The sequence below is a fragment of the Tauraco erythrolophus genome, chromosome 8, assembly GCF_009769465.1.
Source record: "Tauraco erythrolophus isolate bTauEry1 chromosome 8, bTauEry1.pri, whole genome shotgun sequence".
Lineage (NCBI taxonomy): Eukaryota > Metazoa > Chordata > Aves > Musophagiformes > Musophagidae > Tauraco > Tauraco erythrolophus.
The window spans coordinates 884,133-1,028,311 of record NC_141472.1 but is presented as its reverse complement, the minus strand read 5'-3'; the positions used below and the strand labels follow the sequence as shown (position 1 = coordinate 1,028,311).

The 144,179-nt window shown below is 42.3% G+C and overlaps 4 protein-coding genes across 8 annotated transcripts; 2 read left to right on the top strand and 2 right to left on the bottom strand.

Annotated features, from left to right (window-relative positions):
• Positions 1-10,304: 10,304 nt before the first annotated feature.
• On the bottom strand, positions 10,305-26,824 carry FRZB (frizzled related protein). The gene is made up of 6 exons (XM_086615848.1): positions 26,371-26,824; positions 16,799-16,846; positions 14,053-14,118; positions 11,850-12,054; positions 11,543-11,606; positions 10,305-10,415 (listed from the first exon to the last, which is right to left on the bottom strand). Exons 1-6 carry the CDS (start codon positions 26,822-26,824, stop codon positions 10,305-10,307), a joined length of 948 nt encoding a protein of 315 aa, XP_086471974.1.
• A 14,229-nt stretch (positions 26,825-41,053) lies between these two features.
• NCKAP1 (NCK associated protein 1) lies at positions 41,054-110,831 on the bottom strand. 5 transcript variants are annotated; one of them, XM_086615228.1, is made up of 32 exons: positions 110,812-110,831; positions 101,522-101,603; positions 89,087-89,197; positions 78,716-78,808; positions 78,460-78,516; positions 77,295-77,437; positions 77,116-77,206; positions 74,818-74,955; positions 74,052-74,100; positions 73,421-73,577; positions 72,755-72,811; positions 72,130-72,226; positions 71,792-71,898; positions 70,533-70,665; positions 68,963-69,044; positions 68,468-68,526; positions 67,529-67,674; positions 66,891-67,023; positions 65,036-65,155; positions 64,565-64,704; positions 63,210-63,341; positions 61,246-61,464; positions 60,774-60,904; positions 60,323-60,420; positions 56,358-56,451; positions 55,651-55,733; positions 55,094-55,174; positions 51,497-51,590; positions 49,798-49,914; positions 45,570-45,679; positions 42,833-42,922; positions 41,054-42,234 (listed from the first exon to the last, which is right to left on the bottom strand). In XM_086615228.1, exons 1-32 carry the CDS (start codon positions 110,829-110,831, stop codon positions 42,118-42,120), a joined length of 3,381 nt encoding a protein of 1,126 aa, XP_086471354.1. In that variant the 3' UTR covers positions 41,054-42,117. The 5 variants fall into 5 exon arrangements, with proteins under 5 accessions (XP_086471354.1, XP_086471353.1, XP_086471355.1 ...); XM_086615227.1 differs by lacking the exon at positions 110,812-110,831 and adding an exon at positions 90,335-90,352 and having other exon boundaries at positions 101,522-101,629; XM_086615229.1 differs by lacking the exon at positions 110,812-110,831 and adding an exon at positions 90,335-90,352 and having other exon boundaries at positions 78,716-78,802; positions 101,522-101,629.
• A 3,848-nt stretch (positions 110,832-114,679) lies between these two features.
• Positions 114,680-121,451, top strand: DUSP19 (dual specificity phosphatase 19). Its single transcript, XM_086615709.1, has 4 exons — positions 114,680-114,902; positions 115,120-115,166; positions 116,160-116,312; positions 120,357-121,451. Exons 1-4 carry the CDS (start codon positions 114,680-114,682, stop codon positions 120,576-120,578), a joined length of 645 nt encoding a protein of 214 aa, XP_086471835.1. The 3' UTR covers positions 120,579-121,451.
• A 589-nt stretch (positions 121,452-122,040) lies between these two features.
• On the top strand, positions 122,041-130,310 carry NUP35 (nucleoporin 35). The gene is made up of 9 exons (XM_086615367.1): positions 122,041-122,092; positions 122,699-122,860; positions 123,832-123,959; positions 125,663-125,723; positions 126,337-126,478; positions 126,871-126,940; positions 127,031-127,159; positions 129,141-129,308; positions 129,674-130,310. The coding sequence occupies exons 1-9, from the start codon at positions 122,059-122,061 to the stop codon at positions 129,749-129,751; spliced, it is 972 nt and encodes a 323-aa protein (XP_086471493.1). The 5' UTR covers positions 122,041-122,058; the 3' UTR covers positions 129,752-130,310.
• Positions 130,311-144,179: the final 13,869 nt, after the last annotated feature.

Genomic DNA, 144,179 nt, shown 5'->3' with positions numbered 1-144,179 from the left:
TCGTATCTAAAGGGCAGAACTTTTAATGAGGTCATTTGGGAATGCAGAGTTAGCGTATTTTTATCTGCGTGCCTAAAAGTAGATTTGTTTTCTTAACAAATGCTCTCTCACCAGCCTGATGTGCTACAGCCACAAAGACCCACATATTCCCAAACCCACTTTGAGTCAGGCTACACGAGTTACATCAAGGCCCTAAAAATCTTTCAAAATATAGTGAAAAGAACCAAGATAAACAGCATACCATAGGCCTTTGGAAAATGGGATGCACTTCTGTTTTATGCACTTATTTCTCCTCTGCAGAGATTACAACACAGAATAAAGAGTTTATATGCATTCTTAACCAATATATTACTCAATTTGTTTAGAAAGTTGCATTTCTACCATGTATCCTGCTGACGAATTTTGAGCAGGTAGCATTCATTCGAAATCCGAGACCTTGTGTTGTCCCCTCACTTTCACTAGATTAATACAAAGCATCAGTAATAAAATTCATGAACAGGCAAAAACCAAATTATTAGTTCTAGGTGCCAAGACTCCCCCATGAAAAAGCTAAGGTGTTCTTAACTTCCTCACGTGACCATTTCCTAGTCTGCTCTGAAGTCTTGAGGAGTTTACAGGGCTTTCTTTTTCTCCTTTACAGTCATAATCAGGAACTAAGAGGAAAGTTTTCTAATTTTACCAGAAATAGTTGTTATCTGAAGTTAATCTTCGCAGGGCTCCTTACCCAAAACCTCACTTTTTCCCAACAAATATATTTTAGCACAGTGCTGTCATTATATTTATCATATCACTATCATGTCATACTCCTTTAAAATTAAATAGAAAACTGTTAAATATTAAGCTCTGATTATAATAAGAGCTATTAGCATTTATTTAGTTCCTTTAGACCCTGGTCTGAAACCCATCTGAGTAATGAGAGCCTTAAAGATCCTTAAGCTGCAGCCTCTGGAGCACGGCATTGGTGCCAGTTGTGATGGTGCAATGCCAACCATGTTAGAGAAGTTGATGCCCATCAGTTCCCATAATAAATCCTCACAGTAATCAACCAATTTCAATACTGTCTGTCCCTGTTGAGCCACTTTTACTGGAGAGAGAGGGAAGTATTTGCTATTGTTTAACAGAAGCCGCAGGTCAAGACCAGATTTTTCTACAATTATTTCACATTGTCTTGAATTTTTGGAAGTTCAAGATTATAACCATCTGAGATGCTGGGAAACACATCAGTTAGGCATAGTCCTCCTCACATTAATTTTCCCGACCAGTTTCTCCACGCAGCCAACCTCAACATTGCTCTCTGTGCTGCACCTTACAAAGCATCTAGTTTTCATCAATTCACAAAAAATTAGCATCCTTCTTTCCATCCTGTTCCTTAAAACTCATCACTCCTCTTACAACTAGACTACACAACCAACAAATTCCTGCATGGAAACCTCCACAAAAATATTCTACTATCAGCAAACTCCTACACGAAAACCTCCAGCATAATTCTTCACCATCAACGCATTCCTATCAGAAAACTTTACATTATCCCTAAGATTCCGACTGAAAAAGCATCTGGAAATAAAGATCCACTGTCCCCACAACAGCTACAACACTCCAACCACCAGTGCAAACCTAAAACCAGGAGCACACTGGGATTTTGTTGGCATGTGTTAATGCAGAGCTGAGTTTGAGAGTTGCTAAGTGTATACCTTACGGTTTCTGCTGCCATTCACTGAAAAATCAGTATTTGCGCTTGGAGAAGCACAAACAGAGAAAGTTAAAGAGCCAGAAAGAAACTGCTTTTCAGTGCTCGAGATCGAGGGTATCTTTTTCTTCCAGGAAATGCCTTCTGCTTCAACTAGAACCAACCTGCAGACCCCTACCCCAGCAGAGATTTGCCTCTAAAAACCTGTAAAGGTACAAGTGCCATTTTCCAAGTGCAAATACAGCATATTCAGAACTTCATAGGCACAGTCACGAAAATAAGCATCATCATGAAATCAGAGCAAAGTCTTCAGCTCACCCTGTTGAGCTTGCAGAGCCCCGGTGCTCATACACAGACCATTCAGCACTGAACACAGCCCTCACCCCAGGAGGTGAGAGCTACAGAAACAAATAAATTAAAAAATAAATAAATCAAACTCCCGCATAGCCAACCCTACTGCCTCTTTATGAGGCTAGAACCGGCATTTATTTCCAGGTAACTTTCAGGAACAACATTTGCAAGCTTGGTAAAATGTTTACAATTCCTCTAGCAGAGGAGTCTCATTCCTACAGACCCTTACCACTGATTAAAGTTGTTGAAGCACAGGCTCCAAACACACCATCAAAAATCAAACAAACGGAAACTAATCAGTATATTCCAGTCCGAGGTAAGGCAATACCTTACATATTATTGCAGTAGGCAAAACCCAGCCACGCCACACCATCTACGTTTTACCAAACTCCTTTAATTACTCCCTTTTCTTTCCCTGACTACTGGGAGGGCCAGTAATGGGCCACAGCTGGTGGCATTTAATGTCCCACTGCTCCCAGCAGCTGCAGCCCTGGTTTCACTTTGGGCACAGCTTTAATTAGCTGTGATACTTTGGGTGTAATTACAGCTTAAAGTTGATTTCTCTCTCTTTTTTTTTTTTTTAATGAAAGAATTATTGACAGGCATATTCTTTGTCTCTCACTGTGAAAAGAGATGCGGATATTAAAGTTGCAATATTAAAAAGAGTAGAAAGGTAACCTAAAGAAAGCCTGTGTTTCAGGAGGATTCCTATTTTTAATATATAGGTTTGTAAGAATTTTTATGACACAGGCATTGGCCCGAAGAGTTTGCAGGTTACCGGTGAGTGAGCTCGATTTTGCTGCTCATCATAGCACGATACTGTGCAGGCAAATATCCCCAGTAAGGCCAGTGGGGCTTGTCCCTTCCTCAGGGAATGGTGCAAACGATGAGACATTGCAGGGCACGAGCCTGGAGATCCGGAATGTAAATCCAGAGTAGGCATTTTCCATATTCCTCTGCGTTCCGGGCTTGCAAAACAGGGAAATGCACAGTACCAGCTGCCTAAATCCACAAAACATCGATTTAAAACAAAAAAAGTGCTCGTAATTGCTAAGACAGCCTGGAAATATTGAAAGATGGCATTTCGATGGCTCTGTTGTTGCAGAGGTATGGGAAGCACTTCCCATGTTGAACAAGCCTTACCCTCCGGAACAGTTTGCTAGTTAACCGAAAATTCCAAGCACGCTCAAGATGCTCCAGCCCAACGTCTCCCTTTGAGGCAGAGCTGATGCTGCCATCTTGTGTGTTTAAGCTAAAGGAGCAAACTTTTTTCTTTGTAAAGCAAACTGTTCATTAATAAATAGCACTCAGGTTCCTAAATTGACACCTGGGAAGCCACTGTCTGAAATACCTATTTCCAGGCTGCCAGGCTGTCTGGGAGAACATCGGTTAAGTTTGCCAACCAGAAAGCTAACCCCCACCCAGAAAAAGTATCCAATGTACTGGCATTCCAAGATAATGCTCTCTCATTATCCAATTATACCTTATTTTGAGACAATCTTCCCTGGCAACAGCTCATCATGGCCTGTGAAAAGTTTACTGCTTGAACACACTTCCATTTGGTCAAAATTTTCACTAGAAATGGTTCTAAATACTGTAAAAACAGATTATTTTTTTTTTAAAAAAAAGGTCGTCTTTTTATAGGGAAATTTGTTAGCATACAGCTTCCTCAAATGCAGACAGTTCCACTGCTAATGAACTGGCATTAATATCTAATAATACTATTAGCTTCAGCTTCTATTTTTTCACTTTGGATGCCCAGTAAAGTGATATTAATGACTTTTAAATCAGCACTGCCTCCTTTTGAGGCTAGTAGCTTTGTTGTGACAGCTATTTCTTGTCATACCACATCATTGCAAAAGGAATCAACTGAAAAAAACTCACATTTTTGATGTACTAAATCTACTGCATGGGACGCAGTCTTCATCAGACTTCATCTACTTTACACTTCTAAATACCATCTTTGAATTGCCTTACATCTCCCTTCTTTATTTAAAGTGGTGTTAAGCTAATATTTATTTTAGCTTAAATAAAAATAATAAATTTATTATTTTCCACTGAAAACAGAAAATCTTCACTTGCAAACACTGCAAGCTTTATATATACATATATATATATAAATCTGCATCCCTATTACTCCAACATCATATTTGCTTTCATTCTGCTCAGCATGCAGAAAATTTGGAGGTCAAAGAAAATCAGCGATACTTGTATCAAGAAAATATTTTTTTTGAGAGAGTTTGAATTTATTGAATTGTTGTACTCGTGGGTAACATACAACCCAAAGCAGGTTTACCAGCCTGTAACACGTCGTGTGGGAATGTAATAACCTTTCCCACTTACCCAGGGAAGCAACACTGCAATGCCATACGTACTGACTTAACCTATACCCTTAACACCGGGCATGGCCAGAGATGAGCCATCAGTTCACGCAGCAGAAGACAAGGAGACAGTTTCTCTCTCTAGAGAGTGATTTTCCATTCCCATACAGGTCTGAATTCCTGTTTGTTGGAGTTGCACTCATCCCTGGAGTAATATATTAGCACATAATTCCTTCCTCTGGTTTCAGACTGGACTACAGCATTTCAAGCCACATCACAATTTTCTCCTGTCTCCAAAAAAAAAGCCTGTATTCCAAAATTAATGGACTCTTCATCTGAAAAACGTGCTTGAGTCTCAAAGCTCTGTAGCCAATGTACTCAGGCAACCAAGCACATTTCTTTTACCAAGCGATTCAGAGTATATTTGTTAACTGACTGCAGAAGATCGGTCTTTCATTGTTTTACATATATTTTTTTTTTAAAAAAAAGCTCAAGTCCGTCCTCAAAAGTACGGAATTTAAAGGGAGATTAACCCAAACCGCGTAATCTACAACAGCCTGAAACAAATCTACATCAGTGGTGTTCATAGGTGGAAGTGTCATGCCATACACCCGTCTTCCACATACCACCAAAGCGTATCGAATAACTCCTGATACGAAACAGTTTCAGAGTCAGTCACAGTCCAAACAAACTTAGAATATGACCAGATTAAGTTGTTTAAAATACAGGGCATGTGGAAGTCATCAAACACTGACAACAGATGGAAATCAGGCTTCTCTTCCGAAAGAGCTGAACACAGGGCAGGTCTTAGTGTAGGACCAGTAACTTTCCCAGACTGTTTCCTGCTCTCAAATGGTTTAGCAAAATGCTTTTAAAAAGTGGAATAGACCTCCAGAAGGGTTTTATAAAGTGCTGACAAATCATGTCTATCATTTTGACAGATACTGGGGTGGCAACTTTAAAAAGCAGACTGCAAGTAGGAAAAAACACGCCGTCCAACAGGAATCAGCCGTAGAACATGCATCAGACTCCACAGAGTGTATCAAGCATGGAAAGCCTTCTGCAAGCACGCCAGCAGACCCAAGAGGACCTCTAGCATTTTGCTGAACACAATACCTGGTCAAAGCATGTCCTTGACAATGATGCATGTTCGTTTTCCTACAATTAGATGCGTTTTCCATGAGTGACAATGTGATATCTGGAGATATCTGTGGATAATGATGCTAGAAGAAGTGCCCCGTGAAACCTATTCGCAGTTGGGTTCAGCTGCACAGCTGCACGGCCTGAAATATGAAATACCAGCTGTTTGGGGGCTGGGGTGGTTTTGTCTTGCTCCGGTTTCAGACACGGTCATTTCCAGGGGCAAAGCTAGGGAAGAAGGCTTCATCCACCCATGCAGGCGAGGAGAACACAGACCTCTCTCTCAGCGGCTCCAGCACTTCCATTTCTTGGGGTGGGGGGAAATATTTGACATTAAATCATGAGGGGTTTCCACAGGGTCAAGAACATACCAAGAGCTCTTGGGTGTTTCAGTTCGATTCCTCGGAAGGGTCAGGCTGCTAAACACCTTGAACCAGGACAGGAGCCGATGGCAGAGAGCGAAGGTCCTCGGTAGCCATCAGCCGATGGCGGGAGGATCGGCTCCAGCTGCAGGAATGGGGGACAATGAGCGGAAGAAGAGGAGATAAGCAGCCAGGAAACAGGCAGGGGAGAGCGGGGCAGGAAGCCGCAGGAAAGCAGAAAGGGAGAGCTGCAAGAGGAAAAGCCAGGCCGGCGTCCAGCGGCAGACAGGAGGGGAGCCCCTGTCAGAAAGGAAGCCCTTGGGAAATGTCAGATGGGATGTTGGAGTGAGGGCGCCGGGGTAAAGGCTCCACAAGGCCCAGGAGAGCAGGAAAACAACACTGACGGGGCAGCGGAGGGACTAGGAGCCGCTCTGTGAAGCCCCTGGGGCAAAGGCAACCGGACCTTGGGATGGAGGAGTCTGGTTATAGAATCATAGACTGGTTTGGGTTGGAAGGGACCTCAAAGATCATCCACTTCCAACCCCCCTGCCATGGGCAGGGACACCCTCCACTACACCAGGTTGCCCAAAGCCTCATCCAACCTGGCCTTGAACACTTCCAGGGATGGGGCAGCCACAGCTTCTCTGGGCAGCCTGTGCCAGTGCACTATACACCGAAATAACAACACCCAGGCTGAAATGAAGCTCTGATATTTACATCCTATTGCCAACACGTCCAGAGCAGATTTATTAAAGCCATGAGTCAACCCCTGCCAGAAACTCGCTTGTGAATAAGCAACTTTGGTGTTCATTCCTCCTGCCTTCTCATCCGCTGAGCTGCCCCAGGAACGGGTGCCTTCCGATAACCGACATGTCAGGCTAATTATCCACAGAGATTTTAAGCTGCATATTTTCCCTCTGGACTAATATAACCCAGATGTGGGAAAGGCATGGTTTCAATCAATCCTTCTATACATCCCATGACACTCGGTGCACGCGTAGGCATGAGCATCACCCAGTAAAACCACCACATTGTACACAATTGAGCTGGATGTCACACAGTTTGTTTGCCCTCCTCTCGTAGGGTTTTAGTGCTGCCTCCAAACAAACTAGTTCTGAAAAAAAGAAAATCTTTGTATTTGCGAGTGAAACGAGTGAATACGCTCAATGCTTACAGAGCACTCTTTTTGTAGGTACAAAGGTTTTCATGACAGATTGAGCATGACCCTCAAGTAGTTTCACTGCAGGTAAAAAGGGAAGATTAAAAGCTATATACTGTTTTATAAGAGCTTGGGAAATGGGGAAACCAGCTTTCCCTCCAGCACGCGGACAGTCATTTGAAAGGGACGCACCACCCAAGCCCGTATGAGAAGCTTCGGTGCAGTCAGTGCTCGACAGCCATCCGAGGTCTTTTTTTTCCTGAAGCAAGTGCCAGAGCCAGACTCTGGAGAGAAGGGTCACAGTGACCAGTGCAGGATGCAAAATGGAACAGCTGCTTCTCGTCTGCAGCGACACCCGAAGTCAGACACTGCTATCGCCGCAGGGAGCAGAGCAGGTTTGCCTCCAGACCGTGCTCCTCCAGTATGGATATTCTCAATAGCAAACCCGGATCTGGAGAGCTGAAGGAAGCAGTCCGACGCACCATCAGTTCACGCGGATTCCCAGCCCAAGCCACTCCTCACCCACGATCGTTACTGCTCAACCATCTCAGGAGGCTCTTGGGTGATGGCTACCAAGACCTTGCCCTCACAGAGGCCAACCCACCTCAACGAGCCCCCTCCTCACCCCTTCAGCTGCTCCTCCCATAGCTGGGGGAAGAGAGGCAGGTAACTGTTCCTCCTGGCTGGCACGGGGCTGCAGGGAGCGGACCCACCGTGACCACCTCAGCTCTCCTTTGGAGAAAGCTGTCATACCCTCCTCTCCTCACCGCAAAAACACCAACCAGCAGCGGTTAACAACACCAACACCAGCTGCATCACTTTCTTCTGATCACACGAAGAACAGGCAAGAGTTTCAGCCGAGCAAGTACAACATGGAGGACTTGAAGATGATCAGAAACTGGTTCTCATCAATTAACAAAGTAGATTTATTTCTTTTCTTTGTCCTCAGAGAGCACTATTTTTCCTTTGACGCGAGCTAAGGGGATTCAAAGATGAAGGAAGAGTGTCTGGATTGGAAGGAGGACCTTTACAACCAATTTAACTGAGTAAAACACCACTTGTTAGCAGATCCTGCTACTGAGCATGGGACTGGGGCAACAGCGAAGGGCAAGCACAAGGCAAAGCTCAATGCAACTTGGAGAAGATAAAAAAACCTATTTTCACAACGTAGACTCCAATTCTAAATTACACGGGAGGTTAGGTGAGTCTCAAACGGAGACCTAATTAAGCAAGGTGTAAAACTACAAACTTCTCTGCTTTCTTCAGCTCTGAGGGTGGGGATAGGAGGACAGCAGTAAACAAGATTACTCAGAAGTTTGGTTTTCTCGGCTTTTTGTGCAACAGATTTTCCTTCTCAGGTTAACTGCCTGCTATTCATTGATTTCTTAAAAACAAACTAATAAAAGTCCAAAGCCCAATAATTAAGTAGGATTGAAAATGGGCTTCATAGGACTCGCTGCTTCAGTGCTGACGTCCACCTTGCCATGCCTACTGTGACCACCACGGCCAGAGAGCTGCTCGACGGCAGCATAGCTGGAAAACATGGGAATCAGGCAGCAGAGTAGATGAGAAGCACCCAACTACCATGTCCAAAACACACCAGAGCTGTGTTTTCACATAGGAACAGCTTTGGTGGTGCTGGTGGTTAAACCATGACTATTCTTCTAATTCAGCTTCCTCTTTGAAAGGAAGAGTCAAAATAAATGAAAGACCTTCCTTCCTCTTCCTCTACCGCAGCTCTGAGCCAGCGGTGCAGTACCCTGAACAAACGCTGAACTAGCTGGAAGATTAATATTCCACTGCTAGCCTTCAGAGCTAATCCTTCCCTTAAATTACCGCTTTATTTTTCATTAAAAATAATAATAAAAAAAAAAGATTCTGACTGTTGCAGGAAACAGTTCTACATTTCAACGTGCTTAATATCCAGCCCGACGGAAAACCCGCCCCGAGACCTCTGCTTATTAACTGTAACAACATTAACTACAAATATTCCCAAATATTTCTGTGTTTACTGATTATCACCATATTTTCAAACAACCCAACAGCTGCACCGCTGTTTCCTTAACAAGAGGCAGCCCGACTGCTTTTACGACAACGCCGACAGCCGTTTGCGTCTTCACTAGAGTGGGTTTCCCTCTGCGTACCACGGCAAAGAGAACTCTTATTTTATTTATGCCATTTTAACTTCTTTAGAGCCCAAGAGAATAGAAAAACAGCCTGACCATTTCCAATGTCGGCATTATCTGCAAAGAATTCTATGAAAGCCCAAAACCGCAGGTTTTTTGCTTTTTATATTTTGAACAGTGATAGACAAAGTACGACGTTGGTTCAAAAGTCAGATAAGGTCTGTGTTGGCAACTACAATTCTTTTATTGGACGTATTTTACTGAGCATTGAACGCTTGTTTATGTAGGCACAGATTTAAGAATAACACCACAAAATCAGAAGAATAAAGTGCAGACCTGTACCGAGAAGCAGGCCTGGTTGAGTCAGTCTACTCCTACAACTCAGCAGACGAAAGAAAGAAAGAAAACGGGAAAAAAACTGCCGTTATAAGAGAAGAAGCGTATTAGAAATTATGTCCTGCAGCAGCAGAACTACACAACCCTTCCTGCAAGGTCTGGAGCACTGGAAAATCCAGGTCCCCTGTGTGCAAGCGCACGTGTTTGTCGCAGGAAATACCTTAAGTTAGACTTTGGCTTACACAAGTGGTTTATTTACGAGTAAGAAAACTTAGCAAAGGTGCATTGATTAAAACAGTTCCCTTAACATCATGTCTTTACATCAATTTCAGAATTCTATTTCAGAATAAAAGAATTAAGTGTTTAAAAACAGACCAATGACCTCACCCTGACACAATGAGTTTCAGCAAACAGTGACCAAGAAAGAAGAGTGGAAGGAGGAAGCCGGTGTGAGCCATGAATTTAAGGGATGGTCTTTGCCAGATCTCATTCCTGCCTGCACCAGAATTTTCTCCCTAGGAAGTTTCAGGAGATAAAACAGTAAATTCAGCACGTCCTTATCTCTCCCCGTCTCATAAGGGCAGTTTTCTACAGATCTTAGTAACAGAAAAAAAAAAAAAATATTTCCAGAGCTTGCACACATCCGAAAAAAAAAAAAAAAGGCAGAAAACAAGAGGGAGAATAAAAACTAATATAAGCTAAAACATTATTTTGTAGTAAACAATAGAATATAACGTGCAATAGTGCAATTTCTCCTTTGCTGCTTCAACAACGAAGTCTTGGTAGATAGTCCACTGCATGTCACCGCGCAGCGTCCCACGTCTAACTACGTGCTTGGCGGGCACTGCTGGGTTTGCCGGGCTTCGGAGCCGAGTCGCTGTGTCCGGGCTCTCCCTTCCCCTTCCCCAGGTGGCGGAGTTTCTGATCCCAGCGCTGCGTATCGAAAGGCAAAAACAAATTATGAAAGAGATTACAGAAGAAGATGTTAAGTCGTACGTCAACAACTGCACGTGTTTACAAACAGCAGCAAAAAAAAAAAAAAAAATTAAAAGCCGTCGCCGTTTCCACCGCGTTACCCTGCGCTGGGCTCAAGGGGTGGAATGTGGGGTTATCATAAAAGTCACTTGAAGCAGAAAAACCATTTCCTGGCTTTCTTGTAGCCTCTGTGACTGAAGGGGCTGATACAAGGCATAATGGCTTCAGCAGGAAAGCATCTCACCTTCTGAATAATCAAATGTAAATGAAGCTATCTGGGCAACCTCTGGGGGAAAGGAAAAAACAGTTAAGTGTTTGGGTTTTTTTTTTAATTATATATTAATTTTTGCTTTTCCAGGTAATAGCGACCACAGTACAAAAAGACATAATAAATACAGTTGGCACAACTGGTGATGCTTTTGGAAAAGGAGACAACGACAAGAAGCGGGTGGCGACACGGCGCGGTGCTGAGCAGCCCCTGGCACAGGCAGCAGGTCGCGGTCACAAGGTGAGAAAATAAGTGAGTTCCCAAAACCCAAAACCCCGACACCTGACACTGCCAGCCGAGAACTGGAGCGGAGCAGAAGTCAGCCCACAGCAGAAATGTGGTATTTGCTCTGCAGCCCCGGCTTTCATCAGGTTCTGCCAAATCAAACAACCACCTGGAATAAGATCCCCATGTCTTTTCACTCCTGCAATCTCTGTGGATGGGACAAATGTGCACAGAAAAATTTGCATTTGCAATCAGAACAGTATTTTCCTGCCAGTCACCATTAAGGCTGTAGAAGAAAGTGATGTGTGGAAGAAGAGACTGGCTTGCACAGGCACAACCATTGCATCAAACCAATGGTGGAGAAATGGTCTCAAAACAAGAATATTCTGTGCAAGATGACACTCCAAACAACGTCGAAATACGCTGATGTTTTACGGTGCATCGAAACATAAAGACACACCGAGTTAATTTTTGAGACTTGATATTACTTAACTGGGGTCAGCACGTGTATTTTCTTCCCTTATTTTGAAAAGATCAGGCAGATGTTTCATGGTATCTGTAACATTTGACTTCTGGTGAGATATTTTCTTACCTTTACTTTTTTACCGAGACGATCCTTCCATTTCTCAGCTATGGAGCCTTCCACCAAGAGTAACCTACACAACGGAGACAACCAGTTAGTCCTTCAACAGGCATGCACAAGCTATACAACCCAACACATGCAAGACTAAGATCTCTGTGCCTGCAGGGAGCCTTGTTCCCCTTGAATATCAACCACTAAGGAGGCGTACAGAGAGTGACACCAAGTTCTCCTTTCTTGGTGCCTCTGAAGTTCAGCTTTATGGGCAGGGAAACGAATGACAACAAATACGCTCCAACGACAACACAGAAAGAGTTACCTGGAGCGCTCCTCATCTTCATAGCCCATAATGATGTACTCTTCATTGGCACTGAGTGGCGGGCACAGGCAGCCGGAGTTCGTGTGAAGGTTTACAGTGTCCTTTGGGATGTTCACCAGGGAAGATTTTAGGATCTCCTTTACTTCCACTACCGCAGTGACGTCATGACATTTGGTCTTCACCTCCTTCACTTTAGCCCGAATGACTGGAAAAAAAGTCACAAAGAGGGTAGTTCGCAGCAGCAGATAATGCAGGTCACCCCAGGCCATTCTTGGTGACCTCTGGGACTAGTCTTTTGCATGGCCCATTACCAAAAGCTTAGCTGAACTCCAGCAATGTCCCTCCCCCATCTCTTCACTTCATTACTTCAGCCTCCACCAAGAGGCCCCGGGTAGCTCAGTATATCTCATTACAGTATGGTCATGAGCAGGAGTTACGTACCAGTTGGAGTCGCATCCTATTTAAGATGGGTTTAATTTTAAGCATCCCCTCTTCTTCGCCCTTTCCATTTTAAATATACTTAATTCACTCCTTGTGTGGTCCCTCAGGCTGTAACTGCTCCCTCTTTGTCTACTCCCAGTACAGATGACCGAACCTAATGTGTCACTCTCAGCCTTCTGCGAAACGTGGATGTGCATCAAAACTTCTCGTATTGCTACTTCTGCTGGATGACAGGCCCTTGCCTTTTTCATTCTCTCTCCAGTGACCCAGCACCAATCTGCTCTGCTCTTTATGAACTCCAAACGCTCCTGATCTTGACCTGACGACCCATCTAATTGTTTCCTCCCTCGCCCTTTCTTTTTGCCTTAAGTTGCGTAGGAGGAAGAGTCGCCTTTCAAAGGCGATGCTTTTCGTTTCTCTCATGGTGACCAGTGAACTGATACCACATGCAAAGGCAAAGCTAATCCAGAGGTCATGCTCCAGAGGATGCCATGTCTTTCACAGCCTGAAAACAAGAATCCCTCTCCATTAAAAATAGCAGATTCCCCGGATTCCCAATTTCTTCTAACCTATGTGAAAAAGGTAATATGGAAGAAAGAAAACCATGGACTTGCACATCGCCTCTCTTCACATGCCTTCCCCATACAGACCAACAGCCAGCACATATTGCAGCCACATTAAATACAGCTGCCAACAATCAAATTGTGTGTTTAATATACACAATTTACCCCAAGTGATTCACTTTCTTAAAACCTATTAAGATTTCAAAGCAAAATCCTTCTTTAGTTTTGAGTTATTTCAAATGCATTTTGAAACCTCTTCAATTTCAAAAGCTTGAGAAGATGGGCAGTAGTACGCTCAACGACTCTCTATCGTGTGCAGGTACCCACTAGAGAATAATCACTCTGCAACTATTTTCCAAACAAAGACACCAAACCAACATAAAACCAACTAGACACCTAAAAAATAACAATGATGTTTGATTAAATAGAATTATAATTTTTTACCTTTTAATAGGATCTTTTTTTAAAAGCAGCTTACATGACAACAGTTGTATAAATTCATAATCTTAATATTATGCAATCACTACCATTTAAATGAAGTCTTTAAGTTCACTGATTCTAAGGCTCTTCACGAGATTTGTGAGAAAAAGGATGGGTCAACTTGCTCAATTCCTGCGATACGTACTCACTGGCTTCACCAGTCTACTTTGCTTAAAACAAACAGGGTGAAGAAAAGCAGCAGCCTGGACCTGTGATACGCCTGAAGACCAGGACAATCTGGACAAGAGAAGACATAATATGGACACTGTGCACTTTTACGGGTGTTGCTGACAGCGTAACACAGCTGGCTTTGAAACGCGAGAAGGAAAGACCCTAGAGCCTGTTGGATCCCATGGCGAGTCTGTAGGCAGGAAAGTTGGCAAAAACACCCTTTCCTGCCAAAGCAGAGCAGATCAGAGCTGGAAATCCAAGAGGCAGGTCAGACACAGCAGCCCACAATGTCATCTTTGTCACGTCCAAGTGCAGGAGCCTGCGCTGACACCGAAATAACAACATCAACAAAGACACTCTTTCACCGACACATTAAGCTAATCCCCTCCATCCTTCTAATCTGCAAATGCTTCAGGCCACATCTTCCTTCTGTAATAAGTACCACTGGATTAACCATCAGCAATTGGGACCACAGGCTTCTTTAACGAAAATTTTCCCCTTCCTGTAGCCTTGAAAATGTTGGGAGCTGGCCATGCAGCTGTTCTTACCGTAGTTGTAATTGTTGCGTAGGTAGGTCTTCTGGGTGGCTTTTATAGGCTTGCATTTGCAGCGCTCTATAAAAACAGAGAGTTTTGTTTAGAGAGAAAAAAGCGTAAGTTCAGTGACAACTTCCCCAAAACCACAAGCTCACACCTAACAAATTTCACTAAATTAACTTGTTTTTTACAGGCAAGTGAAACACTAAAAACCACGGGGCATTCCTGGTCTCTTCTGTTGGAAGATGTGGAATCATCCAAGAGACCTCAAAGGTTTCTAGGAGAAAGCTTAACATGCTGAAATTAAAAAAAAAGAAACAAACACAAATCACTACAACCAAGCCCACAACAACAAAGACACAAGGATTTTTTGTGGCTAATTCTCAACGTACAGTTCATTTTCGGAGCCACGCCGTAAGATTTCTCGCAGCGACACAGGCCCTCTACACCTGAAGATGTCAAAGAGCTACAGTCAACAGCTGAAGCACGTCGGAGGGTGGTGGGATCAAGTGGTACATGGCTCCCTGCTCCGAATGCTTCTGGCATGGTCCTGACAAAACGAAACCTCAACCATCTTTTGGTTTAAGAGAGGTTTAAGAGAGATTGAGTTTAAGACACTGAAGGGCTTCACTTGACTACGGCAGGTTTGGTGTTACCTTGGATCCTGCTCTGGACTCTTCCTCAATTGTTGTGCAAATTTTACACAATTTTGTTATGACCCAAAACCTCAGGTGTGAAAAACAGAGATATTATTAGCCCTTATGGCGGTCAGGATGGCCTTCAAAAGACCATACCATACAAATGATCACAGTCAGAGCAGTGTTTCCAGTGGTGCAGCTTCCAGACAGCTGGGAACAGTAACGGAGGTAAAAACATTTTCACTGGTGCCCAGGGAGTGCTAATGCTGAAGCTCCAGACCCATGTGCTCATTAACACCACGGATATTTCATGGCTGGTTGTTCTAACGCAAATATTTACTTATTTCAAGCTAGTGTCTAAGTGGAGTTTGGTGGAGTTGCTCCAAACAGCAGGTCCCAGTATTATCCCAGTATTACTGTTGTCCCACGGTCATCTATTTTGACATTTGCCTTAGTGTTTCAGTGGAAGTAGCCTGAATGCAGCCTGTTTCTACACACCACCACTCCGAAATACCAACGCATATAAGCTACTGATTTGATTAAATCCAACGTGAAGAATCTGAAAAAGAAGCTTCATTTGCTATATAAGACTTCTGCATGTTAAAAAAAAAACCTAAAAGAGATGGAACCCTATGGTGAGTGACTTCTCAAATCATTCTTTATTTTCTATTGAAAGAATTTTTGTAGTTGAAAATACAAAAAACACCCACAACAGGAAAGAGGAGAACATTTCAAAAGAAGAGTGTATTGTTTCCTTGAATTTCAAACACATCCTCAGGAATCTATATATAGCATCCTACAGACTTCAGCTTTTGTATGAGACTGTGTTAAAATAATAAAGGCAGAGAAAGGAAGTGATTTTTGGCTTCCCTTCTGCCTGTGGGACCTCCTGCATACTTTAGGCCAAATGATGGCCCATTTTATAAGCTGCCTCCAAGCAGGCCATAAAAGATGTGCTCCGGTGACCCACGCTCACGCAGGCATCTCAGCGCTCAGGTCCAGCAAGTCGTACTCTCTAACTTCCTCCTGCTCTGTGCTACTTTGCTCTGCAGCACGAGTAGAATAAAATCATCTAAGTTACAAGACAAGAAAACAGAGCCTCACATTTCCCTTGATTTTAAGATGATATTGGATTATTTTATTTTATTAATTTGAGGAACATTTTTTATTAGTCTTGTTCTAGAAACAAATCATAGACCTGCCCATGCTCCTAATGAAGGATACCCCGCAGTCGCCCTAGTGCTTTTCAAATTCACGTTTCAAAGAACTTTACAAAACACTGCATTATTCTAACTCCTGTTTAGAGATACAGAAACTAGCACCGAGTCACTTGCCAAGGTCGGTTACAAAGTCAGTCGCAGAGCTAGAACCAACTCTCACCTCCCAATTCTTCTTACAGGGACTTTCAAAGGAAGCCCACTGCTAAGTACTGGAGAAGACGTATCTGATTGATGCATGTTTCTGGCAAAGCTGAGCTTTCCCCAGGGAGTGGGAACACACACAAAAGGTGGCTATAAAAATGTACTGTGCCTCTTGACGCCGAGGGCAAGTCCCATCTTACATGACAGTCTTCTCTGAAGATGCCAGAATTACCAGACCACGGCATTGTATCAGGCAGCAGAGCCTCACACCAGTTGTGACTAAGATCTCACCTAACTTTGCCACTAAATATTTTTTTTTGATACTAGTCAATATAAGACTAACAAAAGCTCAAAATCTGTATCTTTGAAAACCTCTCCCTGTAAATGCCAAAACAAACAGACTACACGGAAAACGAGTTTTCCCCACAGATGGCTACCAAGAAATGTGCCACCTTAAACATCTCTGCAGAAGGAGACACGACGACCAACATCAGGTTTCCAACTGTCATCTTTTTGACTACGGCCTAAGAAGAAAAGTTCTAAAGGAACAGTAATAAAATTCAAGAAAACTGACAGTCATGGGCTTGCTTGAGCAACAAATTCACATTTCTATCATCTATTCACTACCAACACAACCTACAGGACTCCTAGACAAGACAGGGTATTTATACATCACTTAGTACCCCTCTTACTTCATTAAGTACTAAAGGAATTTGAGAGAGTATAGCTTATTGCGCAGCATTATAGAAGTGTACTCACCGATGCTGGCGCCTCTGCAGTTGCCATTATTGGAATCCATAGGGAAATCTGGTACAGGGTTGTGAAACACACAAAGAAATGTTAGTATTTTTAATATTGGATTACTTCAATACACCCACACTACAATGCTTTCTCTTTCTCTAATATTTACTACATTAAAACTTACTAACTTCATTAACTAACAGATTCTAACGTTCTACAGGCCAGCCTGTTACAAGTTGACTCGATTTCTCATCTGAACTTGACCCGAATCCAGCACATCATGTTAAATGCTGAAGCAAATTAAATATCCCATTTCTACTGGTGCACAGGCTGGCAGGTTTAGGACGAGGGTGGAAATTTATGGCATGAACTCACAAGCACCCTCAAAAAGTGCACGTACTGTTTGCGTTTAATTAGATGATGAAGGAGAAATTACTTTGGGTTTGTTTTTTTCGGTTACTGAGGAAATCAAACCAACCAACCATAATCACATCGTTGAAGTGAATGCCAAAGCAAATGTTTCAGACCTTCCTCTTCCCCTCAGTTTAAAAACATACTGATTAGTCTGAAGGACAGATAAGGAACAGAAGGAGAAAAAGGCACTATGCCCAAAGAACTGCTTTTAGACACAATTCTAAGTGCAACGTCTCCCACATCAGTAAAATGCATCATTTCAAACCTATTGCTTATTACATCACACAATTTAATGGATTTATACATACACTTAACCATGAAAACCAAGTATGTTAATACACACAATGTCGTATAAGTTAAGGAAAAAAATGCAAGAGAGACGAGACTTGGGAGAGAGGCAGTATATTTTATTAGAAAGAGACATAAAATGGAAAAACAAACGAGCTTTCAGAGAAAAAGCCCTTCTTTACGTTTGCATGGCCCAAAGTTTACGCAGCTTGTTCAACTCTGGAAGCTGGTATCATGCAAGCATCACCTCTCTTACGCCCTCACATTATCATGGACACACCACCACCACTTTTACAACACAGGACAAACGACACAAGAGCGCGTCACAAAAGCTCCTCTCTTGCAGCTGAAGCTGTAAGGATCTGGCTGTAACACTGCCCAGGACACTGGCGGTACCCGGCGTGGGTGAAGGGTTTACAGGTGTGGACAGGGCTGGGGCCATGATTTAACCACGAATTCTCTAAATATGTATTTAAAATACCCATTTATAAGACATCTACTATGACTTAGCTAATCTTCCAATTTGGTCATCCTCCTTTAAAAAAAAAACAACAACAAACACCTCCACTTTAATGCATATTTATAGTTCTCGTACATGAAACTTGCTTTGCATAAATGGGGTCATGGCTAAAAGAGAGTGAGGGCAAGGTAAACCTGAAAAACAACTAACTCCCTCACTAACATAATAATTAACTTCACAAAACTGAGACTTCAGGAGTAATGATTCCTACCAATGTAAAAAGCAAAAGGTGTAAAAAATAGCACAGAAGGATAGAACAGACACCCTTTTACGTCCACTATTGCTGGTAAAAATCACACCCATTTTCCTTCAAAGAAAGTTTCAAACTACCAAAGTGTCTTAGTTTATAGAACAAATCCAACATTTTCATGCGTTTTTTCTTCAGTCTTGGTCGGTCTTCAGTTATCCTGCACTTCCACGGCAGCTGTAAGGCTCCTCCATGCTGCCTTGTAACAAGTCAGATTACACACACTAATTCTTACTTACGTGTTTTACTTTGATTATTCACTGGAGCTACTCTCCAATTTTAAAACAGCTGTGGTTACCAGGCGCTGATTAGAGATCGTGACCACTACCAATAGTAAATGGTTAAAAAAAAAAGAGGTCTTCATTTTACATCGTTACCAAGTGCTTTCAGATATTCCAGGGCAAGATGAAAGAGGAATTAAAACAGTCTTCCCTTTGCAAATGGTTAAGTAAGAGGACAACCACGTTTCTTCTCATTCTTCCTCTCCTGGGCCAGCTCTTTGCTGTCTTGTTCATTCTGCCAGTGCTTTGCTTTAAACTTGCAACTCCTTCTGACGTGGTAACAGGCAAAGACAGCGTTCAGGTCTACAGTCTGATAATCCTCCCATCCGCTCCCATTGCAGACAGAAGCCTGCAAGACCTCCCAGCCACCAACCAGGGGGAGGTGGTCCTGCCTCTCCACGTGCCTAAGACTGACCCAAGATCCTTCACCACTCTCTGGGCATTCAAGACCTCTGCAGAGAAAACTCCAGATTCACTGCCCCTCTCATTCGGTTGCCTTGGCCAACTTCTTGGGTTGCCTTTCAAGGCCACCTGGCTTTGCACATGGCCAAGGCAACTCTTTCCAGCGCTCCGTGTGGCCCAGTAAGCTGTAATTCCTACGAAAATAGGTACTTCAATCACGAACGAAAGGATGGTTCGTTCACACCTCCAAAGCATGTTCCCTACGCCAACAAAATTGTTACTGGTGGCAGAAAAAATTTTCATCAGCAGAGAAGGGAAGAGAAGTCTCAGGTTAAAAGCTTACCATGTTCTCACCTATGGAGGCAACAGGGAAGGAAAAAGCAGCCCTGAAGCCCACCCTCCTTTCCTAAATCAAGAGCTGATCCAAGAAGTTACTACTTCATGGCGTTTGAGCAAACCAAGTCCAATTCACTCTGCAATCAACTAAACATAAACCAGAGCCCGGTAAGGGGTTCGCAGCCCTCCCTGAGCCTGCTCAGCACTACGACGCTCGCACAGATGGGCTGAGGAACTGCCCTTCAAACCCACTCCGATGCCAGGAGGGCTGGGAAACGCTCAATATGGCCAGTATAAACCCGGCCTTGTAAACAAACATGGAACTAAACTGCTTTCCACCAGATGTTCCCTTCCACTCCTAAGTACACAACTGACTTATTTTTACCAAATTACAACCCACCACAACCTCAGCCCGTTTCCTAATTCCGCGTTCATTCGCCAGGTGGCTCGTCCTACCCCAAACCAGCGGTCGTGGGTGTCTGAGGGAGCATCCGTGGGTATGGCTCTGCAGTAGGACTCATTCGGACGTGGTGTGCAAAGCAGCCGGTAATGGAAACGTCTCCTGCTTCTGTGCTGGCGCCAAGGCTGCGGCGTGCCGCGCGTTGCGCTCTGCCAGCGCGGTCAGGGCACGGTGTCTGCCAACAAGCGAAGGAGAAGCCAACAGGTACCCATACGTCTACCCATACGTCCGCCCATACGTCCACCCATACGTCCATCCATATGTCTACCCATATGTCATGTTGTGAATCAACTCCCTGCTTGCGAGGGCTTGGGCCGGGCAAGCCTTGACCTTGCCACGACGCTTATCCTTCCTGCTGCACTCCTGCTTATTTAGGGATAAGCTGTTTCTGCTGATGGAGAGGAGCACGGGCTTGCGGAGGGGACCGGAGACCTTCACCATGGTACGACACATCTCGGGAAAGGCTTTGCATCTCCCTGATCCTTCCGCCAGTCAAGCTCATACAAAAAAAAAAAAAAGCTATTTTTAAAATTAAACAGCTGACTTCCTATTGTTCCACTTCTCTTCAGAGGCGACCTCTCTGCCAAGTTTTGTCTATGCAAAATGATCTTTTTGAAAGAAATATCTGTCAGCGATGATTAGCAGGACTGCCAAAGAGGAAGTATTATCCAGAGCTCCAATCCAAAAGCTTCCTATTAAATTTTGTTTAAGAGTAGGGGAAAAAAATCGAAACTGATTTTTCCAATAAGCTGTTTTAATTAATCACTTTTCAGAGGGATCCTATATATATTAACATCCCCCCATCCCTAACAAGGAGAGCTGAATAAAAGCCACTGGCATAGTAAGTGTACAAAATAACAACGTCTGGACCACAGATTTGGAGGAGAGGTTTGGGAAAAGAAAACAACTTGGTAAAACTTAGTTTTGAGAAAACACTTTACTCATCTCACAATTTAAATTAAAAAATAAAAAGCAGAAAAAGAGTCAAAAGTAATATGACCTCGATTGTCACCGCAATTAAAGAATATGAGCAATACTGAAGCCACTCCTGGCACCCTGCTCCAACAACAAAACCGCAGCAAGACGTGCTGCTCGGGCACTCTCTTGGCACAGAGACATCCTGAGCCCCGTTGATTAAGAAACCCTTCCCAAAGGCGTGAACTGGGAGCCTGCAATCCACCTCAGCTCTTCGTACAGACAGCACACCTGCCCATCTGATGGCAAAAACCTCCGCAGCGAAGCGAAGCGACAGGAAAATCGATCCTCGTTAAAATTTAACCCAGCCCACTGGGAGTCCAAGTGCCAGAGCGGACGGCAACGCGACAACACGGCCGATCCACACAACCAACCATTCCGTGTAACGAATCCTGCTGGGTTTTGATGATGTTCAACGGCCCAGATCTTGACGCGATGCTCAGGCTGTAAAGGCCGCTCTGGAGGACTCAGTCTACAAAGGCAGGCTGAAGTGCCAGTGCAGCATCCATGGCACCATCATTAATAAGGTTTAAATCCTCTTATTTACTTTTCTGTTTTTCTTTAAGGCTTGGAGCTTGGAACGATTTTGTCCTTTAACTGAGAAACGAGGCTGCATCTGCGTTTTGAGCAAACACCTCAACCAACTCTCGACTTTATCCAGAACAACCTGGGCACGGCTGCTTGTCCTCGGTACCATCTGAAATCCTCCCCTCGCACCGCCGCGCGTTTCCGCTGCTATCAGTAGAGCTACGCAAAGTCTGAGTCAGAGCAAATTTGACCTGGAGTTTGGAAACCACTGTTTTGGAAATGAAGTTAATAACCTATGAAAACCAGGCATGGGAAACGGCTCTGTCGCTTTTCTTTGAAGCGTGCAATGCCCAATTCACATACTGGATTACTGTGAATTCATCCAGGCAGACAGGCAGGTATGGAGGACTTGGCCCCCATGGAGGAATCACGGGTTCGTACAAGATTTCAGAAAATATGTCTCTGTCACTTGAATAATCTTTAAAGTTCTTTAATGTTTGAGAGGTTGTGGACTTTTTTTAAGAGATTCAAAGTTCTCATTAGCCATCTTACGATAATCACCTCAACCAGTTCGGACATTAATTACATATGGTTGATGCCTTGTAATGCTGCTTGCCTTTTCTCATTAACAACCCAAAACGCCTTAAAGCTACTTTTTCTATCTAGATAAGATACAATGAGACAGAAATCGAGTTGACAGATCCGTCCTCTGATACGCACGGTACCCATCACACCGCTCTCCTTTTATTGCCAGTTCCCTCTTCAAAACAGGAATAAAAACGTCACTTGAGACACAAACACCCTGCTAGATAAGGTGCCGAAGTGCTTTTCCGAGTCAGCATCCCAACACCAGCAATGACCGCGGTCAGCTCGGTCACTGATTATGTGTAAAATTAAAGACAGGTCCCGCTATTGAAATTTTAGATTCGAGACATTTTTTGTCTGTCTGCACTTCTTGCTGCTTCGCAGACTAAAGATTTGACAGGACCCTGAACGAAGGAAGCAGATAACCTGAGAGACACAAGGCAGAGTCAGCACGTGGACCCAGCACAAGGAGACCAAAATATACGGTGCATGTGAACTCCCGCATAGGCAGGACAGCTTGGATGGGGACATCTGTGAGCAGAACCGCTTCCATCCCCAAAAAGCAAAGGACGGGAATGCAGGATAAAAGCCATACATAGAATCGTAGAACGGTTTGGGTTGGAAGGACCCTTAAAGATCATCCAGTTCCAACCCCCTGCCATGGGCAGGGACACCTTCCACTACACCATGTTGCTCAAAGCCTCATCCAGCCTGGCCTTGAACACCTCCAAGGCAGGTAAGAGCATGCACTAACCTCAAATCTGGGATGTTAACGTATCACCAAGAGGCTTTTTCGTCTTCCATCCTGGACTGTGATTTGTCGGATCCTCCACAAAGCCAAAACATTCAGCATCATATCTGCCTCTGGAACACCCACCCTGTGCCCTGGCCAACCCTCCACAGCCTGCGTGTAAAGGAACCCAGGTGTTTCCCAAAGAGAATGAAAAATCAAGAAAGATGTTTCCCACAGGATGCTTGTTTGAAGGTGGTCTCTGTAACCTGAGGGACCTGAGACCTCAGAACAAGCCATTGCGGTACAGCAGCTCATGCTCAGGTTTTGGAGACCAGCACAAGCCTAGAGGGTCTGCAGAGCTTTCCCTCTAACGGAGCCCTAAAGAAGGCACTTAGTAGCTACTGCTCTTACCAGCCTTCTCCATCACAGACATGGCAGCAGCTGTCTTATCCCTTCAGTGTTTCAGCAGCCCTGAAAAACACCAGGAGAATGATGCAAACACCTCCCTCGTTCCTGTAAAGAGGAAGCCTCCAGATCTTCCTTACCGCCTGGGCTGCACGTGGAAAGAACACGTGCCTCAATAACTGAAAGTAACTTCTTACTGGGATCTGCCACAGATTTTACCAACCACAGTTCCTCGATGTTTTGTGACAGCCACGGTCTACTAGGCATGGGGAACACAACTGATTGGAATTTCTCATCTTTTACTGCAACATCAATCAAAGAAAAAAAGTCAAGTGAACTTCAAATGATCTTCAACTTGGCATCATTGGCATGAGAATGAAACCCAACGATTTTAAAGGTAATAGGGAATTTTTGTGAGCACCTGTACAAGCTCTTCCTGGCTGCAGAAGAGAAGACCATCACTGATCCAGCACGACATCAACCCGCTGCAATCTCTTGCAGGCAACTCAACCCAAAGAAAGTGTGTCCTGAGGGTCTGCAGAGCCCTTGCACCCAGCTGAGCTGTGTGCTCAGAAGAAAGATGCACAGTCTAACACTGGAAAAAGAATGGGAATCAGGCTTTCTGAACCCTGTCCCTTCTCCGACAAGGACAAACATCTGACCACATCATCCTTCAGGCTGCTGCCTTACGGAAGGGACTAGACAAACGCATTAACCCTCACCAGTAATGATGCAGAGACCTCAAGCAGAAAGGAAACGGTAGAATCTCGTTACTTTGCAGGCAGCAAAAACTGAAAGAAAAACAAAAAATTCACTTCTGAAGAATAAAAAGATCCTCTTCCACAACAAAAGCCCGTGAAAAAATGGATTTCTATTCCTGCCTGCCCTATTAGATGCAGTTTGCAGGCAGCACGAGGGGTGGGAGTGCTCAGGAGATAAAATAAGAGCAGGTATTCTGCATGGTCCCCGTTAGGCAGTTGGTTATTCATCTCTTCTACTTGGCTGCAATCCTTTATTTGGAGAATCGAATTTGGAAGTGTTCACCTTCCCTCTTCCTAGAACAGGAATCCTTCGCTCCGCTTGCTAAAGGAGCAGTTTTATTCCCTCAAGAAGGATTCTTTCAGTCTGGTGCACAATGCATCAGTTCAAAATTTTCAGCCCAGAAATGAGAATGTCATCAGGTTCTCATTCACTGAAAGAGAGTTTTCATGGATCCGGCCCTGGAATCCCTCAAAGAGGTTATTGTACTGCTGAGGTCCTCAGAAATAGGTAACTCGGGGGCGATTTCAGCCAGACTTCCTCCCTCCAGACCTGAAGGCGATCGCTTTGGCATCGCTGCAGCCCTGCCAAGCCTCGCTCGGGTCGCAGCCGTTTGCAAGGCGGTTTTGAAAGCACCTCGACGCTGCGGAGAACGGCGCTCTGGTGCTGGAAACCGCCCTCCCCCAGACCACCCCGGCCGGTCCGCAGCCCCCAGAGAGCAGCAGCAGCAGTGAGGGAGCTGCAGGCAAAAATAGGTGGTTGGGTTCAGGGGCTGGGGACAACTGTGGAGGGGGGGAAGGATGGAAAGGTGAGAGAGGAGCAATTAGAAGGGTTAGAGAGAAACGGTGGTAACGGCGGGAGATGTCAGGGTACGTCACCGAGCTGAGATTTCGAGAGGTGGAGAGCGTAACTCGATGGAGTCAGACAAGGAGCAGGGTTGGTCTGGCCTGAAATTAAATGGGGAGGAGTGGAGAGAGCAGCTTACCTGGGAAGGCTGAGCTGGGAGCACCATCAGGAAACCGAAGCATGAAGATTCCATTAGGAGAGGAAAACAGGAATTACAGCATTTGGCGTCGCTGGCAGTGGGATACGTAAAGCATTTGGTAACGGGACAGAAGCACGGTCAAACACTGTGCTGAGCACAGCATCAAAAAACCCCCTTTCATTCACAGGACACTGCTGGGGGAGGACGGAGAGGTGGGATCCACTGCCCACCAGCAAGACGCCACAACCTGCTGTTGCAGCTGGGGGCACCGAAGGAGCCGGACGGCTGCCCCACAAACCCGTGGGGTGTGTGGGTGCTGCCCTGCCTCAGCCTCCGACCCCTTAGCTGTTCCCCTGCCCCGGCCCTTTGGAGGGAGCGGTCGGGCAGACCCACCAACACTGCAGCTTCTCAGCAAGGAAACGAAGCTTGGTTCCACCACCAGCAAACGCCTTCCTCAAGCGAGACAGGAACTACGGTCATTTTGTAAAGTTCAACACTCCTGATAACCACCCACCGGCTTGCTTTAATTTTCTATTCAATAGCTCCTTCAATTTAGTATTTCTGTGGTGCTCATCACACTACGCTGGAGCTGCGAGCTCCTGCTCTTCCAGCCCAAAGGCAGCCGTGATGGGAGCACATCCCTAACAGCGCAGGGTCCCTGAGCAACAGCAGGTTTGCAGCATCGTGACGGCCAACGCAGTCAGCAGTCATCACCCAGCCACCTCAAGATGCTCTTGCCTGCCCGGTACCCCCAGACGGCAGCTGGACACCCAGTGCCAGCTGTCCTGTGGGACTGCAGCAAGCACAGCTGGTGAAACAGGACACGGTGAGAAAGCCAAGGGGCTCCGATGGCCCCACGGAGGCCACGGGGGTCAGGTACCACCCAAGCTGTGCCGGAGCTGCCTGGGTGCTGGAGGCAGCCTTCGGCTCGCCTGGGGAACGAAAGGCAGCAGAAGGCTGCGCCTCTGCCACGCTCCAGACCTGACCCGAACTTGCGAGCCCAGGGACGCGACGGGGGACCCGTGCGGTATCCGTGCCTTCGACGCCAGCCACGAGATTTTCTCCCCGTCAGCCGCACGTGTGCCAGCGCTGGCACAGGAGGAGGCCGGGGAGCCCACGGCCCCCACCAGCATCTGCCCAGGGCTCCTCTGGGACCAGCTCTTGCCCCCAAACCCTCTGGCTGTGCCCAAGGGAGTGCCGGCCTTGCGTGGGAGGGCAGCAGCCCGCTTTGGGGAGCGCGAGCGGCTGGGGATGGGCGAGCAGAGGCGCTGCGGGAGGCGGCAGCGCGGGGACCAGCGCCAGCATCTCTCCCGGGCGGCTCTGCCTTCGTGCGGCGCGCCCGCCGCCGCCGCGGAGACACCAAAGCGGGGTGTCGAAGCGCTCCCCGTTCCCACGACACGGGGGTCGTCGCTCCCACGCGTTTAAGCGCTCCCCTGCGCGACGGCGGGGCTGTCATTGACGGCGCGCCCCCCTCCTCCCCAACAGCCAAACTTCCCCGGCTCGTAAAGGCGGAGAAAAGAGAAGCAAAAACGAAAAAAAAAAAAGTGGAGAGAAAGAAAAGGGGCTGGCAGAAAAGTCCGAACGAGTGGCGGAAAGGCAGCGCTCCCCTCCCCGCTCCGCCGGCGCCCATTGTCCGGGCAGCGCGGCCCCGGCGCCGGCCCCCGGGACTCACCGGCGCCCTCGGCGGTGACGATGGCCTCGGGGGAGATGCAGACGCCGCGGTCGTAGAGCGGCAGCTCGTCGCAGGCCAGGCTCTCGGGCCAGGCGTGGCGGTAGCGGATGAGGACGGGCTCGCAGCCGGCGCGGGCGCGCTCGCAGACGGACTTGCAGGGCTTGATGGGCTCATGCTGGAAGTCGATGGTGCAGATGGGCGCGTACATGGCGCAGAGGAAGAAGAGGAGGTCGGGGCTGCAGTTGGTGCCCAGCAGCCCCTCGAACTGCTCCATGGCCAGCACGGCGTTGGCCTGCGTGCTGTGGTGCAGGTGGTTCGGCATCTTGGTCATGTTCCAGGGCAGCGGCTTGCACAGCGGGATGCGCACCGGCTCGCAGGCCGCCGCCCGTCCCGCCGGCGCCCGCCCCAGCACCAGCAGCCCGGCCAGGGCCAGCACCGGCAGCCCCCGCCACATGCCGCCGCCCGCCCGCCCGCCCCGACGGCGCGCCCCGCCACGCCGCGCCGAGCCGAGGGGGCCGAGCGGCGAGACCTCGGCGCGGGGGGGCGGCTCCTCCGGGGCTGGCGGCGGCGGTGGCGGCCGCGCTGCCGCCGGGGCCCCGCCCGCAGACCGGCCCCTCCGCGCCTCCCGCCGCCGGGCGGGCCGGGGCGCTCGGCGGGGCCCGCCTCTCCGCTCGGGCCGGGGGCGAGCGGAGCCCCGCTCCGCCCCGAGGTTCGGCCCCGAACAAAGGAGAGCGCCGGCGGGCTGCGGCGCGGGCGGGGAGAAGGAAAAGTTTCTCTTTTTTTACATTAAAAAAAAAAAAAGGCGAAAAAGAAAAGCCCGCGCTCCGCGGGGGAAGGCGAACGTTTGCTGCGGGATGAAATTCAGAGCAGCGCTGGGAGGGGAGGCGGAAGCGCGGTGATTTCGTGCGGACCGCTCTCCCCGCCGCACACGTGCTCGCGGATGTTGGGAAAATGCCCGGGTTTGTGCCCGCGGATGTTGGGAAGATGCCCGGGTTTGTGCCCGCGGATGTTGGGAAAATGCCTGGGTTTGTGCCCGCGGATGTCGGGAAAATGCCCGGGTTTGTGCCCGCGGATGTTGGGAAGATGCCCGGGTTTGTGCCCGCGGATGTTGGGAAGATGCCCGGGTTTGTGCCCGCGGCTCGTCGCGGTGTAACGGCGCGGCGAGAAGGAGCCGGTGGCAGGAGCCGCCTCGGAGCGGCGATGGGCGACCGGTTTTGGAGGAGAGCCTGTAGTAACGGTGAGAGGCTTGAAAAAGAGCCAGGTTAACTCCGAGCGAGTGCAGCTGGGGTGCTGGCCGGCCGGCCTTTTCAGAAGGTTAAAAAAAAAAGAGCTCATATAGTGGTGGTGGAGTAGCTCGCAGAGCAAAGGCACAACAAAGAGCATCCCAACTGACCTGAAAAAAAAAAGTCTTGATGGACGTTAGTTTGTTTATATTAACCAAATAAACTCTTCCTAGTTATAAAGGTATCAAGCAAGTGCTAAATCGTGTGCTTGGTTTAGTTTTACTGTGGTGCAAGTGGGTTTGTTGTTTCAGTTTCTGCCATTAAATCGATCCTACCAGAAGCCAGTGCTCAGAAACCGGACCAAAACCGTGGATGGGTGATAAAAGCAACCATGGATACAGACTCAGAAATCCTGGAAAGGCTTTTTTGCATTTTTCTAACTTTAGGACTGGGGATGAAACTTTGATCCCTTTAACCCTGCTGCAAAAGTCCCATTGGCTCCAGTGAAGAGATGTGCCAAGCAAACAGGGCGATGTAGCAAGGCCAGTGGAGCGGAGGCATCACGTGCGTGTTTCAGCGTCTCCACACAAGTATTTGACCTTTTATTTGCCCACCTCCGCAGGCAGGTGCTGATTTCAAGGACTGGATTGTTCCCTGCACTCCCAGAAGGGCCTCAGAGGCGAGTAGAAACGTCCCTACGCACGTGCACGTGACAACCTCGGGAGCCCTCAGTCAGGCTGCCCGTGCCCCTCACCCTGCATCCAGGCTTCCAAAATAGCCGTGAGGGTGGGCAAAGGGGAGCTCGTTCATCTGCAGGGGGAATTAAAGAGAGATCTGGTTTGACTCACCCTCTCAGCTTCTCGAATTAAGCCATAGCAAAGTCTGAGGCTTGAGTTTCTTCTTGTAGTGTAAAATACCTGTTTAAAAAGCATGTGATGCAATAAAAACCTTACCCAGCTGTTGGGAACTGAATATGCCAGGCTTTCTCAGCGGGACCTTGGCTGGCAGGGACGATGGATGTGGGAGTGGCGCATCCCAGGGTATCCGAGTCGAGCGAAATGGGCCAGAGCGATGCAAAGGAGCCAGTGACATGGATGAACTCCAGTTCGTGTTTTTCCCCTTCAACATGAAATTTTCTAATCTCTGTATTTTATTTCTGGGAATAATTTTTCAGATCACCTCCAATCTGTTTTGGAATTGATCATTACACAGAGCAGCTTTAAAAACATTTCCTATGCTTGGCAGGAAAAAGCATCGATATGTCGAATATTCCTACGCGTGCTATACAGGCTACCAATTTAGTAAGTTTAATTTTTTAACCCTGAGTCATGATCTACAGGGGATGACCTTGCACTTCTGTTTTAAACAGTAAAAACACTGCAAATACTCAGCACAGCGAACAGTGCTCACGAGCACTAATGTATGTTTGCCATGAGACCTGGCTTGAAATCTTCCAACGTCAGTAGGAAGGTACCTCCTATGTGTTCAGCTGGCAGAGCATCCATTGCCCACCGTCCAGCTCCGCTGATGAGCCCCTCGTGCTGTGGCACCGGGGGAGGCAGCCACGGCCAGTGCCCAGGTGAGGATTGGCTGCCACTGGGGAGAGGTGCTGGTGTTGATTACTTGTTAGTGTTCCCAGTATAAATCGAGCTTATTCCTGGTGGCAGAAAATCACTGCTGGCTGAAACTTGGCAAAGGCAACCTGGTTACTGACCCCAAACGTTGTTATTTTTGCCAAATATCTGTACCCCGCTGTCTGTTGTGTTATTTTCTGTTGTACAGAAGCGCTACAGCCCATCTCGGCACCTTTTGAAACAGGGGAGGAGGCTGGTAAAGGAGGAAGAGGGAGAGCGAAGAGGAAGGCTGCGGTTGCATGTGCTCACGGTGCTTTGCCCTGCACGCGGAGAGGTTCTGCCAGAGGGAAGATGACACGGCTGGAGGAAAAGAGCGAAGTAACAACCTGCTCTCTGTCTTCACGTGCAGTTGCTGCAAAACACTGAACCCAAAATCTGCGTGGGCACTTCAGACGAGGAGCACGGAGCTCGTATTCAGCTGAGCAAAGCGCGTGCTGCGGTCTCGAGGACATGCCACCAGTCTCCAGACACGGCGTAAGAGAGGTCAAAACCGCCCCCGCTGCCTTGTGCAGAGGGAGAACCACGCTGGGAGAGGGGAACTGAGATTGGCTCACCCCTCCCCACGGTTTTTTGTGCCTGCAGCACGCAGCCTGAGGATGCACGTTTTCCAGATGACTGCACAAACGATGCCTGCAGATTTTCACCCAAAGCTCATATACAGTCAAAAAGGTTCACAGCAGGAAAGTCACTTTTACTTCAGGTGCTACCAGAGCCTCCTTGGGAACTTCATCTCCTCCTCTCCTACCACCTCCTTAAGATTTAGGAAGAAAACAAGATCTCTTTCTACAGTTTGCATCAACAAGGGCAACGTTAAACCTTCGGGGGTGGGTGGTGACAATGAGGGGATTCCTAATCTTGTACGACTCCAGAAGGGGTTTGTCAAATTACTGTATTATCGTTATATCAGCCCGACGTCGTCTATGACTAGCAGGAATTTCTTAATAAAAGCATGCCCAGGTGGCAGTCTGGGATCAGTGCTGCCTGCCAGCGAGCCTCCTGGTGGGCTTTGAGGGGTTGGTATGGACCTGGAAATTTAAAGAATAGTAATAACAGAGCCCACAGTATCACACAAAGTCATTTCCTAGATCAAATACATCCCTGGTGGGGCTGAGGCCCAAGGCAAGGATCTGCCCCTGAAGCAGCAACTACGAAAATTACAGAAGTTTATTACTGTTATTATGCCCCACCAGAATCCCAGTAACCCACAACAATGCAAAAGGCAGCCCGGGGCCAAACTGCCCTCAGTTACTCATCTATAACCCCATTAAAAAAGAATAACTCGGTGGCTTTGCGGTGCCACGAGGATGGATTTCGGCGGGGGGTGGCTGGATAACCCTCACGGCTCTGCAGGCGCCCGAGTGACTTTATTTGGGTACAGAAAGGCAGCAGAGGGAGGGGGGCTGCAGAGAACATGAAAAGGGATTGAGGGCTTTGTTCTTGCACCCTTCCCCAAAAAGAAGCCGAGTAAGGAACTGCTTCCAGACGGCTGGCATTAATTTACTCCTTTGTTGTTTTTTTTTCCTTACATAGTGTCTATTTTCCACCCTCTCCGCTTGTCTCTTCTCTTGTGGGAGTCAGATAAACAGCAACGGGCTTAAAGCACGAGCTGCTTTCTGAGGGGCTCGGGTGTCCAGCTCAGCTCTTAGAACTGCACATTAGCAAAACTTCACCGCTTAAAATATAGGAGTGTATGTATTTTAAGTTGAAGCTGGAAGAAGTACATTACTGAATAGAATCATTACCTTATTAAAAACAAAATTGAAATTCAAAGTCTCCTTTGCAACAGCAAGAAGCGCGTAGGGGTTTGGCCAAGACAAATAGGTCGCAGCCAAGGCACTCCTGAGTGCATTTGTTAGAGTCAGTGGTGTCCTCAAGGGCTGTAGTCTCTCTGTAGGTACATGAAACATCCTCATATATACATCCCAGCAGCTTCCCTCTGAGGCAGGGGGTGTTTATAGGCCAGAGGAGGCACGGGGAGGATGAGAGCTCAGCTCAAACCAGGGAGCATCTACTCTGGCTTGGGGCAGAGTTCAGCAACCAACAAATCCGTATTTACATTGCAAGGGGAACGACGTTGGGTAGATACTGTGGCTGCACACGACTCTACCATAGTCTGTCATGGCCTGTTGAGAAATGAGTATGTGTCTGAAAAGAAGGAGGAAGAGGTGAAATTCAGGAAGGGAAAATTAGGGCAAAGATAAGGAAAAAGGATGCAGAACAAGCGTGTCATTTTTCCCGGTCCAACAACTGCCCTGATGATGAAGGGCCCGTGGTGCGTGGCACGTTCATATTTTAGATACCCTAAACCCTGCTGGCACCGTAGGGAACGGCTCGCGCTAGGCTGTAAGCTCCAGGTGACATTATCACAAATTTTCCCTTTCAGTTTGCGTGTTCTGCCAGACTTCCCATCGTCTTACCGGTTCAGGCTGCCCGCGTGCCCAGTGGGCTGCTGTTTATAAACCAGGCACTACATTTTACGGTCTGCTCCTGCCCGTTCCAGCTGGAAAAAGAAGTGCAAGCGTGACTACACCTATTCAGCCTGTTCCCAAGACGAAAACTAGACGGGATAAAAATACTTCTTCAGAACAGGCTTGCGCATTCCTGAACCTTTCTATAGCAATCTCAGGATTACCTACAGTTTAATTTGCTTATATACACTGCCTTAAAAAAACAAACACACACAAAACCGCAAACCAAAACCAACGAAGAAACTCACCAAAAACAACCCCCTAAAATACTTCTTACACAGCTGTTACTAAAACCATAAAATCATTGACTTACAGAGTCATAAAAATGGGATTTATTGTACATTTCCTGTTGCAGCCAGGGTCTTGTTTCAGCTCCCTCAGGTAGGCAGAACACAGGGGACTATTAACTTATTTTAATAATCTTTCAGGCTTCTCCGCGGATGACTTGGAAGTAGTGAGGAAGAAGAAAAGGTTCTTTTAATGCAGTCTTTCTGACTTGCAATTTTTGGGACAGTTTTTATTAGACAGCTCATTGTTAACTGTCCCGTGCCCTCGGGGTCTGCATGCCTCCTAGAATATTTTTTTTCATATTAATATTTGCTCACATTACCTGTCATCTTGAAGTTCCAGCAAAAGAAGTATTCGCCCGGTGTTTTGCATCCTAGAATACTGGTAAAATTAATGGCATGGCTAGGAAAATATGCTGCTTTATCTTTAGACACCGAGAAGCTCAAGTACCATGCATTTCACGGGCAAAATTGTGCCAATTGCAATTCCGTTGAGTGTCGCCTGTTAGAGGCTTTCAGTCCAGCGACACAGGTGCGCGCTCGTGTACATACATCTGCCACATCCGTCTCGTTTTGCACAGCGCATTTGTTTGCTGCTTGGGATTTTCCCAGATTTTTGTGGCCGTGTCAGGGTTTACAGCTTCTCGCTCCTGAGGTTTGCTACCTGCAATGTTGATTTTCCACCTGGACGTTGGAACTTTTCTCAGTGTTCCTGCAGAGAAGCCCAGCCAGATTTATTGCAAGCGGTATGTGCTTCTCGACGCGCTCGGCCACGCCAGAGGGACTTGCAGCAGAAGACAAAAAGCTGAGCCTCCCGACGTGTCTTTGCAATCCTCCTCTGACGGTCCTTCCAGCTCATTTTAAGGGCAGGAGTGGATGGATTGTGCAAATCTGAGCACAAGAGATCCCAGTGGAAAGAGAAACGCTCCTGTTTCTTGTTTAGCTGGAGCGATCGTGTGCACAACTTCCCCATCCCTCGGTTTAGCACGCATTAAGTGCATGTTTGAGTAAAGCGATGGATGGAACTTCCTTCTTTCCCTTTGGGAGAGCACATCCTAAATTCGGAGGCAACAAACGCTTCCTTATCTATAACTTATAGCTGCTCAAATTCGTGACTGCTGCACAAAATTCAAAATCAGTGCCAGAGAGCTTTATAGTGTTCCAAATCTTTAAAATCACCCAAATACCGTGTCCGCTGCAATTCTCTCTTCTAAGTAAATTGCCTAAAGCCTGCAATCACATTCACACCAGTGGTTTCACATTGCAAAATACAGAAAAGCAGAAATACTTCTTTTGATGTATTACCATACATAGAGCTCTGTTTCCACCGAAGAATTCGTATGAAGAGACTTCGATGTTTTCAGTGACGTGCAAGTTTATCACCCGAAGTACAGGAAAATAATGCAAAAGCATCAACTTACAACTAAGAAACATGAGAAGAGTCTATTTTTCAGAGGCATTGAGAACAGAAACTTTGTCCCCAGGTCCACAAAGGTCTCCCCTTCAGATAACAGTACGGTGAGTGTTGTCAGACTACATGTTTGTCTAACTATTTGCAGAATCAATTTACATTGTGGAAAATATTAAGAAAACAGCAAAAGGCAGCTGAGTTGATCACACCCCCAGAGCACAGCTGGTTGGGCAGTACTCGGGTTCCTGGACTTCAGACTGGGAAAGCAGTCGCCTGCATTTCAAAGCAAAGTAGCTCCATTTTCATTTAATTCCAGTGTTCCTCATCGGTCCGTGTTAACACAGCAACTCTCCAGTGCAAAGACGGAGTACAGCCACCTACAGTCACTTCACTGTACTGACTGAGATGGAGTTACGTGTCCTGAAGGCAGTTCTTGCTCCGGTGGGGGGACCTGCTGCTGCGCTGGAGGGGATGCTGGGGAGGATGCTCGGCTGCTTCGCTTCCCGGCATACAACTTTATTTTTTTTTAAACTACTGTTCAAGTATTTATGAACACGACACAGCCTCCATGGTAGTACTGTGTACAGGCGTTCAGTTTGAATGTGCATTCAGTTCATTATTCTAATGTGGCAAATTGCTGTATGCTGTCACGATGACCATGCAGATAACGAAGAATACATCCTTCCCTCCTGCCGTGGGCCATACGAGACACACAACAGAATCCACTGAACGCTCTCCGAGTTCTAATCGCCTCCAGATGGAGCATTTAAGGCAAAAAACCCTGCACAGCTCTGTAATACCATATACATTACGCAGCATTTCTAGCGTGGCCCCTGCAGAAATAATTCGAGCTGCCTCGCTTACGGCCACAACCACTCAGTGCTTAATTTTGTTAAACCATAAATTTACTATTTGGGGTTTACAGCCTCTCCGGTTGCACGGCCCAAGCCTGCCTCTGCCCCTGCTTGCCCAGATTGATTAGCAGTGCCCAGCAGTACTAAATACCAAATCACCCCCTGCCTAAGAACAAGCCCTGCACAAATGTCACCCAGTGCTGACACCGATCTCGGTGGGAGCTGGTGGGGTGCGACATGCCCGAGGGTTCAGTACTACCTATAAATAGAAGCTGAGACAGTTTGTGTGTATTTTACTCCTGTTTTTAGCAGTTACTGGTGGGCTCTGTGTGGGAACATCAGCAAACAATCAGCATCAGCAACAATCACCTTCGGAGAAGAAGCATCGCCGTTCCCCAGAGCCGGTACTAGCACACCTGTGACCTGCACAAACAGCGGGCGCTCCAGAAAGCCAAAAACTCTGTCATCTAACCCTGTAAAACAACGTCATGTTAACAAGTCGACCCACACTCACTGAGTTTTCAACTCCAGCAGGTTGATTCCCAGTCGCCTTACGGGTGCGCCTGGATGGCGCCCCTGCCCCGTCAGACCCCCGGCAGCGGCGATGCTTTCCGGGTGAGTCGCTCCTCGATGCTTATTTTGAACTTCCCACCTCAGTTAGTTCCTCATCCCGTTGCTGATTGACCGAAAAGCTTTAAAATTGGGCAGAGCTGCTGAGGCTGCAGCTGCTGCTGGGACTTCACGAGGGCGTTTGCGTTTTGCCGCTTTATTTTTACTTCGGTGAGAGACAGTCGTGAAGGCAGGAAACAGCTACAGAAAGATTCACAAAAATTCAAAGAGCTGGTGGCCTATCAGCCCCAATCCCACCATGTTCTTTAAGCGTGAAGCCAAGCCAGTCCACAGCATTCCGTACGTCCAGCGATCTACAGTCACTTCAAAGTATGCACTGGGCCGTGCTACAGCTTTTTCCTGCCCCAAAAAAAAGTGATTTGGGGGATATTTTTGGAACTTTAGGACTTTCAGGTCATAGTTCTTAATCTCACACGCACTTTAGTTGTGGCAGAATAAAAAACACACCTGGGAAATTATTAACGTGTTTGTCTTTCTCCAGCTCCCTGATGATATTAAGAATGTTACTTTTAAGTAAAAAAAAAAAAAACAACTTAAATAATGGGGTGACAGTGTTGGGAACTAAATGTTTTAAAGTTGCTTTACTTCTCTAGCCAACAGCCTTGCACAGCTCAAGTAATACCAAGGGAAAAAGCTAGTGGCATCTCTCCAGAAAATATTTATAGGTTTTAAGCGTGGTCATTTTGCTGTCCCTCCCCTCCTATTTCTTTCACAAGATCCATAAAACCAACCTCCCAACAAGCTTTTCTCAGGCTAGGCTTGCTTGGGTTTGGTTTTTTTTTTTTTGTTTTTCCATGTTTATAGCCTGTTCATACAACAATGCTGCTTTTTTCCCCTCTCCCCGAAGCCACGGGCGTGCTTACTGAAACTGGAAACACCAGTGCTTTTTTAGCAGCGTGGCTCACAAGCATACACACGGCCGTTTCCCCGTTGGGCTGGACAGGAGCAAACCCACCAAGGGTTTGTGACCCAGGAGAGCGTGCCTGTCGTACCTGCTCACCCAGGACTAGGCGAACACCTGATGAGCCCGTCGTGGGCTCGCGGGGCTGTCACCCCATGCGGGAACCATTAGCATACAAGTTTAGAAGAAGACATTTTCCAGTACCACAGGATTTTTTGTTGGCAGCTTTCCCCCCGGGAGAAGGCAGCAGGGGTTTCGCCTGCTTTGCGTCTCGGCTCCAACGCTTCTGCCAACTGCCCACGCTCTCACAGCCCCGTCCTGCTTGGCTCAGACAGGGTATGCAGGGGTTTTAAATGGTCCTCGGGGGTTATCACTGCCTTTGATTCCATTCTCCCCCTTCACACTGGGGACACCGAGTGCTTAATGAGACCTAGAAGCTGATTTGAACTGAAAGAGGGGAGATTTAGATTGGATTTAAGGAAGAAATTCTTCCCTCTGAGGGTGGTGAGGCACTGGCACAGGTTGCCCAGAGAAGTTGTAGATGCCCCATCCCTGGAGGGGTTCAAGGCCAGTCTGGATGGGGCTTTGGGCAACCTGGTGTAGTGGAGGGTGTCCCTGCCCATGGCAGAGGGGTTGGAACTGGATGATCTTTAAGGTCCCTTCCAGCCCAAGTTGAGGTCCAGGTACCCCGATGTTACGCCAAACACTGTGTCCTTACTCACTGTTCTCCATCCCCATCACCTACCTGCAAATTTACAACATCGAAACACAGCCTCTCTTTTTTTTTGCTGCTTGGATCTTCTGCCAATACCTGAGATTTTGAGGTCTGAGGTGATGCTGGTTTGAAATGCTCCAGGATCCTTCTTCGAAAGGCATCTGATACCCACTGCAGCTCTGCGAAGTGTCGGCTCGGCCAACAAAACCCACGGGACGGTGTCCATTCCCACCAGCTGAGAGACATGTTTAAATCCAAATGAACTGATACCACACACCCACTGGCAAATGATTGTCACCACTTTCAGTGTGCCTGTGCCACCACGGATTAGCCAGCAAACAATTGGTATTATATGATAAAATTCAAGCGCAATTACTGTCTTGTCACTATGGTTTCCCTCTGAGCTTCTACTAGATAAAAGTTCACATATTTTCTTGGCATTCAAACAAAAATAGTTCTGAAATAGTGGTGCAATTATTTTTCTAATAAAGTTACCTCTGAAGCAAGTGTCACAGGCTCAGCCCGTTTTCTCAGCTGCTTTTCGGCCCTTTGAAGCGCTTTGTTATCCAAAATAATAAACTGCCGAGAGGAACTCTTTCACTTACCTGATCTCACTAACACCAGATTGTAACACTAAACATCATTCCTGACATTTTCCACTTTAAAGACATAAACGGAACTAAATCCAGACAGCTCAGACCATCTATAGTGTTTCCCTGTAAGGGGCAGGAGAGATGTTCCTCTTCAGATCCGCTGAGTTGGTCTTGGCAAACACACGCTCACACGGAGATGCCTCAAAGTTTTATGCTTTCAAGCATCCTTTATTTACACAGGATCCTAAAGCTGGACGAGTTTGCTTCATATACAGAGTGGAAAACAGACGACACCGCAGTTGAAATTTTTAAATGCAATTCCAAAGTCTGCGAGATACAATCTAGATTTAACCCATGAAGTAACACTTCAGAGTTACAAACTGGAGAGTAACTGAGCAATGTCTTTCCCAGCTTCTCTGAGCACTCTGTGATCACCACTTTCAACTCCCCTTCTACCTCTTTTCACTCCTCTTTCGCATCGTCATGATTAACACGAGATTAATTTACAGTGCATTCTTAGTTTTATTTCCCTCTCCTTTGTGTGGCTGTGCAAGGAATGGTTTCGTCGCTGTTGGTATCGTGTCCTTGCTGTTGTCGAACAGATTATCATTTAATTTGTATTTAGAAACAGCACTGCTCTCGCCAAAGGTCAGCCCTCTGTCCTCTGCACTGGCTGCCCACCGAATTTACCTCAAATTCAGCCAAACTCAGCGGCTAATGACAAGGGTGGGGGGGCAAGAGCAGGCAAGTTTGCAGATAACCTGCGATAACGCTTTCCCCACCTCCCGGTCGCAATCTGGAGCGAGCGCTGACGAGAGATGAAATGCTGCTGGTGGTGGACAATGGACTGGATTTGCCAACATCAGGGTTTGCAACGTTCAGCTGTAACAGCTTTGCAGCTCGCATCTGCATCACACAGGTGTCAGCACAATTTTTTTCCTATTTACCTTCGTTATTTGGGAGGGCACTTTTTAAAATTTACTACTGCCACGAACAAGGCAATAGCCTGAAAGTCGACACAAGGAACTATCGAAATGCCCTTGCTTTACGCTACGCTCAACATAGGCTTTTCACTCTAATACCAACATTTTCTATTGCTGAATTGTGTAAGACACAAACTCTGCATCCAGTGAGCGGGTCGTTTTGACCTAGCAATACTAAAACCAGCATGACTAATAGCAAATTAATACGGTTTTGGACACAAGTCAGGAGGGCATTTTGATGTTACGTGTTGATACAAACATTTACAGACTTTATAACATGACAAATAGCAAAAGCACACAAGGAGCGGCCCACTCAAGTGAAAAACTTTTGTCATCGCAGGGGAAGATTAACCTTTACCATAAAAATGATTCCAAAATTGTACTTAAAGAAAAAAAAACAGGCGGAACTTTGTTCTGTTTGAAAACTGGTCGCCCTCATCCACAAAACCAAATTGAAGTGAATACAACTACAATAAATTACTTCTAGAGTATCCAAAAACATTTACGGAGTTAAAAGATGCTTGAATTTGAATATGAAAACAATTTGAAGCCCATGTCTAAAAAACTCTTTTATTGATTCATGAGAACAATTGCCTCTAAACCCAGCTTTGAGTTTGGTTCAGCTTGACAGAGATCCACCTAAAAACGTTACAGCATTAGCTCAGACACACCTGTACCCCCAGAATTTGAATGGTTACTGGTAAGTAACTGAGAGTTCCTCCTTCAGTACGAGTCACAACGCTGAATCCCCGGATCAGGGAAACTTTTGGCAAAAAAAAACAGTTTAGAGGCAAGGCGTATTTACTTACAGTCGAGAATTCTTGAATCTGGAACGAATAAGCTCTCAAGGCATACAAGCCCACGCTGACCTGCTGAAGAAGGCACAGATCTTTCCTCAAATGACCGGCCTCTTTTCAGCATTTTCTGGGGAGAATGCCATTCTCCAGTGCATCAAAACTAGTAGACTCCAAGTGTCAATTTGGCTACCAATTCCTTGTCCTGTCTAGAAAACAAATCGCTACAGCAAAATAGGCTTAACAGCAGCCTTTATTTTCAACAGTAATCTTCTGTCCCGGTGGACACAATTTTCAAATGGAAAAGAAAAAAAAAAGTTTTCTGGGCAGCAACAGGACATTCTTCTTCCCTGCTTTTTCTCTCTCTCTCTTGCATGAGGCAGAGCCCTCCCCCGCGAATTCGACATTTGATCCACACTGGCTCCATATGGGACCAGCTCAGCCGCCTGTGCTTCATGCTCCAGGAATTACAAACACTTCTAGAAATGCACGAAAGCCACCTGAGATGACTCAATATACAATGTCAACAGTTGAACTTACTAAGTTGTGGACATGGCATTGTTGGCTCCAGAGGGAGAATTTCTTCTCTACCTTCTTGCCCAGCAAACTCTGTTTGACAGGCTTATTATGGTTTGTGCAAGTAGACGGACACAGGTTGCCTTGAGGACTATACTTGATGTGCTCTGCCTTCCACAAGCAGGCTGAACCCTGAATAGCTTTGTGGTAGCTAAGCAGAAACCAGAAATAATAGAAATACAGCAAGCAAGAACAAAAGCAAGGACACTCTCCCACCCACACCCAAAACCACTCCAAAATCCAACCAATACATGGATGAGTCCACCTAATTCTTCCCCAATTTCCCCCATTCCTTGCTTTGGCTGTGAACTTGCTCTGAGTTCTTGCAGGAAGGGCAGTTCCAAGGCACCATGCCAAGCATTTGTGCACCAGGCAGCACGGCACAACCATGTAAGGGCTCCCACAGAAACTACAGAGTCTCAAGCGTTCACAACCCAATCTAATCCGACTGCACGCGTTACGCGTGTGTTGGAGACCACCCATTGTCTAGGCTCAGCTCAGTAACACCTCAGCCACTGGAAAGCTGACAGGGATCCGAGGCAAACGACCAAATACAATGGCATTGTACTTAAACAGATTAAAGACACAAAGTCGGTTATTTCTTAAACTCGAGTTTTTCAAGAGTTGGTCTTGAAAACAGGCATTATTTTGCCACAAAAGGCTACGTTAGAATCAAAATCTTAACTAAAATCAAGACATCTGAACGTATTAGACTATAATTATTACAGAACAGAACTCCCAAGCCTTGCATTCGACCTAGCTTCTTCATGAACAACCTTCTTCTTTATGGTACTAAAGTATCGATTTAAAAAACAGTTCCACGGTCATAACATAAAACGTGTAATTAGGAAAAATATAGATGTACTGTCTTACTTCCTTAGGACAATTTTATTCCAGTACTTTTTTCCTCTGGACAGAGGAAGCTATTGTGACTGAGCACACAACAGCTCTTTCAGAACAGAAAAAGTTACCAGCACGCAGAGAAGCTGCATGGAGAACAGGGGCTCCATGCGACGTCCAGAGCCCGCTGAGGAACACACAGCTTTTGTGTGCTGGGATCAGAGAGCACGACCATCTGGGCAGCTTCCAGCTAACGAGCCAGCGCTGTCCTGCGCGCCAACCTGCACCACTGATAAAAAAAGGCCTATTATACATCTGTCTCAGTAGTGCCTGATGTTACTGCTTTAGCAATGTGCCCTGTTTTATGATTATTTCAGGTTTCGTACTTTAACACCACACTTATTTCTATGGGCACAACTGGCATCGCTACGTACTACATGAAGGGGCAATGGCTTTAAACTGAAAGAGGGAAGATTTAGATTGGATCTAAGGAAGAAATTCTTCCCTCTGAGGGTGATGAGGCACTGGAACTGGTTGCCCAGAGAAGCTGTGGCTGCCCCATCCCTGGAAGTGTTCAAGGCCAGGTTGGATGAGGCTTTGGGCAACCTGGTGTAGTGGAGGGTGTCCCTGCCCATGGCAGGGGAGTTGGAACTGGATGATCTTTGAGGTCCCTTCCAACCCAAACCGTTCTGTGATTCTATGATAAATGCTTTTCTCGCTTTCTTATGTAATGTTAAGATTTAAAGGATAATGGCACTAAAGTGACACTTTTTACATAGTTTTTAATTCCTTCTTCCAACTTTTTACAAGATTCGCTATTGCAGAAGCCAAAAGGTGTAGGATTAAAAGAAGTCTTCACATAAAAGCTCTAAGGATTGATATTTAATGAACTGTGAGATGTAAATCAATGCACAACAGCACAGTTTAAGCTTAAAATACTAGGATAACATTTATATTAAAAATAATTCACCTACAGATAATACAGTCTAGTGTTTATTGTATGTTATGGAAGGTACACTTGAATTTCAAAAATTTAAAACATATAAAAAGTGGTTAAGGGCTAACATTTTATCAACATGTGATAAATGTGTAAGAATGTTTATTATACAGCAGGGTACAATGGTAGTGTTAATGCCAACAGGGCACCACAGAAGTTAGTTTAAAAAAAATTTCCACTATGCTTTATACAAACAACACCACTTGCTGTTGTTGAAGAGTATCGGGAGAAGATCGCTGTCTGAAGGATAAGCAGTCCTATAACATTTTTAATGTTAGATAGTGTCATAGTACGCAGATCGGTGAATGTTTCAAAATAAAACTAGTAATGCTGTAATTACTTCACAGAAATGCACATCCAATATTTGTTTTCAATAAGAACAATAGGTACAAGATTATAACTCTCCCTATAGGAAATAATTTACACACAGATGAAAGCTACACTATCTAAAATAATCACTAAATACATTTTTCCTCTGGGAAATAAACAAGCAATTTTTGTTTTGCATGATCAATATCAAAAAACATATAGCAGAAGTAGTATTTTTTAAACATAACTGATGCTCTAAAGTAAAAAAAAAAAAAAAAGGAAGAAATGAGAAAAAAAGATTTTCCATGAATGTGCAACCTAAAATCAACCAAGCTTATATTGTAGTACAACCATATTAAGAAACCACTGATCAGAAATACAACTTTATGGAAAAAGTTTATAATCCACAAAACTGTTCATCAGGCCATAAAGTAAAAGAGCTCCACAGTTTACAGATAAAACTGAGGCCACACAGACGCGTGCTATGTCTTATCTCCAGTAAGGAGATGTCTTATCTCCAGTAAGTAGCTACTCAGGCGGAGGATGTGACGCTTTGTTTGTAGACTGCATGGTACGCGTTTCTCAGCAGGACGTAAGGGAAACAAGACTCCAAGAGATCCATGGTCAGGAACGGAGACTCCTGCACAATCTGAAAAATACCAGAAACACAAGGTTTTGCAGAACACCTCCTGCTGCCTGCTGCTGCTAATCTATCTCGTGGAGATACTTCTGGTCGGCACCACACCACCGCTCACGTATTTCACAGCAAAAAGAAATAACACCAAGTTTAAACGTTGGGGAGAAACTCTTTGCTATAAACCCACCACTTCTCAAGGCCAGTCATCTTACTTTGCTATATAGTCATACAGCACTCCTGCCATTTCCAAAAGAGACACAAGACTGAAAGGAGAAACCTCTGAGCAGAGAAGACTTTCTCCCCCACACTCTGAACAGTGCTTCTTTAATGTGAAACTTCATTTTGCTATTGTGTGTACTAAAGGAACAACGAAAACGATCTGAACAATGTGATACGATGTTTGAGGCAACAAAGGGCGATGGTGAAAATTGCTGGAGGAATGAAAAACATTAATTCCTGACATTAGAATGCCAGGAGGAATGACGTAAAAAGTGATTTCCACTCGTTCATGAGCTACAACAGCCAAGGTGACACCCAAACCCCCCCTGCTGAACGATGCACTATGGAGCCTGCTCCCTAAGTCAGTAACACAGATCAAACACACACTTACCATGTCGAGTAGCAGGTACACAGATTCTCTGTTCCTTGTAGTAGTTTTGTCCGTCTCCTGGCCAATCTTCAGTAGACTAGACGATGCAAGCTACATAAAATGAGCATTTCAAAGCAATAAATAAAACAATGCCTTGACCAGCTTCTGCTATTTCCTTCCACTCCCCCCCCCTCACCCCCTCCTTCTCAAGGAATCAACTCCCGAGCCGACGGACACTGCGTGTGCTAATAACGACACGGGAAAGGAAGGGATCCTGAGCGACCGAACCATCACCGGGCCTCGGTCTCAGTGAGCCATTTCTGTATATTTCTAGTAGTGTTTAATAAGTGATGTGCTATTTTAATACAAAAAGTGATTAACTTATTGCAAAGAAATTCCTGTTGTAATCACTGGTTGAGCGTTATAAAGTCTACTGAAATTAACAGCACAACTCTCACGGGATCAAGATCTCACTTCCTCTGCCCTTCCCAACAGGCAGATAAACCAAGTGCATTTTTGTAAGACTTAAAGTGAAGTTTTTATTGTTTGAAGTTATATCCATTTTGCAACAGAAGGACAAATTAGGTTTTACATCCTAAGCTATATTTAACTGAAAAAATGTCATCCTAAGTGTAAATTCTATCAGACCATGAGCAACCCTACAATATTAGTTTTAAAAGATATCCTAGAAACTTGTAACACATACTTAGGTATTTACAAGCTCAGGATGACAGAATACAGTAAAATACTTAATTTGCAGGTACATTGATAACCCATGTTTTCATGCCTTATGGAAATTTGGAAAAAAGACCCCTCTTTCTCAACTTTCAGATGTACAAACATCATTTATGCCCTCACACCAAGCAATGGCGATGTGCCTAAATCACATGTTTACTAGAAATGGATTTTAACTTAAAATATTAACTTTGTTCAAGAGGAATATTGATTTAGATTTTCAATTCCGTCATGAATCAATTTGTACTATCAAGTGAATACGCATGCTTCAAAAGAATCTTAGCATATACTCATCAATATTAAATAACCTAGTTAAGTTTTTTTTCCATATTTAATTAACTTCAACAGGAAAGCAGATCATCTCCAGCAGTACATTTTCTTCTTGAGAAAAATGTTTTTCTTTCAGACTAACAGTAAGTGATATATAAAAGGTGTTAGAAAAAAAGAAAGATTAACAAAATATCTGAACCATCAAGTCATGGTCTGTGCAGTAAAAGCAGTGGTCTGAAACCAGTTTGTTAACACTGAAAAAATGCAAACCTCATACCAAAAGTGTTTTTATCACATGAAACTATACTGGTTTGCTTCACTTGTCAAATGTATGCAACTTGACACAACCATTTCTCTTTCATCTTTTACAGCCAGCAGTTGCATTAGACAAGGTCAATGGCCAAAGGTTTTTTTTTTCTGTTTTACAAAATGCAATGAACTTCCAGAAGTAAAAGATCCTTTCAAGGAAAAAAAAAAGAAAGAAAAATTGTTTCTGTGGACTTCTAGTTATGGAAAGTTACCATTATCCCACTCCCATAAGTGTGGAGGGCACCTAAAATAAGGGAAGGAGGGGATATTTTTTCACATTTCAAGGCCAAACAGCAAAAATCAGGTAAAACCACAGTAGTTTTTAGAAATTAAAGTAAAGCTGCCCTTTTAGCCTTTAGTTTCCCTTCAGGTATTGGCTAATTAAGAGCCACTTTAAAAATTCTATTTCTACTCAAGCAGCACGCCAAAATGCATTTAAAATGCATCACCACCACCTAAGGGCTTTTGATTTTTTTCTAAGCATCACTAAGGATTTCAGAAGCTTTGATCTTCAACCTACTCTGAAGCATAAAAATTCCTCTTCCCAAACATCCCTGTAAGATAGATACCACTGTCAGACAGCTACTGTTTCAGAAGGGCAGGCATGTCAAAAGGCACACCTCAAAAGCCACTCTGGAGCTATCTTTTTTGGAAGGGTAAAATAAACTACAGAGTCCAACACATCATGGCAGAAGCCTGCTAGACGTAATCCTGACCTTGCATGCATCGCACATTTCCTTTTCCAGTCATGGACCACACAATGTAAGACGTGGTATGTGCTAAAATACTATGGATTATACCGAAAAAAAATTATGACACCTGTACTGATTTACTACTGTTACTTTCTGCCATCACACCCAGCTGACTGTTGCTACAAGACTACTACTAAATTTCATCTACACACAGACTTGTGTTAACAACGTGCTTTTCTCTTGAGCACCAAAACCAGATTTATATGAAATCGATCGCGTTGCATCCCAAATTAATTACATTTTCTACCTGCATTTAAAAATATTCAAGTCAAGAGATATTTTTCTCATTGAGATATGAATTTTAACCTATTGCTAGACTTCAAAAAGTAACTTACCCACAGCTGGTTTTCTCCTAATCAAAATCAACGCTGTGTTATACAATAACTTTAGTTTCTCTGCAATCTACAACTGCAGGAAAAGTAGTAAAATTACCAGCATTATGAAGCAATATGGCTATTGGAATAAATGTTGGTTAATCAATACTCATCCATACTCATCTAAATCTTTATGTCCTTGTGATTCAGATCACTCATGGCCACTGGAAAGGCAACACTTGCAGTGACAAACACATTGCTAATTTCTTGACAGCACTGCACCAGCTAGACCATGTACCAAACGGATTGCAGGGCATCAGGGGGTGAAAATTCCCCTCTTTTTAGAGAAGCCAGCTCTGGAAATGCAGTTATACATACAGCCAAGAATTCTTTAAGACGGTCTTCAATGCTTCCCTTGTGGATGGTAAATAAAGCTGCAGCAATCTGGTTGATAGCTTTTGCCAAGCAGTGAATGTTGTTGCAATGCCCTAAACAAAAACATACACAAATTACCTCAGCATCACGTTTGAAAATGACAGCATTCTTTGGAAAATATCACTGAAGAGTAAACGGCCTTGTCACAACAAAAGATCAACTTTCAGCCTCAGGAACAAAGCCCTCGGGTATCAGGAAAGCAGCCAGAAGCACGGATCTCCCTGCTCGGTGCTGTGATGGCCACAAGCACCTGACAAAGATCCACGTGGTTTTTAGAAATAAAGAAAAAGAACATATTGGAAGTTTATCTGGTTTCTACAAAACCTGAGGGTATTGCCACTTGACTAGGCTAAAGAGACATGAGCAAGCAGGATTTTTTTCAAGCTAATTGGCTATTTTTCTCCCCTCTGTGTAAACCAACAAGTCATCGTGCCCAGATGGCATTCACTCAAGATTTCTACAGGAACTCAAGAACAAAACTGTTGAATTGCTAATTGCCCTACGTAACATCTTGCCTAAAATTCACCCAGGCTTCCAAGGCCTGGAAGGTGATTAAATGACACCAGTTCTCCCAGACAGCAGAACTGTTCCTCAGTAAGCCTGCTATCTCTTTTAGGTAAATTAAGTCAAATCTATCACTTCAAAACAAAATGAATAGTCACCTGGGCAAGTATCTTGGGAAAGCGTGAACATACGAAACGGAGGTGGTCAGAGCTGACAAGTACTGAAGCACGTAAACATTGCTGATTGTCACCAATTCTTTTTGACCATTGTGGAGCACTGAGATCATTTTTTCATTCAGTCATTTATCGCAACTCCAAGATCATGCTTGAACGGTGAGGTCAGCTAGACCTCACCACTCCACCTCAGAAAATTAATTTTTTTTCCCCCTTGCATATCACATTGTTACTTAAAATGAATTTTATCTGTCCCTTCATTGCTCAAATTGCTCAATGTCATAATATCTATCTGCAGCTCTTCACTCCTCTAATACTCTCAAGTAACTTTGCATTTTCTCACCTCACTCTTCATCCCCCCTTCCAGGTGGTCTATGAATATGCTGCTCTGTAGGTCCCAGCAAAGGTCCCTGTGGATCTCCACCAGCAGGCCCCCCCCCCCCCCCCCCCCAAGTTGATACTCCTAATCCATCTCCTTTTTTTAAATTAAATATTGCTGCATGAATATGCTAGTCCAAAAAAAGAACAGATGACCACTTTCCTTGAACATTAGTCAAGAACATCTGTTCTGCTTAATTCTGCTGATTTAAATTTATATTTGTTTTTGAAGTAGCTTGTTTTTTTTTTAAAGTGACTTCATTTTTATGTCTCGGAGACAGTAGAAAAAGCATTGGCGAGGGAATTCAACTGAGGAACAGTTGTCTTCCAACCTGCAACAGGTTTCAAGTATTTAGAAAAGGCTATGTGTCTTGCAGACTAGTGTTCCAGTCTAGCCTCTAGACAACAAATTAGTTCTCTGGCCTGGTATTTGACTAGCAGCTCAGACTTCTTATTGGGAACAAAAGTAAAGGTCTGTCCGAATCTGAGCCTTTATCTGGAGCTAGTGGAACAAACAGGCTTGATCTTGAAGTAGGCAGAGAGAACGCAGACATTGCTAAAGCTGTCCAAGAAGCGTCTGTGTTTGGGAAGTATGCCTTGCCAGATTAGAAAGCTGAAACTCCTTCAAATCTGTGACTTGTTGATGGATGAATTCAGGTTTTATCCAGGGAATTTACTTCCCAAAAAGCAGCATTTATTAAGTTCTTATTCTGGAAACAGCATCTGTATTAAGTGTCTAAAGCCAGATGTTCTACAATAAGAGCAGAATGCAAGAAAAAATATTATGCAAGGAAGGCAGGACATACAAGGTCTATTCTGTTTGTTCAGTTATTTTTGTAGAGTGAACATATTTTATGTATTCCTTTTGCCAGACTCTCTTCCTCCCAATATAAAAGAGCCCACTCAGTGAAGAATTACATAATACTGAGGCCACATCTCGTAAAATCAGTAGCAACTCCTAATACAGGCTTCTTTGAGTTCTAGATGTAACTTCTCTCCAGTCAGTTCTAACTACGAGATCTTATTGATTGTACTTAAAGAACCCACTTTGAAACAAGCTTTGCCTGACTTCATGCTAAGAGCTACTGCACGTAAAAGAAATCAGAGAAACTGGAATATTTAAGCTACATGATACAGAACAGGCAGAAGATAAGAAGTATCTGTTGTTTCAGCCTGCTAAAACCTGAGGGCTAAGCAGTTCCTTGGAAGAGAGGGGAGTTTGAGGAAGACAAACCTGCACGAGCTCTAACTTGCTGGAGAACCTCTTACTAGCCTGACTCATGTTCTTAGAAATAAATCTGCAGAGGGGAGAATGTGAAAATATAATCACCGTTAAAAAGTTTTAGTACTGCCCCTCTGGCAAGTAGTGTAAGTTTTGAGACTCCGCAGTAGGTAAGGAAAACTGGTAGCAAAAAGTGCTTCCAGACGATTTGTTTTACGAAAACTATAAACAATATTTAGGAGATGTGGTCTTAAACACACATCAGCAAGTTTATTTGGGCTTGAGAACCAACCTGACTCTCCTTTAACAAGCAAGTTTCTACTCGTGCCCCTCACCAATCACATTTGATATTTCTTGCTCTTGTCTATATTCTGAGATTTTCATTCAGTCATTATGGCTTTGAAAAAGCTCACAAAAAGCAGTATAAATACTATGAGAGTGCAGATAATATGAAGCAACACTTCAGGTTACAGATTATTCTCCCTATTCATCAGAAAAAGCTGTTAATTTAAAAATTCATAACTTTTCAAATCAGTGTTCAAGTTCTACTCACCGCATCAGGTATTTATCCAACTGTTTCACAACTGGCAAGAGGCTACACTATCTGTTTAAAATGAAACTAGAGCTAATAAATCCCTAATCCCTCAAAACTGAAGAAAACGTTAATTAACCCCATTTATAACAACTACCTTGGGTCTTTCAAAAAACGTGGTTTGCATACTACACTAAGTGATACAAAAGGCTTTCAGAATTCTTTCAGAATTTTTGGTCTTTTCCTGGTACTTTAAATTTTCAGAAGTCAGTTTAGACATTCTTTCCGAGTTAAATTTTGACCCGATTAAAAATAATGCAACTTGAAAAAAAAAAAAAAAAAAAGAAAGAAAAAACACACTGTGCTCAGTAAATGGATGCAGAATAAACACGGTCTTCTACGAAAGCCATGCTACACATCACAAAGGAAATAGCTTGAACAGCTGAAAGGTGAATTTTGTATGTGTTGGAATAGTTCTGTCGGTCTTCTTTTTTTTCAATGTTTTTGTCTGAAAGAAAACTTTTTTTGGTGGATTACATGCAAAGAATTTCCTTGAGGCAAAGACTACTTTTTTTTTTTAAAAAAAGTTGAACTACTGCATAGGATATAATTCTGTGTGCAGCTTACACCTTCCAGACTCTGCTTTCCAAATGTTATGCCTAGTGATGTGAACAGCATATTACATACAGAAAAGACACCTTGTATGAGTGGCCCAAAGCCAATGTAAAGCTAAAACATCTATACTATTACATAGTAAGTCTCACACTAATTAATGTAGAATGTATGCTCTAGCAATTCCATATATTAGGACAAGATTGCCCCCTACAGTATCTGAACTGTTCTTAAAATCTTGAGACGACTCTTTTTTTCATGGGAAGTGATCTCAAACAAGAGTTAAGTTTGAGTTAAGTTACAAGGGTGTGTAGTGATAGGACAAGGGGCAACGGATTTAAACGGAAAGAGGGGAGATTTAGGTTAGATATAAGAAAGAAATTCTTTACATTGAGGGTGGTGAGGTACTGGCACAGGTTGCCCAGAGAAGTTGTGACTGCCCCATCCCTGGAAGTGTTCAAGGCCAGGTTGGATGAGGCTTTGGGCAACCTGGTGTAGTGGAGAGTGTCCCTGCCCATGGCAGGGGGGTTGGAACTAGATGATCTTTGAGGTCCCTTCCAACCCAAACCATTCTATGATTCTAAATACCTTTTGAAATAACTTTCAGAAGAACTTCCTTGGATTAGGGCTAATTTCAAATTTTGGTCACTGTAAGACTTTAGTAAATATTTAAAGCAAAAGCATTCAAGAAACTACCAGGACTATCACGAAGAAAGCATCCACAGCAAACATCTGCAGACTCTACGTTACCTTCAATGGCAGGACTATACTGAGACATCACATTACTAGCCAAAGTCGGCAAGGAGACAGCCACGAAGACCATGAGCAGGCAAGCAATTTTATATTCTTCTTCTGGACTAATATTTTCTAAAAACAAAAACAAAGTTCTTTAATTAAAGAAGTAATCTTACAGTACTCCCTTTCAACTGTAGGTGGTTTGGAAAATAAAATGTTTGATCGAACTGAGATTTAAACCCATCAACAACAGATGTCTGTATTGTGAAAAGAGGAATATGATGTCAGTCTTGCCAAAAGACACAGGGTGGAGCTTCAAAACGTCCAGTTCGTTACCTACAAGAACAAAGGTAAGCCACTGCCACCCTATCACTTCTAATCATCTAGTTACTAAGGCTTTAATATGCTGTGCAGAGTAGTATTCGTACACGCTGGTGTAAATCTGCTCTGAGGTGAGGAGAGCTTCTCTTGCACTCTCCCTTTGGTAAATGAGCAGAACGTGACGTGCGCTCACCCCAACTCACACCAAAACCTTGTGTTTTCAAAAACAGCAGCATCACTAAATATTAGCATCAGATTGGCCTAAAAAGTCAACAGTTGGTGAAACACAGTACTTATGTCTGTACAAACCGAATTACTAAAAGCAAAATACTTCAAACTGCAAAGGTAAGAGTCAAAATACAAGATCCTGACCAATCATGAAAACATACAGAAATTGCCTGTCATGTTTACCCAGCTTAAACGTTTCAAAGCTGCACCACAATGAAAAGAATCAATTTAAAATGACGTTTCAGATACTAGCTGTCTTCCAAAGATATACATACAATGTATATAAAACAAATACACTTTTTTTTTTTAAGGTACACAAAGAAATTGTGCTTGACACTTGAGTTTGAATACTCAAATGCCCCTTGGAGTTCGCTGTATCTTCCCCTCCCAAAATAACTACTCTTAAAGCAAGAAAAAACAACTTGGGTAGCATTTTAAAATACTCATCATCTGATTATAACATTAACTAGCCACTATTCACAGGGAAAAAAAAGCAATAAAGTGCTCTCTAAGGGAAGACAGGGAAAAAAGCTTAAGACTGTCAAAAAGCACTTAAGAGTCTTAATTCATGCCTTGGAACCTGCCAGAGTAAACAGACCTAACAGCTTAGACAGGGCTGCTTTAAAGCAAGTAAGAGGAAGCACTACACATGTTGGAACATCAACATGTTTATTTTACCCTGTTTCCCCTTGTAAGCTCCATGTTAACACCTGTACACACTCCAGTGACAACGCTGTGAAATTCATGCAGTGCATTCAGCTGGGTGCAGCTTCCAATGCCCACTTACCTGGCACAGATGTGTTACACATCTGTGCAACAGAACCCATCCTGTCTGTGAGTCTTGTTTTCGGTGTCCTTAAATACAGCAGCTTTCACCATCAGCTGCTGAACTCCTTCAACATCTACTTGTTATTCTTTTCTAGGCCAACAAGTTAACTCATATGTGGTTGAAAAGATTCTCAAGGTAACACTTCAGCAGGCACAAATAATTCATGTTCTTAGGCCATTTATGGGGTTCATTGAAGGAATACAAAGCACCCAAGATATAAAAGTCTTCCCCTAGCACTTTAACCACTTCCATGCCTGACAGCAATTATTTTTTTGCTGCCCCTTTTTAAAATTTTTTTTTTAAAACAATTACATTTTTTAAGTTATAACTTTTTACCTGATTTTTGGGAAGACAGTGCTACGACCAAGGCAGGATCAATCTCACAAGGCAATCCAGCAGCTGATGACAGTTCGTATACATTCATTGCCACCTGAGGACCAGAAGACAGACAATTACAAAAAAGACAACACTGAACACTTTTTGTGTAAACATAATGAAGCACAGTTTTGCTGTCAAGTTTAAAATGTTCACATTAGAGTCTGAAGCACTAAGGAATTTCAGACACTTGGCTAAAACAGGATAAAGAGACTCTAGATTTCTGTTTGTTTCTAACCTACACTGAACAGCTGGGTCAGTACTTTGCGTGCTAGGTTATTTCTTTTTGTCAAGCCAAACACAGCTTGTATGCTTTTCTACATTATCTCCAAAGCAAACATCCTGACTTCCAATTAGCTGTTTCTACATCTTTCTTCACTGATCAAAAGAAACCAACAGATTTGCTCTACCAGTTCTAAAGCATCAGCTAACATCTGCAAATACAGCATTTTCAGTCAAAAGCCAAAATCTCAATCTGGTGAAATACTAGGGTAAGGCAGAAATCTTGCAACATCAAATTTGATACAGATTCAGTGTCCAGTGATTCCAAGCGCCAAGAAGCAGACTCCAAATGGCATGAACACTTGGAAGGACTAAGAACATCTTGAAACGTGTTCCATTTTCCAGCCCGTTGCAGGCTGTACCTTTTATTGCCATTAACGAATGTTTGATACCGCTCTTCTCTCTTTCCCCAATTTATATTTTGGATAAAGTATCCCAAGCTGTAGTTCAGATGAATCTCTGCAAAAGCAGGTTTATCCCAAACACAAAGGACTATGGGAAACACCAGCAATAGCACCAGACTATCTTTCTTCGCGTGCTCCAGCCTGGCTACCCGAGGGCAAGCTCTGACACGAAAAGCACACAATGTTGTTGGCACGGTACCACGCTGCCACCAGGACCATCGGTACTAGCTTGAGCACTGTCCTGCGTTAAAAGAATTACGGAACATCTGGATGGGAACTGGTTCACAACCACCTGGTTAAGGAGCAACAGGGGAACAAATGCAAGCCTGCTTCTAAAAGCCTGTATAGACATCCCAACAATTTAATATTAAAAATAACCAAATAAAAGGAGAACAAATCCCCATTTCACCAGTCACCCCAAATCATAGGTTTCACGGATACTAAAACAAAAATAACGTTGCATAATGAGTATTTACTTCATCAACAGCTTTAAAGCTATTTATGCTTTGCTTGGTAAATTCAATACACAGGAAATTACTATGTTGTTATGTCCTAAAATACACCCAATTGGGCAATTGTCCTAATCCATTGCACAAAGCCTTGTAAAGATCTGTCTGTTGACATGCCTTCATTTAAGAAAAAAAAGTCAGCCCTATTGTCCCAACAGAAGCCTTTGTGGCTTACAGTTGCACTGCTGTATGTGACAAGGCCAGGAGAAAACTCAGACAATGAGCTGCTGATCGTCCACAGAGCTTTAATTGTTAGCAGGCTCATAGCACAGTCCTGGCCTGTCCAACAAGCTGTTTTCAAGACAAAGCCCTGGCAGAGTTGCAAGGTAGAACATGTCAGGGCTCCCAGTAGGCACCATGAACAAGATTACACAGGTTTGGCTCCTTCTCCGTGCACAGTCCTCCAACATTATCCAGGCAAGCTATGTACTTTCAACAAGTCTACATGGCGTCACGCCACACCACGAGACGTGACCATCTACGGTTGGTATCACGCGGACACCAGCATGGTGGACTGTACCACAGCACTTGGAACTTATTTCAGACACTGTGAACTAGAAAAACACACACATAAAATAAGAACACTTAAGAATCACAGTGGAACTACAGCACACCCAGAGAAGGTCAACAGCCAAACAACATGAAGCATAGGCAACTAGGTGGTGCTACATAGCATGAGCCAGAGAACAGTCCTTGGCATGCTTTTATTTAGCAGTAGATAGGTTTTTTTGCCATCTAATTTTTCCAGTGACTGCAAATTACTCCAGTGACTTCCACAAGAGAAGCAGCAAGTACTGTGCTTCCTTGCATCTGCTGACACAAATGACTTCAGTGATGTCTTTAGAGACACACCAAGATGTTTAAAACGATCTGTTATCATCAGCTTAAAAATGTCAATGGTAAAACACTCTCTTCAATAATTACTGTTGCAGCCTTTATCCCACCCTACTTTTCAGCACCCCCTTTTACACCAGAAGGTGTTAAGATGCTTTCTGAAAAGATCAAACTAAGTAAGCAGTGAACTCCCCTCCTCATCTCTTCTGCATGCTGATTCCTCAAGTTCAATACTGGAGCACGATGCTTTGGTGATCAACGATTTTCTCTGTAACTATGGGTAAGAATTTTAGAAAGGCTTTTCTTGGGAAGTGCAAAGGCAACTTGCATCACTTTGATGTAATTTTTATCATGAACCAGTATCCTTGAAGTTAATTTTCCATAACATTTCCACAGAAATCCTCTACTGTGGTATGAATTTCAATGTTTTCTGAGACATCAAACGGACATGGCTGGTTTATCGGCATTGCGTATTTCAAAGAGCACGTGACTGTATTTTGGAGTGAAATAGTGTATGTGTGAAATTCCAGCAACTTCTATTCTTCATGCAGCCTCTGACTCATCTTCACACAGACTGCTAAACCATGTCTTCTGACATCACAAGGTGCAGTATAATGGACTCTGAACTGCTCTTGTAAAGTACTTTTAAAAAGGAGAAGGATGTTTTTTATTCAGTCAATCTTCACACACAACAGAACCTAAGTTCTTTCCTCAAGAGTAAACGGCAAAATATAAAACTTCAAGTTCAGGAATAACAACATATTCCAGCCCTCAAAACCCGTCCTTTGCTCCAGAGCAAATTTCTAAAAATTGTTTCTGTAAAAGCGAATCACGAGTTGCGTGCTCTATGTCCCACTACACATTTCCTGCAAATCAAATCGTCACAACACCAGTAAGAAGCTTGCAAACCTTCATGGGCTTCAAGCTGCAACAAGAGATTAAAAAAATCAGCCAGGCTGCAGCTACTACTGTGCATGTGTGCCCAGAAGCCACGTGATTCACCAACAAGGGTTTTTGGACAGACACACACCACCACTCAGAAGCAAGGCATCTTATTTAAGCTGCTAACTTTTTTCCAAGCATTTCAGACAGCAGGTTCAGCAGAATTTTCAATTTAAGGTCAAAATCAGACTTGTATCTATTACATGCTAAGAGCTCCAACCATGTACCCAGAGTCCTTGAAACTTTTAGTTGTACTGGTTATACTGCTCACACTATGAAGCAGCTCAGTATTCTTCCTTTTATGGCTTAGTCATGTCCTAACACTTGATAAATTTTGTTCTTAATTCTTTCCAAGAAAGTTCTCAAATGTGATCACAGGCAAATAGAGACTTGTGCTTATCCTACCAGTTGGAGTTTTTTTCCCAGAACATTAGGAGGCTGCAGATGCACAACTACTTAGTGGTTTGGGAAAAAAAAAGGGTATTCTCTGTTTCTGGATTTTTCACACTAAGCATGTAAGTCTAGTCCCTTACATATTTTCAGTAAGCTCCAAAAATGCCTCCACCACCCTTTGGGCCAAACATTACCTTCATGTCAGTCTCTCTTGGAATGTGATCTTTAAAGTCCTCGATGGAACTTACAAGGAAAGGAATGTGGTACGATAAGACCTAAGAGAGACAAACATACAAAATGAGAAAAAATACTTCCCATTTTAATGATTAATTAGACACTACTATTATTTTACTGGAATTATTTTTTTTAAAACAAATTTTTATTTTATGCATATGAACTTGTTTGTAGATCTAACACATTAAAGCCTAATAAACGTAAAATAAAGCTGTTTGCAAACAAAGTGAAATGAAAGCTTTTAAAATGCACTAAACACAGAAAACATTGAGAGGCATGCTCAAACTAAAACATATATGTTTTAATGTAACATTTCTCTGAACTTTACCCAAAAAGTAGATTCCCCCACCACCAGCTTGCAATTCAAAGTTCAGTTATGACTGTGCATTGACATTTTACCTTCATGCCAACCGTTTAAGCAGCAGCATTCCTAAGTAGTGAAGCTTTAAACACCCTACCATTCCATTAAATTAAACACAAACAAAAGTTATTTGGAACATATTCAGTTATTTCTTACATCTCTAAGTGCTTCCTGTGCCAACGACCGAAAAGACAAGATAACACCAATAATTGTCATTCTCTTCAAAACACTGTCAACAGCTGAGGAGAAAGAAAACATTTAACAAAATACTGAAAAACTGCAAGGTACTGAAACAACAGCATTCCTTAAAAAAGCCAAAATAAACACAGCTTAAGCAGGTTTTTATAGCTGAGTCGACAATGGGATTTTCAGTATAAGACAATCCTGTTAACCACTTCATGGAATGAACCCTGACAATACTGACTGCTAACACTAGTTCTGTGTTTTCTGGAGACCAAAAACGTTTCTTTAAAATAATTATTTTTGTTTAAAATAATTACTTACGTTAATTAGATGTAAAAATTTACACTGTGATGGAATCAAATCAGAAACATGCACCAAAAAAGCCTGTATTCTCAGCTATGCACCCAGTTTCAGATTAGCTATGTGCTATCATCCCTGAAAAGATGCTCAAAGCTCATCACTACTATAGTGCCTATGCAATACTGACACTGAAATCTCATTTTGTCTGTACATGAGAAGACTGGAAAATTTTGAAAAGACCCATCAGTTTGTAGGAGCTCACATATATTTCGCTGCTTCTGGATACTTAATACGGGAAAATTAGTTTCTCTCATTTTCTTTACAAAGACAAAGATAAAAAGCCATTCTATATCTTTAGTAGGACCTTGCTAGTTACCCACATGATAATCTCTTAAAGAGCGCTGCCATCTGGTCCGGCTTGTCGAAGCTGGTCCTCATCTGGGTCAGGACTTCAACGTTCTCCACCACAAGTTTCTAAAAAGAAGGAAGGATTCAGGTCAGCTATAGATTTCGGCATGTTAACAAGCTAAATGCATCACAGGATATTTCAGTCTGGCAGAGAGGCAACTAAACTCATGGAATACAGATGTTCCCACTGTGTTCTTCACGGGACTGCGGTATCAGTGGTATTGCCAGGCCCTACTCTGCCCAAAACCAATAAGCTCTGAATCGAAAAGCAGACGATTAGATACCCCTTGGAACACAATTTTTATATTCAACAATGTGTGCAACTTCTTAAAACAAGGGAATGACACTCAGTAAAACCAAACAATAGCTTCTCATGCTATTCCATTCTTTTATAAGAAAGGCATACCCATACAAATAAAAATGCAGATTCACAAAGGAATCCATTATTTTGGGTTGCTCCTTTCACTAGCTATGCTGTAAGGATCAGAAATTTAACGTTGGTAAAACTGAAAAATGGAATGAGGAGTGTAAGAGTCAGATTGTTAAACCTAGATGCAGTTTACTTGAAATTTTCTTCCATTTTAATATAAAATAAAACCAAAGACTTTGATTCAAGTCCCAACACCTTAGCCGGAAACAGTTAAACTGAAGTTCAGTATTTTTCCTATCAGTTTGACAAAAAGAATAGAAAAATGTGTGTCTGTTTCTGATTTGTAACAGCCCTCACACATGCAACTTGTAGCATTAGGGTAAATGTAGTAACGTTCCCGCAATCATTCTCCAAGTATGTATCAGATGTAAAATTACAGAGATTGCATAATCACATCTATGAAATGTCACATCCAAAAAGGGTTTCTTGCTAGCTGAGGAACTTACGTTGTGCCAAGTAGTATTTTTAAACTCTCTTCAAGCAAGAAATATGTACTTTATTCTTACAAAAAATATTTTTGCAGTTTGAATGCAGAGTACCCTATTTCAGAAATGGAAAGTACGATTATTTCTCTTCAGGTAGAGGACAACCAGCAGCCAAGAAAATTTAGGTATCTTGTGTGCTTCTGAACATTACATGAAGAAAATGTTTTCCCTCTTCTAAAGAAGATTTAATTTAGTGCTTTGTATACTAAACAACATCAAGGTAGAAAAGAACTAGAAAGCGGAGAAAGAAAACAAGATATTCTGGATTGGGGTGGTCTTCCAAAGTGATTAATAGTTTTATTTTTCCAATGGATGCATCCCAATCCACCTTAATTACTAAGCAGCACAAAGAAAAGGATAAACGAGAGGGGAGCAGGAAGAACTATTATTCATCAAACATGTAGGCCATTATAAGCCTGGAATGTAATTTAAGATGTACCATAAAACCTAAGAGGAGACATATCTGCAGGAACCTACTGCTAAGGATCCAAGAGCATTTGACCTTGGACAGTTCTGCTAACTGCTTTAACAGTTTTATTTTACTTCGCTTCAATCCAGGCTGAAAACAGGGCAAAGTATAGCAACTGACAAGCAGGGAAATTTAATTTCCGAGTAAACACTCCTGTGACCACAGAAGGGGAAAAAACCTACACAACTTAAACGATAACGCTGCTATGAAATAAGTGGGGATCTGTGGTTACTCCCACCTCCTAGTCAAGCAGCCTCAAAGCAGATGTGTCCAGCTGCTTAGACCTCTCAGATTCAATTACGTTGTGTCATGGTCATGCTATTTCCATACTCAAGTCTATCCATAATCCACCCAGTCTTCCCACTTCCATTATTCTCACCTTCAGTGAGAGGCAAGGAAAGAAATAAGCTGCACAAGCTGCAGCAAACTCACCAGCTCCAAGAATGCATGCAACACAAACGCGCAAGATTTGCTTTGGCTTGCAGCACAGAAGCATGACTGGTTTGCACCGAAAACAAGATGGGCAATTCTAAACCAACCCATGTACCAGACCTTGGCAGATGTGTGACATTTTCATCTAAATCCCTCAAAGCTCTCCAGAATGCAAGACCGAAGGCAATGGCCCACGCGCATCGTTACTGCGTGGAGCTTTCAGCGTTACAAAGAAGGACCAGCATGTTAGTTTCAGACTGAAAAGGAACAGGCTGGAATACAGTTCCAATAGTAACTGAAACGAGGCAAACGTCCCCTCCTCACCCCAGTCTTAAACTTCAGATACGAAACCAACACCTGGTCCCACTGCGGGCAGCAAAGCAAGCGTGTTGAACCCTACTCTTAATAAATTCCCCATTCTCTCCCTCTTGTTGCTTCCTTCCCCCAAACACAGATGTTTCTCAGCGCTCTCTTGCTAAGCCAACTGCATCTCAGCCAAAGAGATGAACATTTTATTACTTTTTTTCCTCCAAATATGTCATCACATGCATGTGGATCTACATTATGTTCTGCTTATCCTTAGCAATATCAGAAAACAACAGCTCTCAGAGATAATTTAAAGTTTCTTTTTTAAAAAAATACACAGAGCTACAGTATCAATCGTGCTGACTTTGAGGAAGTACGACAATTGCACAGCAAGTGGACAATGACAGCAGTGACCAACAAATTTCTGCCCCATGGCTTTGTGTTTTATTGAAATGTGACAGATGTCACTTTGTGTATAATCAGGAGTCACAGAAGTTAACCTTAAAATCATAGTGTTCTTACTTGGAAAGTCTCATCCTAGAACTCAAAAATTGGAATGGGCAAAAGGAATCAACGACCCTGTCTGGGTGGTCTGCTGCATGCTCTTGGGGCAGATGGGAAGGCAGGAGCAGCCCCGCTCCTTCAGCTTCATGTTGAATACAAGGCTTCAAATCTTTTAGGGCACCATGCATCCTAGCAACTCAGCAGCACCGAAATTCACAATGTTTAAAGGGAGACCAAGATCTTCAAAATTGTAACATGGGATATACTAAAACCACACTTTTAAAGGCCTGGTATGCTAATAATAATAAATTGTTGTTGAAGAAAAAAAAAAAGTAAGTTCCTTAGATCTCAAGTATTTGTGTGCATTTCTAAAAACACAGCATGCATGAATAGTTACCCAAAAAATCCTTATTTAATTAGTGGTTAAATAAACTGAAGATGATGAGATGTAATAACAACTTGGAATTAAATTTGGAAATGACATTAAAAGAGTAAGTCATACGAAAAGCAAATATATGCCAATTAGTGGCATTTTAATAGTGTGACTATCCTGGGAAAGTAGTACACGTTATTAAATTTATTAAAACCTCTTTCCAGAGAAAGACTTAATTACATAGGCACCAAGTGTTTCCCTTGTCATGGTTCGTTGCTTTGAATACACATGTAAATAGCTTCCTTGACATGCCCATATTTCCAATTTTTTTTTTTCATGGCATCAACTTTATTGGTTGTTTGTGTTACTGTAGGTAGCAGGTTTATTTCTCAGAATACAGACATTTATAATACACGGATCCTGTTCCACTAGAGGGAACAGCATATGTCTAAAACTGAGGAAACTAGCAAAGAAGAGAGACCTGAAGGCTCCGACCCATGTAAACTCACCAATGATGCTAACACACATGGTAAGCTCAGAAAGTCCTTACAGATGACTGAGAAACATTTCAGATTTTCACGCTAAGTTTTGAGAGTCAACAGACTTGGGTAAGAGCTTTGCAAGCGGCTGGAGATCTTGAAAAACATTTTTCTTCCCATTGATGATAAAAAGAGACTGGACCCCTAACTTAGAGTATCTAACACAGAAATCAGAGTCTGCATAAAGTCCTGCCCCTTCAGCTGCAGAAAAATGTGGGATGCACACGTACTACATGTGCAAACGTACTACAGAATGAGAGTAAAATTCACAGCTTTATCAGTTTGTTTGAAGCAGTCTTTTCAGAAAGATGGCAGGCAGAAACACAGCTATTAAATGTCCAAAAGTAAACTTAAACAGAAAACTCCCAGCCTTCCCACCCACCAGTTTCCCAAGGTTACCTTAAGCTCAGCAACCTGTGAAGAAATGTGCCACATCAGACTTTCACTTAGGAACTTCATGCCGTATGGTCCCAGAAGTTCGGAAAGGGCTCTCATTTCTGAGAAATAAAACAAACTGTTCTACTTCAAACATTCCTTCTTCAGTTATTTGATGCTCATCACGTATCTATCGCAAAACATTTCACCGCAAAATAGAATTTTAGATCCAAGAACTTGTATCATAACAGAACTGAAGCAGCAGTCACCAACACATCATGCTCCTGTGTCTGTGGCCGAAATGCAATAACCCTGCTCTGACTGAAATTAGGAAACGTGTACTTAAATACTTAAGTACTTAAAATACTACTAAAGTTTCACAAATGCTGTCTGTAACAGAGTTGCTGTTATTCTAATTACTCAAGCATGCGATAACTATCCCATACAAATATTTGGTAGAAACATCCGAGTTTACCTGATATGTCGGAGTATTCCTCAGCGTTAAACGTCAGTTCATTTTCGGTAGGCAAATTCACAAATGCCTTCATGGCTGGAAAATAGGCTATGTGACCGTTGCTGACTTGCCGTAGCAAAGTTTCCAAATACCTTATGAGGAAAGGGGAAAAGTTTTAGATGAAAAAAGACATAAGATACTCTATACAGATGAAGTATACTTGTGTGACGAGGGACAGCAAAGCCTATAGACTAAAGTTGTACTTTCATAGTTCAACTGGTATCTGCATCTTACTCTACATCTCCCCCCTATAAAAAGTGAATTTCAAAACAGGCAAACCTTACAGTGCTTTTAAAAGGTGTTGAGAGAAATAAACTTGTGAAGTCAGAAACTTAAGAAAATTGCAAACAACTCCACTTTTCCAAGTCCAGATTTCTAATTACATAGAAATAATATTTAAAAACTTGTCACAAGCGTTCATACAATTACTTACCAATTTGTGTACAGACTGGTAATGGTTGGCTCACCATGACTATCTAAATGCTGGGTTTGCTGAAGCAGAACATTGTTAAATACTCGTGTAATGTCGATCTGTACATAATTTTCTATTGACTGGAGGACTGTCATATAGGCTCTTACACTGGTTAACAGCTCTGAAGGCTTTGCAATCTCTTGCGTTGCTTGATTATACATAGTCATTCCAACAATAGACCTTTTAGAAACAAAAAAAAAGGGGGAACAAATAAATTGCATTTAGTAGTGAAATTAAACAAAGATGCAGCTATAAAAATGATTTTATATTCAAAGCTTTTATCCGAGTACTTCTCCAATCTGTAAGTACAAAACTTTAATCAATGCACATGCTACACCAGCGCTTTTAAAAATAGTTCTAGGTGCCAAAGACAACTGTATTCATAGTTCCAGCAAAAATTTCATTAGACTGTAAGAATATCACAGAGTATTTTTAAAATAAAGCTTCTCCTGCCCTTCATATATAAGGGCAATCCACAATGGGAAGACTGATATTACAACTACTTTGGTAAATAAATTACTGTTGAAGTCTTTTAAAATGCAAAACTTCTGGGAGACGCAAGAGCAATGATGTATTAGAGTGCTGAAGCATATTAACTAAGGCAAAGAGTCTTTGACCAAAGTTACTGTCATAGTTGTAGTTTGAAATATCTCTAAAAAAATAATAGAGCTATAATTATGAATTCAAAATGTTCAAAGCAAAACTTCTGTCTTGTGTTGCTTTGCCTAAGAATTTAAAGGCACGTCTGATTATCTTGCAACATTAACTATGCCTCCTGTATTTAAATGCATAGATTTCCTAAGACACAGACCACACCATTTCATCTTTCTTCTTTCTGCCTCAGCTCACACAGTATTAAAAAAAATAAACTCTCAAAGTTATCTTGAAAGACAGCAAACAAAAAAACTCGTAACACTGCAACACTAATGTTTTCTTTAAAGGTAAACTGTAAATCTCTGGGAGAAATGTCACTTAAAGATCTGAAAAATAACGATAAACTGAAGATTCATTCTGTTTGGCCAACGAGCCTAATTTCTGTCACGAGGCAAGAAAACGGAAAGCAGCTCTGAAAATCACCTGCCTGTGGCTTCGGTTCCAATCCACATGCCAGCCCCCTGGCAAAATTAAAAAAATAAGCACAAGTGATCAACACTGGTCTAGGTTCATAAACCTGAAGAATTACAGCTGACTTCTTATAAAGTCATGAAGTTATCTTCACTTTCTTGCCACCTTGTCTTACTCGAAAGATGGAGTGTTCTAGTGGCCTAGTATTATGTCTTGATGACTGAAACTTAAGTATTTGTACCCTGCTTGAAATACATAACTAGCAATCCTTGGCATAAAACACAACTGGGACAGCTGGCTGGCTTAATATGAAGTCCTCTCCAGAAGCTGCCGTTTGCCTGTTACTGTGATTAACGACAGGAAGATCAAGGTGAGAACAGACAGGAATATCAAGAGGCAACACTTTTTATTTTAAGAAAAAAAGGTAATTAAAATATCTTCCCGGTTAGCTTTGCCAGGTCTTGAGTTCTGGTTTTAAGATTTCCCTTCAGCACACCAGTAAACTCAAACACTTGAAGCAATCCAGCACTGTGCAAAAGAACGCTGGGAAGACAGTCTTTATAAATGCCTAAGAATAAGCCTCACCAACTCCTGCAAAATACACAGGACTAGGAATGCAGGATCAGGCTGTTGAACAGGTGATATTTATTTCAATATATTCCATTTTAAAACAGGAACTAACAATTGTGTATGTCTGCATATATAACCTCATTGTCATTTTAGTCATAATTTGACTTAAGAGTTTCGGAATCCACCTTTAAAAAATACTTTTATGTACTAAGTATACAATAATTCCAACATCAAATCAACAAGAGCCTTATTTTGTATTTGAGCACTTCTAACTTTGCAATATTTCTTACTTGGTAAAGCGGATTTCCAGGTGAGACGTTAGGTATTCTCTTGGGGTAAACGTGTGTTCCCAAACCACCATGTTCGGTACGTAATTGATGGAGAAGCAGAGCTCGGAAAGTGCAGTGTGCAGTTTGTCCAGGCTTTGGGAACAGGCAACAAGGAATTAAGACAAATATTTAATGAAACATAAGCATGTATTGTCACGGAAAGCACACGCTGGACGAAACACGTCTCAAGAGCAAGTGAAGTTCTAAGTCTTCCTTTCATTATCTTTTTCTGCTTTGAGACACTTTTCTAGCTCACTTAAAAATGAGTATTTTGGGTAAGAACACATCCTACAACTGCATACTGATCTGCATCAGAGTGATGTGAGAGGTATTTTTACATATATACATATAAAAATATGTATATTTTTGCCCTCTCAAAGAACAGCCTGTTACGGTGTTTTTTTTCTAACCGAACTAAGCAATACAAGTAATGTTGGCTACTAGTCAGTACTAAAAACCTAAAAACATTGAGGGAGGGAATCCTAAGCCACAAGTGAGTTCTTCTCCCTCAACTTCTCTAATCTTTACAGTTCCCTGATGTTTGGTTGTTGCAACTGTAGCAAAACCACTTCCCTTTCAGCAGTGTGTGTTTCAGCACTCCCAGCCACAACACTAAACATTTATTGTTTCCTTCTCTTAGCCTCCTTCCTCTTCCTACTTTTATCACTCTACCATCTTGCCTTCTGATCTCTCCCAACAATTACCTTCTACCTTTTCCTCCCCTATCACCTCTTACGCCCCAAACTATATTTATTAATCTTTCCTCTTGTCTCTTTCAAGTGTTGTTTTTTTTTTTTTGTTATTGATTTGCTGTTTTTTTTTCAGTTTTTCTATAGCCACTACAAGGAAACCTTCCCAGTTGGTACAGGCACTGTAGCCTCAGAACTCCACCCCAGCAGCTGAAGGCAGCAAACAGCCTTTCGGCAGCCAGAACTTCCAGCTCAGCCTGTACTTTACCTGGTTAACAGTATTAAAGCACGGCAGAATTAAAGATGCCATCTATTCTTTGGACTCCCAGTTCCACAACAATTAATGTAACTAGACAGGAAACCCAGCTGCAGCACAGGGATCCTTTCTGCTCCGGAAAGGAAACAGCCGAGGGGATAAATTCCAGGGACACACATTCCTTCTGCTCGACGCGACACGATTCAGTCTCCATACAAGCTACAAGCATCACATGCTCGCAGGCTACAGCGCTGTCGTATTTAGAGTCAATTAAATTTACTCAAACAAATTAAGCAAGAAGCATTCAATATGTAAAACACAGATGTTTTAACTTGGGATTCAAGGTGAAAGGCACAGAACAGGCGGCTTACTTTGTCACAACCAATCTGTTTTTCCTCATGCTTTCTACTCCTGGTTTCTCTCTTTCAGGTTCTCCTTTCTTTCCAGTCTGTTTTTTTGACTTTTTGTTGACTGCTTGACTGATGGTTTTGGCACAATGCTTTGGCAGCAACTAGCAAACGAAAAGAAATAGCCCCTCCAAATTAAAATCCAACTTTTTAGAATCCATGAGATACAAAATAAGCTTATGGTCCAGGTGGAAACTTCATCACACAAGCAATTTACTCTTCCTTGGACTACTAACTACACAATTCTAATATTAAAAAGTCTTCCTCAAATCACCTTCCACTTTGATAGTAACAGTAAGCTTCCCCAAAACCAGCAGGGAGGGGGAGGAGGAAGAATGTGAACAGAAAATAGGACCATTAAAAAAAAAAAAATATCAGGAAGTTGAACGGAGAAAAATCTCAAAGGAGAATTTAAACAGACACGATCACACTCACCTGATCACTCAGCGTACACTGTTCTGTGCAAATGTCTGTGATAAGATTTCGAGCTTGCTTAGCCATTTCATCCAAGAACATGTTACACAAGGAAAGACTACGATCTCCAATATGATGCCGCTGTGAAAGAGCAAAAAAATAAGAGGGAAGTCTTATTTTCAGTTTGCTGTTAGTCCTACAATATTCGGACAGCATACACACACTGTACTGCACTCAATGATTCAATAAATCACAGAACTGAGGTACAGGAAACAGTAAGTTCATTAATCCTTAATAGTCTCAGCTCCAGGATTTTTTTTTTTTGAAGCAACTCGAACCATAAAACATTCAAAGTCAAAACGGCAAATCATCATTAAAAATATCCTGCCTACTATATTTTGCAAAACATTTTCTGAAAAAGGAGGCAAACCAAATTTTAAAAAGCAGGTTTTCATGTTTAGTTTTGGAATACATTTCCTTTAAAGCGTGCAATACCCAAGGCTCCTGTGAATCTCCTCTTCATTAATTTGTACCAGTACCAAATCTAAGAGGAAAAGAGGAAGCAACTCGAGCTACAGAGAAAGCACAGTGAAAGTGTGACACTTTCACACCACTGAAAAAGGCAATAGTGAAGCTCTGCTGCATTAATCTCTGAATTCGGTTCCTTCGTCCCTGGATCTGCAGAAGCAGAGCCTTCTGTCCCAGTGAAATCCTCCTTTCACCACTCATCTTCACTAACAGCCACACTAGCACGCATTGTACCCAGTACAGCGAAGGTTATTTTTCCAAAATTCTAACAGTTAACAAGTCATACAATTCGGATCCTGAATCCAAAGTTCTGCTGGCTGTGGCAAAACGTGGCTGCTGCAGCTGAATTCACAGTCACTAGTGTACAGTGGGCTTTGGCTACTGATTCCTTGCTGTTACTGTAATTGTTCTGAAAGGCATCTCTTGTCCTGAAGGGAAGCTTTCCTGGAAACTTTTTAGTGGCTGTCTAGTATATATAGTGTTTGCAGCTGTTTAAAGCAAAGCACACGGGGAAAATAACGATATAGATACATCCTGCGATGAAGTTTAGCAGAAGAGGATTTAAAGTTTAAATAAGAAAACCCCACATTGTGCACATTACAATAGATCTTATTCTAACTGTTTCAGATGAGCACTGTTAAGAATGAAAATACAGCTTCATGAGCACTACACAAAATTGGCCAAGTTAACCTCCAGAGTAAATCCAAAATCAACTGGCATATAGGAAACGTACTGAAAGATCTATTTCATTACAACAAAACCAGAATTTCCACAGAATCCAACTACCTCCTTCAACAAAACGTCCATTTCTTCAAGCAACACTTTGTTTTTTCAGGCCTAATTGTAAGCAGAGAGGACTTGCATTACCCGTTTCTGATGAAAACAAACACTGCATTATACTGTATATCACTTAGGATTTCTTTTTTTAATCTTACCAAAGAAGCAGGATTTATAACAAGCCATACAACCCAACTTCCTATTTCTTTTTTCTAACGATGAGCTTATAAACCATTTGAAATAAACACTGTTGCTTGTATATTTTAATAGCTATATAGGATTTATTAGCTAAGCCTGAATGAGCCCAGAAAAGTCACCTAACCTTCGTGCGTACTTTGATATCTCCTTAAAGCAAAGACAATCATGCTTTCTCACTTCAGAAAATGGTTTTGAGATCTACAGGTGAAGAACCACATATGAAGCCATCTACTTGTTTTATTTCCCTTTTTATCACTCTCCTCCCTCCAATCTCACATTGCTCTAACAAACACCTTCTTGCAGTGCTCAGCTCTAGTCCTCTCCATGTGAAACAAGAAATGAAAACACCAAAGACAATATATTTAAAAATTACCTCTTCAGGGCACAGTTCATGGGTGCAGCTCATAAAATGAGTACAAAGCAGTGGGAATGCAATTGAGTATCTTGACTGAGACGGAAGCTCCAAACACTGCTGAAACATCTTCTCAAAAGCACGACTATAAAAACTGATCAGAAACAGACGTTTAAATGGAATACAAACATAATTTTGCTGCAAATAAAGTCTATTTCACACAAATCAAACAAGCTATTAGTGTCAGATTTGTGGTTGTAACTTACATCTCAAATTGCATCATGCTTCCAAAGAAGTTTGTTTTCTGCATTCACTTCTTACGCATTTTATATATATATATTTAATCTCTCTCAATATCATCACCATATTTTTATTCTAATGTTTTGCCACACAGGCACTGCAAAAACTTGCACCTTTTGCAAAAACGTATTAAGGAAGAATCTGCAAATGACTCCAGATCAACGAAGCGACTTCTTGAAGAACCTCTCCAACAGATCTTCAGAAATACCTTTATCAAACTAATTCAAATGGAAAGCAGAAATTCTAATTGATTCTCCCACTGGCCCACCTTCCTACAAAGTTTGCTATTTAAAAATTACATTTGCAAGGACAAACCAAACAAATAATGAAAAGCTTCTACAGTCAGCTTAGTAACATACCAAAATATAGAAAGATCTGAGGTTTCAACCAACATCTCCACCAAAGAATCTACCATTTTTGTGTGGAAAATGATTGTGTTCATCATTTTTCCTAGTTCTCTATGGTCTGCAAGACTGAGCGAAGCTTTAGAAACACTGGTGTACGCCTGGAAAGACACAACAAAAATTGTATGTTATATCTACAGCTGCTTTTTTGCAAATTCTATTGCCCGATATAAAGGTTGAATATTGATTATGCTAAGCATAGGACATCTGTGTACTTGGATACATGTACACGGATCGACTATTTTACCTTTCCAATATAGCTTAAGGAAAGCAAACTGCCTTGAACTGAAGTCTCCAAATGTCATCTGAATATGACACTGATTCACAGATAAACTGTGGAACAAATGTATTGACAAAACACGCACACTTGTGAGCCCCCACTTCAACAATCAAGTTTTAGAAACTAAGAAAAAGAATGTACATACTGAAAATATAAACCCAACATTTCTGTCTCATCTTGAGACAACTGATTTACGGTCTGAACAGTAAACCCTCCTTTACGAAGTCAATTGAAGATACAATTATTGCAATGCACAGAAGTGATCTCACTGAAATTTTCTCTCTGAACAGTCTCTACCTTCCCTTGGCAGGGGAGGCTGACTCCCAGCCCATACAGTGCACAGCCAAACTGCTCATCCTCAACACATTCTATTTCCCAACTGTTACGAACACCCCAAAGCACGATGTGCACAACGTATGCAACGCAGACAAAGGCACACCAAAACGCAGCAAATTATCCGCTTGAGTATTTGTTGGATTTTAGGAGTAGGTTATTCTTAGAGAGCCAGAGCCGGTTATCCATTTGCAGTGTGAGCACAATCTAGAACAGCAGTACTTTATTAAACATTTTGGGTTTAACTTACTAAAGCATCACGCATGTTTACAAAGCCTTACCTGCAATCTAAACCAATCTAATCTCATTCCTCGGAAGTCAAACACCTCTCCATCTTCAACTGCATGAGGGAAAGAGACAGAACATAAAACCTTTAGGAAAACAGCTAGAAATTCAAATATACTATATATCAGACCTTCTACAAAACCCCCAAAGTACTCAAGAATTACTCAGGTACTGAAACTCATGCTTTTATCTAAGAATTTCAATCCAGCACAGCCAAGCTAATAGGAATTAAAATATCTAGATGAAAACATGCGTAACATGCTTTCTAAATGAAAAGGTAGGACTGCTTCCCAAAAGCATTCTTCAAAAGCTCTACCTGTATAGAGCTGCCTGGGAAAAGGAACACATAAGAAGAAGTAGATACCGTAACGAAAGAGAAATGGGGGAATAAATTCAGTTTATGCAAGTTATCTGCTTCTACTGATTGCACAAAAACAGTGATGAAGCTTTCTAGAGGAATCCACCGTTCTTCCAAGTTCATTTAAACTTACCTTGTTTCACACTTAGTGAAGTCATTGTGTTTACAAAAGAGGACATGATGATTGATTCATCCTCTGGGCACACTGAAAGATTCTAAAATAAATGTTGTTGCTATTATTTCAAACTTGGTTTTTGAAACAACATCAATACCCATGCCCAATTTGTCAGCTGTACTCCGAAACGCACAAACACTTACACAAGGTAACTTAATCAATGGAATATCTCAAATAGTGCTATTTAACAGCTTTCACTTTTTAATTCACTGGTTGACAACAAATAGCTAGAAAAGCTTGCTCCCAAACCAACGTCTGCTCGAAACAGAAAAATCTGTCAGTAAGTGTGCCTACACATTTTCAGGCTGCAGTCACTTACAAAATGGACATCAAACATTTTTCTGACCTTTCCAGACACCTGATTTGTCTGCAGAGAAAATCTGGCCATGGCAGGGTATAATGGGATCCCACATCAGCATCACTTTCCTTCCCACAAAACCCTCTCTCAACAGTTTTTTTTTACTGACTTTGACTGCAATGATTGATACCACCTGAAAGATGGACTATTAAGTTTTCAAATTTTACAAAATGCAAAAGGTCATGAAAAAGAAGTTTCAGCAACTGATAAAATCACATTTCTATTAAATAATGCAATACAGAAATTTCTCATAATTCCAGCTATGACTGACATTTTAACCTAAAGGCTGAAAATCTCCAAATTATCACTCAAACATTCGTCTAGTCTTGTGCTTGATACCTGTTATGAATTAATTACAACTAAAACTCAAGCCAATACTTTTTTCCTCATTTCAGTTTGATCCTAAGGATTATCCTATCTAAACACAGAACACTTGTGTCACTCGTACAGTATTTAGAAGTCATTCGCTAAATCTAGGAAATAATTTCCCAGGAATCAATGACAAATGTCAAAAATATTTAATTCTGTCACACCAAAAAAATCTGTTAACTTGTAAGTGTATAGAGTTATAAACTAAAAAGCCCCAAACACAGTTATTTTGCTACTGAGAGTAAACCAAAGGATTTGGTTGCATTTAATAATTTAAACAGTGATAGAAACTGGTATTCAAGGTGCTTAAATAGTTTGTGTAAATAAACAGTAGAGCACATAAGTTCCACCTTCTGGTAACTGATGTACTTCTTGAAGTGTTAACTTTTGATCACAACAAAAAAATCTGGCAGTGCAAACTTGTCAGATTTGAGTAGCTGACCTAGTCACAAAATTTGAGCTCCATCTACTGGTCACTGGGGAATAAAGCCAAAACAGTTCAGAAAGCCTATTATTTCCTTGCCAGGCTAAAAAATAAAGTTTCTACAATGCTCCTTCAGTGACAGTACCTGTTTCATTGTCTCTAAACATAACATCGCTTAATAATATTCAAGTACTCATATAGCAACCAGAAGTACAACTCCCAAGCCCAGAATTAAACAGTAAGTTAATTTGTCTTATTCCACGACGTTCATTCATCAAAACCCACAAACCAGCATGCGTTTCATAAAGTCATTTTGGACAAAAATGACTCTTTTTCAAGTTTGCATCTGAGAACCCAAACCCCCAGTCTTGCCATACCTGAACAAGCTCATTTAAGACCACTGCATCGAAGCCAGAGAGATACTGCACGTAGTATCTCTGCATCACGGGCCCGTACTTCCGCACGTGTGCTCTGAGCTCCTCCATGTAGAATATTAGCTCGGCTATGTGCCTAGGCAAAATGACGAGGAAAAGCTTACAAATACGAAACACTCAAAATATTAAAACCAATTTGTATCAGTGGAATGCTTCTCAAGAGGATTTCCTACTATACCTTGCTTTTAAAACTATTATTAATAGGTAATTTCTGCCTGAAACTATTTGTTCACTTTGTAAAATGGGATTACATCGGTAATTTTCTCTGCAAGGTAAAATCCACTCAACAGGAGATAAGCTAGCAGGATACCATCACAGTAATCCTTAAAGGTTTGTATAAATACTTTTTTTTTTTTGATAAGAAGCCCCCCTATAATGCTCAATCTCAAAAAAATGTTTTTCTCAGTGATAAAATCTGAAAAAACACAATTGTAGTAATTGCTTTTCTGTAATTTTTTAAAACCTTGAGGAGGGTTAAATACTTGCACAGGTTGTTTCAGAAGGGCTCTGGGACTTCCATCCCTCCCTAGCACCTAAATCCAGTGCAGAAAACCCAAGGTTTTGCTACTCCAACTGTATCAATAGCCTCAAGCCCATCACTTGTTTGAGCTCCTGCAGTCCATACACAGACCTTCCGTTCAATCTTGTGTTCAATAATCTTGAGAAGAACTCAAAGACAACTAGTGGCCTTCTGCCCACCCACATTCCTAAAATCTCATAATCCCATTTCTCATTTTTACCTCCTGTTTATGACACTAATGCTGTATTACATAAATAAAACTCATCTGATATAAGACAGTTTTGCTACAACACAGGAGACATTCTGCAAATCAACAAACCAAGCTCTTTGATAGTTTCCTCCTCCCACCATTGCTTTGTTCAATGCAGCATTAGTAACACTGAAGACATGATAAAGCTTTTTTTTGCTTATTCAAAATAAAAAAGCATAAAACTTTTAGAAAATATTTTTATTTCATAAATAAATTTTCTGCAGAAAATGAATTTTCACTGATGTGCACCAGTGTCTAATACAATACTTCCCGTTTTCTGTTTTGAGGGGAAGTTCAATAGTCCTCGGTCAAGACTTTCTGAACAGTCCCAAATCTTCCACATTCCTCTACTGAGATTCCCTTGCCTTCAAATGCATTTTGGCTGTGAAATTCTCATAAATATTTATAGTGTCACACTAAAAATTAACATACTTATCTATGAAATCATCTGCGCTCTTCTTTGGCATATTATCTGCATGACGAAGGAGCCAAATAATTTCATCACGAGCAAAGGATAATGCCATAAATACAAAAAGTGCCTGAAAAAAAAAATTGATCACAAACATATATATATACACACACCAGCTGGACAGCTTGTGCACACTAAGAGGCAACTAGTGTCTAAAAACAAAGAACTTTAAACCCTAAGTAGGTTTTCTCAGAGTAAAGCGTGGTGTTTTTTCCCCCCTTCAAACAAACTAAATGTCACGGTGTTGCTGAGGAACACGCTGTAGGAGTGCATAAATGCAAAACAAGAGAACAATAATTACCTTGGGACCCAAGAGGCCTGGCTGATCCGACAGGACAGTAGCCAGCTCTTTGAGTGCAGAACGTAGAAACTTGCGTCTCTCTCTGTGCATTGAACCGCTGCATCAAAAGAACAAACCAACACATCATCCACTGTGCCAACCACAGCATATTGGATTTTTCCAAACATTTAAGCCCAAGCATAGGAAGCTCATATCATAACAACTTCAAAAGTTCAGTATTTCAAAGACTGTGGTTCAATTAAAATTGGCATCCCCGTCACCAACACCGACCATATGCATCGTTCCGGAAACATGGTTAGATTTAAAAACCAAGTTCTCTGCCCCTGCTCTGCGATGTGAACTTGACTCCACTACAACATTTCTGTTTAGTTTGCATTCACAGTAAGTAATTAGACAAAAAGAAATTGGAGAACAAACTAAATGCTTCCATTGTGAAAATTTGAAAAATAACCTAAAACTCGAGAAGTTAAATTGATAACGGCATTAAGCAAGTCCAGACTTAAAAGAACAATCAGTACACGATCTCATCTGAAAATGTGCTATTAATTCTGCTGTTTATACATTCTTTATAACTTTAAGAAAACCAACACTAAAATCTGTCAGGAAAACTTTGCAAGACACTTACGCATGTGAAACAGCAGCTTCTTTGCACTCTCTGATGTCATTAATACGCTTGTTGTAGCTGCAAATAAAAAACAATCCCATACGGTAAGAGGCATCAGTAGCAAAATCGAGCAGGAGCTGAGTGGGACTCGAGAGGAGCTGAAATGCCAGAACAAGCAGCATACAGCAAAAACCTCACGCAGGATTTGCTTCCCTGATCAGAGCTAAACACCAAAACCAGACACCCAAACCAAACCCACTCTCTACTGAAGAGAGTATTTGCTTGTAGAGGTCTCAACTTTGTTTCTGTCTGAGGTTTCATATGATATATTGCAGAAACAGCGGCAGATGGATACAATTTTTCCAGCAAACTCTACATTCATGACATCGTTTCTCTTCACTAGATTAAGATTTGTGGGCAAGATCATTAATTTCAACTTTTGCCATTTTAGAGAGTGACTCACCAGACTTTTTCAGAATCGAGATTAAAAAAGGCATGATGGTTATGAAATCAGGCATCTGAAAGTTACGCATTAAAGAAACAACCAAGATACCAAGCAAAAATGTCCGTGCACTGACTATCCTTAAGCAAAACTTACACGAAGTTGAAGTAACATTTTCAAAACTGTTCTTCCAGAAATTATACATTTTTAGAGGTTCTGAAAGGATAAAGAGAAAAAAAACTGACCCTCTTATGTTTACAAACAAGTCTTCTGCAGCTTTGTGAATATGGAATACTTCATCTCGAAACAGAGCCAAGCAAGAGCTGCTTTGAAGTGCAAGTTTCCAAAGGTTCAAAGCTGTAGCATCACTATTCAGGATTCCATGGCACAAAATAAATCCAACTTCAAAAGTTCACATTGATGTATGTCACCAACCAGATGCACAAAGACAGGAAGAGAACAGTGAGATTATTATGCATTTTCTCTTAAATAGTTCATTAATAGACTGTTAAATGGATAACATTGTTTTACATATAAAAAATACCCCACGCTGTTCTAGTGGAGGTATTTTTGCAACACCTTTTTAAAATGAATTACTTAATGCTGACACCACTCAGCTATTTCCATCGGAATTACTGAAGCCCTCACTTCTAGTCAAAGCCTGGAATAAATTGATGACATTCTACTCCAGCAGCATATGCTCAATTCGAACTTCACTGCATATAAAATTATGATACATACAGATGAGATTTAATCAAGTTCTCTAAAATCTAATTTGAATACAACTTTTGTACCATACGGAAAAACAAGTAGTCTTTTAAATGTTAACTATTTTTTTTAATACAAACATGAGCTGTTTCAGAATATTTTACTCACAAATGATCCATTTTTCCATTGCATCCAGAGAGAGGTATTCACATGGCATCTGTTGAAAAAACAGTAATCTATAGCAAACTGATTATATAAAAGACGATACATTTAATGAGAAGTACTTTTTAGAAAAATATGGGCCAAATAAAGCCTTGAATGCTGATGAATCATGCAAGACTGCTGCTGATTACTAACAGGGCATTGTTTCATCCCTGTAGAAACTGAGGGTTTCGACATTAAACGAGCTTCCGTATCCTCCAACATAGGATACAGACATTTATTTAAGGATATGGACAATTTAAACATTAAGAATATTTAAGAACAAAAGGCTCTTGATGTCTGCCAATCATGACTTGAGAGCTGTTAATGCTTGCACTTTTTCAGGAAGATGACCATTCCTATCACAACTGAGGCAGCAAATGCAAACAGTAAAAACTGTAAAGGACGTATCCGTCCTGATTTTCAGTCTGTTGGCCCACAGATATTGGAGAAAGTACATAGAATTCCTTCCTTCTGCACTGCAGAAGTTAACGTTTCCTCCCTTCATCTTTTGATTATCAAATACTGGAAATGAAGGCATGAGCTAACGCAACAGAAGCTTTAATTAATGCGAGAAAACTTTTCCCCGAGCACTCAGCTCTCCCAACCAGCCTATTTACTTCTCGGATTAAAAGCCACATAAAGGCAGTCACGCAGCAAATGGAACACCCCACAGTATTTTACGGAAAAGCTTGCTGAACTTTGTCACATAAGGCAACTTAAGAGGCCGTACTGTGTCAGACTGTGCAGGATTCAGCATTGTACTGGGGGCACTGATGAGGCTCAGTAGTTGTGCGTTTCTCCACTGGTCAGCCGAGAGATTTCTTCGAGGATAGACCATCTGGAGTGAAATCAGAGCATCTGAAAGGGACTAAAAAGGAGACCAATGATCAGTCTGAAGATGTCCTCAAGGCTCAGTCTTGGATAAATATCCAAGTTCTTTACCTCATCTCGAGACACTGCATTGACACTGCCATACTCGAAGCACAAGAGACACTAAGTACTGTTTTATCAGCAGTGCTGTTTCCTCAGCATTATTGCTAATGATAATCAAAACATTTTACAGAACTAGTCATGAAATTAAACTTGAGGGTAAAACCCACTGCATCTAGTTTACTTCACATATAAAAGTCTATTCCAGGCTAAGGGAAGGATGAAGAGAAGCAGGAGGATTTTATCTATCTTTCTTTTAACATTACAGTTTAAAAATTCTGAGTTCAGAATTAGAGGACATGAAAAAAATCAGTAGAGGACAACAAATGTGTCACGTACAGCTGAAAGTTGTTCATTATTTATTCAAGCATCCCAATTATTGTGTTATTCTCTTCCCCGCCACTTCATTTAGCATGTCCTTCCCTCTTTGCTAGCAAATTATAATTATTTTGAGCAGATGCTGTCTACAGGAGCATCTTTATAGCAGATTAAGCTTATCTGAGTATGGTCCTACATTTTTGCCTTGTTTTTTACATCAATAATAGTGCTTGTATGAATCCCAGAGTGCCAAGTCTAAACATTCTGCCAGAAGAGAAGGTCATTCAGGAAAAAAAAAATTGTTGAAGCTAATTTCAAGGACTAAACAACTGTCAGGTTTACTGCAAAGTAGTGAGCTGATGGAAGGACAACTTCAGTGTGCAGTTCCATGAGTGTAACTTAAGTATGTGTTTCTATAGCACGGTGCCTGAAGGGATCCCTGACCCCAATTTATACCTCTAGCACAGAACAAGCAGAAGAGCAAAAATGGAACTGAAAAATGGCTTTCCAAAACATTTCAAGGGAAAGGATTGGTCCACTATTAAATACAAGAGCATGAAAAAAGGTGATACTGAAAAGTGAAGTATCTTTGCTAAAACATGCACAAGGAGAGATTAATTGCAAATGAGATCCTTAGCTAAATAAGCCTCAACAAGACAGGAATCATGCAGAGGAAAGTATAACAAAAATAAGATTACAGATTATTTAGATCACTGGAAAGTATTCAAAACTATTTCATTTCATAGCACTTAGAGAAGTAGCTGGGAAACTCTCTGAACTTCTAGTGACTATCTTAAAAAAATTAAGGAAATTAAGAAAAATCTCAAGAGGACTAGAGAAGTAAAACACAATCACAACCTAGACTTTAAAACAGGAAAAAAAACAAACCCCAAACCTTAAATACTTTAGGCAGTAACTTAGTATTTAAGTTAAACTCCTGCCAAAGATTCCAAACTGAGTTGTCAGGCAATCAATTTGCAAGCACCTAGAAAGTAACACCTTTATAAATCACATTTGGCCAGTACCGATCAAACAAATCTGATTTCCTTTGACAGGGCAGCAGGCCTAGTGGATAAATGGGAAGTGATAAACAGGATCTACATTGACTTTCTTGAGGCTTCTGTCACTTTTCCAAGGTATTCTCATCTCAAAATACAGCAGCCTAGAGAAATCTTCCCAGAACTGCAGCACAACCAGCCGTGTAAGAATGTAAGCTTAAAAACATTTAAAGTACGGAAAGAGCTTAAGGAATTGGGTTCATTTAATGGAGCAAAGTCAACCGAGCGGGGTACACAATGTCAGCTTTTGAAGATGGAAGCTGTTATTATAGAGGCAGTGGTGATTTCCAGCATCCTCAGTTTAAGGACAATCCAAAGCAAAAACCCTCAGGTTGCAAAGTAGAAAACCACATTCATCTAGGATGGTAAACCAGAAAAACCCAGTTTCACAGCAGCATTAGGACGTTAATGTCAAGCTACAAACCAAAACAGAACACAGATGTAGCTATTCTCAGATGATCCACAACTGGTTTTTAAGAAATTTCTAATCCTTAGCCAATAAAACGGAACCTTACCAATAGGTCTTGGCATTCCTGTGTTTCCACAGGTTCTGTTATTTAATAGGATATCAATCCCCAGCCCCAGACATCTATTATACATAAAATCTCCTGTACAATTTATACCTAATGGCCTCTGACAAGACAAGCTCTTGCATATTTACTTTCTTATCCCTGCTTCTCTCAGTTAAGGTTACTGTGTGCCTGTGAAAAGTAGTTACATACTTTACTGTGAGGTACAAATTCCTCCATCATTTTCTTTAAAGGATTTTCATAATCCACAATCATCTGGCCAAGGCGTGGATATTCTCTGTCACTAAAAGCAATAACAAACAATTCACTCAGGTGCAGTTGTTACTATTACCATTACAACAACACACATTTCTTCCACCACAGCTTTTTACCTTGCTCCATGTGTCATTTCATGGGCATAGTTGTACAATCCAATGATAGCCTTCCTTTCTTCAATTCGAGACAGCAGGATCATTAGAGTTGTGTAGGTTATAATCAAATCTAGGTAGTTCTTCGTTAAATCGAAGTTTACAGTCTAGAGATAAAACACAGTAAATTATCGCTCTAAAATTTCCAGAAACAAGCAGAAAACTACTTCCTAAACTTTCCATCAATTTTCAGCATTTTTTAAGTACAATGGACTGTCTTAATCAAAGTTTTTGTTCTGGTCGCATGCAGACTTCAACTTATTCACCCAAACCTCCAGAACTGTTTGTATTCGTGAAAGCAAGTACACAAATAAATCTGTCCAGGCTCAAGCATCACAGCTTAGCTGACAGAAAGGAACTCTTGGTACTAAGCAGCCACCAAGTGCTTTGGCCCATAAATTGTATTTTAATAGGACTCTTGAGTGTAAAAAGCTAGCACGTATCCCACTGGCCTGGTAACATCATTCCATAGGATATGTACCTGCTCCTCTTTCACAGTATGAAACTGAGTCAGCCAAGATTTAGAATAATGACTAAAACTAGCCAAGTGACATTATGAACACTAGAAAAGAAAGCTGAAACCAAAAGGGAAAGGCGTTTGAGGTTTTTTGGTGTTTGGTGGGTTTTGTTGGTGGCGGTGTTGGTTTTTTGTTGTTGTTGTTTGTTGGTTGGTTTGGGGTTTTTTGTTTGTTTTCAATGTAATACTTAGCTGCTTTTGTACTTGCTTTAGCCAACACCAGAAGTGAACTCCTCACGTTTCTCTTGGTTGGACACCAGTAATATTCCTGTTTTGTGAGCGTACGTGGTGTAAGCGTGTAGGTGACACTTCTCAGAATAAACTTACATATACAATAAAGTAAAAATCACAGAAATATTTGCTTGTCTGGTAATGGACAACACTGTTACTACTGTCCATAAGTCGCCTGTTTAAAATGGTCCATCTTCTAATTTCAAGCTATTTATAAATATTAGAGATCTGAAGATTACTGTTTTTTATTTCTCTTGCGTTTATAATTAGAGATGTCAGGTTTCTTGTGCAAACATAAACGAATCCTTCTAATCCTCCACACAGGACTCTGATTAGAATCATTTTTAGGTGGCATTTGAAAGTTTAAACCCAGAAACTTACAATATCAAAGAAGACTTGGCAAACATCAATAGTGTTCAGCAGCTCACAAACATGGTCCTTGAAAAACAAAGGAATAATTTTAGTTTAAAAAGATGTAAGTAAATCACTTTACTCTGCTTAGTGATAGAGACTGATTTTTTTTTTTTTTAAAGAATAGAGCTACAAGTTCAGCTATTTCATGAAACAGTGTAATTTCTTAAGTAAAAAGACAGCACCCTGATGTGACAGAACAACTGACACATTTGCAATACCTTACCTTAAATTCCATAACATCAACAAACGTGAAGTAGTATAATGCCAGGTTCTTCAGGATCTCAGATTTTTCCTTCTGGAGCTGAGCAAGCTGTTGCTAAAAGAGAAAGATAAACATGCACACTGTTCTTAGAAGATGTTGAGCAAACTGCTGACGAATAATGCCTGTGAAGTGCAGAGTAACCACCAGGCCACGCAAAGCAGCCTTCACATGGTTTTCTAAGCCTGCGTGTCTCAAACACACAGAGTTCTGAAACTGATCGTTTTAACAGCTGCCGACTATACTTGGAAGATAAAAGTCAAATTAGTACACATTAGTACCAAGGTCATATTGTTTAGCTCAGCTAGAGATGCAAATGGTAGTTAAGAAAACGGTGTTATCGTATGTCTAATTAGCAAAAGCAGAACAGTAGTGAGCACGAATCAGCATGACAAAAAAAACATGACGTTACTCCAGGTGGGAGAAAAGAAGGTGGCAGGTTACAAACTTTACTACAGAAAAACATTATGCTTTTAAATTCTGAACTTACCAAAAAGAATATCCAGGCAAAGCCACGTTAAGCATGCAAAATAAAATGTAGATACAAACATAAAATACAGTAACGGTTCTTTGACCAGTCCCATATAAACACAATAATACATTCAAACAAAAGCAACAAAATAAAGAAACAAAAAAGAAGCAAAACACTAGCATTAGACACTGGTGGATAAAATGGAAAAGGCAAACGTGAATACAAAGGTATAAAATAGTTCACATGGATTTTTTTTTTTAAACACATAATGAAATATTATTTAATTACTGTGTTTTTCAAAGTTTTCTGGAGGAACCAATCAGACCACTTAATTACAATTAAGAACACACAAAAAAGCAGCGGTTACTTAACAGTCATTCTGTTTATCTATGTATGACAGTCTCACAGCACTGCAGGAATCCAATTACTTAACTGGGAATATCCAGCTCCTAATTAAGTCTCCTTCCTGATCCATGAGTTGAGGTGAGTTAAAGCGGTCATAACACTCAATATGAAAAAGTGCCCTCCAAAAAGCTGCAGGATTTTAAATTGAAGACTGATCAAGTTAAATAGGATTTTCTTCTCAGCAAGAGCAATCAATTATAAGAAAGATTAAATGAATTGTTTCAAATCGATTATCTTATTTTCATGTCAGAGGTGAGAACTGAATACACTTCTTCATCTCCCACTCTTCATGAAGCTGTGCTCCAGGTTCTCAGTTTTATGGGAAGCACTAAAATTCCTCTAAGTACAAAAAATAGGCTGCCTGGACCACTACATCATATCTAAGGTAATTTTTGCTTCTTTCCTCTGAAGTTTTAGGGACGGATTTTTAGAAGAAATTATGATTTTCAGAAGTCTTAAGCCATAAGACCTCAATTATAGCCAAGGAAGACAGGGACACACAGAGTTACGAGCAAACTGGAATAGCTACATGATAAACCACTCCTGCCTACTCTTAAACCAGAGCAAAAGAATTTACTTGAAGGTCCAACTTTGAATGCCTGCACTACGTGACGTTTAAGCTTTCCACACAGCCATCGGCTGGGACTTGAATGCAAAATGGGTGCAAGCACATGCACTTATCCCGTAACTTCTCCTGATCATCTCACGCACCAGGAAACAGGGTATTTCCATTTAGACTGCTGCAGTACAAAATCTGTTTTGAAATGCAAGTCCTGTGAGTTGTGTTTTGACCCTCAGCACGGATGTGCCACGAGCTTTCCCAGTGCACACCTTCAAGCCGAAAGGCGACGCATCCAGCATGACCGCGCGTGGAGCCCGGCGCTCCCGCCGGCCTGCGCAGCTCCGCAACACCTTCGGGCCAACCTGCGCCTACCGTCGGGAGCTCCCCAGAGGAAAGAGGGCTTTCTGCTTTCAGGGGTGCTCTGCCAGCCAACAGTTCTCACACGACGAAGGTTTGTCGCCTCAGATGCTTGGGTTTAACCTTCACTAGCTTAAACCAACGCAAGTGTGAACTGGATCAATCTGAGGAGTTGTTTCGGGATTTTTCAGGAACGCACCACATGCTATTGTTCAGAAATAAGGATAATTCTAGTGCAGAAAGGCAAGGAAACCAAAACTTGCATTACAACTGCACATACGCTTTACTGCAACCCTAACTCAGGCTCAACAAGGTGCAACGCTAAGGGAGACTAGCAAGATTACAGCTTGTTGTAGACACCACCTACGTTTGGTATAACAAATAGCAACCCAGCACCCACTTCCAGAGGACAGAATTTCAAAGCCACAACCCTTCTGGGCCACAACACGTGAAGTGGGGAGATACTGCAAAAAGGGAGACAGTGCTGGGAACTACGCTTGCAAAAGAAATAAATCTTTTTTCAGAAACTCTGCAAAGCTGTACATTAAATAAGAGAATACAAGGAGGTGTTCATCACACTCAACCAAGGAATCACTGCTATTAGCTCGCTACTTGTATTCCAAGAAACATCTCTACTTAAGTGATGCTAAAATTTTGGTACATACTTAAGGTGATCATTCTTTGAACTCTGAGTGTTGAAGGTGTCAGCAAACTTTTATTTAAAACATTAATATCAAAGTAAAACAATGCATGAACTGTAATCACTGTCAAACCATTATGGTGCAAACACCTCAACTCATCCAGCACAGCCTGATCAGTTAAAGTGCAGCTTACAGCAAGTAGGGTCTTGGATGTTTATTTGCATTTTTATCACTCAGGAATGTGGGTGTAGCTCTTTCCACACCCACTGCAACAAAACTTTCCATTACTAATTTCCTAACAGCTGTTTAGAAATAGCTGGTGCTATATCATTTTGTATTTGGTTTGAGGCTTTTTTCCTTAGCCTGCAATTCCATCTATCAGCAAACATTTCTGCTTCCAATATTCAACAAAAGTTTTAAAATAGGATAAGCTGAAGAAATAACTCCTAAAACATTACTAACATCAAAAAAATTATTTTCACTATAACTAACCATGCCTTGTTGACTGGTTAGACATAAGTGTCTTATTTATTCTTAAAGAATTTGAAGTACAAATTATACCAACAAGGACAACAGTATTTTTGTTGAATGAGGTGTATTAAAGATATGTAAGAAGAAATTTTAGCATAATATAGCAAGATCAAAAAAAAATTGAAGTAATTTCTCCGAAAAAATTTATTTTGGCTATTAACAACAGCTATTATTTGGCTATTAACAAAATACCACATCACCGATCATATTTCAGTATTATTTATAAACCAGGATTTTAAACACCAGAGAGTGAAGCTGACACTTTGTCAAGTACGTTATCTAAAAGAGAAGGAACTGATTTTTATCAAGTTGTCTTGTGCCTTTCCTTCTTCATATTAAACCTCACAAAATCTTTACCCAACTGACAATGGATACAGAGAAAGCACATTAAAAGAAGCGAAAAACAAACCAGAAAGTGCAAGACAGCCTCACTTAAAGCTTACATGAACCCAACGGCTCAGACACAAGACAGTAACGACACAGACACTGACATGTTACCAATGTGAATAAACACAAATTTAATGGGAGGGCACAGGAAAAATAGGAGACAACTAGAAAAGGCTGTTCAGAGAGTTTTATGTGTGGAAAACCAGAGGATAACTGTAGTTCTGTAATTACTTTATCATATTTATTTGACTGGTAGCAGCAGTATGTGAATAAACGTCATGATTCAGGAATAGGCAGTGGAATTTTCTCCTCCTTATATCAGTGTGATGCTTTCCTGTGAGTACGATCATTAAACACACATATTTGTTTTCTACAAACTGACACCATAGATATTACCATGTCCTCAGAGAAAACACCATCAACTTTAACTTACTAGCTGGAATATAAGCCCCAAAAAGCAGTATTAGAAATTCTGAAAGTTAAAATCCTGGGGCTAGGGGCAAATAATCACTGTCAGTGCTCATACTGTCATTTATTGTCCTCACTATGCTTGCCACCTGTAGAGTCTTTAGATGAAGTTTTTAAAAACTCAACTTATCTGAACAAAGTTCTATGTCTAAAAAATCCATAGCAGAACAGTGGGGGGAGAAAGAGAAGGATCTAACCAAATGAAGAAAATGAGTTTTAAATTCTGTACGCTAACTGCAGAATGACGGACGTGTCCTTGGTTTTCTTATTTCCAATTAAAAGCAGCCTCTGAAGTGACATGCTGCATATAAAAAGATGTAATAGAATATTTAACGTGTTTACTAAAGAACGTATTTCTACCGCAAGATCTATTTTTATTTTGTTTTAAGTTTCTAGCACTAAGCTCACTCTCTTGAAAAGGAAACACCCTCTACCACTGCAACTGTCCCCAGGGCTGACCACACTAGTGGTGATGGCAAACAACTGCAGCAGTGAGGCTCCTCTTTACAAACAGATCTACCCGTCACTCCTGTGGGGCAGTTTTCCTGGTCTCTCACTTTCTTTTACATAAATTCATACAGTAATTCCTACATTAGGCTTATTACATATTATCACACCATACAAGCTTTGGCCACAGGTCTTGAGACCTCTGAGGCAACAATTTACAGAATAAAGTGTCGTCTGTGCTATTCTATAGATAAAAATGTTTCAGACACACGTCTCCAGCTGCCTGTATACTGACTTTTATGTCATGAAATCATGACAGAACTATTCATTTAAAGTGTAGGAACACTAATTTTGGAATACCATCTCAGTAATGCTGCGCAACTAAAACTAGTTAAGGTACTAATGATGCCTTTTTTGTTTCTTTGTGTTTTATTGGCCAAGCTCTTAAGTTGTCAGTCATGAAATCAAAAGAGGATTTCAGTTTTAAGGGATGAAGCAAACAGGTTAGGTACTACACACACTCACTCCTTTGCAAGTATTACACACACTATTAAGCAAGAAGATGGAGCACATGACTACTTTGGTTTACCTTGGCAAGTGACCCGTATGCACCAGTTTGACTCACAGCAGCATACTATAATGACTTATTATTTGGATGCTACTCCATCCCAAATTCATGCACAATCAAGGGTTATATGAATATAAACATCACTGCTGATTGTGCTTATGATGACGAAAAAAGTTATGTTACATTAGGACAGCTCTGTTTGGTGAAACACTTCAAAGAGGTTTCAAGATTTCACATTACCTTTTGGAATCGCTGTGAAAAAACCACTCAATTTCAGACGGCTGTTGGGCTGAACAATTTGACATACTATTCTCTGACTGTATTATAGCTTAAGTAATTTTAAGCTGTGAAGTCAGTCTTATGCAGGCACCAACTGAAGACACCAGACACGCTACCGTGTACAAACTCAGAACAGTAGGTATGGTTGTATCGGAGCATTAGCAGAGCAATTTCAATTCTGAATGATTTTTAGTAAAAATGGAGATAAAATTTTATTTGTTGCACATATTTTGCAGTTTCTTCTGAAACAAACTGTCACTACTAGATCCTATTCTCACGCATAGGAAACCTCAATTGCTCATACAAAGCTGAGTAGAGACTAGTTACTCATCGCCTGGCTCTACCCATGCAGGGGGAAGCCCCAAAAACTAAAAAAATAGTCCCTTTAGCACTGCAAGTCCCTTGAGCAGGAGCACAGTTGAACTGGCAGCGTGCAAGAATCTTTTTACCTGGAAAGGATTTTAGTCTTTGTGGCCAGGAGGCCAGTTAGTTTTGTGGTGGAATACTGGGAGCTGGGTTTTTATTGCTTAAGCAAGCAGTAAGTTACCTGCAAAAGCAAGTCTCCCATACAAGAGATCCAGTACTCCAGAAAGCTGGAGAAAAATATTGAAGTTTATTGAATTTGGAGATTTAAGCTACTTAAGTTACTCTTAAGAAACCAGCTGCCATAGGTGTTAATTACTATATAATTTCCTGAAAAATAAGTAACTGTTTCTTAGTGAAAAAGGATTATCATAAGACAGCACAGCTGAGACCCCGAAGTTATTGCTCCTCAGAAGATAATTTCTAAATTATCTCCACTAACACTGTGCAAATTGCAATATTAAAAGCTTCATTAGAAACAAGCAAGCAAACAAATGACATTTCCTTTAGGCAGTGTATCCCTTGCAGGTGCTGAAAGGAGTACATTGAAAGGGAAATAATCACTTGTATTTAGCGCAGTGTTTTGAAAACGACTAATTATTGGAAGCACCGATCAAATTAAAAATCAAGATTGGTTATGAAATGTGTATTTCAATAACTTTGTTACAGAAGCAAGCGTTTGATAACCACATGCATTAACGTTTTGTCACAAGCTATGGCCAAAGAGGCCCAGCCACGCTGTGCCCATGCCGCCTCTCCCACACTCAGCTCATCTGCTGTGCAACCAGGTCGTGGAAGTGCAACTGCCCAAGACACAGTAAGCAGCCCAAACATACGTACCGGGGCCTAAAAGGAAAAAGCCAACACACCCGTGAAGAAAGAGTAAATATAACGGAAAGTGAACTAATTCACACCTACACATCCTAACCCAGGCAGGCTGGGAACGCTCACACTGCTTCTACTCTACTCTCGCGTGATCTTAATTCTATTCCCCAACGACACAACACAGCAGAGAATTCTTACGGTTAAATCAGGTCAATAACCCCCAAAATACTTCCTCCTAAGGCACTGAACGTGTAGCCAACACAAAACACAACGGAACTGATACGAACAATATTGAGAAAACAGCTACTAGAAGATGAAGGTGAGCAGCATCTGGAACACACGGGCGTTTCTCCCACTAAGCACACACTTGGGGACTCCTGAGTAATGTTTCACCCCTCTGCTTACTGCTGAGCAGTGACTAAGCCCCAACTTCTCCTGCAGGCATTTAAAAACATGGGAAGTTTTTCTGCCCGGGAAGATGCTGAGGAGCAATCTGAGTAAAAGAAAACATACGTTCAAGAAAGAAGGCAGATATCCTCACGGCTTCCCATATGTGGTGTTCTGGAAAGTAGAAAGGAGGCCAGCTCCATCACACAAACACACACAGCTTCACCTGTGCAGGCAGCACATTTTTCAGACTCTACCCACAATCTACAGAAAACCTATGTATTTTCTCCTTCCATCTCCAGTTCCCCATTGTCAAGTATTTTATTTTGGTCTTACAGTGGCATTAAATGTTCGCACTTGACTGAAGAAAAGAGCAATTTTTAGGTCCTACTACATTTTGTCAGGGCTCAGTACATTCTCTTTTGATTTCCCTGTAGTGACAACGTTGCCTGTTTGCCTTATCAGAGGATGAGGTCTAAAAAAAAAAAAAACCCTCAGAAAAATCAGATTTTTTCTGCATTCCTTACTTTGGAACTTTTCTTCTGAAGCTAGTCAAGTAAATTCAGTGAAAATAAATGTTACTCTGAGTCAATACTAGCACAATCAGATCACCGGTCTGACCAAGAAGGATGGTGCTATACAGTTTTTTGGAAGGCTTCTCCAATTTAGAAGGCTTTTTCAAAACAAAGCTTTAGTCAATTTAAAATAAATATAAACATTAAGGTTTCCCAAACACAGAAGATGGATATTTTTATTGTTACATAGTTTCTTTTTCAAGTAGGACTCTCAAAGGTTTGTTTCTCACTTTGTCAATGCTTCAAATGTTTACACACATTCCCTCCTTTGCAGGTATTTCGGACACTACTACCCAATACCACGTCGCTGGCCATCACCACTAACAGGGGATTTAAGAGCTCCATCTCCAAACTGCACGTTCTCCAGGTTCTGCGGCTCAAGATGGTGACTGGAGAAGAAAGGGCAAGTGTAAGACCACAGGGACTGCCCCCCGACAACGGGAAAGAGGGAGTTGTGAGCTGGTGAGGTGCAGAGCTGTCCACAATCGATCCTTCGGAAGATGAACTACTCCGTTTCATGTTTCAGCCTGGTCAGCGAGGACTCACCTGGCGTTTCGTTTTTGTTTGAACTGCTCAGAAACCTTCGCTCTTGCTACAACACTGAAAATGAGCCGTGGTCAGACATCACTCCAGTCTGACTCAGCACACCGAGCGCTGACGGAGGAACAAACCCAGGAGCTGTGTTTTTCATGAATCGAGATGTAAAAGCTATCAACAGCAAACATAACAGAATGATGTTTTGAAAGACTAAAAATGCAGGGTACCTATCTGTTTACAGCAAAGACTGCTCACACTCTTCGATGAAACGTGCTGTTCACCTCTGAGACACAAACTGCTGTGAACGATGGCACCTGAGAACAGCAAACTGGCAGCTAAGAATAGGTCAAAAACCACAAAAAGCAGGCACCGCTGCTTCCCTCCCTGAATGCAGGCTTGTTCGGCACCACCACCTACTGCCGTGTCAAGAGGTATGACTAACTGCACGGATGCACGATGCCAAGCTATGGCAACCGCTGCAGCTGAACACACGAAATCCCAAACGGCTCCCTGAAAGGCTGTTCTGGAATTTTCACTGCAAGGAGGAAGCACAGGTTTAACTATTTCCCCTGCAATCATCCTTTGTAGTGTTTCACTAATCGACACGTCCTCGTTCCAACACGCCTCTTGCCCTTTTAAAACTCTGACCACCCATTTCCCTACTTGAAGGGACTCACTGGTGTGCCGTCCTAATACACAGCGTGCTGGCTGTTGGCCAGGGGCAGGAGGAAGACAAAGGCAGAGCAAGGAGGGCAACATCTTCCCAACCAGGAGCTAGCTACTTACACCCTTCTGAACTAAGGTTTACAAACAAAAATTTATCTTACATCAAACTAGAACTTTTTCTGCAGGTGACTTGGCTTTTACTCATTAGGCATCTCTTACGGGTAGAGGTTTCTTTTGGGAGATACACCACTCTGTGGGAAATCACTACGACAAGCCAACTGCCCTCAGCTCTGGCCGCAGGGAGGGATGGAAACCCCAGCTGCCTACTGCCAGAACTCAAAATCCCTGCTTTAAACTGTGCTCACACAGAGAGGGCTGGCTTTTGGTAGCTGTGCTTAATACACACAGGCCTGGCTGGCTCGTGGTAAATAAACACAAGGACATGACAAAACATTATGAGCGTGTCCTATTTTAGAAACTGTGATTGTCAAAATACATCAAGTTAGCTTTGATCTTTTTCCATAAACTTCAAAGCACCAAATCCTTAAACATCTGTCATTAGTTAAGCTCCAAATTCAGTCAACCACCGGAAGACATATAGAGCATGGATGTAACTGTACTAAGCAAATTCTACGTACATAATCTTTTACTTTTAATAGTAGATCTGCCACTGAAGTTTAGAGAATATGGAAGCATTTACCAAACATGGTTGAAGGGTTTATTATTTTTACACAAATGTCATAAAAAAATTGCTGTACTTGTTACTAACACAACCAAATTCAACACAAAGATGAGCACTGTTAAACAGTACAAAACATGTACAAGTTTTAAGTGAGAAAGCACATCATTACTGAAACAGCTTCCTCTATAAGGGAAAGCTTTTCTGATTTTTTTTCGCCATTGGTATTACTAGGGACATTACATAGAAATTCTAGACAGCACTGTAAAGGAAACTGATTATTCCTACCGCTATTACCACTACCATCCTGCAGAAATCGGAATGCTTAAAGCAAGCCTAAACCTCTCAAGCACACATGCAAGTAGCTGCATGCAGGGAACATGCAAACCCAACACCTACCTCCACTTTCCACCTTTGGAAAGAAATACACGCAGGTAAACCAAAAATCTTTCCCTTGACTTCCAAATGAAACAGAGAAACAAGTGTACATTGCCTGCAAACAAGCCTGCCTGCAATCTAGTAATCTTAATTATCTCTAAAAGGCTACAAAGTCAAACTCCACAGTACTGGATCATCAGAAGGGTGAAAAACAATTTCCTACTGCAACTGAACTCGCCACATCTGAAGCAGAAACAACTCTATTTCCTTGGGATATGTATTTTTGTACCTCACAAGGTTTGTCAGTGCGTACTGAAGCATTCTTTATTCCCACGGGGACCAACCCCACAGGCGAGGGCACGTGTACGGTACAAACACGTTCTCCCACTTCGCAGTCAGGTGCCTTTTATTGATCTGCTGGTCAGGTCTCACCACGAAGTTACACGACTTCCATCTTCTGCAATCTGTCTGGTCACTGAGAATTTCTGCTATCCAAGCAAGGCATGATTCTTTCAAGGATTATTTCCCATTTACAATTCTTTGAAATGGTACAGGAGAGAGCAGGGAAAAAACACCAGAAAACGTCCTACCCTAACAAAACCAATCCATTAATTACAGTATAATATTCTCTCTTTGGAGATAGTTCTTTCTGAAGTATCCCGTTAGACATTTGAATCAACAACTACATTGCAACTGCAACCGTCACCATCAGATGCTTTGTAAGAGTACAAAAAAACCCTCACAGATTGGAGCAACAAGTGCTGAGGCGTATTGAGAAAAATACTCATATAGCCATTTAGTTACTTACATTGTTGTTGCGTGTTTCTACTGCTGGAAACTTCCTGACTATGAATTTGACAGCAGATTCCAGGTTTTTGTCAATAAGATAGGATGGCTTGGCTTTGGGGTCGCCGCATGCCTATAAAAAAATACAATAAAAATGAAGTAAAAACACAATCGACAAGCTAAGGCTAAGTGATAGTTGCAAATCTGAAGACAAACTAGAAAGATTCTTTGTTTTGTTTGTTTTTAGTGAGCAGGTGATAAAATGAAAGGCAAAGTGCAGGGACTGTCACAGCTGAAATATGCAATGGGAAACAGTACAGAGATGCTCTTCTACTGAAAAAGATGCATGGAAGTATCAAAGCAGTTAGTGCAGAACAGCAGTGAGGGGAAAAACTCAATCCTAAAAGAAGGAGAAAAAAAATGGTTTCCTTTTAATGCTATTCCTGGTTTGAGGTAGTGTTGTATTCATCTGGAGTTAATAAAGTGTTAGAAAATTCAATCATGTCATCATCCGTGGAGGACAGTGCTGGGCACATTAAATGATTCAACTATCCTTTGTGAAACAAAACTAAAAGCCCCACCAGCAATCTGCATTTAATTTTTCTTTAAATATGAACTTCAAGACAATTTTCCATCCCACAATAAAACCACCAGTACTTGCCTAAAGCATCCTATTTCCTTAGATTAAGAACTCGAGTTTTGCTCCTTTTCTTTACTCCTATAGTAGCACAGGCTGTGCTTTAAAAGCAGCAATCAAGACATTGCATTAAATTTTGATTTGAACAGAAGTCACAACTAAGTCTCTTCAAGAACTGACACAGACATACCAGGAGAACAGCTTCTGTGGACAAAGGACTGACAAAGCATCTACTTTTGCCAGCTACAGCGCATGCTGTCAGACACACTACTCCTCCTCAGCTAAGCTCCCACTAGCGAGCCATGCTACTCCATTGAGTTTGGAGAAACGGACTAAAAGCAGCACTACTTACATGACAAAACTTGTGCTCAAATTGTTCTTTTCTCTCAAACATTCATTTCATTTTATGGTCCTCACAGGGATTTGCAAAGGAGCTCTGTGTCTCATGCAAAACTGAGTTACATGCTAGGCGTTTCTACGCAACACAGTGACCTCGAATGACAGCTCGTTTAACAACTTTCCACATTGATTTCTATGACCGAGTTGTGGACTGTAGAGACAGAAGTCATGGAGTATGAGACCGATTCTGAAAGCGGGCAAGCGGGCAAAGGGAAGGTGAAAAGCTTTGCAAACCTTCCAAACTTGTCCTTGCTGGGAAAGCAGTGTAATAAAAAGAGAGAAAAATTACATATAAACAGATTACTCTTCAATTCTAAAATACGGTACATTTAAGTGAACTAACACACTATTACCTACATCCGAGAGAACATTACAACCATCTGTTACTCTAGGCAGCATACTTTCTACTGGATGGTGATTATTCTAATACTCAGAAACAACTTTGCACAACAGTAAAATTCTAATAAGTACATGTAAAGTGCTGCGTATATGCTGAGACACGTAACTTTCTCATAGTATTTCCAAACTAAGTTCAGGTAGGGAGAGAAATAAAGGAGTTAACAAACATCACATGCAACTACAGGGGAAAAAAAGAGAGAAACTCAGTGAAGTTTTACATACCTGAAAAAGAAACGGTAGCCAAGAAAAAAAAACAAAAGAGTCATTATTGTAAGTTTCTAAAACTCCTACCAGCAGTACATGACCATCACGATGTATGCTAATGTACTACTCTGTTACAAGAACTCTCACATTTGCTAATTTTTCCACAAAAATGCTAAATTTTATTAAAATACCATATCTATAATACTACAAGTGGAATTTATAATGGAAATACATTCAGCAACACCCACAGTATCAGTTAGATATTAAATAGTTGCTTCCATATTCTTACAGCAGCAAACAACACGTGCCACAGGTCTGTTCTGTACACACTTTAAAGTCTTTACACCATTTCAAAAGTAAAAGTTATACTGTAAATAGGTGTCAAAAAATTAAAGAGTGCACACTGCAAATTTATGAAGGCTGAGTTAACTAGATGTCATGGATTTGTCAGAATCCGGGTCAGATGATGTCAATTTGCTGTCCTTGCCACACATTATACAACTTTCTTTACTAAAAGAAGGATGACAAACTAAGAAAACAGCCCAAAAGACAACACATTTGTGGCCTGTTAAATTCCAGTGTGGTTGCTGTCATATAGGAGACAAGAAATCTGCCACTGTTGACTTTTCCGTCTGAATTCCAATGCTACTTCCACACACATTCCTTATTTTTCCTAGCAATGGACAATTTTCCTCCTATGCATCAGGCCTCTGAAACGCTCACTAGAAGCTATGTTCTGCCCAAGCCCGCACCCACAGATCACTCACACGGAAGCAGATGTTGGAGAACAGTAACACACACATCCTTGCACAGCTTATCGACGGCCAACATCGTCCTCGGTCTAACTGGCAACCCCCTCCATGCATATGAACACGCAAGAGCCTTGCTCCTTCCCACTGTTTGTTTGCAAGCATCTCACTTAAAGCAACTGTAATTCTTCCCACTAATAAACTACACAAGACTGATCCATAGAGAGGAAAATCGCTGCGAGATACAGAAGGTTAAGGTATCCTTCGTACCTTTCAAAATTCCAGCCTCTAAAAAGCCGTGCAAGCCTACCGACGTGGGCTGAACAGAAAGAGGACAACAGACACCACCGAACGAGTAGGTCAATGCCTTTTCCTTCCCTCTCCGATATTCCACAGCAGCTCAGCTCCTTTCTAAGAGCTGACGCTATTGGATTACTGTTGTTGCATCAATAGTTTTCATCCCCACTGCTACGTGCATCCAGCATCGCATGTAGAACAGCCCACGTGAGCTAAACCTCTCTTAAAATGCTAAACAGACCTACGAAGCTCAAGCTCACTATGGTGTACTCTAGAAAGCATAAAAGAATGAAAATACAAACCCCAATCCTAGCACCTTCTCAGCAGCATGAAAGGGTGCTAAGGCACATAACCACTGCAGAAAGAACAAAGACATCGAGGGCAACGGTCTTGGAGCATAGACAAGAGAGGCAGCTTTGGCTTTCCATGCTTCTACGAAGTCAATACAACATCTCGTCAGTACTGTATGGGCAGGAACATCATGGCACAACAGACAGAGATCCCTTTGCCATATACAGCTCTAGCATTCCAACAGAATTTTGAGAATTACCAAAATGCAGTAGTCCCTTCTCAATCAGCCTCAGACATTACTTTTCCCCCCTAAGCGGGCTGCAATAACCTTTCTTCATTTCTTATCTTTAAAAAAAAATAGAATGGCTATGTTTTTTAAACATTAAAAAGAAAAGTTGAGTTAAAAACGTTCTTACTAGTGCAGAATTCATGGAATACAGTTCTGAAGCTATGGGATTCCAGCTGGTACGGCCCTGAAATATTATGCTGAAAGAATCTCCCAGTAGTCATCTCTAAATTCCTTTGCGCAATACTAAACAGCTGTCAAGCAGTTATACTGAAAAAGAGGATGCAAAGCTACCACTAGAGACTAATCAAAGTAATTAAAATAAAAATAAAATAAAAGGACTCGGGCACTGGATTTCTATCAAGTTACACAGCATTTCTCTCCACAGCACTTTAGAACGGTACCCTGCTACGATGCGCTCTCAGCTCAGTGAACGTATTTTCCTGATCTGATTCTGAAATTTCTGATTTCCTGATCGTATCTGATCAATACGATTTCTATAGCTAAGAGATTCACTGTTCAGAATACTTATTTGCTATCACATGCACAGGTCATCAAAATGCAGAGATCAGACTACACGTACTGTTCAGAGATGCTTCGCCATGCCATACGTTTTGACTTAAAGCAGTGTTTTCCTACCTACCCTCATCATCCAGGTAACTAGATTATTATTATTAAACAAAATTCAGATTCTCTTCTTCACTTGATGCTAATAGGTTCTTCTATACTATTTTCACTTTGAAAATGAAGAATGCTGTATAGCTTCACTTTCTAGGTTGTACTCATTCAGAAGTGGCCAACGAGAAAACATTCAACCACAAAAACCTGCTTAAGGTCTATCTTTAAGACAAGCAGCCTCTGCAGAAGAACACAGACTCCAGTACAACTGCCTTTGGCCCAGAATGCACCAACATTAAGAGACATTACAACAAAGAGACCTTTTGCCCAATACAGTTACAGCTATCGCTGCAAAAAAATCAAAGCCTAACATTTTACTTCCTACTTGAGAGCAAAGGATGTTGGAGGAGAACAGAAAAACATCCATCAGCAAAATTACTACATATATCCAGCTGATGTGAAGTTTATGTTCAGGTAAAACCATGGTCAAAAGCCAGAGCCACAGCGCGGTATACAGGGTGCAGATAGAAAACCTAAACTTCACTCATGCCCTTTATACAAACGTGCCACGGGCCCTTCAGTAAGAACATCAGGAAATATTACCAGAGTTACACGGTGCAGGATGATAAAAAAGGCCTAAATATGTTACTGTATTATGGAAATACCTTTTGTCGCCTTCTTTCTGTTGCTAAGCCCAACCTATTTCAAATGACTAGCAGAGTTGTTTCCCAATAAAAGAGAAACAGGGCCATGTGAATCAATAATATCCTATTTTCACCCCCCAAACCTCCTACATCAGCAGATGATAATAAAACAAGTCATATTTTGCAGCAATTTAACACATTTTTATTACTTTAAGAGTTCTTGATTTACTGTTACTGCAGACTTGCGATAAAACACTGCTGAGCACAGTTCCACTGGCCCGTGACAACATACACTGAAACCATCTTGGTCAACAAATCACCTCACCTTCAGGTTTCATTTACAAAGGAATCTGCACTAAAAAACTCTGTGAATTTAACCAGCAAATTGTTTAAATTTCAACAGCAGCAAAAACCACGTCGTCCCTGAGTCAGTAACTTTCACTAGTAAATGGAAATACGCTAAGATTTTTCTTAAGAAAAAGTGGGAAAAGCTCCTGAACGTACCGTTCCCAGTTCACTACAGCACGTTCTCTCGCCACGCACAGTAAAACTGTTGTTCTTGCCTCGTGATAGCTGCTGGCACTGAACACTTCACCCTAAAATGTATCTCTAAGTTTGAACGCCTGGTTTGCAGCCATGCATCCCATAAGTTGTACTGAATTCTGCATGGCAAAGAAACACTCAGAGACTGGTTCACCACCAGCTCTAGATTTTCGCAGGACAAAACGTATTATTTATTCTTTGTTTCTGTCATGCATTTAACATAATGAGACAAGAACGTCAGTTTACCAACTGACAATTTCTAATTTTGAAAAAGCGAAACTACTGAGAAGGGAAGAGAGGTGAATAATCGAAGGCGGGCTGCTTTGGGCGGTGGATCCGTAAGGGAACAGCTCACACTACCTTTGCCTTAACACCTCTGACCAAGCCCACCACAACTGCTTTGCTGTCCTTCAGGTTTTGTGGAAGGTGAAGCTTAATAAGGAACAGGCTGGTCCCAGACAAGCTTTGTGAATAAAGCCTCGGCCCTCTTAACAGCTGTGCAAGCAGAGGCAAGAATTAGTTGGTCAACCGTGGACAAATTGTTAGCTTATAATTTAATATTCTGATGGCTAAAATTTAACTGTCCTACACCAGTATCACTTGGGTGATCTTGTACCAAGTGAATATCGTTACTGATGTCTGCAGTTACATAAATGACTCTTGTACAAAAGGTAAACCTGTATTCTGATATATTAACTATACTAATAGATTCAACCAAAACTGTATTGTTCCCAAGATATAACCAGGATCCAGCATCAGAAGAAAGTCTCTACTTAACCAATTTTTGGACAGGCTCTGCAGAGTTTGGACATATTGAAAACACAGCTCAAAACTATTATAAATTTAACAGCTATTGCACTTTTCACGCACGAAGGTTCAAAAGTTTGGAAGATATTGCACTTTCATATTAATTCATAATTACAATTAAAGGTGTTAAAAGTCACTCCAATGTTTCCTAGAGCTAAGCAAGAAGTCTTCCCACCATTAGTCATTATTTGGTGTCTTGAACCCCAAAGTATACACTTTATTTTAAATCCTAGTGTATCTCTACTCAAAGATTCAATCTGTTAACATGCAAACTCATGTGCAATCAGAAGAAAAGGCTAGAAAGGACCTCAAGAAACTGCTTACCCCACTTTCCTGTTCCAAAGGAGGATCAACTGTACCTGTGTTGCTCCTGGGAGACGTCTGCCAAATCTTTACTTACAGGTCTCCAATGGGCTGCATTCAAAACCATTCTCACAGTCTCTTCCAATATTTAGCCATCTTTTTCACAGAAAGTTAGTTCTAAGGTCTAAACTGAATTTTTCTCGCTACAGTTTAATCCATCACTTCTTGATCTCTGAGCCCATGCTGAATTGCACAAACTATTCCTCTTTCTCTATAGCCATCCTAAATACTTCAAAATGTGTGTTGTTTATTAACTTCCTTTAAAAAAATCTTCCGATTTTCTTAATGGGTGACATTTTCTGTGTCACTGATCTTTCACATCATCCCTGATTTTCTGCAGCAAAACTTAGCTGGCTCACATTTGCCCTGGCACGTCTCTCACCTTTCATGGTTATTTTCTGCAGACTTGCTATCTCATTATTTTTCATTTTGTATTTTTAAATTTCACTAAGCACAAAACAGCTCACAACCATACTTGCTCAGCCGTCTCCAAGTTTGTTAGACCATGCCTACAATTTGTTAAGCTCAAACTGAATTCCAGTTAGGTTCTTCATTACTTCTGTAGCTTCTCCCAAGTCCCCACTTACAAATTTAATTTACACTGTAGTCACCACCTAGGTTGTTAATACGAAGAGAGACTGGAACCAGAGGTAAGGCACACTCCAAGGAGACCCTGCTGAATCACAGCCTGACATGAGATCTTCCAAACCATTCCCTAAAATGGTTATCCAGCCGCTTTCATCATTACGATTTCATCCAGACCGTACTTCCTTGGATTGTTCGTGAGAACAATCGGATGAGGGAACGTCAGCAGCCTAGCTAGGGTCAACATGTAAAATCTCTTCTAAGTTGTCCATACTGGAGCGACCCGTCACCTTGCCGATCAAATACATACATTGGGTTTGACACTATGTGGACAGTGATAAATTCACATTGTCCTCTTGTGTTTGCAGCACCTGTTTAAGAAAGCACTTGGTTCTATTAATCAAACACGGGGCAGGTGAAACGCAAAGAAAAGAAAAATGGAGAGAAGTTTCACTGCCACAAAACTTTCCCTAAGTGTAATTTATAAAGTAACATCTTAATAAAAGAAATCAAGGCAAGAGGAATGCCCTGTCTACTCCGAATCTAAAATGGGATCTGTTAAGACTTTCTAGCTGTATCTCCTCTGCACACGAACGTAAACACCTCTTGCATCTAAAACTGGATTTGGTTTTGTGTCAGCACATGGCAGGGCAAATGAATAGTGATTGGAGGGGGGCATGTAATGCATAGTTGTAAGCAAAGAAACAATGCAAGATATTCCTGGGCATCTACACTTGATGCAAAAGGATAAATCCGCCTGGCTTTCTCTCTGCGTATTTCAGAAGATATCATGGGATATTTTTATATTGTATCAGAGAGTCTTACTGTTTCTTTACAAAATTAGTTGCTTTTCCAAGTTTAAAAACACATGACATGGTATCATCAGTTTGTGTTTGCTTTCTGAGCAAAGGAATTTTTCTATTTATTTTTTTTTTTTACTGCCAGCACAGTGACTGAGAGTTTGTTTGGAGCTTCCTCCTCTTCTTATCAGCAGGACAGTATTCTGAGCCATTCCTCTGAGATCACAGACACAAACTGAGATATACTGTCATCTTAACCTTTAAAGAACATTTATTAAGCACTGGAAGCAATACCACCCCACCCTAGGTCTTCCTGATGACCTGAAGACATTATCTGTTCTCCCCACTACCAACCTTGCAATTCAAAACTGGATTATTTGCGAGCTTTTCCTCTTCAAAGCTCTGCGCTCCAGCACAGAGCTCAGTGTCAAAAGGGTGATCTAATCCTACACCCTTCCAAACTTCAGAGCTCTGCAGTCTGGAAACTTCTCCACGTCCTGCCAGTCACCTAAAATCTTGCCTACTTTTTCCTGAAGAATTGAGCAAAACTGCACACTTTATCGACTGGTTCTATTAATTAAACAATAAACTGGCATTTACAACTGTCCCCTGCAATGTTTAGACTTGGTGAAGTCCTCTCCAGTCCGGTTTTGGAGCTTTTGGGATCTTTTTCTTCACCCCAATCTCACAAGCAGCATAAAAGGCTGGAGAAATTAAGATTTGACCTTTATCCAGCCTTGGCTGATCTGGTCAATTTGTCATCGTTCTACCACAGGAGGCTTGATGCAGTCCTCTTTCTCTCACAGCACGTGCCTTCTCCTGCTCTTTTGAAAAGAGTATGTACTTTAAATGCTGCAGAAGAGAAAATAAATAGGGAAAACAAAAAGTATGCAGTCTTTAAAATGGCTAACAAGTAACATCCTCAATACAGGGAAAAATCCAATATCCCCACTACTGCATCTCTATGAAGAACTAACTGGCAGTTCATCACCTGCTAAATGATTTTAAATCTGGCTTCACTAGGTTATGCGGTGCTCACAATAGGATTGGGACCACATTTTTAGTTTGGAACAGTAAAGATGAAGTCAGCTAAAGCCTCTGCAAACATTCATTCTGTTCTTTATCTACAACTTCAGTTTGGTTATGCAGTTCACAGTTAAGAATTGGTTTAAGAGCCTCATTTTTCAGATACTATGTAACCACCAGAGTTGTGAAAGTCAAAAGAATTTGTTTCCTTAATGACATTTTATGGAAAAATTTTGCACACAAACATAAAACCTGCACCATGAAGAACATGGCTAGCAAAGCAATTAATGCCAAATAACACTCATCGTGGTTGAATAACGCATACACTAAATAACTGAAAACCTTAACTTTTACCTCTAGCAGTTCTGTTGACAGTAGCACTACTTCAACATTCATCAAAATCACACTCTCTTGATTTGCTCTGGATGAATCTATACTTTAGGTATTTTAAAATGAAATTGCTTCTTGTAAATAATTCCCAGTATCCAAGGGCTTTATAAACAAACAAAAGACAGGTTCACAGAAAACAAGATTATTCCTCTGCCACCACTTTTGAACAATACACTTATTTGGCACTACTGGCAGCATCACACAAAGCTTACCGACAGTGTCTTGGTCTGCCCTGAAAGGTAACCTCAAAATCCAAGCTTCACCTGAGCCAGGATGGCATGAAAAATGCTGCTGGTTTTGATTTGCAGGGGTTTAGTCGTAGGCAAGCAATGACAGAAGAGTTACATGAAAAACAATAACACAGTTTCTAGCCCGGATAATTCAGGATAAATTCTTAAACACTAGAAGGAACACATCGGAGAGAAACCGCAATGGTTAAGATTTCCAAGTTCAGGACTAACACTGGTCCCAGTACAAAGCCAGCTGAAAGCAGCAGGCAAAAGGGTGATGCTTCAAAATAACAACAGCAACCAAAAATCCACCTCTGTACAGATCAAAGGTGAGTTCCGTCTCATCATCCACTATCACCCGAGTAACTCCACTTTTCCTATTTTCCATGCCCCTCTCAGAGGCAAAAACACACACATTCTGATACTCCATCTTAAAACCAACAAACTTTAAACTATTTCAGAAGACAACAGCAGCACAGAAGGTCAGTAAGCAGGAAACGATGAACGATTAACAGCTATAAGCACGATGACAACAAAACTGCAATTTATGTAGGAAGATGGAAGTATCAAGTTTCTAAGTGCTTTTAAAAACTTCTGTAATTCCTTGGCAAGCAAAATTTTCCTGCTTTGTTTCTAACAGTTGAGAAAATTCTTAATCCTTTAAAAATCTCTACTCCCTAGACAGCATCTACAGCAATCTGTACGGCAGCTACAAATACTTCACCTCTCACTTCCTCTTGTTAAAAAAAGTCTCAACCATTTCCTCTAACCGCAAGACCACATATTGTGTGGTTATGTCTAGTAACTCGAGTTTCGATACCATCTTCAACAGAGGAAGCTATGAGAATCTCAAACAGCAGGTTTAGAACCAACTGGTTTTAGAGAGGGGAAAAAGTAAAAACAAAAAGAAATAAAGACAAAGTGTTCCAAGCAGCCAGCAACGCAGCAGCTGGGGTGGAGAGAGATCCACAATCAAATACAGTCATCAACCCCGAGACTTCTGGGGCTTACCACCAGAGCTAGCTGGTTAACTCTGTCAAGCAGTACTGACTGCAGCTTACGAAAACAACTATTTGAGTAACAAATCACTACATGAATACACAGAGCTGTGTCTGGGACATCTCCAGATCGGCAAAACTGTATGGCACACGATAATCAAGCCGCTTGGTTGTGCCTCCTCTCTCTCTGTATGTCAGGCCTATGCAATTTTGGATTCAGTCCACGGCATTTGCAGGAAAAACTGGTGTCACCTCTAGTCCTGATGCTCCCCTACTGAGAACCTATCTGCTCGCATCACTTCACTAACATGAGTAATGGCAGAAGCTACCACCATATGGGCAAATGTGCTCAGGACTCCGTCGTCTAAAAATGCCAGCAGAAACACATCTGTAGGCACTGGACTGCTTACCATGAGTAAACTGGACACTGATAACGAAAACAGAGTCCAAACTCTCAACGACCAATGCACAACTGTGTGGCAAGACGAGGTTTCATTTCTCCCATCTCGCTCCCCGCCTTCTCCTCCCAAAGCAGGGCTACGCTCAGGCGAAACTCCCCCAGCCTGTTTTTCACCTGGTACATGTCTCTCAAGGCGTTAACAAGCACACGCACAAAAAAGTCTTCCCCATTTTGATGCTCTTCCCCATAAATAGGGAATTCCTGTTTTGTGTTAAAAGTGTCACTGTATCGCTACAATTACTAAGTTGCAACGATTTTCCAATGTACAAAATCACAAACTACAAGGAACCTCACTTCTGTTTTGGAAAGAGAAGAATTTTCAATAATTTAGTTAGAACGCTTTATTTAGAACAGTGAAGATGTGCAGAAACACTCAAATGCACATCTACTACCGACATTGCTTTGGATCAACACTGACTTCTGAACACTTGAGTGATTTGGGTTTTCTTTTTCTTGGAAAAAAACACCTTCATTAAAATCAACACTGCACTTGGAATAGCCAAGCAGCCCTCACTACTTCTGGAGCACGAGCCTGCCATTTGAGCAAAACAATTAGACACAACACATCCTTCAGCTCAGCTTTTAGGCAGGATGGCTCCGGACCGAAACCGGGGTTCAGAAACCAGCGCCACCACTTAAGCACCGAAAACTCTCCACCTGCCTCTGCCGCAGCACGGGCCAGCTGAACCCGGCGTGCGAGTGGCACAGAAATTTTAACATGCCAAACCTGCAAACGCGTGCTCGTCGCTCGAACGTAACGGCCGGCGTTTTCTGCGAAGTCAGAAACTGCTCTGAGCCATAACCGTGCTCGAGGCAGAGCCAGGACATCCCAGCGAACACCCGCTACGGCAGGCGGGCTGAGCGGCCGGACGCGCTCCGACGGTGCGTGGCACATCAGGAAAACGACGCTGGCAGGAACACGGGAAGCCCCCGGAGCAGGAGATGGCCACAAGCTCCGTTCTTCCATGCAGGAACGCACAGCGGTGTCCTCCCGAAGAGACGTCAACCGAGCACGGAGGCATCACTCCCCCTCTCCGCCGGGACCGGCAGGTTCCCGCACCCCCGGCCCACCCCAGCGAGGCAAAACCCATTTATTCCGCTCCGGGAAGGCGGGAGCAGCTTCGGCACCCCCGGCAGCTCCAAACCTCTGCTGCACCTCCCGCCGGGAGCTGCTAAGCAACGGCGCGCCTCGAACTTATCGAAATAAAACTCACTAATTTTACCCAAACCCCTCCCTTCGGCAGCGGCAGGTTTCGCAGCTCGGCGTGGGAAAGCCCGCGTGAGCGGCCCACTCCCGGCTCCCGTGACTCACGCACGGCGGGGCGGGAGCGGCGGCGGGCGGCACCGGCAGCCGCGGGGGCTGCGCCGGGCCTAGGCCCCGCGGCGGGGGGCGCCGGCCCGCGGGCGCCGCGCAGCACCGGGCCTCGCCCCCTCCCTCCCTCCGTCCCTCCCGCCAGGTAGCGAGGCAGCGGCCGCCCGGGCAGCCCCGGCCCCACCTCCGCCTCCGGGCCCGCGGGCGGCGCAGCGCCGGGCCGGGCCGGAGCGCCTGACCGCGGCGGCGGCGCCGCTCCCGCCGCCTCCCCGCCCCGCAGCTAGGCCGCGGCGCAGCCAGGGGAGCCGCAAGCCGCGCGGCGGGGCGCCAGGCCGGCCGGGGCCCGGTGGGGCGGCGGCGGCGGCGGGGATCGCGGCGGGGCGGTTCCTCCCCCCGCCTCCCTACCGGGGCCCCCGCACCTTCTTGATGTTGTAGAGCCGGGTGAGCATGCCGACGCCCCGGTCGTTCAGGATGGTGAGCTTCTCCGCCAGCTTCTGCTGGCTCGGCTGCAGCACGGACCGCGACATCCTGCCCCGCTGCGCGCCGCGCCGCCGGCCCGGGCCCCGCCGCTCGCAGCCCCGCCGTGGCGCGGCCGCCGCCGCCGCCGGCCTCGCTCGCCGCTGCCTGCGCGGGGCGTGGCCACGGCGGCGCGGCGCGCGTCACGTGGCGCGGCGCGCGGCCGCCCCCTGCGGGCGCGCGGCGGCGCAGCAGGGCTCGTCGGCTCCCGCCAAAGATGGCGGCCGGCGCCGCTCCCTCCCGTTCTTCAGAGCGGCCCCGCCGGGCCGTGTTCTGGGGAGGATCCCGCGGCGCGCTTCGCAGCCACCAGGAGAGTTCGAGTTTCTTCAGCAAAACCCGATTCGCGTTATTTAATCGTGCGGAACCGAGAGCGGGAGCTCGTGGGAGCGCGGCACGGCGCGTACCGACACAGCCACCGACCCCGGTTCGCTGAGGGCCCCTCTGCCGGCACCGCCGCGCGGCCCCGCGGTGGGAGCCGCGGGCAGGAAGAAGGCACGGACACCCGTGGAGCGGGGCCGTGAGGGAGCCGGTGATCCCCTGCCGCTGCGGAGGCTCTGGCCGCTCCCCGGGGCTGTCGCTCCAGACCGAGAGCAAGGCCAGTTCGATCGGTCCCACCGCCGCCGTTTGTTTTTCTCCGGAAGCCACGGGAATTAAGGGACGTGTCTTTAAGGCGCGGCGAGACTTCCAAGCCATGAACGCCGGGGAGAGGCCTCCCCGAGAGCTGTCCGTCGCTGCAGCCTGCGGGCCAGAGCCCTGCTGCCCAGCAGCCAGCGCACCCAGCCGGGTGCAGGGCTACCCAGCCCGGTTATGGGAGAGAGGTGCAAGAATTCACCTTCTCGTCTCTTTTTTTTATTACGGCACCACCATCTGTGCCTTTTCTGCTTCTTAATACTTCTGTGGAATGTTCTGCTTGCTTTTTCCCATTAGAAACCAGAACCAGGCGATCTCGGCCCTTCAGCGGGTTTAAACGAACAGATTTTAGAATGCACAGAAAAAACACGCAGGTTTAATTACCTGCATGTCATAAAACTGTGGCTGACCTCCTCCTGCACTTGAGCTGCTACAAGATCGTTTGCGATTCAGAAGGGAACTGGGAAGCCAGAACTCAGTTCCAGTCTCCAGCCTGCTACTGAGTCATTCCTTGGCCTTTATCAGACGATCTCCTGCCTCAGCTTTGCGGGGAATACCTCGCAACAACCTTGTAACGATTAATTAGGTTAGACCTGACCTTTCTGTGCCAGAGTCTATGGAAAACAACTGAAACATTCAAATGGGTAATAAAGCACAACACGCTATGTAATTTCAAAAGATTTAATTAATATCTACAGTAATATTTGTACACAAAGCATCTTTATATTTTTTTCAATATCAAATATAATATTTCTAGTGCAACAAAGAGGTTTCCCATGTAGTCACACTGCAAAACAAGAACAATGACAAAGCATGTGTTTTGCCCTCTTGCTTTTGAGCACTTCCTGCTCATCGGAAGGAGAAAACGTGCACATCTAGGAAGATACAGTCAAAAAGTTAGGTGTCACAGGAGCCACGTCAAATAAAAGCTTGGGAAGCTGTGCTGTATGTGAACAGAGAAATCACAGTAACAGAAAGCAGATGTCACCGAGATCAAACTTGGTTAATGTGAATGCATGCACTTCAGCAGTCAACAGTTTTGTCACAGTTTTTAATGGTGGCAGGGTAAAATCCACAATGTCGTACTGCTTTTGCTGCAAAGTTCTACAGAAAATGCAAGAATACATTCAGGTTTCCAGCAGAAAGATTTATTGCATATTAAGCTTTGTAATAACAGCATAACTCACAGGTGTGGCAAAATCAAGCGAAGGGAAGAATATGGCTAAGAATTATTTTTAAAACACAACTACTACTTGCTTGATGGTTTATTAATGATTAACATTCAAACACTTTAAAGTATTTATTCTAAAAGGACAAGTTTAGGGCAAGTTTCAAATAGCACTTGAGATTTGGCTTGAGCTCAGCTCTGCCCCTTTTGAAGCCAACCTTCAGTTCAGTTCAGGGTTTAATTGTGCTGTTCACTACAGAGCTGTCAGCCAGCAATGAAATGCTGTTTGAGAAGCTCCAGAAGAACAATCACCAACTAGCTCCGTATGTGTCACCTGCACCCGGTGTTCAGCAAAGCATGTGGATGGGAAGGATGCTTTTCTGGCACAGCTACTGTGAAACACATCCTGGACCAGTTACTTCCATGGAACAGACTGTGCTGCCACCTAAGTCTTTGCTACCCTTCTAACTCACATTTTGATATAAGTATTTCTGAGTATATATTTCCTTTCCCATCTACATTTTTCTCCTTGCTTTAACTTCTTCTGACGTGGGGACAGTTCCAAACTCCATGACTAGGAGCTCCAGTGAAATGGCAGCCATCAGGAGCTGCCCTCTCCATGAGCAACCTAGCACGGTGCACTGCATGACTTCAGCCAGTTTGGCCAACAGAACCCAGAAGCAATTTTTACAGACTCGTTTTGTTCAATATTTCCTTTTCAAGTAGACACAACTCAAAACACAAAGCCAAACTGTTGTTTGAACAGACCAGAATTTTTAAATGGTCGCTATCATAATCCCAATGTTTTGGGTCATGCCATAGCATGTGTTTGTTGATAACACATAAATATTTATTACATTGTTAAGCTTGCACCTAAAGGCACACAAGCTGAAAGCTTTACCATACAAAGGCTATACTATTGTTTAGATCACCTATAAAAACCATAAATAGCACTGAACAAACATAATTGCCTTTATCAGACAGACTTCTAATCTTATCTGAAGGAGCAACAGGTTCAAAGACTTCCATCCTCACTACACCAAGCTGACAGATTCATTGCATTTTAACCTATAATTTTCTTGATGATCCCAACCTTTTTCATTATTTCATCTGTCACGAAGCCAACATGTCTACAATTTCCCATGTTCTCTTTTTTCCTCTCTTTAAAGGTATTTGGGCATTATTTTCATCTACTCTCTCATTAACATGCAAACTCACACGTGTGCCACCTCCCTGTTCGGTTTTGTCACATCTCCAAGTCCTTCCAGCCAAGGCTGCAGATGGCACACAGCAGCTGCTCAGAGATACGAGGCCTTTGGACTTCAAAGAACAGGAACATCAGATGGGGAGGATGTAAAGGAGGTATGCAAAGCTCATTTGAAACAGACAACGAACACTACAGCAGCTCTTTCACGCGCTGCAGGAACCTGCCAGTTTCAGAATGCTGCTTCTTATACTGGAAGGACAATATGATGAGCCTGCTGCAGAACTTCCAATCCTACGCTATGCCAACGAGCCTCCATCAGTAGAGAAGCAAGTTGTTATCAACACTGCTTTCTTCCCATGTCCCAGGTCCACAACTAACCAGTAACACTTCACCAGCAATCAAATGTCAGCCTGGTGGCTACAGAAGTTTGTGACAGCAGAAGGAAAACTCGTTTTGTGTGAGATATTGGCATGGCTAAGCAGAAGGAGCTTCGGAAGCATTGGTGGGCTGAGATTTGGCTTCTTTCAGCCAGAAGCACTGATTATTTTTAGGACAGGTAGGATCAAGTTTAAGTTTTTCTCCCTGGCTATCAAACAAAGCTTAGGAGGGCTGTCAGAATGAGTCACCCAACTAAAGTAAGGTCTTGAACTGATATGGGTGTAGACCTGAAGTTAGGTTTCTAGGCAGAGGTTACATCACCAGCTTAAACATCCTGGTAAATACTGAAATCGGAAAGGGCTCTGGAGTAGGAGTCCACCTAGATTAGAAAGGGCATTTTATTTGCAGTTTCCTTACAGGCTGGAAAGTCAAGAGGAACCTACAGTGATCTCTGAGATGTCTGAGGCCACTAAATAGAGACAGATGCCTAACAGGCTTGCAAGTCTTTATCATAAAGATAGAATCATAGAACTGTTCAGGTTGGAAGAGGCCTTGAAGATCACGGACCCCAACTGTTAACCTGTCACTGCCCAGTCCATCACTAAACCATGTCCCTCAGCACCACATTTATACATCTTAAATACCTGCAGGGATAGTGGCTCAACCACTTCCCTGGGCAGCCTGTTCCCACGCCCAACAACCCCTTCTGTGAAGAAATTTTTCCTAATATCCAGTCTAAACCTCCCCTGGCACAACTTTTGCCATTTCCTCTTGTCCTATCACTTGTTACTCAGAAGAAGAGACTGACCCCCACCTCGCTACAACCTCCTTTCAGGTAGTTGTAGAGGTGAGCTGGTCCATGCTAACCGCCCACTGACCAGAATAAACCATGAGTGATCCGTTTGCAAAGGATGATCTCCATCCTCTCTGAAACTGGGATGTGGTCAGAAAGTTGTGCACTGATGCTGGAACACAGATGCCAGCTAACCAAACAGGAGCCATCAAAGTGGTCCAAGAAAAATTCTGGGGCTTCTTTTGGCCCCACAGACGTTTTTCAGTGTCTTGATCTGCCTAAGGAGCCTTCTTTGGCAGCACACACAAGCTCATGTGCTCTGACCTACTTCCTTTAGCCTCTGTTCCACTCCTCCTTCTGTCCTAGATAAATGAGGTAGCACCAGGGACTAGTGTATGGCTACAGTTATAAATGTACAAAAATAACCTATTAGAGGTTTCTTGGTCTCCTCCCTTCTTTCTTTCATGAGAACAGCATGTACCTCTTGGAAAAAAAATAGCTTTTCCAGTCCATCCAAAGACTGAGAAAGCAGCTCTCTGCCTTAAACCTACCATGCATTTAGGGGAGGAAACTTGTTTAGGGTTGGACAGAAAACAGCTACTCCATTTTATGAAAAATTACAAAATTTCAAAATTCAGGGGAAGCCAAGAACTCTCAGCACTGCTCACAAGAAGGTATTGACTGGTACTCAAAATACTAAAGAGCCTGTTTGGTAGGACTCTTGTCCTGAATCAAACTTGGGTGGAAATCTTTCACATTCAAAGACAGTGCTGTTCAGTAAGCTTTTGGTGATTTTGAAAGCGTGATTAAAAGATGTGGAGGGCAAGGAGGAAAGGGAAAAGATGGTCATGACTTGTTTTGATAGTCTCAAAGTAAGAAATCTTCCTAATTAAGATGTTAAAGTAGCAAGTTAATTCAAACTTCAACTGAAATGATTCGATTCATATTGACATCCAAATCTGTACTTTTCTACCATTAGTCTATGCCCAAATCAATTACATGTTTTTTCTAAAGTAAACCAGAAAACATTGCTACGTTATCTTGAACTTCATTTACAGTCTACATGACAAAATGAATCCCGTATAAAAATCACCTAATACATCATTATTTTAATGAGCAAACATAACTTTAAAAGTAAGGATTAGATAAGAAAGTTTGGAGCAAATTTTCAGTTAAAGCAAAATGATTCTGCATTTTCTCTTTACTGAAATACTCAAAGAGAAGACAGTTAAAGCCCCTGATCTTTCAGTCTATCTGCTTATTGAAGAATAAAAGAAAAATGTTCAACAGAGAGACCTAAGAGACAGTTCAGGTCAATCTGGGTCACTGACTCTGCACAATAACAAAGATGATTAGTTTTTTTTCAAGTGTGTGTGCACCTATGTGTATATTCCAGGATGCCACCTCTTTTTCTAGAATTCTTTCCTTTAAGTTACCAGGTTTTTTCTCCTTTTTCAAATACTTTCAGCTATCCCCAAAATACAGATAGATGCATCTCCCTCAGTCCTGACAGCAAAAATAAATCCCAGCAGTATCACTCTGCTGACATATACAGTATCACATTATAAACTTACTCACGATAGTAGTTTTTATCCCATCAACACTACTGGCTAGTAAGGCTTGACCCTGTCACCTGTAATTTGTGTTCTCTTACAGTTCACAGACACTGCCTCTGGGGTCAGGGATTTTATGTAATTCAAATATGAAGTAGGCTTATAGAATTTTTAAACTTTATAATACTAAGCCTACTTGTTTTATGATGCATTTGACTAGAAAGAAAATAAAAACCTAAGGACTTGGTAGACCAAAAGCCTATCCAGCTCAGTATCCTCTCTCCATCCTGTGGCCAAAGAGCAGAGCCCTACAGAAGAGCACGAGAACAGACTCAGCCCTGCAAAATATGCTCCCAGACTCCAACAGTTTGGGGCTCGGGGACTTCGTGGGCCACAGACTGTCTTGGTGTTTAGTAGCTGTGGATCTACTTATCTTCTACAAACATGTCCATCATCATCTGTGCCCATGCAAGCTTGCAGGATTCTGTAGCAAAGGCTCACTTAGCTCAGATGTGTCTCGTATACAGGAGGTGGATAAATAACAGCCCCACTCCTGCCTGGACATGTCTGTATTTTGAAAGGGAAAGAGAAATCAGATCTCTCCTCGCTAGTGGGACGGAAATTATTAGGAAGCTCTGCGCTGGCTGGATCAAACTGTAGACATGGAATGAGACAGGGCACAGATAGCTTCATTTGCCTTCCCTGCCTGCAGGGAACTTCTTCCCACGCAGCGGCGCGCAAGCACAACGCAATATCAGCAGTGTGCTGAGGCAGGAAAAGGGCATGCAGAGGAACCAGAATATCTGAGATTGTTTTTGCAGGAAGCGAGACGCTGTGCTTACACGTTTCACTTCACATCAACCCTTACTGACAGAAGGCATCTCTGCACTTCCATGTCTGACTAAGCTAACCTACAAAATAATTCTCCTGCTGCACTCGGTTTGTGGTCTGACTAGAAGATGCAATGGCTTCCTCCTTAAACTCTGCGAAACTAGAAAAACTTGCAATGCCTCTTGGTACAAATAGTAACATTGGTATTTTAGCATGTCTGTGGAAGCTACACACCAGCAAAAGCTACACATAAGATGATACAAGAACTCAGAAGTAAACTTTGATTTTACCTTCTTTACTTTCACCTTTCCGGGCTGTAGGCTCAGTCTTTGTTGCAAGAGAAACTTTTGGGGACTTTTTTTTCTAGAGTAGCTCTCATGTCTTTGAGCAGCCACTGAAACAAATTTGCAGAGAACCAGGAGGGTTGAGAGTTAGATTAATTGCATTTATCCAGAAGTAACCTGCTGAAGTATGGAACGGAAATTGCTCTTTCGAGCGTTCTGATAACAACAAGTTGTAAGTAGTCATAAGAGTCAGCCATTGAAAAAGCAGAATTTTACCTTTTACTTCACCCCTGCCCCTAAAATGGGGAAAGAAAACCATGCTTTGGGTTTCAGAGGACTTGAAAACATTACAGAAGCTCACCTATGTTAACATTTCTCTTGAAAAGCTCAGATTTTCTCTTCTCTTTTTGAAAGTCATGACCCTTAGAGGTTCTTTTCAGGCCTCACCGCACAGTTAATTTATCTTAAGTAATTTTTTCTGAAGTGAAGATATTCTTAAAATGGAATAACACACAAACAGTAGGGAACAGCTGCCTTGGTGACTGATGGTCTGTGCTAACTGGACAGCTAACCATCACTTTGCAGAGCCGCTAGCCTGGACAGAAGGTGTCTTGTATGTGCACATTGTTGTTAAAATGGGTCACGTTTTTGTAGCTTAATAGTCTGCTCCTTTCCCTGATTAACTTTGCCTGTGTTTCTACTACTGAGCTGATGTACTCAGTCTTACACCAAGGTTCACGAACACACAATTTTAAAAATAAACATCTATATCTTCACTCACATATGACCTCACTGAAGTTAAAAGTGCTCCTGAAGAAGAAAAACCTGAGTGCAAATGGGAGCAGAATTCAGATCCAGCTTATGTACCACAGACATGAGTTGTGCCTCATCTTCCTCACACCAACAGGCACCCAGGGATACTCCCTATGGCTCTTAAGCATTTCAGCTTTGCATTCTACCCAGTTCCTCAGTGCTCATTCCTCAGGATAATCTGTGACACACTATAAAAATACACATCTTTACATCAGTGAATCAGCCTGCTTGTTTGCATGGATTGCTCACCAAGCGTGGCGAGAGCAGAGAGGAATGCCCTGAGAAGTGTTTGTAGGGCCATGCCTTTGGTTATGGGCATGGCTTTGCTTCTGGGACAACTTCCCTACAGCAATATGATGAGATATGCCAGTGGAAACACCCCTGATTAAAGCCAGCTTTACAAGAACCAGCAAATAATGCTGCTTGAAATAAAAAAAAAAAAAAAAACAAAAATAAGGAGGAGCTGCCTACCCTTCAGGCCAGGGATAGAAGGTAGTGTTTGGAGGAAGTTCACAGTCTTACGAAGCCCTGGGCCTCTGATTGCTCGCAGCCTTTTGCAGCATGGACTGGGCTTTCACATGCACGCTGTCAGAGTCAGATCACCAAGTCAGTCTCCCAGGCTACAGACTCAAAGACTTGAGGAACTGGCTCTATTTCTGGGCTTGACCAAGATGCATCCTCTGCTTTCACCTGAAAAAAACTCCAGAGGTAAAACCAGTCAAGAATGACGTAGCATCCATGAGAAGAGTAGCTTTAATGGCTGGTTTGATTGGTACATAAAGGGCTACAGGAAGAGAGGCTATGTAAGTGTGTGCTTAGGATATATACTACCCCTTGCAACAGGGAGAAACCCTCTGCAGGATTAAATGAACACCACAACAATGTAGAAACAAAGTACAAAACAATTTCAGGTTGACTTCCAGCACCTCTGGCCTCACCCCATTCCTATATACAACTGCACATTGCTTATCCAGTGGGGTCCAGTGCTTCCGATGGGTTACAAACTGGCAGAGTCAGGAATCCAGAAACAAACACCTTACACTGAAGCTTAGCTCGCTAACAATCAGGTCACAGTGCGTGCAACTGCAGCAGTATGTGCAGGAATGTCCTGTCAGCTTTTAATTTTGATAACTTTCTGCACACAGCCTTCAGCGTGGTGCTGCTGCCCATAACTTTCCCCATTTGGGCCAACGACTACAGCAACATTTTTCAATGTCATATAGGTAATCTGCCCCTGTCTTCGCCCCTTCTTCCTGCCATCCTAAAAGAAAACAAACTACAATAATTAGCAAACTTACAGTTTTAGGCCTATATGGCTCACCTCAGCAATGCGGTGATCTCAGTACACAAAACTGAGAATCCTTGCAGACTTTTCACTCTTCACTCTATTGAGTTCCAGAAAAGGCCTTGGTACAAATTCATTCTTCCCCACAAAATGACATTTCAGTATTTTGTCTACACTTCGGTCATATTTCATTTCCCAGTCAGGATCCCACTTAAGACAGATTTTCCAGGCGTGCTACTGGATAGCAGGACAAAAGAGGCAGTATCTGCATCCTCATTCAGGATACGGCACAAAGGTACACAGCCAGGCTGGAGAAGAGGACAAGTCATTCTTCATCAACCTCACTCTCACTTTGCTGGGACACTAGTTTTCTTCTAGAACATTCGTTCCATGCCTACCAGATGCAGACAAGTCTAAAGGATGGAAAACAAATAGAGGAGAAGAAATGAGTGGTTGTGTCTCAGTCAAAACCTCTGTACACGAGGGAAATGGCACGGAGCACAGACACATGCCAGAGCAAACACCTCTGAAGGGAACCATGTGTGGGTTTTTTTTCCCCACCCTCCTCTAGCACATCATACTCCAGCCATCCTCCCAGGTACCATCTTGCCCTGTCACTTAGGGTGTGAATGATCCTGAGCTTGTGCCTCTGAGCTGCTGGCTTCTTCAGAAATAGGAAAGACAGCAGGAGTGGCCACCATGTCTTGGCAACTGCACAACACAAACTGAGACTCTGCATCAGATAAGGGCCTCCACGCTGTGTGGGGCACACCGTTCTGGACCGTATGAGGTGGACAAGTCACTGGTAAAAATGCTTATACATGCATCAGCACAATGGCAGTGAAACAGTTACCATGCCAGGGGCTGCCCTGCTCGAGTCAGTATGGACAGGAGCTGTCTGTCCCAGGGGTCCAAGCACCACCCAGTACTTTGTTAACTGACTAAGACACAGACAGCAATTCCAGTTTTAAGCTATTCTTTGCAGTTGTTTCAAATATGAGATCACCTCTCTTGAACACGGCCATCCTCAAATACCACAGTGTGTTTCAGAAAAGGCTGGTCAGAACTTCATACAATAGCATTATTATTTCCCTCTCTCTACTTTTAAAGACCTCCTGGTGGACTCTATGGTCACGCTTGCCTTTCTCATCACCACGCTACATTCCTGACTCACAGTCATCCCGTGACCAACTGCTGCACAGAGCTATTTCCAACTTCTCAGTTATTTTCAACTAATGAACTTACAGGCTGCAGCAGAGGCTAGTACTAGTTAGATAACAGCTGATGATATTGGGGATTTTGCCCCACTTTATTCCTCAAAGTCTTCTGGTTATTTCAGTTTGAAATGTAATGTTATCAACATACTAATTAAGGTCTGATTCTCTACTTAAGTTACTGACATAAGCAATTGACTCTCAGTTTTTGGTGCATTGTACAATCAAGTTCAACCCTCTAACATACAGAGTGCAAGGCAGGTTTCTCTGAGTCAGCTATCTGGAACGTCTGGTTATCATTTCTCTGATAGAAGCTAGCTCTTTTGCAAGGATAATTACAGACAGTACCTGAACCAAAAGGAATAGCAGAAGGAAAAAATACATAGAGATGATGTATCATCATATGAGCTTTCTGAACGTGTACAAGCTGGTTTTATCTGTAATAATTAGTGTCTGTTACACATTTCTTGGTTTAGACCCACTAGAACAGGTTCTGCTGAATTTGTTGACAGACAATACAAAAGAACTATGAACTTAAAAATGACTTCAAACTCTACTGCATTTGCATTGGTAGGTAGCTTACTCAAAACCTGAAAATCCAGCAATACCATAAATGCATTTAACTGATGAGGTGGAGATAGCACCCAGCTCCTGCCACATCTTTAGAGAAGTCTTTTGCCCTCAGCAAAGCAAGCAAGAGGAAGTGTTCATCTGTGAAGCAAGATCCCAATCTTAAACTCTAATCTCACTATTATCTTCTCTTCTATCTTGTAATGGAAAGTATGAGCAACTTGGGAGCAGCATGTTAAGGTCTGCTTCATGAAAAAATAGTGTCTGTGGATATCCAGGCTAGATCTAATGCTTCTGATATGGACACACTAATTAAATAATAATATATTAATTCTGCATACGAACACTTGCAGAATGTTTGGATTTCAGCGATAATAGTACAGATTTTATGACCAGTACTGCCCCCTGGTGTTTAATGTCGTTATAGCAATGATAAACATTCCTAGCAGAGAATGAATGGATCACTTGGGAAATCAGGGGCCATTCTGTGTCCACACACGTTGCACACTCCTCCTCAGAGGTTAAGGAGCCACTCGGAGTCGCATTATTAAGTTTCACTGTAAGTATCTGGCAGATCTGCCACAGCTTAGCCTTGCACACGCTGACACAGCGCGCCCCACACTCATGCTGGGCACAAGTCTGTTACAACACGCATCCTACAGCCTTGCAACTCCGACAGCAGCCTTCTGCGTCTGGGCTGCCAGCACGGTTTGCTCCGGCCTTGCCAGCATCCTGATGCACGAGGCTCTCCGCATTCTTGTGGGATGCACTACTGTTCTTGCTCTTTCACAGAGGCAGCTGTAGCAAACTTGAAAAACAGCCATGAAATACCACACAATCGCTAGTTTAACCCACAGGCCTAAAGCTCTCCATTGCTTTCTTCTGACCAATTGCATCAACATTATTTATCAGACCTTAGTAAAAATTAATGAATCAACATCTACATCGTTACTAAGTCCACTGCTATGAGCCACAGTCCACTTTCAGAGAGGCTACTGAATACACAGGTACCATGCAGAATGTTACAAAACCTCCTACTCATATTTAGAATCTAAAATTTTTTGCACAAAGTGATTGCTGAGAATTATGTTTTGTCCTGAAGCCTTCTGTTTGGCACATCTGTTACCTTGATCTCTCATCCAGTCCAGATCTCTGTTCTATTCCTCTCCCTGCTCTAAGCATTTTCCTTGATTTTATCTCTTAGTTTAGACTGCTTTTCCAGACTGGGGGGTATTCTGCCTTTTTCAGATGAGCTTGATTTTAGGTCTAATTCCTGTCAGAAGATTGCCTCTGGAATTCCTAGAAGTAAGTTATGCTCCTGCAGTTCTTAACACTGTTCTCTGGTTCTTGAATTGACAAGGCAGTTGCAGACCTCTTTACATGGAACCGAGTTCCCTTAGTTCTGTACTGCATTCCACAAAACCATTAGAAAGATCTTTTCAGAGCCATCATATCTTGCCAGCATTGGTTTGAGAAATTATAACATCAGAGGGGAAGTACCATAGTAATAATACATCCTTATTCTACAAAGTGGCACAGAAGATGGTTAAAAAACTAAAGTGCATTTCTGGCACGATTTAACTTAACAGCATTACCATTTAACTTGACAAACAAAACCATCACATGCTTACATACTAGCTGTGTAACACTACAAGTAGTACTCTACGGGGAACACACAGGCATTAAATGGCTTGGGAGCAAGAGAAAAACCAGCCTCACCTCCTGCTTTTGCCTCTTTGGTAAACAAAAGCAGCTGATTTTTTTTAGCCTTTGGTCACTAGCCCAATGAATCTGGTGGGAAAAAAAAAGAAAGTAGTATTTAATATTTTCCATGTAACTTCTTACAATATTTTTCCCATGAAGCAAGTCCCAATTAGCCAGACAGGCATTGCTCCATGGCTTGTTTCCCAAAACAGCAGCACTTAAAGAATGGGCACGTTCAGCTGAGAGACTAATTACACCTGCTGCATTCTTCACTAGCAGACCAAAACCCCACGAACAATAATAACAACAACAAAAACCCCTCAAAACCCCAAAGCTCCAGGCGAACCCCAACCCTTCTCTCAGATTTGTAGGCACTAAAGCAAAAGCATCGGCAGACCCGCGGCCGGCCCTGCCGAAGGCGGTGCCACGCTGGGTACCGGGGGTACGGACCGCCCGCCGCCCCGGCTCCCCTCACCGCGCCGCGGAGCCTTTATCACGCGCCTGCGCGCGGAGGCCCCGCCCCCGAGCGGCCGGCAGCCAATGGGAGCCGCCCGCGCTCGGCCAATGGCGGCCGGAAGGCGGCGCGGGGCTGGCCGGCGGCAGTCGCGGGGCGAGCGGCGGCGCCCCGGCCATGCACTCGCTGTCCCGGGAGATCCGCAGCTTCTCCAGGGCCAACCTGCGCAAGCAGCGCACCCGCGTGACGACGCTGACCGGCAGGAGGATCATCGAGACGTGGCGCGGCGCCTGCTTGCAGGTGGAGGAGGAGGAGGCGGAGGCGGTGCCCGGCGGCGGCTACGTGCGGGACCTCAGCGCCGACCTGCAGGTCGGCGTCGTGAAGCCCTGGTTGCTGCTGGGTGAGTGGGGCCGGGGCGGCGGGAGGCGGCGGCTGCGCGCCCTGTCCCGCCTCGCCGCGGTGAGGGGCCGGCGGGCGCGGGGGGCCGCGGTCCGTCCCGCGAAAACAAGCGCTTCCCGGGGGCGGCGGGCGCGGGAGCTCCCCGCGGCGGCGGGGCCGGGGGCGCGGTGCCGCCCGCTCGCAGGGCTTAGCGCGGCCGCCGGCCCCTCTCTCTGCAGGGTCGCAGGATGCCGCCCACGACCTGGAGACGATGCGGAAGCATAAGGTAACGCTCCACGGGAATGAAAACGCGCCTCGCGTAGTGCTCGCTGGCGGGTTTCTGGTTTAAGCTAAGAATCCTCAAATATTCTCGAGTAACTTTAAGGAAAATTGCGTTACGTTTGGGTTTTGCAAAGGCCACTCCGTTTGCGGGCGGACGGACGCCTGCGAGCTTCGCAAGACTAGTTAGTGGTTGTTGGGAGCCGTTTGATGGAGCAGATCCCTGCCTCGCCCCGTGCGTTCCAGTTCCAGGAGCAGCATCAGGGCTCCTCGCCTCATGGGTAGCGATGAAACTAGAAAAACAAAGCAGCAGCTCCAAGTCTGCCCCGAACTTTGGTCTTTTTACTCTTCTCTGTTACAGTCATGGGGTGATAAGGCCTTCGGGCAGTGGTGCTTTTGCAGGACAGGGCGTGCACCAGTCTGGCATCTGGTGCCACCTGTCACTGCCCTGTCAGTTAAAATGACCCACAACCTGGCCATAGCCCCAGCAGAGCAAAGCTGATGGCAGGAGGCCAGAGGTGGCCTGGCCTGCCACGTGCAGGTATAGTTTGCTCTGAAATCCTTCTGCTCCAGTGAAGGGTGCTGGTAACTCGGTAGGAGGAAAGTTAAGCCGATGGGTTAGGGCAGGCTGGGCATTTCGGGGATCGTTGGGTGGTCTGTGCTCTCATTCCTATTGCTTTCTCTTTTGTTTTCCATCTCTGCACTGACAACCACCTTTTCTGTTGAAAATCCTTATGTTAGTCTGGGTTTGGCTGAGCACAGATCTTTTCATTTCCTCTCAAAAAAAGAGGAAAACTGAAATTGCTCACAGTGTATTTTAACACGCAGTAAAACGTTGCTTGGAGAAAAGCACACTGTAGGCAGCATGTGTATGTAAAAGCGAACGGTGCAGTTGTGTAAGTTACAGTCTGTGTGCACTTGAAGAATAATTCGTGTTTGCTGCTGCTGATTTTGCCTGCTGTCTTCAGAAGATGCCTTTTTTTTTTTTTTTTGGACTTAGGTTACCCATGTTCTAAATGTGGCATACGGAGTCCAAAATGCCTTCCTTAATGACTTTATATACAAGACCATTTCTATTCTGGACCTCCCTGAAACGGATATTACCTCCTATTTCCCAGAATGTTTTGAGTTTATTGAGAAAGCCAAGATCCAGGTACAGTATATCAATAATTAATGCTCCTAGTTATCCTGTTTAGAGCATTTATTACCCTAGGTTTTAGAGAAATGCTTCTTTAATACAGTTGGACCAGTGGCTGACTTTACATGAAGAAATCCCGTCGTAAGTCCAAGTCACTACATCTGACAGAGAGAAACCTTTGTACTTGCTATGATTTATCCATCAGGGATGTTGTTTTGGATTAGAAGAAAGCCTAACAGGGCTTTTACAGATCTGTGTGGTTTGTCAGCAGCCGTCCACCATCCTGGTGCTGTTGCTTAATCATCCATTGAAGATGCAACACGTTGAGCTATCTATCTGCATGCAACTGTGTTCCAAGACTGTCAGAGAATGTTTTAGTCATCTTGGAGCCAACCAGTGGTTTAAGTGCTAACAAAACCCTGTAAAAGACATGGCATAGGAAATAGGGGGAATGGACTCCTCCCGAGGTGGCTTGGCAGACTGGTCTGTAACCAAGACCGTCCCTGACTCCTATGTGTTAAGTTCAGGCTTCCTGTGTAACTTGGGACAACCGTTGCTTTGGTATTAACACTATGACTTGACACCAAGCCTTTTTGCACATTATTCCACCATATCTACCGTGTTCCTTATTTACATAGGTTGGGATAAAAGGATGTAATCTTGCCCCCGCTTGCTCTGTGTCACACAATGTTCTTTCCTTCTCTCGTTCATCATTTACGAGCTATGTGATACACGTTGTCACTTAACGACCTCCGCAGGGTTTCGAGTGACGGTTTCCACTTCGTTTCTCAATGACACTTGCCACCCTTAACTGCATAGTGTTGCTTTCTGCCTCTGCTGTTCATGTTCCAGTTGCTATTTTGTAAGCTAAGGATTTTTCCTGAGAACTTCTACAGCAATACTAATAGCTTTCTAATGGAAGAGTTGGGTGAAGGAGCAGGTAATTGATGGAATAGATGTTCTCCAGGATCAGTTAATGAAGCCTGTGATAGCAGTATGCAGGGACAAATCCCTGGATGGTTTGAATCACTTCATTTGCTTTGTCAAAATAGCGTTAAAAGATCCCGTGATAAATGGTATCCTGAAGTGCTCTTCTGTATAAGTCATCACAAAGAGATGCTACTGTTTCATCTCCTAAGGTAGGGGAGCGATGTTCACTGCTGAGAGAGTGTGATACATGAGAAATTATTACTAGAACATGGTTAACTTCATGAAGGAGTATGACAGCACTTGAGTTAGAGAATGCAAGTAAAGCCTGCACTGTTCAGTAAGTCACTGCCAGCTGGTGCTTGTAACAGGATTGACTTTCCTAAAACGGCAACTGCTCATCTCTGTAGACACCATGGTACAAACTCTGATACTGATCAGAGCTCACCTTTTCTTTTAGGCTCCAAATTGGCAGGCAGATTTTCCATGACACGTTAAGCGACCCATGTCGGATCATAGTGCTATGAATGAGGGATGTTTTTTTATCTTTCTGTTTAATATCTAACTACAAAACCTCTAAAATCTTATCTTTCCAGGGAGGAAATCTTAGCCCATTCATTAACATCTCTCCTTATTGCTCCCTCTGTCCCTCCTAAAGAGAAAGCCCTGGCACCACCGCAAAGTGGATCTCTAAGAAAATGCATTAGCCCATGGCTCTTCACCAAAAGCTTTATGCTGCTTTTTCATTTCTTTCCGCAGTGAGGCTTTTTGCCTGCTGTGTATAACTGCTCTGTAATCACAGTTTCTCTTGATGGAAGGTGATTTCACTTCTCCCTATATGAAAAATAATAAAAAAACCTCTGTGGTCTTGAATCTGAAGAGTTTCTTACAAGACCACGGACCGTTTCTGGATAGGCGAATGTTAGGCTAGGAAGATCATTGCAGGGAGTTCTTAGCAAATAAAAATTAATTTCATATCTGCAATCTCTTTTTCATTTTTATTCTGTATTCATATCTAATACGAATTTAGTTAAGAATTACATGCCGTATTCATCTTTGTGTAAAGAAATAACAGTATTTAGCAAGGAAAGATAAATGTTCTCAATAGTATTAAATTTGATTTAATGTTACTGCCCATGTTCATTCATGTTCAGTAATTTTCAGATTTATTCCATGGATATCACTAAATAATTTTTGGCAATGTACAACAGAACAGTCATTAAAAAAAAAAAACAAAAAAACAACCCTTAAAGGTGAAAGACGAAAATAAAGCATGAACTCAAAGAAAAAGAAATGCATCATTTTCAATGCTTTTTACTCTCAGTGCCACTGCTAGACATTGATCTTGATTAGACATTGATCTTGATTCTGGTACGTTATGTCTGAAAAAACTCCCATTAAACCAGTGAGAACTACTCCAGATCTACAGTGGATAAGCTTCAGCAATTGCTTCATTAGCAGTGGCATAAATACAGTTTTTAATGTCATAATTTTAACGTCATTTTTATAAAGGAGATAGTGGATTTACAGGTCACTCCTGGTGCTTCCTCAGGTAGTTGAAATACGCGTACACGTCTGCTTTCCGCTCTGCGAAAGTGAGAAGGGGAATGAAGATGACAGCTTCCAGCAGGCGAGGCAAGGGGATGTGATTTCCATTGCAAAAAAGGTGCTTTTGTGCTTCATTAGGGTGCAGGAGCTTAGTTTCAGTTCCGAGCTCTGCTATAATCTTGCTGTGTTAAGTTGAGCAAGTCATTCTTCTACTCCCAGCTTGGCGTTTCTTCAACAAGGATAATAACACTCAATTTTATACTTCTTTGCCTTATTATTTAAACTGGAGGATTTTTGGAGTGGGAACCATTTTCTGCTCTGTGTGTTTATTAACATACCAGGTAATTGTGACTCCCAGGTCTGTAAATAAGCCATCAAGTTCCTGGAAAGGAAACTTGGTGGCTATAAGGTCTTTTTTTCCTCGGGATGAAATGCCCATTGAATGATTTGTGCCTGTTAAGGGCAGAATGAGCAGGCTCTTTATATCGAGAATATATTCGTTTAGCCTCAATTATCAGAGCTCATTGTGTCGTGTTTCAGTATCGTTATTCAGAATATCAAGATGCTAGGGGTTTGGGATTATTTTTTTTTTTTCGTGAAAGTGGCATTTGGCCGCCAGTTTGAACTGAGGCTTTTCGAGGTCATAGTGTGACGTACAAACACGACAGCATCACGAAGCCTGGGCCTTGCACGCGTCGCCTGAACCACGCTGGGTTGTCCGGTTGTGTTAACTCATGCCCGTTGTTTCTTAATGAAACGTACAGGGTCTTTTTAAAGAGTCGATTAAGATTGTGTGGGAAATGTTTAAGTAGGACTAAAACATTAATTTTATAGCTAAATCAGGATAAACCTGAATTTAAACCCCAGAAGAAACATTTGTGAATTTATGGGAGGTTCAGTGGTTTTGGATTCTGCACCCAAGTTCAGGGACCTTAGTTGCGCCAGCTGCACCAGCCACGACAGTTGTACCAGTGATGTGATGAGAGGTGGAGATTTGCTGCAAATCACACGGTACCTTGCCTGATTTTTCTGCTCCTGTGCATGATCTGCTTACCCAGAATCTTCACTGAAGAGCTCCAGAGCAGGCAAGAAGCGTGCGACTGAAACGGCAAGACGTTCTAAAATCTGCCCCTGTGCCTGGCTGTTTGCTGCCTCGCTATGTTTTTAACCTGGTAACAAGTTAACAGTCAAGTTCTTTTCCATACTGCAAACAAAATAAATTCTAAAGTTGGCACCCAATTAGATCAGATATCTTAGTATCCCAGATATCTGTGATTTGGTTTTTACATGAGGAGGCTGCTGCAGGCTCTTGGGAAAAGGGACAGAGGAATGTTTTTTTTAGTTCTAATGTATGAATTAGGTTTGAAGAATTTGATAATTATAAAGTGGCTTTCGTTAGAAAAACATTTAATTTTGGGCTTATGTATCTGTGTTTGGAGTTACTTATATGTGTAAATACTTGCTTTGAGCTCAGCAAGGAGCTTTTAATAAGTCTTAGTAGATTTTTGTGTAAAGTTTCTAATACTTGTTGCTATCTGTCTACTTAATGAATACCCCAACTGGCGTTTTGTTTGTTTCTTGAAGGACGGTGTGGTTCTGGTGCACTGCAACGCAGGAGTCTCCCGTGCAGCCGCAGTCGTCATTGGTTTTCTAATGAATTCAGAAGGACTGAGTTTTGCCAGAGCCTTTTCCGTGGTGAAAAACGCGAGGCCTGCGGCTTGTCCAAATCCTGGCTTCATGGAGCAGCTTCACAAGTACCAAGAGCAGAACGTAAAGGCAAATGGAAGCATCAATGATCACGACTGATCGAAAGGGAGAAGTGAAACAATCTGGTTTGCTTATACAGTAACAGATGCTGGATGTACTTCAGTCTGTCATTTTGCAGTCCCCTTTCACTTGTGCATTTTAAAGTCTTTACATATTTTTTTTTTCCTCACCCCCCTTTGACCCCCTTTTTTCCAGCATGTAGTCTAAAAGCCAAATGGTATTCCACTGACTTCAGAGATGATTTTGCTGAAGAACAAGCTCTTTACAGAGCGCTAATAGAAAGATAAAGTTCAGTTTTCCTTGAAATATTAGCGAAAAGCAGAATGGTGATTTTTTTTTTTTTTATTGACCCATCAGAAAATGCAGGCAGTAGAGAAAGGTAATAAAATAGCTGAGATAACATTGCCCTGTTTAATACTAAACCGAATCTATGCATTCTAGTTGGTTGTAAAATCTAGATAATAAAACGTTCATATAATAAAGTACCTTGATACTGGCTTTTAAATTTATATCGCAACTAAAGAGGATTTCATTGGATTTTGTGGGCTAGCCAGCCATTAAATATTTTTGGCAATGAAAACAGATGGTCTTTTGAGGATGCTCAAAATGTGTAGGATGTTTTAATGCTTCATATCTTTCTACTGTTTGTCATCAAGTAGTGATTTGAAGTGCACTAGCATGATGTTTTCAAAGTGCTGGAATCAGGCTATCAGGTTTTTTTTTGTAGATCATTTTGTGGCGATATGAAAAACGTTTATAACAATTGATCTCTGACTCGCTGCTACTGCCTGTTGTTTGCATTTGGTCCTCATTTGCTGTCCCCTTGCTGCATTCTACATCGTGGGTACAGAACAGACGTCATAGGGTAGGTGACTTGGACCCTCCTGACAGATTTTCAGGTGGAATTACTGCCTTAAGATAGCATATTTACAAAAAAAAAAAAAAAAAAAAAGTCTGTAAAAGATTTTATGAGTATTTTTGTGGCCTCCATGCCAGTTCTAAATGGTTTATTAACGTGCAACGAAATAAAGGAACACGGTGTTTGGATAAATTCTGTGCTGCAGCGAGTGGGAAGGGCTGGTTTCCAGAACGGACACAGAATTCCCTCCTCCTGCCGCCGCGTGAACGGTTCTCCACGCGGACTGCTCCTGCTGCTGCTGCTGCTGCTGCTGCTGCCGCGCGGGCCGGCCGCCCCTGCGCCGGCGGCTCCCCGCTCCCGGGACGCGCGCTGGTAACGCCGACTGCGGTTCTTCAGCGATGGCGGTTCCCGCTCTCGGGACCGTGAGGCGCGGGGACAGCCGGCGCAGCCCCGGCGGGGCGCGCCCCGAGGGAGGGCCTGGGCCGGGCCCGGCCCCCCGCGCCGGGAGGTGCCGCCCGCCGCCCCGCCCCGGGCCGGGGCCGTTAACAAGATGGTGGGCGGGGAAGGCGGGCCGGAAGTGACGGCGGGCGGAAGTTCCGTCCTGTTTGAAAGCGGCGGCTGGCCGAGCTGCCCGCGGCCTTTTCCCGCCGCCCGGCCGCAATGGCGGCCTTCGCCATGGAGCCGCCGCCCGCAGGTAAGCGGGGCCCCCCCCCGCCTCCTTCCCCTCCTCTCCCCTCGCGGCCGGGTGCCGCCTCGCGCCGCGCGGCCGTTGGGCGCGAGCGGGGCCGTTAGGCGGGGCGAGGCGCCTCGGAGGTCGCTGCCGCCCAGTCAGGGCGGTCCGGCGCGGCCCTCGGCCTCGGTGAGGGGCCGGGGCCGGTTCCCGCTCTGGGCCAGAGCGGTTCCGCTCGAACCGCGCCGGGCTCAGCGCCTTCCCCTGCGGCACGGGGGAACATCCGCACCTGGAGCGCCCTGAAACCTGCGGGGAGCCCGGCCGCGGCGGCAGGGCCGCGGGGAAGCCGCGGCGGGGCCGGCGTGAGCCCGTGGCGCTCGGTCGGAGCGCGTTCTCGGGGCTGGCGGGGCAGGAGGATCCCGCCTTGGCGGGGGCTGCTCTGGCGTGAGGAACGCCAGAGGTTCTGAAAAACGCACAGAGTGTGGTGAACTTGGCTTGCGGGGAAAATAAGTTATTAGAACCGCCCTAGCCGCTTGCTGTGTATTCTTTTACAGAACTGCTACTTAAGCAAGGGAAAAGGCTGCATCACTTGGCTGCTTCCATGTTGTTAAATTTTGTTTTCGTTACCAGGAGCTGAGCCAATGACCCTTGGCTCCCCGACATCTCCGAAACCGGGAGCTAGTGCCCAGTTTCTTCCCGGATTCTTGATGGGTGATTTACCTGCGCCAGTGACTCCGCAGCCACGCGGCCCTTCGGTTGGTGTGATGGAAATGAGATCTCCACTGCTTGCAGGTCAGAACTTGTTAAATGCCAAAAAATTGTCCCAAAAGTCAAAACTTGTTTTGTCTTATTGGTCTATATGATTGTTGGAGACTTGAATTCTTGTGGATTTATAGCTTGCTCTATATGAATTCAACTCATTGAATAAATGGTGGACTGAAGTATGTTCAATGGCATTTGGCTAAAGTTTAATAAATGTTTTAAAGAGGACAGTTTTGGTTCCAGGAAAGGTTGCTTTTACAGGGAAGGTAATATGAATCTCTTCTAGTATAAAATCAATTTATACAACTCTTTACAAGTCGACTGCACATACAGCTGTCAGTATTTTCTCTTTGTTTAAAACAGAGATGTCTGCTGGCAAACTAAACGCAGCTTGTGCAAGATGCTGAAGTCAAAAAGTTTACGAAATGGGAGAGCACCTGACTTAACTTCATCCTGTTTAAATGCAAGCTAGTCCTTGCTCTCAAGAGCTTATATTTTTATTTAATATGAAATTACATGGGAAGGAAAGGAGTTTGGACAGTGGGAATGTGTCAGCATGGGCAATGTCTGTGTGTGTTTTGATATTGTTCTTTAGCATGTAGAGTGTCTCAAGTCTTAAAAACCTTGCTTTTGCAGCTCTGCTACAGGGAAGTTAGTCTCTGAAACAAGATCTACTACTAACCTGCCTTAAAATAGGAAGATGCAGCTATGCTTAGAACTTCATAAAAAGAACAAGTGCATGCAAACAGTGAATATACTGTGTTAATCAAAGGTGTAAAAGTTTTAGGTAATGCTTGTGTAAGGAGGCAGTTACTGACACATGTGATAGTCTTATGTAGAACGTTCAAACCTGAACGGTTTGGTAGGCCAGATGTTTTTGCAAACCCACAGCGAAACAATCGACAGGCTTTCGTGGCTGAATTTACTGTTTCAAGAACAAGTAGCAGTGGAGTACAGTTGCAAGTTTCCTCATGCTCTTCATTTGCTCCTTTAAATTGCAGGAGGGTCTCCGCCACAACCAGTGGTCCCTACGCATAAAGATAAAAGTGGTGCTCCACCAGTTAGAAGCATATATGATGAGTTATCTAGTCCTGGACTTGGTTCATCACCTCTAACCTCAAGAAGACCAGTAAGTTGCTTAGGTACTGGCCTGTTCTTAGCAGAAGATGTGAGGTAGCTTACTACTTCAGTGAATTCTTTATCTCAACTGCATAAACTGCTGTAGCAAAATGGCTGGTGAGTCTTCAGATGGTGCTGTTGCTTAGTCTGGGTGTTGGGTGTGCCTGTTGCTGTGTAGCCTAAATGAGAGCTGCAGTCCTGGAGCTATCTCCTGCCATTACTGATTTTTTGATACTGTAGAGAATGAAAAATGCAGATTGTGCCCCTGCTATGCTTTGTGTGTGAAAAATGTAGACTTGTTGCAACTTTTCACCTTCTTGTAGATTTATCGGGCTGCTGATTGCCGGAAGGGTCCAAATATGCTTTATCTTTTCTTTTAGTGGGTAGTAAAGGCGCTTACTGAAATAGAAGAAATTTTGTGCTGAGTAAAATATCCATTCAAAATGTAGGCAGGGAGGCGGGGTTAATTTTCAAAGAGTAACGGTAAAATTACTAGAAGGCCATTCTAATAATAAGCTCTGCTACTTACCTCAACTGAGCAGTCAAGTGTTAGGTTCTTTTTCAATGAACATGATTCTTTTGATGCAAGGAGAAGGCCTTTCTCTGAATGAGCAGTCTTTCTATTGAGTATTGCTTTCTGAAAAGCTTATTCTGAAAGCTAGAGTTCTTCTCAAAGGACAGAATCCAATACTGTCTGAAAGGACGAGATATTAAAAAAACAACCCAATGAGCAGCTATCAGAACGCACGTTGCTAAGTCCACAGGTGCTCTGGTTTGTTTGATACTGTGTCTAAGAAATGCCAGGTTCGGGCTAAAAATATACTAAAATTGTTTTGAATCTTGAAATTCTTCCATTTTAAAAACAAAGTAACTACTCACTGCTAAAATTTGAAGTATGCTTTCCTTCAGTGTGGTTGCACTAGGCAGTTGAGAGGGAAAGTAAGTGCTGAGGAATACAAGTGGGGGTCATGCCCCTGTTATTTCTAAGCCCTCTAGACAGTGAAAATCAGATGCTGGTAACTTAGGGTACTGGCATCCTTTCCATCAGGATGCATGTGAATGTGTGAATTACTGTGCTACAGAAACAGTGAGATGCCTGTTTTGAAAAAGTTAAGCTCTAGGGTTTCTGAGTATTGATGCCTAAAGCTGCTTGGCTTTACATAGTGTATGTGATTGGTGTTAGGTAGGGGATTTTTTCAGTTTCTGTTACCTAAAGCTCACCCTAAGCCTAAATAAGTTTTCTTCTATACCAGTAGATTTTTTTCTTTTCAGATAATAAAATACTGTAGACAGTCCCTGAATCCTGTTGTCTGTGGTGCTTCTCTTCTGTAGTTTGCTCTACACTCCCATACTATCTCTCATACTTGCATTTAAGCCTCTGATCAGGAAAGTTAACCTCATTCTCTTCTGAGGCTTAGTAATCAGCTGGAAATTACAGAATGTAATAGTTCAGACCTACTGAATGTCCAGGCTATCTGCTAGTCTGCATGCTAGAATGAGAAAATATTGTAAAATAACATGTCATTAATCACTTTCAATAATCTTTTATTAAATATCCATTTAAATGTCTGTTCTTACTCTTAAAAGTTAGGAGTAACTTCAGGCAAACAGTTAATGTTCTTGCCTGATACTTAAGTTACCTGAAAATGATCTCTTCTTTTCTGCCAAGTGTACCTGTAAGGCTGATTTCTTACTTTCTGTGTTTTAATGCAGGCCAGCTTTTCTCTAACACAGAGCCCGCTGGTTGGAACTGTGCCGTCAACTCCAGGAACAGGTAGGTGCCTTGTCAAAATCTATAATCTACTTTCTTACTGCTTTCCTTAGTACACAAAAACCATCACTGCTCAGGCTATGGCAACTCCTTGCTAATTTGCAAAGGAGTTGCATCTTTATTTACTGGCTTTTCAAAAGGGATGTGGGTGTGAACAGAAGATACTTTTCCACTCTGAGACTGAATTTCAGTCAACTTTGCTTATTCCTCATGCAAAATTTGTTGTGGAACTGAGCACAGGGGTTGTTGTACTTGAGTGAAGCAGCTGAGAGGGATGGGTCGCCTTCCATCTTCATAGGGCTTCCTGTGTTGTGTATGAACCCATGACTTCTTGCTAAGCTTAATTCTACTGTCTTGTTCTTATTTGGCTTCTGTATTAAGCTGCTGGTGTTTACAGGTCAAGGAGAAGGCTAGATTGCTAGACATAACTTACTAGCATGTTTGCAGATGTGAAGCTTGGATTGATTTACTGTTTGTGTCTGCAAATAAATCTCCATCAAACTCTTCCATATACAAGCGAAATGCTTGGTACTGAAATTGTTCTTTTACTTTAGGCTCTTAAGCTTATCTGTCTTGCAAAAGTGATTTGTTAAACAGTGCCATTTCAATTTAACAGCTTCCAGTATGTTCAGTCCCGTAAGCATTGGGCAACCGAGGAAGACTACTCTATCTCCTGCTCAGCTAGATCCTTTTTATACTCAGGGTGATTCCCTGACTTCAGAAGATCAACTTGATGACACATGGGTAACTGTATTTGGGTAAGTTGATTTCCAAAGAATTTGAAAAAGTCATGGGTGAAGTCTTTCCAGCATATGGAAAGATTGTACTTGGATGTTGCTGTTGCCTGGCATTCCTAGGTTCTGTGGGAAATAGAACTGTGGTTAAAGCCAGCAAACGCATCTATTTTAGCGAAGCACCTTAAGCTGCATGTTAACTTTTTCAAGGTAGAAAGGCAGCATTGTGCTGTTGAGATGCGTAGTGAAGTAAAAATGCCTAGAAGATGATATTCCTCAAGTCACTGCTTCTAAAATGGCATTAACTCACTGGTCTCTTTGGGATTTCTAAAAGCCTTTCACAGGATTGTGGTTTAGGACCAGAGTTCTTAAACTACTCATTATAATTTTTTGGAGTATTTTTTTCTGTCTTTCAGATTTCCTCAAGCATCAGCTTCCTATATTCTTCTGCAGTTTGCTCAGTATGGGAACATATTAAAGCATGTGGTATGTCCCAGTTTGAGACTTATTTCTGAAAACTTTCTGGCTTGTTCTTTAGGAGGCTGAATCTCACAGTTTTCACTTAATCTCATACAGATGTCGAACACAGGAAACTGGATGCATATTCGATACCAGTCGAAGCTTCAAGCCCGGAAAGCCCTAAGCAAAGACGGAAGAATTTTTGGTGAATCTATCATGATTGGTGTCAAGCCGTGCATAGATAAAGTATGCTAACAGCTACTTCTGTTTAAATAGAAGGCACCCACTTTCTGGGCTGCTTTGTTTTCCCTGATGTCTTCTTTTTTCTGCAAAGCATAGGTAGTTCAGTTATATAGGTATAGTCTGTTATACCTTACATGAGTTTATCTTCAGTATTTCACAAAATTTCCTGCTGAGAAGGATCATTATGGGAAATCTCTGGGCTCCTTGGAAGTTACAAAGCACAGAATTATATTGCTGTATAAGATATGAAGTGAAACCATAACATCAGAGACAGTTGAGGTAGAAGAGTTTGCCAGACAAGAATTTGTTGCATTTAGGGGCTGCAATAGATACATGATGGCAGATTAAGACTATTGCTGCTCCTAACTGTCCTTGAAAATTTGTTAGCAAGACAGTCCTGATCCTGTTCTCCCACCTGCCCATATAAAAACATGTCCCTTTCTTGTAAGTAGTGGTTGGGGTAGGCATAGCTGTATTTCAGTTGAATTTCATCATGAGCTATTAGTCTCTAGGCATTGACAGTGCCTCAGCTATTAATTTTTACAGCACTTTGCGTTGGATGCTGTAGATTAGCTTAAGCAAATGACATTTGTTCTTTTATAGTTCACATTTCTTTTTTGTCTCCTCTAAGGATAAGTGATGCTAAAGGGTAACAAACTTTCAAACGTAAACCATTCTGAGAAGGCAGCTATAGAAATTGAGCTTGTAATTACTTCAATTTTTATCCGTTTGAAATGTTTCTTATACTGATTAAAATTCAGAAACAAATGTAATTTGGTGCCTGTTTCCTCTGTGGACTTCTGATGGTAGGGCTTCTAGTCTCTTAACATATGTACTATTTTGGTGTCCAGTTTATATCAATGAGTGAATTGCTTATAAGCTGAAACTCTAAAAGTAATGATCTAAGACATTTTAATTGTCAGGCATTTGGTCTTTGTTGCTTTTTTATTCTTGTTTTGTCTTCAGTGGATAATGTCCACTGTCAAATACCAATATATAACCCCACAGTCATTAACCTGTATTTCTGGAGGCAAGAGAGAGTTCTGGAGGCTGATCTATTGAGTGTCTGGCATCAGCCTGTAAAACTCTTCCTTGCAGCTGGAAACTAGATGTGATGGATTTGACATCAGTGCTAAGGCTTCTGATGTAAAAGAAGCAGTTGGTTCCATGTGTTCCCCTCACACTGAGCAGAGGGTTGGCTGCCACCCATGCTGGACACCAATCCTGTCCTGTATTTTGGATAGCTGTCCCCTGCCAGATGTGCTGCTGAATCTCTGCTGTCTGTAGACTGGTTGAATGCTGTCCTCCACTGAGTCTAAATGGAGCAAATGGGATCTCCTCAGGCTGCTTGTCATTTCCCATCTTGTTTTCTTTGGGTTCTTGTGGAACTTGTGGTTCCCATCAAGTTGCTTTCTGCCTCTTCCATTCTACGTGCGTTCCTTTCCAAGCACAAGCTTACAGATTGGAGCCTTCTAGCTCTTTTTCTAGCATTTGCTAAGGGGACTGAGTGACACTCCTTGGCAAGTCGCATCTGAGCAAAAAGCTGCAGGCTGGTAAAGGCTTGGAGATTGTCCTCTGTGGATCAGATAAAATATTTTAGAGGTATTTAGAAAGATGTTATGCTACTTCAGCTGGGCCTGAAACAAGTTACTACTTGAAGTTTGTTGCAAGTCTTGCAGTTTATTTTCTCCACGGTGTTTCAGACTTGACTGACATTTAGCACATTCAGTGAACAGGTTACAAGCTTCCACTGCTTTGCAATGGCATGGTCCATCGTATAAATGCTTGCAGTGAGGAAAATGCATGGTGGTGGCAGTGTGTACTTGTGTGCTCTGTACTGACAAGCAATTTACCTCTGGTCTTTGCTTACTTTTTGATGGAAACATGTTTTATCAAACAATTCTGGATAATAGATAATTGTAGATCATAAAGGTTGAAGTACTGCCTTTTGGTATTTTTTTACATGGTATTAACCCTCTTTAAGAGTGTGATGGAAAACTTTGAAAGAAGCTCTACATCCTCAATGTCTTCAGTTTTCACTCCGCCTACAAAATCCGTTGGCACACCGGTACAACCTGCAAATAATACTACGAGGATTTCTACAATGAGACCTCTTGCAACAGCATATAAAGCTTCTACTAGTGACTATCAGGTATTTTAAGGGAAACAGAAGCATGTGTTTCTTTGTGCTGTCTCCCTTTAGTTCTAGGAGGCTGTAAACACATTGATTTTAATGTGACCTTAGCCTTTATCTTCTCCTGTCATTTCTTTAAAGATGTGGTTCAAGTACAAACTCAGTCTGTTCAGTTGCTAAAATAATAATAAAAAATAATAAATTAATGACTTTTTGCTTTTCCAAAGGTTAAAGGCTTGCTTTGAAAATGTTTCAAACGCATTTTTTTCAAAATACGGTAGCACTTAGGAAAAGAAAAGGAAAAAAAAAACTAGTTAGTATAAAAAGAATGAACTATGTGTTGACTGATTTTATTTTCTCTCTTCTTTTCCCTTGCCTTCTAGGTGGTTTCTGACAGACAAACTCCTAGGAAAGATGAAAGTATTGTATCTAAAGCAATGGAATACGTGTTCGGCTGGTAGTACGCAAGAGGAAGTAACGCACTGAGTTGGTCAGGGTTTGAAATATGCTACTGGCGTCCGTGGTTAGTTGTATAACTACTGGTGGCAGTATTTTAACTTGCATCTCACCTGTTATGCCTTCGGTTAATTCAGCAGACATGTAGCTTGCACTTTAAGTGATGGCAATGCACACATTGTTTTAAAAACTGAGTGAGTGTAAACGTAAGTGCTTCTTTCCCATTTGTGCTCTGATTGCATGATTGCAGAAAAAATATCAGCACTGACTTTTTTTCCTCTGTAATTACTTTCTGTGAATTACTTCCCAGTAAGTTGGAAATGTTTAATATGGCAGCTTTATTTGCTGATGCCTTTAATTTCTTTGTGGTTTTTATCTGGAAAGATGGGCAACTTGCAGGAAGAACACTATGCACATCTGGCACCCAAGGCCCGGGACTGTTCTTAGTATATATGTGTTTTTTAATTAGGATTTATTGCTGTTTTATGTTTGTCTCTGGCATCATACTCTAAATGTCATAGTAACCTTTTAACTCTTTGTTTTATTAATAAAGATAAATAAATTTAAGTTTTTCTTAGGTTGTTTTTTTAAACAAGTATGAGTTCTGTTAGGGAACTCGTATTTGCAGTACTCTTAACTGTTAAATATGATGCTGCCGAATGTTTATTGGAGTGTGATCAGCAGAGCAGATGCTGCTGATTTTTACTGAAGTAGTACCAACCAACGTTAAAACTAGCTAGTGTTTAAATGTCGTCTTCGTGGGTGTTTTACAGCAGCATGCTCTTAAGAGGCAACAAACTGTAGCATTTCAAGCTAGAAAATGTTGATTTGAAGTAGCTGAATGGAAAATGCAGTGTGTCAGTGAACAGAGCTGCTTTCATTTCCAGGCTCTTCTAAGAAATTTTCTGGAAGGTATTGGCTGAATTATGATTTATTTTGTTTAATATTCAACGTCCTCCCCCTTAAAGTTTTCTTTTGCAAGGGAGCCTCTCAAGTAATCGTGTGTGTCCCATGAGCTCATGGTGGTTGAGATAAAGGTCTCTTTTGTCTGGGCAGTGAGCAGTTTGTTCTCCAATACTTGGGAGACTACTTGTAAGTGTTACTTTTTTGTGTCTGTGTTAGCGTGGGTCAACATCAGTGTTTTAGTTTGGGTCAAGAGTGTGTTGGTCAGGTGAATATCCAGTCATGCCCATTTCCGTGCTGTGCTTCACACTGTAGTGTAGTCTCAAAGTTCAGCTGCGCTTCTCTGATGAAATTAGATCAAAAGATTAGATTAGATCAAAAGATTAGTCCAGGAGCATGCCTAACATCCCTCAGATGCTAACGGGCATCCAGTTTACAGGGTGAAGCTGGAGATGGTCCTGAGTAAAATCCCTAAAGCACTTAGTGAGAAGTCAAATTTCTACCTCAGGACACTTTGTACTTCATTGTATGCTTTAGAAGTAAGCTATGTGCAGGCAGATGCAGAGGTTTTTGAGACTCTTTTTACTGTGTTTGGTGACTGATGCTTCTGGAGTATTGGTTGCTACTCATCCATTTGCTTTTGAGCTAAGGGAGCTGCCCAAACCTAATTAATATCTGAATGTGTTTTCTCAGCATACGTCTGGCTTTTTCTTAGTGAAAAATATCTGTTGTGCAGATGAGTTCAGTGAGAAAATAGGTTGTTTAGATAGATTTTTGCTTTGCAAAATACACTTGAGATGCACTTCAGACTTGTCATGATGTGTGGAGTATTTGGTTCAGTGAAGGGATGGAGAATAAGATTGACCTTGGGTCGAGTAAGTCTGAAGCTAAACACGTAAGGAAGGAGCTGGAGTCAAAGCAGGCAGTTTGGCTGACCTGTTTTACCAATAAGTACCAGATTTAAAACGGCGCTAAGTTGTTTCATTTTTTCCCAGTTGTTTACATCAGTTTTCTGTTTCTTACAGCTTTATGAATGATCTTACTCATAGGTCATTGCGCTTCCTGTAGAGTAAAAGCATTTGGGAGTAGAGTATGTTGTTTAGTTTTCTCTGGAGGTAGTAAATAGGAGGAGAAGAACATTTAGAACATATAAATGTGTGCATTTCTGGACAGTATCATTAAGAAATTATCTTCCTATGGCTTCTGCTGGCAAAGTCTACTGGTAAGACTTAGTATGTTGTCTTAGTGTCGAGCTCTGGTTAAACTCGGTATCAATGATTTGGGCTTACTAAGTGTGAGAAAGTCACAGTGTGTTCCTGATAGTATTGTTGTGAATTATATGAGCATACTGGGGTCGTGTGTGACAAGGCTGAGAGAAGTACATGTGTGAAGAGTCTTTGAAACGCTTGGAAGGCATTCGGGTAAACCTTTGTTTAGGTAGCATTGTATTTGGAAATCCAGTTCTTCCTGTTTAACTGTGTACTTGCTGCTTTGCAATAAGGAAGGATTCTCTTCTAGCTGTAGCTAAAACTAAAGTTAGAGACTTCAACTAGTGGTGTGTAACATACTAATGAACGTACTTGGTTCTGGTTTCAGTTGCATGGGGTTTCTTGTAAGACTGGACTGCGTTTTTCTTAGGATTATGGCTTTAGTGTAAAATAAAACTCATGAATACTTATTTTCTGTTGTCTGCCTCAATCACAAGCATGTTACTCAGGAATCTAATTTACTTAGTATATAGATCTGCAGTGTTTTAAATTGTAGAAGGGTTTGTTGTATTGTTTCAATGGTTATTTCACTACAACTTTAATAGTTTTTTTTGTAAAGACTTTTATAACTTGGAGATAGTGGGTTTTTTCCTCCTTTTCCCCTCCCACCCCTCCTCAGTTTAACTTTCTAGTAACTTTCAAAGCGAGTGATGTTTGAGTAATCCACATACAGTAACATAAGATGAAGATGAAATGTTAGAGTATATCATGTCTGTCTCTATTCCAGTTGTAGGCATCTGTCTCCCCTGTGTGGCAGCTCTTTAGAACTTTGATGGGAGGTTTAACTGGTGTTGAACGGAATATGCTATCTTAATTATACTTCAGTTAGGAAGTGCATAAACAGTACTGAGCAAATAGCAGTGCTCAAATGTCCCTTAGTTGAAGTGCTTTCGTAATAAAAGAGAGGACAAAGATGAGTTTACTAAATATCTTAATTCAGACTTCTAAATATTGCTTTAATTAAATAGTTCTTAAACTTTACTTAAACTCTTACCGGTATATACTTGTGTCCATTTTGAGATGGATAAACTGACCAAGTGATATTTTAGCAGAATATACCACAATCTGTTTTGTGTGAACATAATTGCCTTTTTTTCTGATAGTCAGAATACACGTGTAAAAACACAAGACTTGAATCAGTTTTCTTTCACTGTAGGTGACTAGACCACAGATGAGTCTGCAAAAACGTCCTGCTTACATCTGTTAGAAATAGTAAGCTGTTCAGTCGTTAGTGAAAACAGAACAAACTGGTTTGCAAACAACTGGAAATCAGGCTCTGGAATAAACCTTCTAGATTCTAGTAAAAACATCAGTCTTCAGGCAACTTGGTGGCTTTTTCTTTAATTGCTCGGAGAAGAGGAAAAGATGTTATGTGGTGTGTCTCTCAGTAAGTACCCAAGTGCAAACAGTACTGACTGCCAAACTTTTGTTAGTGTGTAGAAATTAGAGGTTAGTTGGTGAAGTTACCTTTAAAAAGGAATGCATAATTAATAGCTCTGTGAAATGTTTTTGGTCTTAAGAAATCTTTTGACTGAAGTATGTTTTTATGTAGTGCATATGAACTGCTTCTATCAACAAAGTAATATTTGAAATCAAGAGTATGTCTGAGAAGCTGTAAATTCTTATGTCCTGTATAATATGAAATATCTTGATTCTTCAAGTTTTTCAGTTTTGTAAGTGAACTTTCAGCTTAAGTCACAGAATCATAGAATGGTTTAGGTTAGAAGGGACCTCAAAGACCATCTAGTTCCACCCCCCTGCCATGGGCAGGGACACCTTCCACTACACGAGGTTGCTCAAATAAAGAGTTTATTGCTGATGTAAGCAGATGCAGTCAAAGTGACCCCAAAATTCTGGTCTCTGTAGATGAAGTACTGATTTTTGTTCATTACAGTCCTTTTGTATGTCAAGTTGGAGACTCTTTTGATTAGAAATAACAAGAAAGTAAGGAATTGATTTGAACAGTCACTGTTTTATTTTGTTCAATTGTTTATCACATCGGATTTCGGTATAGTTCACTGTAGAAAGCAGTTTATGAACATATCCTTCATGTAGGGGTGAATTGAATTTTCAGTAAGAAAAATAGAGAACTTTTCAATTACATTTTTTCCTTTCTATTGTGTATGTCAGCCATGTAATTAGCATGTTGTTTAACTGCCTTTGGAGCCCTGTGTGTTCTGAGAGAACCTGTCCCTTGCTGCAGAATTAAGCTCCAAAAAATGCTGGTTCTGTTTTCAAGGATCTTTCCAACCCCCTGGTGTTAAGAAGGTAACCTTGAATACCTGAAGCAAGGATAACCTGACAAATGGATGGCTGTGGAGGTCTTGGAAATGATAGTTCTGTAGTGTGGATTATCCAGTTATTATTAATAATGACTATTTGTTTTGAAACCTGAATATAGTCCAGAATTGGTAATCTGATAAAGTGCTGTAGCTGAATATTTTAGTTGGAGCTCAAACTGAGGGAGTTTTTTTGAGTGCTAGTATGCTAACTGGTGGTTGTTCTTTTGCCAAAACTCCTCCTGGCAAGTAAAGTATAGCTGGCTTGGAAATATCATGGTTGCAACACTGGCCATCATGACACAAAGTCTTTGCAAGGTAACCAACTTCTCTTGCACAACATGCTTTCTCAGCTGGCAAGTACTTTGACTTACTGGGCTTTCTCACCAAGTGCTCTTAGCTCACTTTTTGAAGTTTGCAAGTTTGATTTGTTTACTGTGTAGGATTGCACCAGTGGGTGCTGCTGACTTAACTAGAATTGAGCGGGGACCTGCAGTATTTGCCAAGCATGCCATATGATAGCATGTAGTATCACATTTCAGTAGGTGAAATACAGTTAAAATTGTCCATCATAGGATACTATAATGGACTATTGATTTTTAGGTGCCACGGTTTCTTTTTCTTTGTAATTGAGTTGTGCTTGTGAACATAGGAAAATGTTCATTTGCAGATTGAAGGTCATAAAGTAAAAATTGCAGAGAGATCAACCTTACATACAGGCTAGAGAACAGTCTAATATTAATTACCTTTTCTTCTATTGAGTAGTGTAGGTTTTGTTCTTGCTAATGATAAATCAGGAAAAAAAAAGATGTTGGTTGTTATTCCTATGCACTTATTTAGACTTGCCAGCTTTCCAGTTTCTAGCAAATGTTGTGGTTTTTTAGAATGAGAAATATCAAACAGCTTTCCCTCCAGGAAAACTGTAGAAATAGGATAAGATCAATATACATCTTAAAGGCTTAAAGCATGTTTCTAAAAATTAACGTAATGTTGTTCATGGGCACTTGCATAACTGGGAATTTTAAATGTACTTCTAGTTGCAGAGGCAACTAGCCAAATAGGAATACAGTGATTACCTGCAGTATTAGTTGGGTTGTTGATGGTAATGAATAGCTTTTCAGTGTTGACCATTTAGTCCTTGCTGACCATCTTACTAGTTGAGTCTTAATTTTTTTTTCCAGCTCTCTATATAGTTGCCACTGGAAAAGGTCCTGAAAGATACCATAGAATCATAAAATGTCTTGAGTTGGAAGGGACCCATAAGGATCATCGAGTCCATCTCCTGACACTACAACTACGTCACTAGTACATGTTGTAACTTATAACTACTTGCAGTACAGTGGTGGTAGCTGGTGTTCTTTGCTCCAGGAGAAGAAAAGTTTATTTGGCTGAATTAAAGCTGTACTAGCATATGAAAATGTGATGCAGGAGGAGCTGCATATCTTCATTTCTAGAAGACTTTGTGACATCTAACTCTAGATGGGCATACAATGAACGTTGAGAAATGTGATGTGCGTATATCAGGTATTCAGGATATCATCGATGGAATGCATAGTATGACAAAGACCAGGGCAAGTATAATTATTTCTTCAAAAATGAATAATAACGTTTGTAAGGCATGAAGAATAGTCTGAAAAAATGATTGGGGAACTTCTCTAGTGTACAAGTATTTATCATCAAACTACTGTAAGATACAAGTAGTACTGGAAGCTTATGTTCTGATATATTTTGTCGTTTCAGATGCATTTGAAAAGTTTAAAACTGACTTAAATTTAACTTTGACACACAACTATAACCATGGTACACTTACCTCTGAACCTTAACACCTTGCATGAAAAGAATGAAGTCACATAAATCTAATTTGATTTCAGGTCTGTCACAGCATGAAGAGACTAAGAAATATGTTTTAGTAGTGTTTTCTCCACGTTCTTCCTCTGCCCTTTGATTGTGTAATTAAATTAGCATGATAAAAATTGGCACTTCAGTTTCTGAAAAACTGACACCTCTGCACTGTTAAGTGGGAAGCGCATGAAACATGGTTGACATAGCAATGCTATAAATGCTTGTAGTGAAAGAAGTGCACAGTGTTTTCTCTACCTGGCATGTTTTTGATTGGCATTCGGTGCCAGGTCATTATTTGCTGGATGAAGGGTTTCTTTTTAACAACTAGAAGTAGTTTTGTGGGTATCGTTCTATGACCATCTGGAATTGCTGACATTTGAGTCCCTGTAGGATGAACTGGCAGCAACTATGCACGTAGTTCTTATGAACTCTTTGGGCTGGAAGAAAATTCTGAGTAGGGATTTGATTTGCAGTCTCCTTGTTAGGTTCTGTTAGATTCTTCTGTCTCCCCTCTCAAGAATTCTGCATTGTGAATTGGGAGAGGCCGGTTCTGCTGAAAGATGTGCCAGCTTTGTTACAGAACTGAAAGAAGTGAGATAATGCTAGCTGTTGTTCAGACATCAAAATCCTATTTGTCTCCTACTGAGGTACACCGAAGTTCCAAAGCTTCCTTGCAGCAGTATTGCTGCACCAGTATTTTAGCCTACTGAAATTTGAGCTGCCAGGGCTAATAACATCTGGCAGTTGCTGTGTTAGCTTCAGGTCAAATACTGTTACTGAATGTGAATGGTGATCCCCATAAGATTATGGATTTTTCCTCTAATTCTACATATATATAAATGCTATATTGCGGTGAACTTGTACAATAATTTATAGACATAATTTTAAAGAGTATTTTTTCCATTATGCATGCAAGGCAGAAAAAACTGAAGATGCAGTGTGATGGCAGGAAGGACTTCTTGAAGATGCATTATTGAAAACCTGAGGAACGCTACCACAAAAGGTAGTCAATAGGAGTAGAAAACTGTTATTTTTTAAAAAAAAACAAACAAACAAAAAACAAAACATACACCACAAAACCCCAGAAACCAACCCAAAACCCCAACAAAACACAAAAACCCCAAGCCTCAAAAAACTCCACTCAACCCCCAAAATTTATTTCTTGGGAGTAGTGTATATAGACTTTTTTTTTAGGTAGGCCTGATCATTGATGAGGTCATTTACTGTTAACTGCATTTGATATTCCAGCTACAGAGTATGCTGTGATTGTTCTCTGAAGCTACTAAGAGCCAAACAATCATTTTACTTCAAACTGTAAATCTAATTATTCTCTTCTCAAGTCTTACAATATTATATTTCCTATTCTGTGATTTTAATCATAAGAATGTTTTCTCAAACCTCTGTCTGCTAAAGTCAGTGGGACTCTAAAAATTGAAATCTCCAGCTATGTAATGACAGGATTTGAACAGCTGGTGAGTTTGTGTGTTAAATGAATTGTGGGTATCGTTTATTCTCTTAATAACCTCATAAAACCAAAGGTACTAATGACATCAAAGAAAATTCAGTAGAAGCAGGGTGAGCTTTTATGCAGCTCAAAAGCTAGTTCAGGTTTTTGGCACTATCCCTTCAGTTGTCTCAATATCCACATGAATTGTTTGTGGGGTGTGTTTGTGTGGTTGTGGTTTTGTTTTTGCAACAGCAGCCCGGCACTGTTAGACCTAATGGTGTAGGCTTTGTGATCAGTAGCACATGGCGAATATAAAACTAGCCATTTTAAAAGGGAAATAAATTAATATGGCTTACTGCAGCAAATTTGAGCAGCAGCCTGATCTGGCATGGACAGTCAGAGCGTGTGCCTAGGAAGGATCTAGAGTTTCACATGTATTGGGGTTAAACATGAGCATCTCTTCCTCCAGCCAGTTTCAAAACAGAAGAGGATCTGTTGTTAACCTGCATGCTATTATTGAGTGCTTGATTGTGATTCCCTCTTGATCGGTTTTCTATCCTATCATTTATTTTTCTGCCTGATTTATTGCATGCTCAAGTTCAAAGAAATGGTTTTGCTTTCTGTGGAATACAAATAAATGTTCTACAGTGGAAAATGTAGCCCACCATTGCACTGCCTTTCTTCTTTTCTTAAGGGTACTTCAACGGGCATGTGAAGCCTTTTCCTTTTGTGCTGTGGCAGTGTTCAGAGACTCACTGATCACATCTGTGCTTATTCTGTCTCAGGCTGACCTTGGCACAGCAGGAGAAGCTGTCCTCAATATAAAGCGACACCAATACCTGGCAATTCATATGATAAACCAGTGAATTCTTTTAATAGGTTTTAACTGCCAAGATTCTAGGCAGGGAAAAGTTGCATAATCTTTACCATATGGGGAGAAAAAGTATGGGAATAGCAAATCATATAAAATATCATGGGCTTTAAGCTTTAGGTTACCATAAAAGTCTATGTTTCCAGAGTTTCACTATTTTGTGGAAAGGATCTGGCCCTTGCAGGTGAATCTGTCTGGAGCCCAGCAATCTCTTGTCTTATTTGCTCAGAGTCTTCTGATAACTTAAATGTCTCAAATCCTGCATGGATGTCAGACCTTCTGGAACATGGAACTATTTGTTCTGGTGCCTATGCCCCTGTACTGGTTTTAGACTCCTATTGTTGTCATAGTGCCCTTTGTAAGCACTACATAGACACTTAAGTACTACCGTGCAGAACTTGGAGCCTGGAAAGGTGAGACTGATGGAAATTGGGGTCTTCATTTTATAGATGAGGAAATTAATGAACTGAAAGATTAAATCACTGATTCCAGGGTTACACGGTAGATCCGGAGCAGCAGAACACACGTAGACTGGGGTCTGGTTTAGCACTGTAATAGAGTTCTTGGCTTCCTGGGGTTGCTAATGTCCCTATGGAACTAGCCAATTTCTGGTTTTGAGACCTCAGTGTTGGATAGCTTCTGCTAGCAAACTGTGGGCACCTTTTCTTTTGCTGCATAAATATAGAGGTGGAAGTGCCTGCTCTTCTTCTCCCCCCCCACTTTTGTTGGCTCTATTTACAAACAGGAAGCCAAGTTTGTTGAGAGGGGTAGAAGTAACACCCTCATGCTACTTTACTTTGTCTTAAAATGCTATAGCACTTTTTTTCAGCTAAAACAAGTGTTGTCACTGTAATGCAGCTGTTTTTGTGGAATAATAGCAAAGAAGAAAATAGAAATAGCAAAGGGGGGCTGGTGTGCCACAGAGCAGTAGCAGATATTACCTATGTGAAGATTAAGTCCTACTTTTATGCAAAACCAATAGAAATCTGAAAAAAAAATCAATAGAAATAAGAGAACAAAGAAGTCTTGTGTTGTACAAAGGAGAGAGGAGAAAATACTCCCATATCTGAAGTATTAACTGCATAATACAGCTTCTGTAAATGAGGGGAAAGAAGGCTTGGGTTTTTTTCTCCCAAGAGGCCCTGTCAGCTTGAGATTTAAATACCCAAGTGACCCCACAAAACTGATATGTATATCCCACTATTTGTGTAAAAGACTTATTAAATTTTTGAAGGCATAAATTTCCTAAGAGTGTTTTGGAGAATTGAGATTTCAGTGACAAATGGAAGTAATATATCTAATTTTCCATACTTCCTTCCCCCCACCTCACTTGTTAATAACCTGTATGAATTACTATGTATATTTTCTTCCCAAGGATAAGCAGTATAACCTTAAAATTAGCATCTTGGCTGTAGGGAAGAATGTACCTTCTGTATTGCTTGTACAAAAGCGAAGTGTGTGTGTATCACAGGCTTTGCAGGCCTTGACCTCTGCAGAGGCCACGTGGGTTTGAAAGCTGGCAGAGAAGATTGCAAAAAGTAATGAGCTCATGACCTGACGTTTCGAAGCAGTGCCAGAGACTGTCTTGGATATTGATCCAAAGGTGTGTAATTGGGATCTCAAAAGTGGCTGCTGCAGCTGAGATTGTCGCTAGGTTTCACATGGTCTCTCTACTGCCAGCTTGGTTTTGAACGGAGAACTCTACAAAAGATTCCCAGATGAGAAAACTTTCCGAAATGTAAAAAGGACATCAGGGCTTGAGGCACCACTGCTTTTTGGGGTAGTGCTGCACATTTTCCCCTTGGTGTTTTCTGGTCAGACACATTAATCTTGCTTCTACCCACTAGAAATATGAGGGAGAAAAGGATGTCATTTTGTGTCTGATAGTGACTTCAAAAAAGTCTGATTCACTGTGCTCTAAAATTACTGTATTGACTTCAAGATTTAGGTCCTATTAATAGTGGTGATATTAGATTGATTTTGAACTGCAGGTCCTATATCATTTAGAGAGAAAGAATTGAACCAGATAATTGAAACTCTCACATTGTGTTTTAAAAAAAAATCTGAAAAATGGGAAGTAGATTGGTGTGGGAGTGATAATTAGCATATCTGCTGTTGAGCTGAAACTAACTTTTTTCAAAATCAAGCTAAATACTCTAAACTGTGTGTGCATCTACCCCTTTATAGTGTAATCAGTTCAGTGATGTTTAGACTTCTATTTTCTTTTGTCAGATGTTGGCAGCGTAAGCTCTTGTTTTGCTTCTGTATCGCCAGGAGGGCACACGGAACCTAGTTCTTCAGTGGACCGAGTACTTTCACAGGATCCCTTTTTGGGTAAGGGTGCTAGAGTAAACAGAACCAAACAAAAAAACCCTAAAGCAGAGCAACAGAAGGGTTATCTGATGTTGATTTACAAATCCTGTGGCAAGCTGACTTGAAAGAAAGGAACAGACAAATTTTTTTGTGGTCTTGTTACATGTTGATAGTCTTAACTCCGCTTTTACATTAGCGAAATTGAGGAATTTTTCACAGTATCATTAGTGTTCAGAAACAAAGTCTATTATGTTATTTTAAAATGGGAAATCTGCTTTTGGCCCAAATTAGAAGTCAGGTATTGGATTAATTCTTAATGGATTGTAGTTTCCACTTGTAAATCTTTCTTACCAGACACAGTCTTACTGGAGAAAAGCAAAGTAGTGCTCACCTAACTAGTCTGTCAGGTTGTCCCATGTCACCTAGTGCAGTTGAACAGTTTGTTCCTTAATTGACTGTCCTTCTTTTGGAGCTGGAAAGAGAATCCTTCTATTCATGGAAATACAAGGTAAGTTTATCAAAACAATGTGTAAATTTAATAAATTAAGAAAAAATACGTTCAAGAAAATAGAAAATCTGTAATTCAAAACATAACGTGTTCTACTGCCTCATGCCTGGCCTAACCAGTTTGCAAATACTGTCTTAGGCTGGTTTTGTGGGGGTACTGTTGCCCACCTGGGATTACTAGTTCTGGTTTCACCTTGTGTTAATACACTTGAGGAAGGGAATTGGCTTCACACGTTTGTGTTGCTGAAACTAATAAGCTGTCCTGGCACTGGGCTTGCAGGGGTCATGGAGTATCTAGATTTGATTTATCCCAGTTGCCCACTACCCATGTAATAGGAAAACAGTCATATAAGTAAGGTAAGTGATCTTAATGGTTTTTTATTATACATAAAATTATTTTTTTTTCTATATCTACATAGATATAAAATTGTAATTCATCCTCAAATAGGTGTTTATGCCCTGCTTTATGTCCTAAGAAAACTTAGAGCAAAAGACCCAAAGGAAATGGACGAGAAAAAAGTTACAAAAAAGAGCAGGAAGGTGGCACTGGAACCACTATGATTCACAAGGAAGACTGTTCCTGGGAAACAGCAAACTGTCCACCTAGCACTGTTTTATTTATTGCCATTGAATGTTTCTGGTTATTAAAATGCAGTGTTCTTGTGTTGTGATATGTAAATTCATTGAGGGTTTTCTCCTAATATATTCTTGTATTAGTAAAATCTTTGGGATATTTTATACCTTAATACTATTGAAATGAACTGTTGAGTACAGCTCAACTGTTTCTTTATTTTCTGTTTAAACATGTACTGTAGAACAGCCTGACAACAGTCCTGGATGCAGTTTCTTGGCCATGATCAGTTCAGGTTCATGTTCAGCCAGTCTGAGGATGAGGGTCCCAAATCAAGGAAGGAATACGTAAGTTCTTATGAAAGCTCCGTTTAGCAAATTATTCAGGGATACATTCCATTCTAAGCCATGTGCATAAATAGTGTTGACTTAAGCATAGGATTCACAGGAAGCCTGGTGCTTAGGTTTGGCATCGATGCCTTGCTGAACAGAAAAACAATGAAAATCAGAAATATGTTGAAAACTGAAATGTAATTGTTTGGTAACAGGAAAATGCATATAAATCTGTTCTCGTTCTTTCACTTGTGCTGACCTGCGTTCAGATAATCACAGAATGGTTTGGGCTGGAAGGGACCTTAAAGATCGTCCAGTTCCAACCCCCCTGCCACTGGCAGGGACACCTTCCCCTAGATCAGGTTATGGAACTTACCTGTCTTGTAATTTTTAGATGTGAAAGTGTGTTTGCAAAATAACATATGCAATGCAGAGATTGGCTTGCAGTCTTTCATGAAAATTAGCAAAAAGGTGGTGTTTTATATTGAAACTAAAGTGTGTTTTTTTCTTTTTTGCAATCTGAATGTGAGGTGACAAAGACCAAAACCTGTTTTCATTCTGTCATTTAAGCAATGTTAGGACAATACCTAACCTGTATAGAACAGGATATGTTCTCAAGGTAATTTTAAAAAATGCATCCAGCAACAGTTTAAGCAAGGTTAGATTGCAGAAGTAAACTCTATTCTATTATTAGCTCTTTATGGTTCATTAGCTTTAACATTTGGAGTTGGAATGCCACCTGGGTAAGAATGCATTGGATTATTTTCTGCAGTGCTGTCGATCTTGATGTAGTGCTGACTCAGTTATTCTTCCATCTAATGTACTCAAGCTGGCATGAACGTGAAAGACATAATTCTCATTACATGTGCTAAGCCAGGCAGCGAGGGAAACAAGCTTGACTAAATGCTTGGATTTACCAATGGTGCAGCAAACTAATGTTGGTTCTGAAAATGAAGACTCTTACTGTATATTCATCAGCTAGAAACACTGTGAGCTTTAAGAATCAAAATTTTAAAAAAAGGAACTGAGGGCACCATTTTGCAAGTTAACCTTCTTCAGTTTAAAAGCATCAGAATGAAAATACCTGTGAATAATAAAGGTAGTTGCTGCTAATAATTGCTGATTTTGTGCTGAAGGACGTGTTGTGCAGCACTTCTGTTTTGAGTTGATGCACTTGTTGGCAGCAGCAGACAATAAAAATGGATAGAAATTTTCAGTACCAGTAGCTGCTTCAAGAACTCTTGGAGGTCAGTTTTTCAGAATGTGCTTTAAAGCTAAGAAAGTTGCATCAGCAGAGTTCCAGTTGTCCTTGAGAGCTTGATACCAACTTTGAACTCCTCGCTTTCACGCGGTGTGTAATTGTCCCACTGTGTTTGTGGGCTGGCAGAACTCTTATTTAGAGTGCTGCCCTGCTCTTGGAAACAAGCTATTCCCACTTATGCAGCTCAGATTTTTTCTGTAGCTTAAAAGCATTTTCATCTATTTTTTCTTTTCCAAATGCCTACAGGGTTCATGGCTATTTATTAGCGTGTGACAGCTTAAATGGCTCTCGCCAACAATTACCCACTTAGAAAAGTGGCAGTCTTCATTTGTGAGGCTGTGACGAAAGTGATCCCTGAAGAAAAGTCTCATGTATTTCTTAAGATATAAAGTGATCTCTCAAAAATGTGTTCTGTGAGGTTGAAAACAATTCGAAGAATAGCTTGTGCTCTGACAAATCAATATAGAATACAATGTTAAGATTTTTTTCAGCTTATCTTTTGAAGATCTGTTTTGTGCTTACCAGCAAAGTTATGGCCCCACATAAATCCCAGTGGTTGTAACAATACTGTTTGACAAAAGGAGTCATGATATAGGGTAAAGAGGGTAGCACTACAGACAATAAAAGGTCAAATGTAAAGTGAAGAGAGAAAAAGTTTTAATTTCCAGCAGTTCCAACAATACTTACTTCCTGGAATATTTGCTTTACTCGAACTCTTAAAAGTGTTTTTTAAATAGAGCAAGAAATTCTGCTACCACTGAAACTAATGGTTGGTTAAACACTGCTCCTGTGTGATCAGGGTTTGACTCCTGGTGTCCTCGTCACTGCTGACTGCTCTA

Coding starts and splice junctions, on each gene's coding strand:
- FRZB (XM_086615848.1), bottom strand. CDS start 26,824: ATGTGGCGGGGGCTGCCGGTGCTGGCCCTGGCCGGGCTGCTGGTGCTG. Junction 14,119..16,798: donor CTGCAGAGGCGCCAGCATCG/GTGAGTACACTT, acceptor CTGTTTTTATAG/AGCGCTGCAAATGCAAGCCT. Junction 12,055..14,052: donor ACGCAACAATTACAACTACG/GTAAGAACAGCT, acceptor CTTTTTTTCCAG/TCATTCGGGCTAAAGTGAAG.
- NCKAP1 (XM_086615227.1), bottom strand. CDS start 101,629: ATGTCGCGGTCCGTGCTGCAGCCGAGCCAGCAGAAGCTGGCGGAGAAG. Junction 67,024..67,528: donor TCAGATCTTTCTATATTTTG/GTATGTTACTAA, acceptor GTTTCTGATCAG/TTTTTATAGTCGTGCTTTTG. Junction 60,905..61,245: donor ACCAGTCTGTACACAAATTG/GTAAGTAATTGT, acceptor TTTCCTCATAAG/GTATTTGGAAACTTTGCTAC.
- DUSP19 (XM_086615709.1), top strand. CDS start 114,680: ATGCACTCGCTGTCCCGGGAGATCCGCAGCTTCTCCAGGGCCAACCTG. Junction 114,903..115,119: donor GAAGCCCTGGTTGCTGCTGG/GTGAGTGGGGCC, acceptor CTCTCTCTGCAG/GGTCGCAGGATGCCGCCCAC. Junction 116,313..120,356: donor TTGAGAAAGCCAAGATCCAG/GTACAGTATATC, acceptor TGTTTCTTGAAG/GACGGTGTGGTTCTGGTGCA.
- NUP35 (XM_086615367.1), top strand. CDS start 122,059: ATGGCGGCCTTCGCCATGGAGCCGCCGCCCGCAG. Junction 125,724..126,336: donor GCCGTCAACTCCAGGAACAG/GTAGGTGCCTTG, acceptor TCAATTTAACAG/CTTCCAGTATGTTCAGTCCC. Junction 126,479..126,870: donor ACATGGGTAACTGTATTTGG/GTAAGTTGATTT, acceptor TCTGTCTTTCAG/ATTTCCTCAAGCATCAGCTT.